Source organism: Mustelus asterias, chromosome 17, assembly GCF_964213995.1.
Source record: "Mustelus asterias chromosome 17, sMusAst1.hap1.1, whole genome shotgun sequence".
Lineage (NCBI taxonomy): Eukaryota > Metazoa > Chordata > Chondrichthyes > Carcharhiniformes > Triakidae > Mustelus > Mustelus asterias.
In genome coordinates, this window is record NC_135817.1 from 44,225,878 (window position 1) to 44,370,056 (window position 144,179).

The window sequence follows — 144,179 nt, forward strand, 5'->3', positions numbered from 1 at the left end:
TGAGTGAAAATTCAAAATTGGGTCAAGGCCAATTTTACTAAGCTGGGAGTTATTTAGCAATAGTGGGCTAGAAACATGTACTTCAGTGTCAGAGCAGTGAAAAGGCATTCAAAGGGGGAGTTTTAAAGGGTTCAGGGTAAACGTGTTCTTACAGAGGAAAATGGTAGCTCAGCTAAATCTAGAGTCCCCTGGATGTCTAGGAGCTTACATAGTAAAGTAAGACAAAAAAGAGACTCTGATGTCAAACACTGAGAACGTAATACTAGAATGCCAAGAGGAGTATGGAAGGAGGAGGGATGAACTCAACGTCAAATTCGGAAAACAAAGTGTGGGTATGCAAGGATATTGGGAAACAAAACTAAGGAGAGCAGAAAGGTGTTTTATTAATTGACATAATAATGAAGAGAAAGCATCAAATTATGTCTTGAACTATTGAACTTTGAATAAATAAAAACCTGTGAGTTTTTAAAATTGGATATATAAGTCAAATATGGCTGAGGATGTAAAGTCAGTCACTGCTGAATTGCTGATGAGTGATACCCTGAGAGACAAAGAACAAAGAACAAAGAACAAAGAACAATACAGCACAGGAACAGGCCCTTCGGCCCTCCAAGCCCGCGCCGCTCCCCGGTCCAGGATTGAATCCTGAATCCAGGATCCCCGCCCAATTTTCCAGCCTATCTACATACCAATATCCTATCCACCGAGCTGTCCCTCACAGCTACGATGCTTTGTTCGTTACAATCTATTAACTCACCCCCACCCCCCCATTCCAGACCATGTGACAATGGAATCATGCCCGGTTTCCAGGCAAGGCCACTCTAAAGCACATAGAAACGAATAGCAACCTCTGGTGGAGACAATGGGAGATGAGCATTATCTCAACAAGAAATATCCTGTGCATGACATCCCAGATGATTTTGTGGATTTTGCCTTCCCCAGGATTGTACAAAGACTGGGGTAAAAGGCAGCTGAAACATGTGTGTGTGCGCGTGTGTGGGTGCAAGTGTGTGTGCGTGCATGTGTGTGTGCACGTGTGTGCGCGTGCTCATGTGCGTGTATTCATGTGCGTGCATCCATGTGCCTGCGTATGTGCAAACTAGTGCTCATGTAAGAGTGTGTGTGAAACAGAAGCACAAAGTAGGTCAGCAGCAGCACCTCTGCAAATGTTTTTGCAGGTATTTCTATTTCTGATTGTGTAAGTAAGCCAAGTCAGTAAAGACCAGAGCTGAAAGGAAACAGGGAAACTTCTCAGCTAAACTGCAAAGAACTGGAATTTTGAAACCATCAATTCCCCATTGAAGTCAGCACTACTGAAATCATGAATCGCAAGAGCTGCAATGCTTAATCATCTACTCCTCATGAGTCAAGGACTGTTTTGTACTTACTTTGGACTGGACTCTCATTTCTAATCTGTTTGAGTGTTTATGCATGTGTTTTATCATTTTCTTGTGTTCAGTAGTTAATAAGCTCACTTTCTCTTTAACTCAAGAAACTCTGGTTAAAATGGCTGCTTTTGAAACAAAAATATTGGGATTTGGAAAAGGTATCTGTGAAGGAAAGGATCTTTTTAGATGAATCTTGCTGAGACCAACTGAGAGAGTGAAAAAGGGAACCAGTTCATCCCTCCTCACCTAGGGCTTAACAATTCGAGGATTCTCTGAGTTAACAAATTTGGGGAATTTCACCTGGCGACTAATTTTAACAGAATACATTAAGAGTAAGAGGGTAAATAAGGAAAGAATATGGTCCATAAAAGACCAAAAAGATAAGTTAAAAGTAGAGGCGGGGGATATGATCATGAATACCTGTGCCTGTCTTCACAAAAGAGGAGGACAATGCAGACATTGTGGTTAACAAGGAGGAGTGTGAAATATTGGATGTGATAAACATAGGGAAAGAGGAAACTTAAGGGGATTAGCGCCCTTGAGATTGGATAAATCACCACAGCCAGATGAAATGTACCCCAGGCTATTAAAAGAAGCCAGGGAGGAAATCGCACAAGGTCTGACCATCATTTTCCAATCCTCAATGGATATAGATGAGGTGCCAGAGGGTTGAAGGTTTGCTAAAGTTGTACCTTTGTTTAAAAAGGGAGTGAGGGAAAAAAACAGCTAATTACAGGCCAGTCAGTCTGACCTCAGTAGCAGGCAAATTATTAGAATCGATGCTAATGGACAGGATAAACTGTCATGGATTAATCAGGGACGGCCAGCATGGATCTGTGAAGGGAAGATCATGTCTGACTGATTCGATTGAAAATTTTGAGGAAGTGACCAGGACGATTGATGAGGGTGGTGCAGTTGATGTGGTGGTCAACATCGATTTTATCAACGCTTTTGACAAGGTTGCACATGGCAGATTAGTTAAAAAATAAATGCTATGGCGAATCGGGAAATGTAGCAAGCCAGATACAAAATTGGCTCAGTGGCAGGAAACAAAGGGTGTTTGATGGATGTTTTTGCAAATAGAAGGTTGTTTCCTTTGGGACTCTGCAGGGCTCAGTACAAGGCCCCCTGTTTATTGTGGTATTTATTAATGATTTGGATGTAAACGTAGACAGAATGGTCAAGAAGTTTGCAGATGGGACAAAAATTGACTGCACAGTAGATAGCGAGATGGACTGCTGTAAACTGTAGGAAGATATCAATTGGCTGATCAGATGGACAGGAAAGTGGCAAATGTCTTTCAACTCACCAGAGTGTGAGCTGATGCATTTGGGAGGTCAACCGAGGTAAAGGATTACACAATAAATGGGAGGATGCTGAGATTGCAGAGGAAATGAGCGATGTTGGAATAAATATACAAAGATCCCTAAAGGGAACAGGACAGGTTGATAAGGTGGTTAAGAAGGTATATGGAATCCTTTCCTTTTATTAGTTGGAACATCCCCACAACTGAAGGCTTGGTCGGGTCCAATCTCCCTCCTCACAGGCATCACCCCTCCCCAACACAGCTAATGGGAACCCTGACACTTCCCCAGCACAGGTTAACCTTTGCCAACCTGGGAGTGCCAACCTGTGTCAAGGCACTGCCTGGGCATGTCCCTCTCCCACTGGGGGCTATACTTACCTTGATATCCCCAGCGGGATCTTTTTGACTCTTTCCCGTCTTCACAACCTGTTGTGAACCTTGCCGACATAACATCAATTCATTTAGGGGAGATAATGTGGAAGGGAGGGCCTTTAAACAAATGTAAATATATTAAAATGTAGTTAAATGTATTTAAATGAGATTCCCACCCTTTCTGCGCAGCAAGGGGCAGAGAAAATCAGGAAAGGAGATCTCGCTGGAGATTTTGTGCTCATCGCTTTTCTCACGGATGACAAATGTGGGTGCAAAGTCACCCCAAAGCTTTTTCATTTAGCAAATGGATAAGGTGTGTAATGAACTGCCCAGGTTCAATCCAGACATTCAAAAGGGAATGAGACTGGTATTTGAAAGGAAGGACAGGCAGAATTATTAGAAAACCAGCTGGTTTGGAGAATGGTACAAAGTGAAATGCTCATTTGGAGACCTGATGTAGACATGATGGGACAAATTGTCTCCTTCTGCTCTGTAATGATTCTGTGAAAATTTAGATCAATTTAAAAATTTTGATTTTTTTTTAACTTGACCAAAGCCCTAAGGGTGGTGAAGAGAATGAGAAAGGATCTATGAACGCGCAGCAACTAAATTAATAGCTCATGGAAATGAATTCTTATTATTATTTGATTACAAATTATTGATCATGACTGCACATTATTGATAACCATTTCCTGGAAAAAAAAAATCTATAGACAAAGTAATTTCCCTTAGTGACATTTTCTGTGTTGTTTTTTGCTGTTCCACCATTGAATTTTGTCTCAATAAATATTGTTCATGATCCATTTGTTTAACATACTTAGGGCAGCACGGTGGTACAGTGGTTAGCACTGCTGCCTCACAGCGCCAGGAACTCATGTTCAATTCCAGCCTCGGGTCACTGTCTGTGTGGAGTTTGCACTTTCTCCCCGTGTCTGCATGGGTTTCCTCTGGGTGCCCTGCTTTCCTCCCACAGTCCAAAAATATGCAGATTAGATTGATTGGCCATGCTAAATTTGCCCTAGTGTCAGGGGGATTAGCAGGGTAAATGTGTGGGATTATGGGAACAGGGCCTGGATGGGATTGTGGTCGGTATAGACTCAATGGGCCGAATAGCCTTCTTATGTACTGTAGGGATTCCATGAGTTTTATGAAACATAATGTGAGGAATAAAAATTAATTGCTAAATCATTGTATACAATCAACAGCAGTGGTGGTGATTCCCTCTCCTTGTACATGGATGGCAATAGGTTTTTGTAAGCTCCCTGTTCTCGTGCCAATGGCAGTATTTTCATCAGCTGATGTTTTGCCTGACTGATATTTAATAAAGAGATGGAGATTTCTATATGTGTATTTGTAGCAATAGCTTCTGGTCAAGAACCAGCCAATTAGATTGCAAAATATAAGAGAGACCAGCCATAAAAGTTGTGAAGATGATAACCAATGACATAGTACATGGTAAACATGGGTGGTAATAGAGAATGACTGTGGTATTTTAGGAGGGTTTCCATCAAACACATTGGAAACTATGCACCACAAAGAGGCCGGCAGCCCAACTTTGTTCTTGGGTCCCCTCTTAATAATTTGGATGTTTTGGTGCTTGCTGTGCCTCCAGGAGAAGCCTGCCTATTGACGTTCTCAGTTTAGGGCAAGTCGTGATGTACAGATCAGCCTTAATCTTTTGCTGCAGGAATATGGGGCAGGGGGGGATGGTGAGGGGGGAGAATTGGTATTCATTAAAAATGGGAGTCTCTCAACTACACATTAAAATAATTAGGAAAAACATATCTGTTCTGTGGCACCCTGTAGCAGGAAGTCCATTTATGAATAATTGGTTGGGCCACATGTAGATCAGGTAATACTTAGCAGTGCAAACCTACTGCTAGAGGGAGGACAAATTTCCAAAATGAGTCCCAAAGAGTGTTAGGTCCTTTGCTGACATCTGCTAAAGGGTCTAACACCTGTATTAGGCACTTAGCACAGAAGCTTAGCACAAAAGCCCATTTGGAGTATTGTGAGCAGTTTTGGGCCCCATATCTAAGGAAGGATGCGCTAGCCTTGGAAAGGGTCCAGAGGAGGTTCACAAGAGTAATCCCTGAAATGAAGAGCTTGTCGTATGAAGAAAGGTTGAGGACTCTGGGTCTGTACTCGTTGGAGTTTGGAAGAATGAGGGGGATCTTATTGAAACTTACAAGATACTGCGAGGCCTGGATAGAGAGGACGTGGAGCGGATGTTTCCACTAGTAGAAAAAACTAGAACCAGAGGGCACAACCTCAGGCTAAAGGGACGATCCTTTAAAACAGAGATGAGGAGGAATTTCTTCAGCAAGAGAGTGGTGAATCTGTGGAACTCTTTGCCGCAGAAGGCTGTGGAGGCCAGGTCATTGAGTGTCTTCAAGACAGAGATAGATAGGTTCTTGATTGATAAGGGGATCAGAGGAAAAGGCAGGAGAATGGGGAGGAGAAAAATATCAGCCATGTTTGAATGGCGGAACAGTCTCAATGGGCCGAGTGGCCTAATTCTGCTCATATGTCTTATGGCCTTTTAGTCTTAAGCTTGAAAAAATGTCACAATTGATCTGTCAACATCAAACAAAAGTTATCTGAAGTTCCTCGAGAATTTGGTGTCTCATCACAATCCTTTATAGCTGAAATGACTTTCTGTCATTCTTGGGGCACAGGAAATAGGTCTGTTGATTTTTTTTTTGTTCCTGTATTTTATAGCTACTCGGGGGAAATCTCAAACCAAATCAGAGGGCAGGCTGTTTATTAAAAACAGGTGTAAATCCTTGAGGGTGGGATGCTGAGGTAGAGGGGTGAGAAGAACAGAAGGGGAGTCAAGTTTGTGTTAACAGCAGCCCAGAGTAGTGTTAATGGAAGAGTCTTCTGATTCCACATGATGGGGAAAAAATATTTTGCTGCAACAATGTTGTTATTGGCTCCTTTAAGACTGTAATGTGTAATTACTCTGCATTGTTGTAATTATTATTTCAGGAAATCAGAACAGCTTTTTTTTTAAGTGTGATTGCTGATGTCAGTTAAGGGCTACTTTAGGGTAGAATATTGGGTCCTTAGTCCAAATTTCTATTTTCTTAATAATTGTAATACTTATCTTCTTAGCTATTGGTATCTTCACACCAACGTTTTTACTCTTTCTGGTGGCAGGATTTCTGAGCAGATTATCAGCCCATTGAACCAGGTTATGAATGCTCCTTCCATGGCCAACAAGTCCTGGCATTGAACACGAACCCAGAGCTTCTGGTCCAGTGGTAGGGGCTCTATCAGTGTGCCACAAGACATCTCCAAATTTCTTTGAGTTAAGGTGTTTGATAAGGTTCTTGGTAAGGCGTTTGATAAGGTTCCCCATGGTCGGCTCATGAAGAAAGTAAGGAGGTGTGGGACAGAGGGAGATTTGGCCGATTGGATAAGTAACTGGCTATCTCATAGAACAGTAAGAAGTTTAACAACACCAGGTTAAAGTCCAACAGGTTTATTTGGTAGCAAAAGCCACACAAGCTTTCGAAGCTCTAAGCCCCTTCTTCAGGTGAGTGGGAATTCTGTTCACAAACAGAGCTTATAAAGACACAGACTCAATTTACATGAATAATGGTTGGAATGCGAATACTTACAACTAATCAAGTCTTTAAGAAACAAAACAATGGGAGTGGAGAGAGCATCAAGACAGGCTAAAAAGATGTGTATTGTCTCCAGACAAGACAGCCAGTGAAACTCTGCAGGTCCACGCAACTGTGGGAGTTACAAATAGTGTGACATGAACCCAATATCCCGGTTGAGGCCGTCCTCATGTGTGCGGAACTTGGCTATCAGTTTCTGCTCAGCGACTCTGCGCTGTCGTGTGTCACGAAGGCCGCCTTGGAGAACGCTTACCCGAATATCAGAGGCCGAATGCCCGTGACCGCTGAAGTGCTCCCCAACAGGAAGAGAACAGTCTTGCCTGGTGATTGTCGAGCGGTGTTCATTCATCCGTTGTCGCAGCGTCTGCATAGTTTCCCCAATGTACCATGCCTCGGGACATCCTTTCTTGCAGCGTTAACCTGGTGTTGTTAAACTTCTTACTGTGTTTACCCCAGTCCAACGCCGGCATCTCCACATCATATCTCATAGAAGACAGAGGGTGGTGGTGGATGGAAAATTTTCAGACTGGAGACCAGTTACCAGCGGTATACCACAGGGATCAGTGCTGGGTCCTCTGCTATTTGTGATTTTTATCAATGACTTGGAGGAGGGGGCTGAAGGGTGGGTCAGTAAATTTGCTGATGACACCAAGATTGGTGGAGTAGTGGATGAGGCGGAGGGCTGCTGTAGGCTGTGTGGTGAACCATCGTTGGTTCCCACTAGATAGTACTGAGCCAGGGTCTGGCCAGTACTACAAGTATGTATATATGTTGCTGTTGGGTTTAGGGATGGGTTGTTCTACTTGTTGCTGTTGGGGTTAGGGTTGGGTTGTTACACCTTGTATTATAGTTATTGTGGTACATCCCAGTCGGGCTCCGCCTCCTGGGAGAGGAGGCGGAGCCCGACTGGGTCTCTGCTCTGTCTGGGACCCCTCAGTCTGGGATCGTGTATATAATTAGTAGCTGCCTTGTTACAGCAAATAAAAGCCTTTATTTCCTGAGCATCAAGCCTCGTGTGTGATAACGCGCATCAGGCTGCAAAGAGACATTGATAGGATGCAGAACTGAGCCGAAAAATGGCAGATGGAGTTTAACCCTGATAAATGCGAGGTGATTCATTTTGGTAGGACAAATTTGAATGCGGATTACAGGGTCAATGGCAGGGTTCTGAGGAATGTGGAGGAACAGAGAGATCTTGGGGTTCATATCCACAGGTCTCTGAAGGTTGCCACTCAAGTGGATAGAGCCTATAGTGTGTTAGCGTTTATTAACAGGGGGTTGGAGTTTAAGAGCCGTGGGGTTATGCTTGGTGACCTTGGTGACCTTGGTGAGACCACATTTGGAATATTGTGTGCAGTTCTGGTCACCTCACTATAAGAAGGATGTGGAAGCATTGAAAAGAGTGCAAAGGAGATTTACCAGGATGCTGCCTGGTTTGGAGGGTAGGTCTTATGAGGAAAGGTTGAAGGAGCTAGGGCTTTTCTCTTTAGAGCAGAGGAGGATGAGAGACGCCTTAATAGAGGTTTATAAGATGATGAGGGGGATAGATAGAGTGGACGTTCAGAGACTATTTCCTCGGGTGGATGTAGCTGTTACTAGGGGGCATAACTATAAGGTTCATGGTGGGAGATATAGGAGGGATGTCCGAGGTAGGTTCTTTACTCAGAGAGTGGGGTGTGGAATGGACTGCCTGCTGTGATAGTGGAGTCGGACACTTTAGGAACTTTCAAGCGGTTATTGGATAGGCACATGGAGCACACCAGAATGATAGGGAGTGGGATAGCTTGATCTTGGTTTCGGACAAAGCTCGGCACAACATCGAGGGCCAAAGGGCCTGTACTGTGCTGTACTGTTCTATGTTCTATGTTCTATTAAGCAAATTCCAGAAACTATAACACACAGCCTTGTAACCAATGTACTGTCTAACTTTTCTTTGTAATGTTTGTAAGACCGGTTTAAGTTTATTGCCTGGATACCTCAGAAACCCTTTACAGTCACATTGGTACATTTAAATACAGTACCCTAAAAACCATGTGTGAGTACTTTGCTGTGGAGATGCCGGCATTGGACTGGGGTAAGGATAGTAAGAAGTCTCACAACACAAGGTTAAAGTCCAAAAGGTTTATTTGGCAGCACAAGCTTTCGGAGCGTTGCTCCTTCATCAGGTGAGGATGAAGGTGAGGATCACCTGATGTAGGAGCAGCGCTCCAAAAGCTTGTGCTGCCAAATAAACCTGTTGGACTTTAACCTGGTGTTGTGAGATTTCTTACTGTGTGTACCTTGCACCATGGCTATCCTGGCAAAGCAATGTGCATGTACCGCCTGCTTCTCTCTGTTCAGAGAGAACAAAACTAACTGCCCTCTCCTGGCATAAAGAGCATCTCTCACCACTCTTTTACAGAAGAGGACAATGAACTGGGAGATGTTACTCCATACATACTCCAGTCTGGAAGGATCCTGACCTGAAGAAATTCTGGACTGCTGTCACCATGACAGGTACTGTAAGCTCCATCCTCACTCTGCCCTAAGGCTGCAGGTCTGCCTACGGGACACAGCAGACCTATGTGAGCAGCTCAGGAGAGGTGATGGCCGAGGGTTCAAATCCTGCCATGGCAGATGGTAGAATTTGAATTCAATAAAAATATCTGGAATTAAGAATCTACTGATGACCTTCAGACCATTGTCAATTTTCAGAAAAACCCATCTGGTTCACTAATGTCCTTTAGGGAAGGAAATCTGCCGTCCTTACCTGGTCTGGCCTACATGTGTTTCTAGAGCCACAGCAATGTGGTTGACTCTCAACTGCCCTTGGACAACTAGGGATGGGCAATAAATACTGGCCAGCCAGCGATGCCCATGTCCCACAAATGAATAAAAAAAAGCTCCTTCATAAAATTGAGTCAATGCTGTTATGATCGAGCACTGTCTGTCTCTAGTTCCACTACTCCCTGAGTCACAACATACATTTAAATGATTTCTCAGCTAGCTATATGGCAAAATATGTACCTCACCTTTTAATCTCAGAATGATCACGCTATACCCAGGTTTCTTCAACAAACAACAAAAAATATTACTTTATTATAAAACCAGTCTTGTCAAGTAGAAAGGCAAAGCTTATTGACATACAGTATGAAATATGAAAATATAACAATTACTCTTTGTAAATACTCTGGCTCTCACACAAAAACATAGAAGAGGAATTCTGCCAAAAGGTTAAAAGTCAATGCTTCAATGGAAAAGAATAGATGTTGGAGTCCTTGAAATGGTCAGATTATACGGTTGGTTCCTCAGCATTGATCAGGGAAACAATCAAAACAAGTGATTGTAATTAAGTGTTCATGAGAATGCACACATTGTCCTTGGTTTAGGTTGAGGTTAGAGAAATGTTCACTGGGTGATAAGGTCTTTTGCTGAGAGCATACCTCCCCCGTCTTCCCTCTATGAACATCTTATCTTCCTCTCTGCTGCCTCAGCCCTACCACCCTCTCAGGTCCAGGGGAATGGTTGCCACAGCACCCTTGCGTGGGAGGAGGTTGTCTGGCCAGAACCCTTGAAGTGAAGTCCAGAGTCTTGCGGGTGCAGCAGCATTCCCTGTCAACATCAGCAACATTCAACGGATCTGCAAACCACTGTCTATGAACTCAAGTCACCCTAGTGACTACAGCAAGACATCCCAAAATGGGGTCACTGCAGCTAAGCCCTCATACATTTTCTAACTCATTCCACTGGAATGTGATTCGAATCTGGAATTGCAGGGTTATAATTCTGGAATTCCCTACGTAACACCATTTTAAGAGCATATTGGCCACAAGAACCTCGGCAGCTCAAGGGGGGTCCAGCATTTTCTCAGGCAATAGAGATGAGCAATAAATGAGGGCTTGTTGGCATCGGTCATGTCCTGAGAACCAACATATAAAACAATCAATAATGTTGTGCCAATTGTTGTACTCCTACTGCCCTAGCTGAGATAAGCTCACACTGCACAGAACATGAATTAAAGTAGTGCACTACACAGCAGATTTATTTACTGAGCTTTCAGGTAACTCTGACAAGTATAATATCAACTTCATTAAAACTTTCTGTCTAATGAATATCTGCCTAGATATCAATAAAACATCTTCAGAAGTCTTTCCAGAAACCCAATATATCACATACGTCTTATCATGTTGGTGTTTCAGATTAATATTTTGGCAACCCGTGCTCAAAAACAGCATTAGTCAGAAATTGCAGCTACTTGGTTGCATTCGTATCTCTAACCTACATTCCCTTGAGCACAGATCCTTGCTAGAAGTGCAGACTGGTGAATTTACACCATAGCATCTGCTGCACGGTTGAATGTGTAGACATAATTGCTGCAATAGAATGAAGCTCTTCGACTCAAGATAACCATTCCTCACACCTGATTGTACATGAAACCCACTGGTTTCGATGTAAAGACACATATCCGGTTTACATAGCAGTAACAAACTTTTCGAAAGCTTGCTCTGAACACATAGGGCACATGTTAAATGGCATTTCATTTGTCTATTTTTCAAAACAAGAGTCAGGTTTATCAGCAATCAAATCTTAATTTATTTCAATCCAGGTGAAGAGTTTATTTTCATCACCTAATTATGTGGCTTGCTCAAATTCCTTCTATTTCGATAGTTGCCTGCACAATTCCATTCAATGACCTATCATTGCCTTTCATTTGTCCATAAGTAAACTTTCCTCATACAATAAGCAACCCGTCATACCCGTCTTTGAAGATTCAAAGGAATAGTTTTCAACTAGTGTTCATTTCCTGCCTGAAAAACTGGTGACCGGCAGAATGAGGAACTTAGACTCTCAAGGTTCACAGAATGCATTTTCAGATTGATCCGTATATGGAAGAATGCCATGGCCACCTAAAACAGGAGGGTGTTTATACACAAATCAGGGCCCTAATCTCGCAGGAACCTGTCTATATTGTTAAGACACAAATGGATGGAGAGTGGCCACTGTACAGGCTCTAACCATTTGTATGAGGCAACAGGCAATCTAACTAGAGGTCCACAAAGGGCATGTAACTTTTCTGGAGGAATGTTTCTGGGGTCAGCTGGCTGCTGGGCACCCCCAGTGTAACCTTCAATTCAATTATGAAGTCACTGGATTTTTGGTCCGTTAGCATGAATGAAGTGTGCAAGGAATGGAAAATGTAGTTGGTTATCACAAATATGAAAGAAGACCATGATAGGTTACATAGTTATTGTCCATTTGCTCGAACTCCTTCCTTAATAGCACTGTGGGTATAACTACATAACATGGACCACAGCAGTTTAAGAAGGCAGCTCACCAACATTTTCTCAAGAGCAATTAGGGATGAGTAATAAATGCTGGCCTCGCCTGCGACACCCATATCCCATGAATGAATACTCAATCGTGCATACAATTTAAAAAAATAACATTTCCAGTTTACAAAATGTTTCATTAACTATATCACCAGAGCTTTGTGTTGCAATCATTTTAGAAAACCGTCCACAATTTTTGAAATTCAAATTTGAATGAAGGGCAACAAATACTTTCTTCTTTAAAACAAACATCCAAATCCGAAATAATCTATAGGAAATGAAACCCATGTTGGATAGCTGATGGCAATATATCATCAGTTCGCTTTTCAATCTTGCTTCTATGACCGCAATGGAAAAGACAATTGGACAAGTGCCAAACGGGCTGCATTTCATCATTATCCATTTTGTTCTACTCCCTAAGGACAATTTTCCTCGCTAAGAACTTCATAAATCATTCCTACTTGAAACAAAACAAAAAAACAGAAAATATTAAGGTGAAAAGAGATTTCACACTGAATTACACTAGTGTCTTTAGATGAAATGCAGCCATTGACTACACTGGGCACATTAAGCATTAAAAAAGCAGATGAGGAAATACATTTTATGCCTGCAACAGGAACTCTATACAATGTGAATGAATAGGAAGTGAATACATTATCAAATCCATCATTGAATCACTTAAGTCCACTGTAAAAATTAAGTTAGTTTTCAACATGCTAGATTCCTCCCAGTTTGGTCCAATTACATACAGCATATCTGAATAGAGAACTAATTGGCCCAGATTTTGAAGTTGTAATGACGGCATCTAGTCATCATTGCAGCTGTAAAACTGGCAGTAACTTTGGTATCTACATATGTGCTGTTAAACATGAGAAATCAGAAGTTGCTGTCAGTGATTCCCTGATTCTCCATTGGATGAGTTGTTCACAGGTGGCAATCTTTACAAATTACTTGATCTGACTAGAACATCCCCTTTTATGCTGTAAAATCGCTGTTTAAAAGCCCAAAACGTTATGCCCTGTTAATACAGTGCGGCTTGGTTTTTATCAATATACTAAGCCATAACCATCTTAGAAAAACCTCTCTGGCCATGAAAAACTGCCTTCATATTGTGTAATATCACTTTCTTCCATTATGATAAAAATTCCATAGTTTTGAATGCAATATAAACATTTTTTAAAGTTCATGACATGTTAGCTTCTAATAGGTCCCACATGTTTGCTGCATGTAAAATTTATAAAATATGAAGGATAATAAGGTACATTTTACTGCCTGGATTTCTGTCTGTGAGAATTCTTCTAATGGCTGCTTGCCCTGCCACCAGAGATTCCTCTGATATGGCAATAGGGTCAAATTAACATCAGGAATAGGGAAATCCAGTTTACAGAGATCGCTAGATCTTTGTGGGCAGTTCTCTTCGAGGTCAGCAATGAGTGTCGTTGCTTTGCCTCTGCCTCCCCCCCCCCCCCCCCCCCCCCCCCCCGCCCCCCACCAAAACCTGGGCTATTGTATTGAATGACATCTGGTTGTCAACAGGAATGAGAGATGAAGATGAGGCAGGCGAAAGGGGAGCACTCCTCTGTCCCTAAAAATCATTACAGTCCAAATCCACAAAAGAAACACTTGAACAATTCTCACGTTTAACTCAAACTCTCCCAAAACAGTGTAGAAATAAAATAATTCTCTGGCCTCAGTGAAAAAGTCACCAAACAGCATTTGATGTTTCTTGAATCACCAACAAAGCTGAGCAGACTGCACCATTAGAATGCAGCTAATGGAACTGTTTCTCTTTTACAATCCATTAGTTGGGTATCACTTCCTCATACTCTTGAGTGTCCTGTTCTGAGGTGGTGGTTTCTTGCTTGCAATTGTAGTTAATCACTGCATATTCACAAGTGTTGTCATTCCTTTGGTCTTCTTCACCAGGAGCACTTGGGTTGCTGTGATCTATTGTGGCGTACAAGATTTCTTCATTGTTCTGCAATATGAAATAAACAAAATATAAACTGTCTGCAGTCCAGCGAAACATTAAAGCTGGTATTAATGCAGTGGACATAAGAACATAGGAGCATATGAAAAAGGGGTAGGAGTATTCCATATGGCCCCTCATGCCTGACCTGTCATTCAATATGGTCATGGCTGATCTTTGGCCTTATCTCTACTCCCTGCCCTATTCCCATATCCCTTGAGTCCTTGAAAGACAAAAAAGTTGTAGATGCCAATCTTAAAACATATTCAACATTGGAACATCCTCAACCTTCTGAGGTAGGGAATTCCAAAGATTCACAAACCTCTGAGTGAAGAAGTTTCTCCTAATCTCAATCCCAACTGATCAACCCCCTTATCCTAAGACTTTACCCATATTCTAGATTCTCCAACCAGGGAAACACCTTAATGAAAAGCAAGTTATTTGTTCTCACTCCATAGATGCTGTCAGACCTGCTGAGATTTTCCAACATTTTTTGTTTTTGTGTGAGGGAAACACCTTGTAATCTCCACCCTATCGAGCCCCTACAGAACATTGTAATTTTCAATTAGATCAATTCTCAGTCATCTAAACTGCAGAGAATGTAGGCCCACTTACTCAGCCTCTCAACATAGGACAAACCCCTCATCCCATCCACTGGGACCAATCCAGTGAACCTTCACTTTAGCACCACCTAGGCAAATAAATTGTTTCTTAGATACAAAGGCCTCTTTACACATTAGTACAGGTGTAATCTCATCAAGTCCTGTAAAATTGTAGCATATCAGACAGTGAATTTCAACGGTTCAATTCTTCAGTGTTTGATTATGGGTCTGGTAACTGATCTATGCTCGCTGCATTTGATTATTTATGCCTGGATGTTAACTCAGAGCAAAGTCAGCAGGCAGTACAAAAGCTACAAGAAGCTGGAGCTAGGAGAAGCATGGTGCAGATATTTTCTCACTGCAAAGATATTTAAAAGTATTGTTAATATAACTTGTTGCACACTAACTAATGTCTTCTCAGCATTTCTCTAAGGCAAATCAAACATAGAGGATTTATACGGGCCTGACTCTAGTGGCATATTCCAGCTGCTTTCACACCATGGCATCTATGAAATCAATAATGTCATGAACTTAATTCACTCTGAGCAAGTGGTTTATGTGAGACTGAATGAAATGATTGTCAAATGAATAAAATACTTTTTGAATGTACTGTAATTTATACTATTTTCCAAGATAAAGATGCAACATTAAATAGTTCATAATGAAACACATTTTAGCAAGGGAGCAAGGTGAGTGCTGTGTGTTAAATAATCTATCACTTTCAATACCTTACTCCTTATATCTTAGAATTAGCTTATAAATATTCCATATTTGAATGTATTTTATGACATAAATAGAAAATTATCATGCACAATTCTAGAATTAAATAAGTCCATCACTGCAATCCCAACCTGTAGCAAACCATAGACTGCAGCTTATAAGAAAATCATAACTAGATTTATTTAATTTCATTAACTTCTGGTTGCTGAATACAGAAACATAGAAATATGGAAAATAGGAGCAGGAGTAGGCCATTTAGCCCTTTGAGCCTGGTCTGCCATTCAGTAAGTTCATGGCTAAATCCTTTATCTCAATGCCACACTCCAAAACTTCCCCATACCCCAGACCTGGAGTCTAGAAGTCTATCTAATTCCTTCTTAAATATATTCAGTGATTTGGCCTCCACAGTGTTCTGTGGTAGAGAATTCCACAGGTTCACCACTCTGAGCAAAGAAGTTTCTCATCATTTCAGTCCTAAATGACCTACCCTGTATCGTGAGACTATGACCGCTTGTTTTAGATCCCCCCGCTTTCCCAGTCAGAGGAAACTACATCCCTGCATGCAGTCTGTCCAGCCCTGTCAGAATTTTATACTTTCCAATTAGATCCTTCTTGTTCTTCTGAACGCCAATGAATATAGGCCCAGTCAACCCAGTCATACAATAATCCTGCCATCCCAGGAATCTGTCTGCTGAACCTTTATTACATTCCTTCTACAGCAAGTAGCTGTGGTGGTGTGGTAGACAGTGAGGAAGGGTGTCGTAGTTTGCAGGAAGACTTAGACAGGTTGCAAAGTTGGGCCGAGAGGTGGCGGATGGAGTTTAATGCGGAGAAGTGTGAGGTAATTCACTTTGGTAGGAATAACAGATGTGTTGAGTATAGGGCTAACGGGAGGACTTTGAATAGTGTGGAGGAGCAGAGGGATCTAGGTGTATGTGTGCATAGATCCCTGAAAGTTGGGAATCAAGTGGATAAGGTTGTTAAGAAGGCATATGGTGTCTTGGCGTTTATTGGTAGGGGGATTGAATTTAGGAGTCGTAGCGTTATGTTGCAACTGTACACAACTCTGGTGCGGCCGCACTTGGAGTACTGTGTGCAGTTCTGGTCCCCACATTACAGGAAGGATGTGGAGGCTTTGGAGAGGGTGCAGAGGAGGTTTACCAGGATGTTGCCTGGTATGGAGGGGAGATCCTATGAGGAGAGGCTGAGGGATTTGGGATTGTTTTCGCTGGAAAGGCGGCGGCTAAGAGGGGATCTTATTGAAACATATAAGATGATTAGAGGTTTAGATAGGGTGGATAGTGATAGCCTTTTTCCTCTGATGGAGAAATCCAGCACGAGGGGGCATGGCTTTAAATTGAGGGGGGGTAGTTATAGAACCGATGTCAGGGGTAGGTTCTTTACCCAGAGGGTGGTGAGGGATTGGAATGCCCTGCCAGCATCAGTAGTAAATGCGCCTAGTTTGGGGGCGTTTAAGAGATCCGTAGATAGGTTCATGGACGAAAAGAAATTGGTTTAGGTTGGAGGGTCACAGTTTTTTTTTTTAACTGGTCGGTGCAACATCGTGGGCCGAAGGGCCTGTTCTGCGCTGTAATGTTCTATGTTCTATGTTCTAAGTATATCCTTTCTTAGATAAAGAGGCCAAAACTGCACATAATATTCCACGTATGGTCTCACCAAGGTTCTGTAAAGTGTGACGATACAGTGCCTTTAAGAAATATATTTGGGTCATTTTTCTTGTGCAGGACCTATTTTAACATTTTGTTTTATTATTGTTGCTGTTTTGTCTGCATCCCACAGCCCTGTTGTTACTGCAGTAGCATAATTGGTCCTAATTGTTAGAATGTTGGTATTAATCTGGGCTAATGCTGTTCTGTTTTTTTAGTGTTTTCCTCTAGGGTTTTGCAAACAGGGCTTGATTTGGTTGATTGACAGAAACATCAGGTGACTGGGTGGAGCTAGAATTACAAAGAGAAATCAAGCTCAGATGCTACTTGGAATTGTTAGCGAGTAGTCCCTCTCTTTCTCTCCCTGGATGTGGAGACTGGATTCTGCCAGGAAATAAGTCTCTTTCTCTGAGATTCTGCAGTTTGAAGTTAGAATTGTCTCTGTATCAGAGTCACAAGGCAGGTGTCTTTCTGTCCAGAGGGGTTAAAAGGCTGGAAGCATAGCACCTACATGAGCATATCTGTTCTGTGCTGATGCTTAGGGGGATTTATGTCTATGAGGATACTGCTTATATTGGAACTATAGAGATAGCTAGTTGTTGAGAATTATACCTCATCATGTTTAAGTACTTCTAATTGGTAAGACTTACGCTAATCTTTTTGTTATATTTTAACTGTATTGTTAAAAATAAACTTTGTTTTAATAAAAGCTTCCTGGTGGGCCAACTGAATCATAACTGGACTGAAACACCTTATACTCACCCTAATGTCAAAATCAAAAAAAGTTGGGAGTCTAGGTTTAACTGCATAACATGGAGTTTCTGATCAGGTCCCTAACAAGAGCTGCAGTAAGACATCCTTGCTCCAGTACTTAAATCCTCTTGCAATGAAGGCCAGTAAATATACCCAAATAAAACCATATTTTTGCTGTCCACATAAGCACTATTGCCATCATCCCCAAAGATGAAGGTAAAAGTTAAATGAAATGATTCTGCACTCAGCTATCAGGTTACTGACAAAAATATTCCTGAAAAGTATTTTTGAGGAATTGATAGATTTTGCTTGTTTGTTTTTCATTTTGATATTTTTATTTGCACCAGTAATTCAAATAAGCATTTGCCCAAAATATCACTATAAAGTGGCTTTGTGCTTGTTTTCCTCCTCGATTAAATAATCACTGCCTTAATAAAGAAAAGCATTTAGCGAAATGCAAAGTAAAGTACTGCAGATGCTGGAAATCTGAAATAAAAATGGAAAGTGTTGGAAACACTCAGCAGGTCAGGCAGCATCTGTGGAAAAGTGGGAGCAGGATATTCTGAACAAAAGTTGTGAACCTGACCTTCTCCATCTTTTCACAGCTGCTGCCTGACTTGCAGAGTGTTGCCAACAATTCCTGTTTTAATTTAGCAAAACATATTTTGTTATGGAAGGAATCTTATCACAATGATATAATGTGCAAGAAACACAATGGCATGTTAAATCATACATTCATCAGCACATGAAAGGGTTCGTCCAGCATTTTCATAAAGTATCCCTTTAATTACTGCAATTGCATAAAAGATAGAAGTGCAAAACATTAGAAGATTGTAAATATCAGCTGACAAAAGCTTTATAAATGTGACCAAACACAAAAATATGTTGATACTTACCCTTTCTTTGGTATTCTTCTGTTCACCTAAAATTGAAAATATATTTCATGAAACTATGAACATTCAGGGGCTTAGATTAAAAAAAACACAACAATACTTTACTGAGAAAATCAAAATTTTATAGGCTGATAAAACATAAAGCAAGTGCAGGAAAGCCACAATATTCTATTTAAATCACACTCCTACTTATATCAAAAAGTAGTGTTTATAAACCAAATAAATACATCATGCAACATAGAATTAAAATAATGTTTTTAATTTAAATAGATTGAGATAGATGAGCATCAAATTCAAGGTATCAGGCTGGATATTGGATAGCCCCACTTTTTGGGCATGGGGGTTGAGATTCACAACATGCCTGTACCATTCAGATCAAGGTGAGTAACATGTAATCTTAGTATACCCACCCCTGCTGAATGACTGTAATGTTGACTTGAGTTGTTTCTACACTGCTCTCTTCTAAATGCTACCTGTGGCCTCTCAATTCAGCAGGGGAAATAAGCAGCTTTGTCAACCCAGTCTTCTTAATGGCTGGTGTCCCTCTTAAAGGGCAGCCGCACTTAACAATACTGCTTGAATTTAAATTGTGCCAAATTGAACAGCAGGAGATAGAAAGGCTTTGTACAGACACAGGTTTGACATAACAAATACGTGAGCAAATGTCACCAAGTATGCTGCTAGTAAGGCTAAAGTAAAACCTGTTAAAAGCTGCAGATTTCTTTCCTACAAAAAACATTGAGCTGTGAAGAGGATCACACTTTTGAAGCCATAGAACATTTAGCTACAGGTCCATGGTGGTAAAATTAGAGCTAAACACAAGAGGCAACCACATTTGTTAACCTCAGTCAAACTTTCTGTTGCAATAAGTGTAAGAAATAATCTCCTTAAGAGTCTGTCACAGCATTTCCACTGTCTTATCTTTAATGTTAAATTTCCAAGTTCACTTCAGCTAGATCAGTTTTCATACAGTAGTCTTGGACTCACTTCTACCCTTCAAACTGAACCTGAAATTCTATCATTTTATGATTGCTGATGCACAGAAGCTCCTTTACTATGAGGTTAGTGATTAATCCTACCTCATTAAGTCACATTACAGCTTGCTCCCTGGATGGCTCTAGAATGTATAACTCTAAAAGATTGTCCTGAATAAACTCTATGAATTCATTGTCCAAGCTACATTTATCAATCTTATTCATCCAATATAAAGCAGATTAAAGTCACCCATGATTATCATAGTACCTTTCTTACATGCCCCATCTATTTCTTCCCGCACACTCTCTCCTACAGTGTAACTAAAATTAGGAGCCCACAATTACTCTCTCAAGTGACCTCTTACCTTTACCTAAACTGATCTTACATCTTGCTCCTTTGAGCCAAGGTCATTTCTGACCACTGTATTATTTACATCCATAATTAACAGATCTACCCCACCACCTTGTATTAGCTTCCTATCCTCTCAAAATGTCAAATATCTTTCAATATGCAGGTCCTAGCCTTGGTCACCTTGCAACCATGGCTCTGTGACGGCCATCAGGCCATACTTACTTATTTCTGTCTGTGCTAATAGTTTATTCATTTTATTACAAATGCTGCACACATTCAAATACAGAGCCTTTAACAGCAACTTTTTACAATTTTCGTAATCTCTGGCCTTATCTGCTCACTTAAGTTTGTACTCGCGGTCCTTTCCTGCCACACTCTGGTTATAATTACCCAGATCACTACCCTGCTATACTAACTCATTCTTTCCCTTTGATTTGTGACATCTTTTCTTGCATGATCCTTTCCACCCGCAATTTAGTTTGATGCCCTCTCTACTACCCCAGTTATACAACTCACCAGAGCACTGGTCCCAGCATGATTCAAGTATAGACCATCCCAACGGTACAGTTCCCACTTTCCCCCATAATGGTGCCAGTGCCTCAAGAATTGAAGCCCATTTCTTCCACATCCGTCTTTGAAATATGCATTCATCTCTCTAATCCTACTTACCCTATGCTCATGGCTCAGGTTATATATATCTATAATTCATAGATTATTACTTTGGAGGTTATTTAATTTAGCCCCTGGCTGCTCAGAATTCCTAAGTAGAGCTTCTTTCCTAGTCCTATCTATGTCACTGGTACAAACATGCAGTCTGATAACTGCATCCTCCACCGACAACTTCAAGTTCCTCTTCAACCTTGAGTAGATGTCATGAACTCTGGACCTGAGCAGGCAACACAGTCATCTGGATGCATGCTCTTGAGTGCTAAGAACTGTGTTTAACCTCTCTGACTATACTGTCCTCCACTACTGCTTCATTCATATTGTCTGCCCCTATTTGAATGGCTGCCTATACCATGATGTTTGTTCATTCACCCTGCAGATCTCACCTTCATCCACACAGGCTGCAAGAACCCCAAACCTGTTGAACAATTGCAAAGGCTGAGGCTCTCCACTTCCAGATTCTGTATCCCCTTGAGTGCTTCACTTGCAGTCGCTTCCTCTTTTCCTGAACATTGACCAAATCTGAAGATCCTATGCTAAGGGCTGTGACCGCTTCCTGGTACAAAGCGTCCAAGTAACCTTCCTCTTTCCTGGTGCATTGCAATGTCTGCAGCTTGACCTCAAGCTCAATGGCTCTGAGCCAACACACCTCAAGCCACCGGCACTTACTGCAGATGTGGGAGGCATGGTGGCACAGTGGTTAGCACTGCTGCCTCACAGCACCAGGGACCCGAGTTCAATTCCCGGCTTGAGTCACTATCTGTGTGGACTTTGCACATTCTCCCCGTGTCTGCGTGGGTTTCCTTTGGGTGCTCCGGTTTCCTCCCACAGTCCAAAGATGTGTGGGTTAAGTTAATTGGCCATGCTAAATTGCCCCTTAGTGTCCCAAGATGTCTAGGTTAGGGGGATTAGCAGGGTAAATATGTAGGGTTACAGGGATAGGGGCTGGGTGGGATTGTTGTTGGTGCAGGCCTGAATGGGCCGAATAGCCTTCTTGTGCACTGTAGAGGTTCTATGATTTGCCCTAATAATCCTGGTGTCCAGGAGCTCCCCCATTCTGCAGTCACAATACACTCCTATCCTGCCATCTTTAGTGTGTTAATTGATTTATTTATAATTAATATATCTACTACTATCAATAAGCTTTACTGATGATGGTAAAGTTTAATAATACTAATACAATGTTACAATTATGAATAAATTATGTAAATTTTCAAAGAGAAAGAAGCAAAATAAACAATATACTTAGATGTTTCTCCGTGATTTCAGACTTTGATATTTTTTCATAACTTGGTTGGTGCCCAGACAGAAGAACAAAGAACAGTATAGTGCAAGAACATGCCCTTTGGCCCACCAAGGCTGCGCCAATCATGTTGTCCTACCTAGACCAACCATCTGTATCCCTCTATTTCCCACCTGTTCATGAGTCTATCCAGATAAGTCTTAAATTTCACTAACGTGTCTGCCTCAACCACCTCACTTGGCAGTGCATTCCAGGCCCCCACCACCCTCTGTGTAAAAAAAACTTTCCCACACTTCTCTACTGAACCTCTGCCCCCTTATCTTGAACTTGTGCCCCCTTGTAATTGTCATTTCTGCTCTGGGAAAAAGCTTCCAACTGTTCACCCTATCTTTGCCCCTCATAATTTTATAAACTTCTATCAGGTCGCCCCTCAGCCTCCGTCTTTCCAGGGAGAACAATCCCAGTTTACTTAATCTCTCTCTATTCATCGTTCTCTCTCTTTCTCTCTCTCCTTCTCCTCCCACATGGTTTTAAGTCTTTCCTGCTCTCTTGGACCCTATCTTGCCTTGTGCTTTTTTAAATCCTCGCTGTTATGGATGGGTTGTTACCTTTCACTTAAGTTCTAAATTGGATGTTAATCATTTAATACAAGTCACTGGGATATATAAAGAGGTTACAGGTGGCACTGGGTGTTGGGGAGAATTGTATGTGGAATTAAATCAAAAAAATAAAGGTAGTTTATGAAGAAGCAGAACTTGTGTTTCCTTTACTGAACTGCAACACAGAAGCTCATACAGTTGCCACTTCCTTCATCAAGAAATTAGTAATTTGAGGAACTCTGATTGTTAAAATATATTGGTGCTGCTGGAACATGTGCCCAGGAAAAGAAAGGTGTACAACTTGAATCAGCTGTATTGCCAAGCTTTGAACAATGAATTAGACACCCCATTAGATAATGTGGCCTAAATTGGATTTTCATTGGACAGTATGACCCTATCAGTGGAAGACCGATGCTCATCCTGGAAAGAAAAGTATTGAGATTGTTATAAAGAATTACTTGATGGTGCAGCCAAGCAACTTTGTCACTTGCAGAAGAATTTGAATGATGGATGATTCAACAGAACAGCGATAACTCTGTCCACTGACAGAAAAGTCGGGGGGAAGGGGGGCAATCCTGTCTCAGCCTCTTATGGGAGCTCAGACCCAATTTTACGTGCAGGAGGCAATTAACTGCCTGCGATTTGGACTCTTGTCCCTTTATGGGATGAGGTCCCAACAACAACAACTAGTGCTGGTCAACAAAGGGTGGCAGCTTTCCAGTGCCAACAGCACCACAGAGAATGGTGCCACTGCTGGATTGCAAACAGGCAAGACCAGCAACAATAGAGGAGGCCCTGGAACCCAGGTGAAGTGGGATTGGGCTCATCAGGGCCATTCATCGAGGGTGGGGGCTGTTGGTGAGAACAACATGTGGGTCCCCATGGTGCCCGGATAGGCAAGCAGTCCCCTTAAAAGCCTGGGATATTGTGAAATATGGGAAAAATTGTTGCAGCCTTTACAGTAGCTTTTAAGTACTTTATAAACAGGGGGCCTTTAGAAAGGTTCGAAGGGATAAAACAGTAACTTTGGAGACAAGAACTGAAGCCTGTAAGCATGTGATGGATCACCAGAGCACCAAGTTTGATACTGGAAGTGTTGCTGTGTGAGGTTACTTTTCTCACAATTCAGCAACACGTCTGTATGCAGTGCATCTGGCAGTAAGCAGCCACTCACAAAACACATCCATGCTTTCAACACTTAACAGATAAAGTGCGTACAGCAAAATTTGTTTGCATGGCCACTTACTCGCATACAGGATTTGTTGCAAGGTAACCACTAGGTTACCATCAAAGACCCTCTACCAGAGGAAATGCTGCATTGTGGTTACATTAAGCAGCCATCCTATGCTGCTATTGTTGTTAATGAGAGTGATACACTTGCTGACCAATGTATCATTTACTGGCTGGATTCAAAAGTGTGATAAATTGGCCACTATGTGTAACCAACACCTTAGCCTTGAAGGAGGGAGAGATAATATGTTGACGGGCGGCCTTAACTCATCTCTCCTGTCACCCTCACCTCCAAGAATAAATGTGAAGAGCTCACAGATATCTTTGTCACTAATACTGAGACCATCTAATAAGTTGCCCCGACACTTCTCTCCCTTCCTCTAGTCCACTGGGCTTCTAAAGTTACCCCAACTCACCCTAGCTCTGAATTCTCATCTTTTCTCTAGTTTCTCTCCTATCGCCCCTCATGCTCCCTCGAGCTTATCTTGTCATGAGACCCACCTCCTGTTCCCTCAGTCCCATTCCCAATAAACTGCTGACCACCCAGATGTCCCTCCTGGTGTCCATATTGAAGCCAATATTGAAAATTCTTCTCTCTCTTCAAGTGTTGCCCCCCTCTTCTTTAAAGCTACTGTCGACATCTCTCTCCTCATAAAAAACCCTTGACCCTGAGATAAGATTCTAATCCTCTTTCCGCATCTAGTGGTACATTAAGGCAGACTTTTGTCTGTGTACATAGTTAGTAATCCCTGGATGGTTGTTCAGTCTGTTACCAGAGGCTTATAGCTTGAGGGGCGCCTCTGCACATAAAGCATGGCTGACCAGGAGTCTCTCCTGCCCTTATTGCCATTCATTGACGTGTTGGAAAGATTTGCAAATTGATACTCAACCTGCTTGTACTTTCCTTGGTCATCAAATCCTGGGGTGGGACTCGAACCCGGAACTTCTGGCTCAGAAGCATGGATGCACCACAAGATCCCCTGAGATAAGATACTGACTATATATTCATGACATCACCAAAATTGCCTAACATTACCCGGCTCTGTACTTGCCTCAGCTCTTATGGTTGAATTTTCCTGGTCTCATAGAGGTGGGTTACATGGGACCAGAAAATTGTAAAAATGTGTGTCAAGTTGGTTACCTGGCATGTTCTTCCCTCTGAACAAACTGAATGCAGCAGGGACAACCCGTCTTTTCCAATTAGGCCCATTATTGGATTAAATGGGGAGGATCTTCCCATTGGCATGATAGCATAAATCCATCAATAGTATCTATGAGATGAGCAGAAGACTCAGTAATTTTGAAAAGGACAAAATCCTGGAATTTTCTTAGAGTGGCCTCAATGACACCTTTGAATTGAGTTTCTTGAGAAAGAGGTGAGAAGAAATGAAAAGCACCAGCAACTCTCAAAGGGACTGTAACTTTTTCATTTTCTACATTTTTAAAGGCTGTTGAAAACATTAATGGAAAATGACCACTTGAGGGTTAATAGCAACATCCGGTAACAATCTATTAGCATTTAAAATGCCTTTAAGCATTTGGATCATTTGTTTCAGATGTTCCAAGGACTGCTTAGGGCACAATAAGTGCCTGTCAAAATAAATCAGATTGACAGTAAATGAAGAGCATGGGCAAACAATATTGCATTTTAACTCTCTGGCGGGAATGATAAAGTGTAGACATTTTAGCAGTTGTTTTTTGTACCTTTTTAGTTTGTTTTTTAACTTCTACATTTTAAGTCACATTTACATTTATTCTATGTTACTGTCTCCTTAGAGGATAGTAGTTCAGAATGTCTATGGAGGAAATGGTCTTGGCACTTATCTCCAAGAGTACAGGTTAACCACAGGCTTCTTGCAGCATACCATGTTCTTTTGTGTCATTGGCAGATGGGTGTGCCAGGGTTTGTAGATACAGTTAGCAGGATAATGACTCTGACTCTGGAGCCTTGTGATTTCTATGGCATGCCTTGTACCACTTACCCACAGAATTTAGAAGGATACTTCATCACTAATTTGTACTTGACCTGCTGACTGCTGGGAACGCCTCACTTCAATGTTTTATACGTTTTGGAGCAAATATGAAAAATGTAAGATATCCTTCGTCATTTCTCTTTTTCTCTCAGCTCTTCTCATCATGTTAAAGTCCTATAAATATGTTTTAGGGTTAAATGATAAAAAAAACCAACATATTGCCACCTAAGGTCTAACAGTTGTTGCAGTTAAATGTTGACAGTTTATAGTGACATTGCCATAAATAACGTTTTTAAAATTTATTTATTAGTCTTATTAATGTAAGGCTACTTGTGAGACTAATAAATAAATTTTAAAAAGTAGCCTTACATTAATACTGCAATGAAGTTACTGTGAAAATCCCCTAGTTGCCACACTCCAGTGCCTGTCCAGGTACACTGAGGGCGAATTTAGCATGGCCAATACACCTAACCAGCACGTCTTTCAGACTGTGGGAGGAAACTGGAGCACCCAGACGAAACCCATGCAGACACAGGGAGAAAGTGCAGACTCCGCACAGACAGTGACCCAAGCCAGGAATCAAACCCAGGTCCCTGGCGCTGTGTGACAGCAGTGCTAACAATTGTGCCACCGTGCCACTCCCTAAATGTAGCTTAACATACAATGACTTGCATTTATATAGTGCCTTTAAGGTAACAAAATGTTCCAAGACACCACACTAACATTAGCAAGCAAGATTTAACACTAAGCCACATTGGAAGATAGAGACAATTGGTCAAAGGCATGGGCAAATAGGTAGGTATTAGGGAGCCTCAAAAAAGAACAGAGAGAGAAAGCGAGGTGACTAATTCTAGGGATAGAATTGCAGAACTGAGGAGTGAGGCAGTTCAAGGCCAATGATGGAGTGATTAAAATCAGGGATGTGCAAGAGATCATGAGTTGCATTTACATGCTTGCACCAGGTGTGTTTCTGGCAGATGGTCTTCCACTGCCATGTTACCAACCCTCCTGTTTCCCAGCCTGTCTCTAATGGATTGGCAAAATTCCAGCTGCATTTATGGCTTTGATCATCCCATTATTTAAATGGAGCAAATATTATGCTTATCCAATCACGTATGTCAAACTAGGAACATGACAAATCAGAGAGAGTGGAGGGTTGAAAAAGGTGATGATAATGGGATTCAAACTTTGGGGGTTGCCCTTTGCAAATTAGGGGGCTAGCCCATCTAAGATGGGGCACCACCCTCAACTTTCTTCTAAATTCCCACAGCCTGAATGAGAGGATCAGGCAGCAGAGTGGAGTTGAGGTCACAGTCAGTTCAGTCAAGTGCTTATTGAATGGCAGAGCAGGCTCAAGGGATGGAATGGCCTACCCCTGCTCCTATTCCTTAGATTTTTTTGATATCGCCCAGGGCAGCGTGTAGGTGAGATGTAGGAGTGTGCCGAGGATGATCCTAGGGGGCGCCAGAGTTATTGTTGTGAGAGCAGGAAGAGAAACCATTGCAGATTATTCTGTGATTGAATACATGAGAAAGGAACTATGTGAGGGCAGGCCATCCTACTGGATGATGGAGCTGTGGCATTAAAGGAAAATCAAAGGCTGCAGAGATGTTGAGAAGAATGATGAGGGAACGTTTAACATAATCACAATCACCCAGGCTATCATTTGTGACTTTGATAAGAGTTATTTCAGTGCTGTGATAAGGCTTGAGATTTTTAGTGCATTTTGAAATGAAACATTGCAATCCACTAGCAATTTTATTGTATATTAGATGTTGTCACTATAGCCCCGACAGCAATTGTGAAATATTACCGCAAGCAAAGCAGCATTATCCTGAATTATGATAATGAGAAATTTCTATACCATTGTAAATGCAACATTAAAAATAATCTTTCTAAGAAAGTTCAGTTCCTGAATTCATTTCCTGCAGATTAGTTTTGGTGATCTATTTTCAATTACTCTTGGCCTGCCCTGACAACCACATCTCAAATTTCAAGAAATTACTCCACTAAGATGTCATGGGGCTTTTTCTTTTATATTATTTACATTAGATCAAGTTACACTCACTATGTCCAGTAGTTTGATAGTGATTGCACAGTACATCTGGATGGATACAATAATCTGCTGATTTCCATCAGTTATTTTGAAATGATACTAGCAACTGAGGGTAGAATTTCTGAGCTCTCGCACATGATGAGCAATGTTAAATCTCCTTTCATTTGGTTTGTGGACAGCTCAAACCAAAGAAACATAGAGTGATACAGCAGAGAAGAAGGCCAGTTCATTATGCCCATGCTGGCTTGTTGGTGGAACTAGTCAATCAATTCTGCTCCCCTGCTTTTCCCCATAGAACTGTAACATTCCCCCTACAAATATTCATTCAATTCACTTTCGAATGTTATCAATTTCCACCACCTGTTCCAAATCATAACAGCTCACAGTGTAAAAATTGTTTCTTCATCTGCCAATCAACTTAAATATGTGTCCTTTGATTTCTGACGCTCCTGCGACTGAATAAAGTTTCTCCGTATTTATTCTACCAACACCCTTCACAGTTTTCAACAGCTCTATTAAATCTCCCTTAACGTTCTCTTAGGGTTGAGAATAACCCCAGCATTTCTCATCTGTCCACATAACTGAAGTCCCTCGTTCTCGATACTATTCAAGTAAATCCCTTTTGCCCTCTCTGAGGCACTGACATCCTTCCGAAAGGGCAGGACTCTAATTTAGTATAGTATTCCAACAGAAATCTCAGAACTTGTTAAATTTAAGTTTATTTATTAGTGTCACGCGTAGGTTTACATTAACACTGCAATGAAGTTACTGTGAAAATCCCCTTGTCGCCACACTCTGGTGCCTGTTCAGGTCCACTGAGGGAGAATTTAGCATGGCAAACACAGCTAACCAGCACGTCTTTCAGACTGTGGGAGGAAACCAGTGCACCCGGAGGAAACCCATGCAGACACAGGGAGAACATGCAGGTTCCACACAGACAGTGACCCAAGCTGGGAATTGAACCCAAGTCCCTGGCGCTGTGAGGCAGCAGTGCTAACCACTCTGCCGCCCAATCTACCCTCAATTGACAATTGACCTTTGACCTATATTAGATATAGGTCCTTTACCAACAGTAATTTGCAATCTCACTTTGGCAAAAGTGGCTGCAACATTTCAAAGGTGCAAATGGCAGTTTTTCCATTCACAGATGACAAAAGAAAAAAAAGGCCTTAATTCCCCACTATGAAGTTGCAGAATTGGAAGATGTTTTGAGGCACTTATGCCTGAGCCAAGGGACAATGTCTTCTCAGAAAATGCACTCACAACCTATTTCAGAACCAAGGTAGAATAGGTGAAGCAATTGTCTTCAAACGTATCACACAAAAAGCAAACAAAATAATTGACTAATATTGCACACAATTGAGAAAACTAACAACCAAATGTGACTTTGGTGAACTTGAGTATGTTGAATGTGAAATCAAAACATAGATAATAAAAGGCTCACTCATTCGTTAACTATGCCAAAGAGCACTCGAGAAAGACAAATCCAAGGAAAGTTGAAGCCATTGCATGTGCTGTGGATCCTATAAATACGCAGCAAGTCTGGAGTCTTCTGGGACGCAGCACATACTTTTACCACTTCATCCTGATCTCACTACATTATCTGACCCCCTATATGATCTGACAAAAGTGACCACCAAGTGGAAATGGACTAAATCACATCAACAGGCTGTACACCAGGTCAAGCAATGATTGTCAGTGTTAGAGTGGGCCATGGATGTATTATGGTTAACAAAATGAAGTGTTACTAACCAGAATGAAAAGCAAAAGAGAAAATGCTGGAAAATCTCAGCAAGTCTGGCAGCATCTGTAAAGAGAGAAAAGAGCTGACGTTTTGAGTCCAGGCGACCCTTTGTCAAAGCTTTTATGTAAAGCATCAAGGTGTTTAATTGACTTGACCACATTCCTATAGAGACTCAGTTACTAAAGACACAGTCATAGATCATTAAACTTGCCTAGCAGGACCTCTTATTTCAGCACACAGGGAGGTGCTTTGTGAGACTGCTAGCAGTACAAACAAGTCAGAGATAAGGATGTCCTGAGAAGAGAGATTCATTGTGAAGGCTCAGGGATGGTTGATATCATGCCTGGTAAATGTCTTGGGATGGTCTAGAGCTGTCCATAAGCTGATCATACAACCCCATCATGCCTGATTATATATATTAGATATAGGTCCAATGAAATTAGTAATCAATAACCATCATAATTGGATTGTGTCCAGCTGGAATAGGCTGAGTAAATGTATGAGCCTTGACGATTTTCTTTGTTCGGTGAAGAGGCAACATGGTGAGCCCATTTGCTGTCTTCTTGCTGGTGTAAAATAAACTGTTTGATGATTGGAACAGAGTGTTGAGTGATTCTTCCAGACTTGTTCACACTCACATCAGCAAGTTGTACAAACACCTATTTCAACGCCTAGAAAAGTTAGCTGTGGATTCAAACCCAATAGCTTAGGTCCATCCTGTTGCAGAAAGACAAGTTAGGTAATCAATCCATCAATCGCTGTAATGGCAAGCAGATCTCCTATTGGTATGAAAGCGAGATTGAAGTAATAACTAATTATTAAGCTTTTTCAAGACCCCACATAAAAGCCATCCACTCAAATCAGGTATTGGATATTCAAACTACAAGAGTTTGAGCTCCATGTTGAGTATCAGCCAGACAAGCTCATCCCAGCAGCATCCTTTACCAACAGTCAACCCGACTAGTCATGAGGAAGAGGTTGCCAAACACCATACTAACGACATAAGCCTAAATACCATGTCAACGTCACTGAAACTAGCTGACATTAAAGTGGTAACAAAACAAGATGAAGTATTGTAACTATCTATGATGGCGATGGAATCGGGGCACTGGAAAGGTGAGATGGAGAGAACATCTACAAACAAAATTTCTCATACACCACAAAGTCTTCAGACTGATTGAAATGAACTCACCATTACAACCACATCAGATCTCATGTTACAAGTAAATGGATTGTCATTCTGCAACATTGAGGGAATGTGTTGTCAATATCACACATGAAGTTCAGCAGGGAATTGGCAAAACCAAACAACTCCTCAGGGAGAAGGTACAGCTCCCAGGAACTGACCTCACGGCAGAGTACAAAATCAATCAGTGTTTGCCATGTCTAACCATAATGTCAAATCTTTGTGATCTTCTCAAGATGTCAGAACTACCTGAGGATCCTGGGTTAAAGTTACTGCTAATGTCACAGATTTGCCCATTGGTGATTATCAGTCGGTTATCATTGTTGACTACAGCAATTCCCTGGGTCATGGAAATAATTAGATCAACTTTAATGAAAGCAGTCATTCCAAAGCCTTGCCGGATTTTTGCCAAGTTTGGAAACTCTCAAACACTGAGATGTCGGCAACGTTGAGTTCAGTAAATTTGCAAACTATCTCTCTTTGTTTATCATCCTATTGGCCAAAAGCAAACGGGGAAGTTGAGGGATTTATAAGTAATTTGAAAAATGTGATATGCAGAGCTGCAACTGAGAGCAAATCATGGTGTGGTGAACCATTGTTGGTTACCACCAGGAGTGCTGAGCCATGGTTTGGCCAGTACTATGAGTCTGTAGATATGTTACTGTTGGGGTTAGGGTTGGGCTGTTCTACCTGTTAATATAGTCCTATGGTACACCCCAGTTGGCTCCGCCTTCTGGGAGAGGTATAAAGGTCGCTGCTCTGCCTGGTGACCCTTTAGTCTGGGATTGTATATTGTACATAGTAGCTCCGTTATTGTTGGCAATAAAAGCCTTTATTTCCCGGGTACATCCTGCCTCCTGTGTGATTTATTGCGCATCAATTTTATTGCCAACAAGAAATTTTTTTTTTTGACGAAAAAAATCCAAAGAAAACCATGGAGCAAATGCTGAAACCCGAACGGCTTACGTTGGATCCACATGCGGCGGGAGCATCGAACACTTTCGACCACTGGTTGAAGTGTTTCCAAGATTACCTCGACGCCTCCACAGCGGTCCACAACGATGCCGACAGACTCCGGGTCCTCCACGGGAGGGTAAGCGACGCTGTATACTTAGCGATCTGTGAGGCCCAAGACTACAAAGGGGCCCTCGAGCTTCTCAAAAAGCGATACAACAAACCGCCGAATGAGATCCATGCTCGACACCTTCTAGCCACTCGACGGCGGCAGCCCGGCGAAACGACGGAACAGTACCTGTGTGAACTTCAGCAGCTAGCCAGAGCCTGCAACTGCAAGCCAGTGTCGGCGGCCCAGTACATGAGCGACCTAGTTCGAGATGCGTTCGTGGCGGGAATCGGCTCGTCGTACATCCGCCTTCAGCTGCTGGAGCAAGGTAACCTCGACCTCACTAAAACCGTAGAGTTAGCTGACGCTCTAGAAACGGCCTCCAAAAGTCTGGAGATGTACCCCGACGACCGCGTGGGGACATTGTGGCAAGTGCAGCCGCAGACTCCATTTTATTCAGCGGGTTCGAAAAACTGCGCGATTGCGTTTCCAGCCTCGGACCTGACGACGGCAGCAGCTCCAGGTGGCCCGCAGTGTTACTTCTGTGGGGGGGTGAAACACCCTCGGCAGCGATGTCCAGCTAAAGCGGTATTGTGCTCCGCCTGTGGCAAGAAGGGACATTATTCCAAAGTATGCCGGACCAAACCACCGTCCAAACACAGCAGTGCGGCGTGTGACTCCCCGGAGCCGGCCTCCTTGTCTTCTGCGTCTTCGAGGTCTTCCACCACGTGCGATTCCAGGGCGTCGCCATTCCTAACGACCGAGTCGCAAGACACGTGCGACCTACAGGAGTCGCCGGTTTTGGCGCCATCGACCACGTGCGACCTATGGGGGCAGCCATTTTGGTCGGCACCGACCGCAAATGACCAGCAGGGGCCGTCATCAACTATCTCAGCTGCCTGCAGTTGCACCCACGATCCAACGGTGGCGTCAATCATCCTGGACCAGGCCAAGCCTCACAGACTCGACAAGTCCATGATGGACATACAGGTAAACGGACGCCAGATTTATTGTTTGTTTGACAGCGGGAGCACGGAGAGCTTCATTCACCCTGACACCGTGAAGCGGTGCGGTCTCCAGATTCGGACTGTCAAGCAGACAATTTCGATGGCGTCAAGGTCCCGGTCTGTCACCATGCTAGGGAGCTGTGTGGTCAACCTGACGGTGCAGGGCACGGTTTATGAGAACTTCAGGCTCCTTGTGTTACCGCACCTTTGCGCGCCGATACTCCTAGGACTAGATTTTATGGTCCACCTGAAGAGTGTAACCCTGCAGTACGATGGGCCACTCCCTCCGCTTTCAGTGGGAGCTCTGCAGCCTCTAAATTGCCCAACGCGCTCCACATGTAGTCTCTCGACGCTCAGGATTACCACACCCTCCCTATTCCAGAATCTCGTGCCAGGCTGCAAGCCCATCGCAACAAAGAGCAGGCGTTACAGCGCTGAGGACCGGATCTTCATTCGATCTGAAGTTCAGCGGCTCCTCAAGGAAGGGATCATCCAACCTAGCGCTAGTCCATGGAGAGCGCAAGTCGTGGTGGTTAAGAATGTGAACAAACCCCGGATGGTCATAGACTATAGTCAGACCATTAACAGATACACGCAGCTGGATGCGTATCCCCTCCCGCGCATATTTGACATGGTCAATCAGATTGCGCAGTACCGGGTGTTCTCCACCATCGATTTAAAATCTGCTTACCACCAACTCCCCATTCGCCCAGAGGACCGACAATACACGGCCTTTGAGGCGGATGGTCGCCTGTACCACTTTTTAAGGGTTCCCTTTGGTGTCACGAATGGGGTCTCGGTCTTCCAGCATGCTATGGACCGAATGGTGGACCAGAACGGGCTGCGGGCTACCTTCTCGTACCTGGATAACATCACCATCTGCGGCCATGACCAGCAGGACCACAATGCCAACCTTCTTAGATTCTTACGCACTGCAACTCGCCTGAATCTGACCTACAACAGGGAGAAGTGTGTATTTCGCATGCGCCGCCTAGCTATCCTCGGATACGTGGTGGAAAACGGGGTCCTTGGCCCTGACCCAGACCGCATGCGTCCCCTCCTCGAACTCCCCCTGCCCACTAGCATCAAAGCACTGAGAAGATGCTTAGGCTTCTTCTCATACTATGCACAGTGGGTTCCCAATTACGCGGACAAAGCCCGTCCGCTCATCAAGTCTACCTCCTTCCCCTAACAACAGAGGCTCGCTTAGCCTTTGCAGGAATAAAAGCCGACATCGCAAAAGCCACGATGCACGCTATTGATGAGTCCATCCCCTTCCAGGTGGAGAGTGATGCATCTGATTTCGCCCTGGCGACCACACTTAACCAGGCGGGCAGAATGTTTTCATTCCCTAGGAAGTCTTCCTCTGGGACCTCATTACCGTCTTGGTTGACGTACTCAGGACCTGTCTTCCTGCGGTGGCATGTTAGGACCCGCAAGTCCGACCCTTTGGTTGAACAGGTCTACCTCCTCCACGCCAACCCTCAATATGCCTATGTGGCCTATCCTGACGGGCGAGAGGACACGGTCTCGATTCGAGATCTGGCGCCGGCAGGGGGCTTGGAAACCCCAGTCACTCCCACACCCCCAGTTAGGGACCCCCCGACCATTATCTCTCCTCCTGACACGGCGCGGGCAGTATCAGGACCACCACTTAACCCTCTTACTCCCGTGTACAGCTTGCCTGAGTCCAGGAGATTGTCGCCAACTCGAGGCGTGCTCGAGTCCAGCGGATTGTCACCACCTCGTGGTCTACTGGCCCGTGAGGAACTGGAGGAGTCACTGGACACCGCCTTGGAGAGAAGGTCACCGCGAATGCCTGAACCGGCGTCATCGCCGGTGTTGAGGAGGTCGCAGCGACGGTGCGGTCCCCCAAACCGTTTGAACTTATAGACAGATGAACAGTTGTTCTGCTTTTTTGTGCCCCGCCGGCCTTTGTTTTAAAAGGAGGGGTGAATGTGGTGAACCATTGTTGGTTACCACCAGGAGTGCTGAGCCATGGTTTGGCCAGTGCTATGAGTCTGTAGATATGTTACTGTTGGGGTTAGGGTTGGTCTGTTCTACCTGTTAATATAGTCCTATGGTACACCCCAGTTGGCTCCGCCTTCTGGGAGAGGTATAAAGGTCACTGCTCTGCCTGGTGACCCTTTAGTCTGGGATTGTATATTGTATATAGTAGTTCCGTTATTGTTGACAATAAAAGCCTTTATTTCCCGGGTACATCCTGCCTCCCGTGTGATTTATCGCGCATCACATGGAAGAAAGGATTGTACTGTTTCCTTTTCATTGCTCATTCAACTACTGGAAAGCCTCCTGCCACACACATCTTTGCTCCTCCAATGTTCGCGCATCTTCCTGAGCTACACAGAGCCAATGTGCAACAAATACATGAACATGATCGAGAACAGTAGGATCGAATGAAAGTAAATTCAGAGCAAAATATGGAAGTTAGAGCTACACAATGAACGACAGGATGTAAAGTTCTTATGAAATGTGATGTTCATGCTAGAAAGCAAACAACTCCCTATGACATCCAACCATTTCTTATGACCCACACAAAATGATTACTAATCACTTCTAAGCTATGGTTCTCAAATCATCACAGGAATTCATTCTTCAAAGCATTGAAAATACCATTTGTAAGCATTGAATCCAATTTCAACACTGGTATCTCAGATGAAGAATTTGAATTACATGAGATAACAGCTGATGAGAGACAATAAAAACAATACTTTTCACTGTAAGTTAATACATGTGATAATAATAAATCAAATTTAAAAAAAGAATGTTCACCATTCTTAAGCGATACATTGTGAAGTGAACTATTTAAAATTTATTTCATTGTATATGACTTAGTGCATTGTTAAATTATATTAATACAGAAGTTTGCATATCTAATAATGTGAAGCTGAATATTCAAGTTATGCTTAAGTTTATTGTTTACACTTTGAGATAAACCAATGAAAGATGCTATACTTCTCAGTTACTAAGAAGGATAGGAATATAATCTATTGAAAATTGCATTGTGCGTCTTGTCCACTTAAGGTTACCATACACATATACCAGCAGAGGGAGCCTGTTAAAATAATCCGTGTTTTAATTGATGTCAAAGCTGCAGCATTTCAAGAATACTTTTTTTCTCATCCTTACTTGGAAAGTTGGCCATTTGAGAGCTGAGAGAACAGGACATAATAAGAAGTCTCACAACACCAGGTTAAAGTGCAAAAGGTTTATTTGGAATCATGAGCTTTCTGAGTGCTGCTCCTTCATCACGTGAGTCACCTGATGAAGGAGCAGCGCTCCGAAAGAATGTGATTCAAATTAAACCTGTTGGACTTTAACCTGGTGTTGTGAGACTTCTTACTGTGCCCACCCCAGTCCAACGCCGGCATCTCCACATCCGAACAGGACATGGCAGGGAAATGGTTCTTGCCCACCTAAACACAATGTCCAGTCCATCATAGTTGATTTTACAGGAATTTTCCCTGAATGTTTGTTGAGCTGATTTCAAGAAGGACATTGGTGTTTATTTGATGGCCCTCCCAGTGAATCTGGAAGATGTGGCAGAGGCAAAAGGTGCTGTTGAAGGTGTCTTGGTGAGTTTCTACAATGCATTTTGTAGATGGTCTCACTGCTGCTCCTGTGCATTGGTGGGTGGAGGGAGTAAATGGGAGTAGATGATGGAGTGAAATTAGATGGGTTGCTTTGTCCTGGATGTTGTTGAGCTTCTTGAGTGTTGTTGTAACACATTCACTGTTGCAGTTTGTTGAAGGCAGAAATTACACAGTTAATCCAGTAGTGAATCTCTGTGTCAATGGTGGCCTTTTGAGTGAGGTAGGTGCTAAAGTATGGAAAGTGCTCAACATATTCCGGAGTCTCTCCTTCGACGTATATGGAAGGTGAAATATTTGGCTGACCAGATATGGGGTGATATATGAGTTTTGTTACAATAGTTACAACTTTCCCGTCTGTCACAATCCACTTCTGTCACATGCCTTTCCTCCCTTCAAAGCTGACACCCATTAACATCCCCTCCCCACCTGCCCCTTCCTGTTATCTGAGCCCCTGTCTTATCCCCTTCAATAATCCATCCAATGAACTGTTCACCTACTGGACTTTCACCTTGGACCTGTCACCCTACCTCATCTCACGCCCCCCTCTGACTGCGAATATTCACACCTATCACCAGTACCCTGAGTTCCCCCCAGGACCTACAATTGACACCAGCAAACCTGCCTTCTAAGACACTGCCCAGCCTTCCACCCCTTTGCCCTTCTCCAGACATTTCCCCTCTCTTCTGTGGACACACATCCCACCATTCCCCCATAAGACTGTTTCCCCTGTCCAGCCTTCACTTCGCCTTTCCCCCCTATTCCACTGCTTTCAGCCTTCACTTGCCTTGCTTGTCCAGCCTTGGTGCAACATTTGTTAACAGCATTCAAGTGAAGTTATGTGAAGTTCTCAAGAAAAAGCAAAATCTACAGACCTCAAAGTTATGGGAGAGGTGATGCTCACCATGTACACACCATTTATATACAGTCGGAAAACTGAGTGTTCTAGATTCTTGCTGGTGGGGAACTTAATTTGGAGAGCAAATTTGGAAGTGGCCTTTTAATGAGGATGCATGAGATGATAATAGATGCAAATTAGCTTGAAGCTCAAACCGCCATTAACCTGCCTTGAAAGCTGGGAGAACACTTGATTCCGCTGTCGGAAAACAGATGTTTTGCCTCCCCCTCCAATTAAATGCCACACCCACCACAATTCCCGCTGTTGCCGAGAGCAAAACATTTTTCCCATTGGATCTGAAAATTTCCCCAACATCAAAATTAGGCTGACTGTCCTGTAGCACTGGATTTATCCCTCCTTTTTTAGACAGAGATGTCACATTGCAATGGCAGTGGGGAGGCTTTGGCCTAGTGGTATTATCGCTAGACCCAATTAATCCAGAAACTCAGCTAATGTCCTGGGGACCTGGGTTCGAATCTTGCCACAGCAGTTGGTGGAATTTGAATTCAATAAAAAATATCTGGAATTAAGAGTCTCCTGATGACCATGAAACCATTGTCGATTGTCGGAAAAACCCATCTGGTTCACTAATGTCCTTTAGGGAAGGAAATCTGCCGTCCTAACCTGGTCTGACCTACATGTGACTCCAGAGCCAAAGCAATGTGGTTGACTCTCAACTGCCCTCTGAAATGGTCAGCAAGCCACTCAGTTTCAAGGGCAACTCGGGATGGGTAATAAATGCTGACCAGCCAGCAGTGCACATGTCCCACGAATGACTAAAAATAAAAAATTATTCTGTCCTCTGTCAGTACCTGCATATTGAAGGGCAATCTAGAGATTGAGGTCAGAACTTTCTACTTTACCAAAATTTAACCTTTAAGTTTCTCCCCTTTATTTTTTTTAGTCATATCTAATATTGCCACTATCTCCTCCTTTACTGCTGCATTGACAGCACCTTCTTCGCTAGTGAAGACAGATGCAAAATACTAATTTAGTACTTCAGCCATTTCACCACATGAATATTTCCTTTTCGGTACCTAATCCATCCAACTCTTCCTTTGACTACACTTTTATCATTTCTATATTTTAGAAGACCTTCGGGTTCACTTTCTTATTAGCTTTTAATCTATTCTCATACTCTCTCTTTGACCATCGTATTTTAGATCTCTGTAGTTCCTGCCTTCAACATGGTGTTCACTGCATTATTAACCTTACACTTATACACTTTCTTTTTCTGTCTAACTTTATCCTTTATATAGAATCATAGAAACCCTACAGTGCAGAAGGAGGCCATTCGGCCCATCGAGTCTGCACCGACCACAATCCCACCCAGGCCCTACCCCCACATATTTACCCGCTAATCCCTCTAACCTACGCATCTCAGGGGCAATTTTTAACCTGGCCAATCAACCTAACCCGCACATCTTTGGACTGTGGGAGGAAACCGGAGCACCCGGAGGAAACCCACGCAGACACGAGGAGAATGTGCAAACTCCACACAGACAGTGACCCGAGCCAGGAATCGAACCCGGGACCCTGGAGCTGTGAAGCAGCAATGCTAACCACTGTGCTACCGTGCCGCCCCATCTCTAGCCATCCAGGGAGCTTTGTCTTTAAATGATTTTCTCTGTGGGAATACATCTTCTCTGTTACCTCCTCTCCTCTTTGAAGGGCTGTCATTGTTCAGTTCTCACTTTGCCTGCCAATTTTTGATTCCAGACAACCTCAGCTAGATTGATTTTGAACTAATCGAGTTCCTCTAAGTATTTCTGCACTTGATTATATCATGTCCTTTTCCATATAAATTCAAAATCTAATCATATAATGATCATTGTTCCCTAAATGCTACATTTGCTCCACATCATTCACCAGAATTAGATCCATCACTGCTTCCTCCTTCGTCAGGCTGGATACACAATGATTAAGAAACTTCTCGCAATTTCCCAGTTCCTGCTTGCTGTATGTGAGGTACTTGGGAAATCCACCTTTAAAATCAATATTTTCCACACTTGCCTCCCCTTCTTACTCAGGGGTATGGGCTTATCTTATTGTAGAGTTTCATCGGAACTAGCAGCCTTCCAGCCCCTCACTTTGATGACGATTGTTCATTCATGAGCCTGTTCTTCGCATTAACCAAATGTGTATTTATACCATTTTAACCACCCAAGGACCATCTAAATCAAGATCAGCTAAATCAATACAGACCAGATATCAAACTTGGAATCTTCCTGCACTGTACATTTAGTATCACATTTTTGTGTTTGTCCACTGAACTATGAGGAGAATCCAAGGTGATTTAATATGGCAATATTTTATCTTTCTTCAGTATAAACCAACATCATTATTTGAAGACTATGGCATGGTATTTCTGTGCTGTAATTCAAGTTCCATATTAAATCAAACTTACCCAATTCTTGGGTATTTTCCTTTCTGAAAGAAAAGAAAAAATAATTAGTATACCCTTGGTTATGAAAGGCTGATTTTCATCTCAATCTTGTTCAAGGCATTGTTTTAAACTTAATACATATTGCATTTGAGAGACTGATTTAAACAAAACCAAATGGTTCACAATATAGTTTTGGACCAAACACACCAGCATAAATACTAACCATAAGAACAACAATTTCAATGACATAGCTTTATAACATAGCAAAATGAACCAAGCTGCTTTCTGGTGGGTATCAGATCCAAGCAACCACAGGAACTGGAGGGGAGCTGGTCAAAAGTATCGCTCAAGTAATTGGTTTTAAAGAGCCTATCGGCGGTGGGAAAAGGTGGAGCAAAATGAAGAGCTTTATGAAGCAAGTTCCAAAATGAAGCTTGTTACCTGAAGGCTTTGTCACTGGTGGAAGATTTGGTGAAAGGTGTAATATGGTGTCAGCAGAGTTGGAAGTGCAGAGATATGTATGGAAATGTGGGAGGACATTGTAAAGGCCGGGAACATAGAAGCACTTGAAACCAAAGATCAAGGTCTGAAATTGATGAACCGAGGGTCAGGGGGCCAATGGAAAACTTGTCCAATGTTTCTTTTCATTCTTGGGATGTGGTCGGCGCTGGCAAAGCCATTTTGTTGGCCATCCCTAATTCCCCTTGAACTGAATGGTTTTCTAAGCCATTTCAGAGGGCATTTAAATCACATTGCTGTTGGTCTGGAACCACAAGTAGGCCAGATTTAGTAAGGATGACAGATTTCCTTCCCTAAAGCACAATAGTGAATCTGATGGGTTATTATGATAATCAACAATGCTTTTCTGGTCATCATGAGGCTTTCCAGTATTTTACTGAATTCAAATTTTGAATCAGAGCATTAATCTGGGTCTCTGGATTGCTAGTCCAATGACACTGCCACTACACCACCGTCTTGTTGCTGAGTAACAACTTACAGGTGGAGAGTGGGACCAAAGCATACTGGGGATAATCATGTGGATGAAGGAAAGTGAACTATTGCAGGAGGCATACAAGTGACATTGGGACAGATAGGCTGAAACCATGGGAGTGGAGTGGCCCAAAGAAGAGGCAACTGAGGAAGGTGGTGTGGTCAATCATGGCTACAGGGATTATAAGGAGAATGGGGAGGGATAATAATTGTGCATTCTCAAATCTGTGGGTAATATGGAAAGGATTTCAGCAGGAATTGGTAAAAGGAGGTCATTTCATAGTTCATGAAAATATTCAAATTCTGTTTTCATTGGCACTATTTTTATAATGATTTCAGGAAACACCTGTAGAATGGTGTCACTGAGAAATCAACCTTTGGTTCATCATGGTTGCTCAAGGAACGGCTGACTGGCACAGGATGAAAGCAGCATGGTTATTGTCATGATAACGGGTATTCACCAACACAATGTTTTATACATGGTTGAACACCAGTTGTGCATTAAGGAAGTGGAACCTCTTGCAGTTGTGGTACATCCCTATTAGTAAATGGTGCCTACAGAGCCAGTTGTCTGGAGTTGTTGATTCCCACAATTCATTGAGAATCCCACTGCCCTGGCATTGTCATGTGGCCACTCCTCCTGCTTCTAACAAGTTAGAGAGAAAGCTATGCACCTATTGAGTACTGTGCCTCTGTTCTCTCACTGATGAGGTGGCAAACTGTGATATTTTGGCAATATCTGTAGCTGCCCAAGGATCTTGAGGTATAGTAATTGAGGGTAACAGTGATCTGAACAGCCATTGGCAGTACCATCCTTGCCCTGCTGCCTGGCTGCATGTCCATTTGGAGGAGGTTGCACAGTTCAGTGATTAACTACTTGGTGAATTCCACACACCTCAGACACTGTTCCTCACTGATGTGGAGATATGAATGCTCTCTGAAGGCCCTAGATGTGTATGGCCTTCCCTTGAAAGCCACCTCCCCTTCCCTCTGTGCACAGTTTCCCCTCTCTGCTGCCTGTGCTCCATTTCCCGGTTGTGCTGCAATACACAAGGGATTGTAACTATAGCCCCCATTAGTGAAAGCAGGCTTTCAAACTCAGTAAACTCCTTGGGAAAGTCCAACACTACCTCCTGAATCCAACAAATGATGAGAGCTTCATCTATGATATCGTATACAATACATCCACTAAATCTAAGTCAAAATCACCTCATCTGACAAGGGAAGGGGGGGGGGGGGGCGCTCAACACACATTCAGCTGTGTGTGCTCAAGAGAGGGTGTTAACAGAATCTGCGAGATCCGAAATGATGGTTGAGTGCACATCAGCGTTAGAGGCTGTTTATCATTTGGATCAGCATGAATATGGTGCACCCACACACCAGAAATAGCTAGAAGCATTTCAGCCACCTTTTTCTGATGCCTGGACTTTGGTAGTGTTGGTACCAGTAGCACTACAGAGCCAAAAGTGGCAGCCATGTTCTCTTGTCTCTGCTCACTAAAATCTTTCAACTCAGAGGCAGGGACACTCCAGACATCAAAATATGTATGTATATGATGGTATGAATCAAGGTTCACTACTTTTTTATCATTTATTACTATAATAAATTATAATTATATAATTAGAGAGAGCATATTGGGGATATATTTTCATCTTTTTCTAAAGTTGTTTTATTAAAACACGTTATTCGTCATGTCTGATGCTGCTGGTTTTGTATTCACCATGAACAATGAGAATTGTCAGTCAGGGTACACAATTCAAAAAGTTGTTTGTCACATTTCTGAAGCAGTTAATGATTGCTCAATTCATTAAACAACAATCCAGCTGTGAAAAGCATAAACACTATCAGTTTTAGAAATGACTGTATAAATCTTTACAAACCCTAGTCAGTGCTGCTCCTGACCTAATCTCATCATGAGCAAAAGTCAAGTTAATAAAGAGGAAGCATTTACTGCAGGTCCTCCACAAAATCTCCACATTTCTTTACAATAATTAATTGATGCGAAATATGCTTTCTTTCATGACTTTTTTGATTGACTGAATCATACTTTTAGATGAAATTTGTGGCTAAGATTTGCAGAAGCTGTTCAACCCGGAGGGGAGGAGGGAGCTTTAACAGATAAACGTCTTGGAATATTTAGCGAAAGAGACAAAGGTCTTAAAATTGGGGTGTAACCAATAAGCAGACATTCTTTAAAGCTATACTTCACTTTGATGCATGCCAAGTTAGAACATAGTGGCCCGCTCAGCACTATGCTGCCGGCCTCTTGGGCGGGAATAGGCCCCACCCCCTACTTTTCAGCGTGAATCTCTCCGAGGTACTCGACATTGCACAGTAAAGGAGATTCATTCAGTTAAGTATTCCCAAAACACAGGCGAGACATTCTCCCATTTTCCCACCCATTGGACACCTAGTTTCGTTTTGGGAGAATCCCAGCCACTCACTCTGCCAACTTCCATCTTTAGCTACAGAGCCTCAGCGACTTCCCTCACATAACAGTGGGTGTCAAACGGGGAGATGTTGAATACATTGCTTCTTATAGCCTGAAAGGAGTCTGATGCAAAATAAATTCATAACCATGCTCACCCTACATGTGTAAGATTGGACTGAGCCCTTCTTAATGAAGTGGAGACATTGCACACACTTTTCCTTGTTTAGGCTGCAGTAGGAGAATTGCTTCCTGAACATGCTAGACAGATGGTTTCCTGCTGACAAAGCAACTTCCCCTCTTCCTTTGCCCTGTTTGTCATCCTCTGTGTCATCTATGGTTATTCTCCCTATTGTGCTACAGTGAGTTAAAAACTATAGCATCAATAACTGGGAGAAAGTGTTCTGAGGAGAAGTCAGAACAAAGGCCTTCACCACATGCTACACTGCTTCTTGTAGACTTCAGCAACTTTAAACAGCAATACAAATCATCAAACACCTCTACTCATTCAGCAATAACCAATATAGGTCAGTAAGCAACTAAACTGAATGTCAATACTAATCCCCTTAAATAACTGTGCTTGGGAGTCCTGCTTGTACAGGTTAAGATAGAGTGTTAGCTGGAGCAGTGAGATCAAAAATAGCACTACATGAGTCAATTCAGCATTACAGACTGACTGATTTCACAACCTATCTATTTTGCATACTCCTAGTGCTCTCAGCATCTATGCTAATGACCTACCCAAAGTGGGGTCTGCCACAGCCTCCACCAGATGTGTGTGTCTACAATGTAGATGACATTTGATACTGAAACAGCACACATAGTGCCAAAATTGCAAATGCTATGCAAATAAATGTTGCAGTCCCAGTGTCCTTCATGAACCATAATTCCTGCTCTTTCTCTCCTTCGCAGTCCAGGCTGATACTGAGCCTCTGACCTGGGCTGCAGCAAGTACAGTAACAGTTTTAACAACACCAGGTTAAAGTCCAACAGGTTTATTTGGTAGCAAATACCATTCGCTTTCGGAGCGCTGCTCCTTCGTCAGATGGAGTGGAAATCTGTTCTCAAACAGGGCACAGAGACACAAAATCAAGTTACAGAATACTGATTAGAATGCAAATCTCTACAGCCAACCAGTTCTTAAAGATACAGACAATGTGAGTGCACGGGCATTCAGCCTCTGATCTTCGGGTAAGCGTTCTCCAAGGCGGCCTTCACGACACACGACAGTGCAGAGTCGCTGAGCAGAAACTGATAGCCAAGTTCCGCACACATGAGGACGGCCTAAACCAGGATGTTGGGTTTATGTCACACTATCTGTAACCCCCACAGCTTGCCTCCTGGACTTGCTGGCTGTCCTGTCTGGAGACAATACACATCTCTTTAACCTGTGCTTAATGCTCCCTCCACTCACATTGTCTGTATCTTCAAGAACTGGTTGTCTGTAGAGATTTGCATTCTAATTAGTATTCTGTAACTTGATTTTGTGTCTCTGTGCCCTGTTTAAGAGCAGATTTCCACTCCATGTGACGAAGGAACAGTGCTCCAAAAGCTAATGGTATTTGCTACCAAATAAACCTGTTGAACTTTAACCTGCTGTTGTTAAAACTGTTACTGTGTTTACCCCAGTCCAACACCGGCATCTCCACATCATTGCAGCAAGCACCCAGACTCTCTACCTCCAAACATAGTTATGGCAAGCCCGGAGCACAGGTTCAGACTATGTATCCACCCATACCTCCTGGCCCACACTGGCCTCAAACCTGAAAGTCTTACACCCACAGCCTGCCACAAGTTCCCAGATATGGACTGAGACTGCAGCTGCATCAGGATGTGCTTCTTGTTCCACCCACTTCTGTAGTCTAGTCTCAGCCCTACCCCCTAAGTAATCAGAATAACAGAACTATTAGAGCACATAAGGAGGCCATTTGGTCCATTGTGTCTGCACTGGCTCTCCAAATGAGCATTATGAGTTACTGTCATTCTCCTGCCTTTTCCCCATATCCTTACATAATATTTCTATTCGAATAATCATCTAATGCCTCCTTGAATGCCTCAACTGAAATTGCCTCCACCACTCTGCCAGGCAGCACATTCCAGGCTTGAACAACTAACATTTACTTCTTTTGCAAATCACTTTAAATCTGTACCCTCTTTGTTCTCAATCCTTTTATGAGCAGGAATAATTTCAATCCTGATAAATGCGAAGTGATGCATTTTGGTAGAAATAATGTAGGGAGGAGCTATACGATAAATGGCAGAACCATAAAGGGTGTAGATACGCAGAGGGACCTGGGTGTGCAAGTCCACAGATCCTTGAAGGTGACGTCACAGGTGGAGAAGGTGGTGAAGAAGGCATATGGCATACTTGCCTTTATAGGACGGGGCATAGAGTATAAAAGTTGGGGTCTGATGTTGCAGATGTATAGAACGTTGGTTCGGCCGCATTTGGAATACTGCGTCCAGTTCTGGTCACCACACTACCAGAAGGACGTGGAGGCTTTGGAGAGAGTACAGAGGAAGTTTACCAGGATGTTGCCTGATATGGAGGGACTTAGTTATGAGGAGAGATTGGGTAAACTGGGGTTGTTCTCCCTGGAAAGATGGAGGATGAGGGGAGACTTAATAGAGGTGTATAAAATTATGAAAGGCATAGATAGGGTGAACGGTGGGAAGCTTTTCCCCAGGTCGGTGGTGACGTTCACGAGGGGTCATAGGTTCAAGGTGAAAGGGGGGAGGTTTCACACAGATATCAGAAGGACATATTTTACACAGAGGGTGGTGGGGGCCTGGAATGCGCTGCCAGGCAAGGTGGTGGAGGCAGACACACTGGGAACGTTTAAGACTTATCTAGATAGCCACATGAATGGAGTGGGAATGGAGAGATACAAAAGAATGGTCTAGTTTGGACCAGGGAGCGGCACGTCTTGGAGGGCCGAAGGGCCTGTTCCTGTGCTGTATTGTTCTTTGTTCTTTGTTCTCCCAATCTACTCTGTCCAGACCCCTCATGATTGTGAACATCTCTATCAGATCTCCTCTTTGCCTTCTCCCCTCCCAGGAGAACAGTCCCAAATCTATCCTCATATCTGAAGTTTCTCATTCCTGGAACCAGTCTTGTAAACCTCTTCTGCACTCTCTCCAATGCAAACAACAAAGAAAATTACTGCACAGGAACAGGCCCTTCGGCCCTCCAAGCCTGCACCGACCATGCTGCCTGACTTAACTAAAACCACCTACCCTTCCAGGGACCATATCCCTCTATTCCCATCCTATTCATGTACTTGTCAAGATGCCCCTTAAAAGTCACTACCGTATTCGCTTCCACTACCTCCCCCGGCAACGAGTTCCAGGCACCCACTACTCTCTGTGTAAAAAATCTGCCTCGTACATCTCCTTTAAACCTTGCCCCTCACATCTTTAACCTATGCCCCCTAGTAATTGACTCTTTCACCCTGGGAAAAAGCTTCTGACTATCCACTCTGTCCATGCCTCTCATAATCTTGCAGACTTCTATCAGGTCTCCCCTCAACCTCCGTCGCTCCAGTGAGAACAAACCAAGTTTCTCCAACCTCTCCTCATAGCTAATGCCCTCCATACCAGGCAACATCCTGGTAAATCTTTTCTGTACCCTCTCCAAAGCCTCCACATCCTTCTGGTAGTGTGGGGACCAGAATTGAACACTATATTCCAAGTGCGGCCTAACTAAGGTTCTATAAAGCTGCAACATGACTTGCCAATTTTTAAACTCAATACCCCGGCCAATGAAGGCAAGCATGCCGTATGCCTTCTTGACTACCTTCTCCATCTGCATTGCCACTTCCAGTGACCTATGTACCTGTACACCCAGGTCCCTTTGCCTATCAATACTCTTCAGGGTTCTGCCATTTACTGTATATTTCCTATCTGTATTAGACCTTCCACAATGCATTACCTCACATTTGTCTGGATTAAACTCCATCTGCCATCTCTCCGCTTAAGTCTCCAACTGATCTATATCCTGCTGCATCCTCTGATGGTCCTCATCGCTATCTGCAAATCCACCAACCTTTGTGTCGTCTGCAAACTTAGTAATCAATCCAGTTACATTTTCCTCCAAGTCATTTATATATATATATAAATGATTTGGAGGAATCATTTCACATAATTGCTATAATTTGGTGCCCAGAACTGTATACAATATTCCAGCTGAGGTCTAACTAATGTCTTGCATATGTTCAGCACAATCTCCTTGTTGAATGATGAAAATGACAGAACACACACACTAACAATTTAGCTTTTACCTATAGAGCACAAGAATTAGGAGCAGGAGTAGGCTATGCGATCTCTCAACCTGCTCTGTCATTCGATAAGATCATGGATGGTGTAATTATAGCCTCAACGCCACTTTCTTGTCAGCCCCCAATAACCATCCCCTCCCTTGTCAACGAAAATATCTGAGGCTGAATTAGATTTTTGAACTACCCAACCTCCAGCAGCAGATGACAGTGGCAGGTCTATAGGTATGAGGGCTCTTGATAATATTCACAAGCTCTACTAGTTTTTAAAAGGTAATGTCAATTATCCTAAGGAAAACAATGATAATATTTCAATAAAAAAATGAGAATACAGCTAATATGTCAAAATTACAGATAAACTCAGAAATCTAGTGACAGCAGAAATAAAGTTATTGATAGTAAAGAATATATTTAGTTCTTAATCCAGATGAACATCCTGTCTCCTTTTCTAGCTTCGGTAAACTGACAGTAGATGGTTTTGCAAAGTTCAACTGCTAATCCCATATGGATAAGGGATTCCAAATTAATCTGCTCAGAATTCTCAGATTTGGAAGGCCAGAAAATGGATGACGTGAGACAATTCACGTTCTAGTAAGATATTCTCTTCCAATATTCGGTTCCAGGTGCCCAAAGAGTAGAAGTTTAAAATGAAAAAGAAAGACTTGCATTCAAGCAGCACTTTGCATGACCTCTTTAAAGCTCTTTACACTTTCTGAAGTGTGGTCATTGTTGCCATGTAGGAGACATAGCAGCCAATCCGTTTTCATCCAACTCCCAGAACCAGAAATGCAATAATGACCAGTTAATCTGCTTTTTGGGATGTTGATTGAGAGGTAAATGTTGGCCAGGACACTGGGGATAACTTCCTGCTCTTCTTCAAAATACTGCCATGAATTCTTTTACATTCACCCGAACAGGTTAGTTCAATGTCTCAACCAAAGACAGCACCTCTGACGGTGCAGCACTCTCTCAGTACAGTGTTTGGAGTGCCATTGCTGACTTTTGTGCTCAAGCCCTGGAGTGGAAGTTGAACCTGGAACTTTGTGATTCAGATGATTGTGCCACAGCTGGCACAGATTGCTGCATCTGCCCTATGCTAAATACACTGTTTGATACTGACACTCAGAGCACATCAGTATATGTGCAACCACAAGATAAGTGATTAAATTGAACTATGTCGAGATAATCTTTATAACAATTAAGTGAAGCTTGCAATTGCTGTATTTTGCTTATTCCTGCCGACTTGAATCGCTCATATTCTACGTACAACATCCTGTAACTGTGGTAAAATTAATTAGAAATACCAAACTGAAAAACCTCTTAGACTTACAAAAGTATCCTTTTTGGACAATGCCCAACTCAGCCAAACAAAGAAAGCCTCCCCTATTGTGATAGCAAACTTATCTGAACAGACATGAAAATGTTGCACCTGATAACATCAGCTGCATATGCAATTGCAAGAGTACTACTGGTGCAGAAACCCCTCTCAGTAAATTACTCGGCTGAACTGCAGGCAACTGAAAACCACAACTCTAAACAGGTGGTACAATGTTAGCACTTAGCATTTTTGCACCAAGAACTTATTCGGCCACATTCTTGTTTCAAAACACTTTAAGGGGTTTTCCCTCTTTCTATTACTGCACTAATCTAATTCATCTTGGTGTTCAAACTTTAAAATTATTGGGATAATTTTGAACTCCACACAATCTCCACATCAAGAACTTTCAAAATATTCAATTGGATATCAAAAATACAGCCAAATGTTTTTCCATGTAAGAAACACTTTTCCATGCTAATGTAACCTTAATTCCCACTGTGTCCACTCATATTATTTTGGATGTTGTTATAGACCATCACTTCAATATCCTCTGTTGACCTTGCCAATCCCTTTTCTCTTGCCTCTTCCCTTTCATGTAACCCAATCATGCCACATTTCACTTACTCTCCCCCCTAACTCCTGCCCCAATCCTTTTCCTATTCCTCTGCATTCCTGTTTTTCTGTCACTGTCCCAGGCTGGATGCGCCTACTGTTTCTATTTGTATTTATCTCAGCATTCTCCAAAGAGCCCATCAAATCACTCATCACTGCCGCATAACAAGCAGCAAGCCCAAGTGTCCCATTCTCCTCTTTGACTGTCCTTCCCATGCTGCTCAACAACCTCCTTTGTATTCTGTTCATCCCATCCCACTTGTGGTCTACCAATGATCATTGCACCTCTCTGAATTTCCTTCCAGAGTATCCAATTACTTACCAACGGGGTTCTTGCTATGTCTATGATCTTATTGTGAATAATTATTGCATTGACATTATGCTTTTAATGAAATCTTGTGTCATTGATGACAAGACCCTTCCCTTACTGAAGCCTTCACACCTGGCTATATTTTCTGCCTGCTGCTCTGCCCAAATTTCCAAGGTAGTGGTGTAGGCCTTTTGTCATCGAATCACACTTTAGTCTTTTTGCTTTACTCTTCTGGCACACTTTGTTTCACACCTCTTGCTTCTCCAGAATGTCTTTGTTCTTTGCCATCCTCTTAAACCCAATTATCACGATTCATCTGCAACTCTAAATCATTCACTCCCTCAGCTTCACTTCTGATATCCTTATCCTCAATAAGTCTCATACACTCTCCCAATTTGTTCTCTCACCTGGTAAGATCTTTGCTCCTAACATCCATAGTTTGCAGAGAAATCTATTTGGTACACAACTGGTTTAACCATCCATCATTCGATTTGGCTGTACCACATCAAACACTGTTGGGCCTTTGTCCCTCAGCCAAAACTGTTCACTAGTCTGGAATCACTCTGGAATGTAAAGGTAATCCCTGGCTCATTTTCAGTATCGACCATTGCCTTTTAATCCCTCTCCCCTACCCATCCTCTATCACCCCAAAATGTGAAGAACTCATGGTCTTCCTTGCCATTAAAATTGAGACCATCCATTCTGTTAGTTTTTCTTCCCCCATCATGCTACGTTCCTCTTGTGGCTCCCATATGTCCTCACCTGACTGCCATTTTTCTATAATTTCACAACCACCCATCCACCATCTGCCGTGCCTTCCTGAGCTAATCTCTTCCATGAAACCCAGATAGTGCTCTGTCTTTTTTATTTGTTTGGGGATTTCAGCATCACTGGCAATCTCAGCATTTATCATCTTTTCCTAATCACTCTTGATCCCCTTACTGTTTAACTGCTGACCCTCCCTGGTCAACACAGACATGCTAACATTTTGAACAGTCTTTTCTCCTCAGGTATTGTCAACCTCCTTATGAAGATCTTGGCTTTCTCCATCCTCCTCCAAACCCCATTGTTCTAACCACTGTCTTTGCAAACCACGACCCAACCTCCAATCTCCCTTTCTCTCCAAAGTCACAGGGGTTAGCACTGCTGCCTCACAGCGCCAGGGACCAAGATTCGATTCTTGGTTTGGGTCACTGTCTGTGCGGAGTTTGCACGTTCTCCTTGTGTCTGCATGGGCTTCCTCTGGGTGTTCTGGTTTCCTCCCATAGCCTGAAAGACGTGCTGGTTAGGTGCATTGGCCATGCTAAATTTTCCCTCATTGTACCCGAACAAGTGCCAAAGTGTGACGACTAGGGGATTTTCACAGTAACTTCATTGCAGTGTTAAAGTAAGCCTACTTGTGACACTAATAAATAAACTTTAAAAGCCCTTAAAGAGACGACATGGAAGACAGGATTTAGGAAGAACAAAAGAGCACTGAATTCCTTCACCTTTCCTTGCCTGACTCTCTATTCTCAGATTACATTCATTGTGTCATAATGGCACAGAAGGAGGCTATTCAGCCTATTGAGTCCATACTAGCTCTGTGTCGAGCAATCCTTTCAGTCCCATTTCCTGCTCTATCTTAGAGCACATGCAAGTTTATTTCCCTCAATTGTCTTGTCGAATTTCCTTTTGAAATCATCAACTGTCTCCATTTCCAAAACCAGGTCATTACCTGGTTTTCCTTATTTGAGGTTTTCCTCATATCCTCTCTATATTGCTTATATTTTTCCCAGCCAATGTTCTGGACAATGAAATGTGAAGATAATTGCTATAATTTGAATGATGGTTTTGTCCACATGATGCAGAACTTCCTACATTTTAATACCAGGTACTGAACCAGCTGTGTAGTGGTTACGAACCATTTTGGTTTAAACCACGATGCACGCTGTACTTGAATTCAGCAGGTTTCTGCATGTTGTCAACCCATTTTAGGATGAAAATTTCTCTTGACCATCCAAAATACATAACACTTTTGTTGACAAAAAAATGGTCAAGACCAATGTAAAATGGCCATATTTACTTTACTGCCACATAGATATTGACAACACTGCACTGTATGCATTGCAAGTCCCCTGACACTCAATGAGTAGATACTGCTGTGACATGCCGTCCATTTGCAAAATTTGAATACTGTAGGAATCCCAAACACACACTTGATTTAGGCTTGGGACACCGAGATTGGGACATTGTGGAATTTTCCAGCCGTTCTCGCCAGCGGGATCTTCCAGTCCCATTGAAGGTGAACCCTCACCATGGGTCTACTGGCAGCGGGGGGTGCATAGAATGGGAAACCTTGTTGACATTGGCGGAATATTGGCCTACGGCAGGCCACCTCTGCTGCCACAAAACACGCCACGGGCGGGGGGATGGGGAGGTGGGGTGCAAAGTCCCACCCACCATTTTTTGGTAATGAAATTCAATGCACGGTGATTTAGAGGTTGAAATTCCCTTGAGGTCATATTAGCTGTACACATATTTCAGTTAATGAGCAGATAGTGCTAAAGGTTGCCAAACCATCAACTTCGGAGTGACATTTTGCACATCAATGCAGTGGACAGCACGGACCACTGCCAAGCATGCAGTATAACTGCAGCTTTAATATTTTGAAACAGATCAGTACTAAATTATTCCTTATCACAATCCCTTACACAGTTCTTTTCACTGCGATATTAGGTAAAAAATGGCCTTGAAAATGCACCTTGATGCATCTTAGTTTTGACAATGTTACTGTTGATTTCTGTGGATTTTCAGTGACTTCTGGCAGAGTGAAATGAAGGGTACATTCATTTAGTGAATATAATTTAAAATAATGCAGTAATTGCAGGAGTAGAAGCAACTGTTCCATCATTACAGCTGCAAATGATTGATGAAGCAAATTGTAGTCTCTGGATCACAATGGTCGAGAGATAATGAAAAAGGCCAGGGGCTGAAAACTTGAGGCATGCAAGCCACCAAGAGAGAATAAGAAATTAAGGAACTTATTTTCTTGATTTAATTGTTGAATTTTCATTACAGAGACAGAGAGATAATACTAATCCTTCAGTTTGTGTTATGAACTGTTTCCCTGAATTACAATATTGGCAACACGCTTAAGGTACTTTGTTCATATTTGAAATGCTTTGGGACATGAAAAGTGCTATATAAATGCAAGTTCTTTCTTTCCTGCTATCTGGGATACATATTATTGCCTTTTTCATTTTTTGCTGACAGTGGAAGATGAAAAGGCAGAATTTTACTTCTGCCACACTATTAACTTTATTTTAATTGTTATGGGCATCTGTTAATGTCAAATATTAAACTTCAGTCTGATCATCTAGACTCATAAATTGGAGGGCCGAAGGGCCTGTTTCCTGTGCTGTACTGTTCTTTGAGTCTTTTTAAAGGCAATTGCAACTGTTAAACAAAGGCACTGATTTTAGATGGTTGCCACAGGTCACCTGACATTCAGGACTGTAAATTAGCCAAGCTTCTGGAAGCTCATAAAAGATGGATTACAATGAACATCCTTGTAGAACGCTGCAACTGCCATTGTCAGGGCTTGCCTTAAAACAGCCAGGGCAATAAAGACTCCAGGATTACCAGGTAACAAAGGAGAATTAAGAAAATTAATTATGCCCAAGGGAAGTGTTAAGGACCCACTTATGCTTCTGCTGTAATGTTGATGGTTTTGACTGTGAGAGGTGGAAACTCCTTTAGTGACATAAATAGACTATTGACTGTTTTCCATTGCATATCAATGGATAGCCATCACATAACTGAAACTCTTTGATTTTTGAAAGTCTTTTATTATAAGACTGCTAGCTTCGGAGCAGTCTTGAGAAGGGACATCTAAAATCAGGTTAAAAAGCTGCTTTCCTCTTTCTCTCAAGTTAAGTAAATGCAGTCTGCTTATATTATACTGTGGACAGCATATTGAGAAATTCTAAAGAAGACTTGAAATTACAAAGTAGCATTGCAGGGAGGAAGGAAATACAAGGACCACAGCTCTGAGAACTGCCTCAGCCATGAACAACAGAAAAGGACTCATAATCAGTTAACTCTTTATATCTTAGCCTTTTATCATTGTATTATAATTTGGCCAAAAGTTAACTTCCTCTACTTTCTAACTTTTAACTCGCAAGTGGGCACGTGCGCGTGAGTGTATGTTGCAATGATCAGGGCATGTTTACTTTTTTCCCCCCTATATTTTACATCTTATATATTTATATTATATTTAAAGATATTTACCTAGATGAGTTTTTATCACATTAAAAACTAATATTTTACTCATTTAAACTTAGGAAAGCCAGTCAGACTGAGCTGTTTGCAATCACAGATGAAGACTGGAATTTTACCATCCTACCCTCCATGGGAATTGGAGCAGGTGAGGGAGGACCGTGGAAAAGTCCGTTGACATTGGGCGGGATATTACGGTTTTGGGAAGAGTGGGATTCTTCGTAAAATCCTGCCCGAAGTTTAGTACATAAACTGGATTTTCATATTCAGCCTTATAAATTTCTAAATACCCTGCTGTGATTAACTAAGGTGTGGCAAACAACTGCAAGAATCCTTGCATCATCCTCTTCTGATTGTAACATATTTTTGGGCTACTGACCAGATTTCAACCAATTGACATAATGAGAGAAATTGGAATTAGAAAGTAAATGAATCCCAAGATATATATTTAAAATCTCCAATCTATGTTTTCTTGTGTACAGTGCTACAGTACTAACATGATGTCTACTTTTGAAGCTAGCGCTTTTCTAAAACAGTTCAAAGCTCCTTTCCTTGAAGAATTGTGGAGTCTAGATATTTCGAGATGAAAATTGGGTGAAAAATTAGAAAACCCGAAATTCAAAACCTAGCAGCCAACAATTGTGACATTGAATTGTAGAAGACAGAGATAAGCATAGATACTGAAACAGGCAGTTAACTTCAGCAAAACTGCAGCTGGAACAGAAAAAGCTAGGGCTAGAATTCCACACTGGAGAAAAGAAAAGGGAGAAAGAAGGAAAAGAAAAAGAGAGAAAGGACATGGAGCAAGAAGAAACATTTCAAAAAGAAAAGAAAAGAAGAGGCAGGCTTTCAACTGAAGTAGCATGAGCTGAGAGTGGTAAGATCCATAGGATACAATGAGAGCATCAATAGCGAGAGAAGAACCAAGTGGCAAAGTGCTGAACATTTTAAATTTTCCCACATCATTCCATCATTTAAGGGATATGTAGAAGCAGTTTTCATTTCAGTCGACGAGATTTCAAATCAAATAAAATGGCCAGCAGAAAATTGGACTCCGCTGATGCAAAATAAGTTAATAGGCAAAACCCACCAAGTGTACGCCATGTTGTCTGATGTGAATTAAGTCAATCATGAAATGACTAAGAAAGCTATCCTCATTACTTGTGAACTAGTCCCTGAGGCTTCTGTACCATCTAAAAGCACCCCGGACAAACTTACACCAAGTCTGAAAACATCAAGCAACTTGCATTTGACCACTGGATATAGGCATGTAAGATAGAAATCATTAATGAAAGCCTCTGAGATATAGTCCTCCTCATGGAGTTCAAAAACTCACTCCCAATTGGAAGAGTAAAAGGTGTCCAAAGCTAGACAGCCAGCTCTCATGGCATATGACCCAGAGACCCCTAAGTTGGAGTATACTGAGATCTAGTCATTCTCACAGACAAGGGGCAGATAGATAAGGCTGAGAGAGGTTGGATAGAAAAGAGAAATAATGAAGAGCGGCAGAAGGGTACCGAACAGGACCCACAGGGAGTCCAGAGCCCACAGGGAGTCCGACATCAAACTAATATCAGTGACCATGGAACTGGTCAGCTTGTGTTCAGGCATTGCTGCTGGCCAGAATAACTACCAGGAGTTTGTATTCAAGGGGAAGATGATCCCTAATTGATTAAATGAGCAGGAAAAGGAGATCAGTATTCTCCGAGACACTGGCTGTTTACAAACATGCCTGAGAGGGAGATTAAAGAACTGCCACACAATAGCAGGGTTAATTTCTAAAAGTTAATCAAGGGACTCAACAGAAGTGAGCCTAGAGGTGTCACTGGTAAAAATTTACTTGCAGAGTGAGCTCATTATGGGACTAGTAACAGTGGGTGTAATCCCATGCAAGGAGCCAACATTCAGTTGGAAAATGACCTTGCAGGCTGAAAGGTAATAAGAAATAGGAGCAGGAGTAGGCCATCTAGCCCCTCGAGCCTGCCCCGCCATTCAATAAGATCATGGCTGATCTGAAGTGGATCAGTTCCACTTACCCGCCTGCTCCCCATAACCCTTAATTCCCCTACCGATCAGAAATCCATCTATCCGCGACTTAAACATATTCAACGAGGTAGCCTCCACCACTTCAGTGGGCAGAGAATTCCAGAGATTCACCACCCTCTGAGAGAAGAAGTTCCACCTCAACTCTGTCCTAAACTGACCCCCCTTTATTTTGAGGCTGTGCCCTCTAGTTCTGGTTTCCTTTCTAAGTGGAAAGAATCTCTCCACTTCTACCCTATCTAGCCCCTTCATTATCTTATATGCCTCTATAAGATCCCACCTCAGCCTTCTAAACTCCAACGAGTACAAACCCAATCTGCTCAATCTCTCCTCATAATCTACACCCCTCATCTCTGGCACCAACCTGGTGAACCTTCACTGCACTCCCTCCAAGGCCAATATATCCTTTCGCAAGTAAGGGGACCAAAACTGCACACAGTATTCCAGCTGCGGCCTCACCAATGCCTTGTACAGATGCAACAAGACTTCTCTGCTTTTATATTCTATCCCCCTCGCGATAAATGCCAACATCCTATTTGCCTTCTTGATCACCTGTTGTACTTGCAGACTGAGTTTTTGCGACTCATGCACAAGGACCCCCAGGTCCCTTTGCACAGTAGCATGTTGTAATTTTTTTCCATTTAAATAATAATCCAATTTGCTATTATTTCTTCCAAAGTGAATAACCTCACATTTGCCAACGTTATACTCCATCTGCCAGATCCTCGCCCACTCACTCAGCCTATTCAAATCTCTCTGCAGACCTTCCACTTCCTCCACGCAATTCACTTTCCCACTTATCTTCATGTCGTCAGCAAATAGCCCTGAAAGATCCAGGATAGTCCAGAGAGGCTTATTACAAGGATGTGTTTTTTTTAAAAAGTATATGCAATTTAGAACTCTTTTTTTCTGGCTAAGTTTTAATAAATAAATTGTAGTCATATTACAATAATGGAGCACTGGCAGCCAGTTACAATATTAAACTTGCTTTCCACAAGTGGGATGAAAAGGAAGAAACACGCAAATTCTTTGGAGAGTGTGGAAAGCCCGATTTCCTTTGGCATTTACACTATCCTGAAACTTTTCAAAAGTTTCTGAAGTGAGACATTAAAATGAAATTACTTAGCAGCAGGCATGGATTAAATGAATATTCAGTCAGCAGGACTTTCAGAACTGTTTACCAAGCCAGAGAGATGACAGAATGCTGTACTGAAAGGTCTCAAAGAAGATGTTTCCCCTCTCTCCTTCTCTCGAAAGTGTTGTGCCCAGGTTTGCAAAGTAACCATCCTGACGCAAGAACTCTACTGCAAACTGAGATCTTTTGGGGAAAAACATGGAAATGTGCTCTGTGCGATTCAACCCAGGAAGACAACTGAACAAAACGGTCACAATATGGAATTACCATGTCAAGACAAGCCAAAGGACAGCTAACCTGTATACTCGTTTATTTTATCTTCACACAGTAAAAAAAAAGCTTTAAGCCTACTCTTATTCAACCATCGGTACTCAGGAGTGTGAGGCCCCAGGGAGTGTATGTGATGTATGAATGGTTGTTGCAATTTATCTAGTTTTTTTCATTAATTTGGGAAGTAGTTTCAATAAACGTATCTTGGCCTTTGTTTAAACTCGGAAACCTTGTCTAATTCTTTCTAACCTGAAAGTGTAAATAGCAGGATTCCTGCAGTATTGGCAAAGCACATTCTCTCTAACAGTGTCCATCAATCCAATATTTGGGTCACTCTGTTCATGTCTTTTAAACTGCATGGGTCCTTCCTTGATCTCTTTTAACTCTACTGCCCTGGCCTTGACCTTTACGTCGAGAAATTGTTACGGTCAGACCTGGACTGGAAGAATAGGGTCATTCTTACCCCACCTCACATGGTCATAACAGGCTGAAAAGGCAAGAGGAAGTTTCTCTAGGGGTGCAGAACACTGAAAAAGATTCAGAGGCCTTGCAAAGGGCAATAAAACATGTGAGGGCTGAAGAGGTTATGGAAAAGCCTGAGTCAGCAGAGGCCAGGGCCAGGCCAGTCGTATTAGAAAGAAGCAGAAGTGAGACTGTTGAGTTAAAAGAAGCAGAAATCTGCCAAGTGTTCAGAAGGAGAAACCAAAGAAGTTAAAAGGATGAGGCCAGACCAGTGGGGTTAAAAAAACGTCAAGGAAGAAACCAAGCAGTTTAAAAAGATTAACTGAGTGACTCAAATATTCGATTGTTAGACACTTCATTTCATATTTAAATGGAGACCAGCGAAGTTTCCAAGCAGACAAGGAGATGGTGAGAGAGAAGCCCTACATAGTTGATGAGCTACAGTGTGGGGGAGGGGTATAGCAGGAATTGAACAACGACCTGTAGGCAGTAATGTTCCAGAGAACATGGAACAGGTTTGAGGGAAATCCTTTCCCAAGAGAAAAAAGAAAGGGAAGCGAACATACCCCAAACCCAATGCAACATTTGGAGACCCTAAGGGGTAAACCAGCAAAATCCAAGAGGAGTTATCACTGGTAAATCAAATGAGTAACCTCAAGTTTTAAACCCCAACAAACCCAGCAATGTAGAGGCTAAGTCCTCCACAAGTGAGGTGCAGAAAGCAAGTCTAGACAGTGTACCAAGGCTTCAAATCAAATTACAACCCACCAACTTCCTAGAAGTCAGATTTGTAAAGATGCCTGAACCTAAGCAATTAAATCCATGGCTTATAGAAGTGTTGATGTGGAGATGCCGGCGTTGGACTGGGGTAAACACAGTAAGAAGTTTAACAACACCAGGTTAAAGTCCAACAGGTTTATTTGGTAGCAAAAGCCACACGTGTGGCTTTTGCTACCAAATAAACCTGTTGGACTTTAACCTGGTGTTGTTAAACTTCTTATAGAAGTGTACCATGAAGAGTTAAAACTGATCAGAGTAGACCAGGCTGGCAGGATTTGCAATGTAAGTGCAATTCTGATAAGCAGCCTGTCGGCATAGTCAATGGAAGATACAGTATCTTCCTGCCCCAACACTTCTGGTCGCTGGGTACCAAAACTAAGAGTATAGCCATAACAGTAAGGTTAAAAGTGGAGATAGGTGCCATGTGTTTTGCTTCTCCTTATATCTTATAATGACAGGTTCCTAACAAATGATGTTTAATTCTGCATGACGGGGAGACGTTACGGAGGCGTGTTGTTGTCAGATATTAAAGTTCAATTTCATCTGCTGGACTCACATATCGAACATTTTTTAAAAAGCAGTTTCAACGTTTAAAATATAGACACTGACTTAAGAGGATGCCGTAAGTCATCTGGCATTTGGGACTGCAAGTTGGCCAAGCTTCTGGAAACTTCTAAGAGGTGGATCGCAATGAACATGCTTGGACTGATCTTTGTGGAATGTCGCACTTACTTTTGTCAGGGCTTACTCCAAAACAGCAAGGACAACAAGGCCTCAGATTTTCTGACTCCAGGACTACCAAATAACAAATGCGAACTCACAAACCTGATTGTGTACAAGGGAAGTGCCCGGGACCCCTTTCTACCTCTACTGTATATCAACCGTTTCGACCATGGAAGGTAGAAAATCCTTTGTTAATATCAATATTGTGATCAACAGCCAGTCATCATATGACTGAAACTCTTTGACTTTTGAAACCATTTTATTACAAACCCTGCTGTCTTTGGGGCAGTGTGTGGAAAAGGAACATCTAAAGGCAGCAAATAAGCTGCTTGCTTCTCTCTCTCTCTCAGCTAAAGTGAACATTGTCTGCTTATATCCTATTGTGGAGAGATTCTAAAGACTTTTAATCATAAAATAGAGTTTCCAGGGGAAGACAAAAACAAGGACTACAGCTTTACGAACTGTCCCAGCCAGGAACAATGGAAGAGGATTCATAATCAGTGAACTCTTTATCTCTTCGCCTTTTATTGCTACATCTTAATTTGGCCAAAAGTTTAACATCTGCTACTTGGTAACTTGCATGCAATATATATGTGTGTGTTTGTTGCAATGGTCAGTTGACATTTTTTCAATATTTTAATATCCTTACCTGGGTGAGTTTTTACTACTACAAAAAATGAATCCCTTGCTCGAGTAAACTCAAGAAAGCTCATCAGGCTGAACTATTTGCAAACAGCACATTACTAGTTAAGTATATACACTGAATTGGCACATTCATCCTTATAAATTTACAAATACCCTGTTATGGTCAACCGCAGAGTGGGGAAAAGTCCTTGCACCCATCCTCCCCTGATCTTAACGGAATACACGTTAGTCAGCTGAGACTCAATGCATCATGTTTGTGTAATGCATTTGAATTCGAACAACAACTATATATTTCCATATAAGATCTGGACTTCCTTTAAAGTGGTTTTAGATACAACTGTCTTCCTGGAAAACTTGCAACAAATGCATCTCCCTTTGGGAGTGGGTGGAAAGGAAACAAAATATTTTCAACTCTGGCATGCCTTAGCATATAAATAACATCCAAACTACCAAATGATTATTTCCATGTTGACAGCATGCCTTTGAAACCAATGTTACTATAAGTGGATCAGTCCAATGCAAAGCGGTCTAACTGAATATGTAGGTGAAGAAGGAAGCAGTTTTCAAACAGACCCCAAATCTACCATTTTAATGGAAAATACAGACCTTACTGTTAGATTTGGATCTATAACTCAGACTTTTTTTTTCCCATGGAAACTGTTGTGAAACAAAAATTGATGGTGGTAATGTTCAAATACTGAATCCAGTACATTAAAAGCATTGACAGCAGAAAGTAACTGTGAAGAATGTATGATTGATTTTAAGTCAGATAAAATTGGGATATTGAAAACTGTTTTAGTTAGACGTACCATAGAGACTACAATCTGGATTCACCTCAGTATGGATTTTCCCTCTTAGTGGTGCGCATAATCTTATAGAATAGCCTCAAAGGACTGAATAGCCTACTCCTGCTCCTATTTCTCATGTTCTTATGTTCACAGAGTGTTTCATCTCTTTGTATCAACAGATGGCCAATTTTCACGATGATATAGTATGATAGTGAATCAATAAAGCACTTACTGCCAGTTTTAAAAACAATGAGTTGGAGGTTCGATTTGTGGCATCAGAAACAGAAAGCCTTTGAGTCAGAAACTGTACCCAGAAACCTAAGCAAATCTAAAGAAAATCAATATGTATATTTGGAACATCCCTAAAACACAAGACAAAAAAGAGCAAGAGACTAAAAAAGTATTAGTCAATGTCATATGATGCAACCCCCTGTTACATCAATCACTGACTGCTCACCCAAAAACAATGTTGTTGCTGAAAATAACAGGAATCGTTTACAATTATTTGGATGCTGGGTTCTGTCCTGTAATTTGATTCATAACCTCCCAGTCCTCACACAGAGCTGGTATTTCCTCTCAAAAATGGTGTTCAGATATGCTCACATATTATTTGTGTATTGTTAGCACGGCACATGCAACGTGTAAATGTCCCAAATGTACAAAGCATTTCTAGATATGAGGGCATGCCTGCATTTAGTAGGAATTTTATTGCAAGTATAGACACCTTCATTAAAACTGCAAACCTTAGTAATCTGTACCATTTTAAGCTACAAATTTTACCATCTGATTTATAAGTGGCCGCTGAAGCTCTCTAATTTCTTCATACCTGATGCTGACAAAGGTTTTAGTTACCCATTCTAATATTTCCTTCTTCGCTTCAATATTAACTTTTGCCTCATTGTGCTCTTGTGAAGTTTCTCAGGTGACTTCCTATGTTCAGAGCGCTATATAAATGCAAGTTGTTACTGTAGTGTAAAGGTGCCATAAGAAAAAAATTACTTAGAGATTTTCAGTAGCCATTTAAAAAGCTAAAATGTGTAGATGTAGTCAGTGGAATAGTGGAATCAAGACAATGGATAGCCAGAGCAGAACGTAATTAGACAGTAGTACAAAGATGATCATTTGTTTTTAGAGTTGATTTCATTTAGTACCATCTTATAGTACAGTACTACTGAGATGTTATTCTCTTGTGCTTCATTTTTTCTAGTTTCTGACAGCATAAGACACCAAAAATTAATTGCAGAACCTGGTATATTAAAGATGAATGCAATCAAACTGTATCTATGCAAAATTCTGTTGCATTGCACTATAGAGTAATCTAACTTTCAGTCTCTCAAAGCACACCAATATATTAATATAATTAGGTTAGCTTGGGGAAGCAAGGCGGAGAGACATACTGGATAGAAAAACTGAGCAAGGAAAACCGAGAGCCAGAAAACCAAGACAGAAAAAGAGATATCAATATGCGTAAAAGAAAAGTTATAATTTATAAATAATAAATTTGGATCGCAATATTAGATCAGTTTTACTGTTTCTTCATGTGTTTCCAGATGTGTTAAGATTCATCTGACTACACAGGCTGAAACATCAAGAAAATACAGGGTAAGTATGACAATGACTTTGGCTCACTGGATTCACCTGCTTAGAACAATATATCAACTATTCATCTCTGCGAACATCTTAAGTATCAAAACGTTTTTTCAACTTTCAAATGTAAAATTCAATTTTGTCTGATGAATATTCTCTTCTGTGTAACACATGCAAAAACAATTTGCTTTGCTTTTCCTGTGCTGAGTGCTGGAAGTAAAATTAGAAAAATGCACAAAATTAAAGAACATTTTGACATTGTATTCTTGAAAGCAGCTTCAAAAATGTAATTTAGTTATATTGCTGTTGGAGTTCTGAAAAATACGTGAAACGCAGCACCTCTTGTGCATCAGTTTCCCCTAGAATTAATTTCATATTTTTAAATTCACACAGGATGTAATATGGGTCTATAATTTATTCTCCTTGCTATTCTCCCAAGTCATCAGACCCTTCTTGATCATCAAGCTAATTTTAGTTTTATGAACTAATCTAAAATAAGGTAAGCAGGCTGGAGCGTACACAGCATGTGCTAGACAACACTTTCATCAAACTTGATGGTTTGGGACTGAAAGGAATCAATGTGCTTTCATGAAGCACTCACTTCATTAGTCTGAAATTTACATGTCGATGTCCAAAATAAGTGTGAGCCTTTCCTTGATATTGCAATAAAAAGCAGATGGAGGTTAAATATTTGAAAAAAACTTTCAGAACTTATTCCCTGAATGTTCCTAAAACTTATATTTATCTATACCAAGCAAATTGTCAGACTACTTTAACTGACTGGCCTTGACGTTAGCCAACGGTTATGCTGATATGCTCTCATTGTCACTCTAGCAGGAGACTAGCAGAAGCAGGGAAATGCCAATGACCAAGCTTGCTAGATTTCCACCTTGTCTGGGGGCACAACTCTTCACTCACTTGAAGAAGGAATGACACTCTGGAAGCTTGTGCTACCAAATAAACCTGTTTGACTTTAACCTGGTGTTGTCAGACTTCTTACTGTGCTTACCCGAAATCCAACGCTGGCATCTCCACATCACGGTTTGCTTTTTGATATGAAAGGTGCAGAACTTTTGACCTTAAGGGAAGTGATAGACTGGGAACAGAGTGTTGGCACAGTAAAGGCAGCCGGTAAGCCTAGTTAAGTCAGACATAGCAGCCCCCACAGGACCCAAGACATGAGACACGCAATCTGAAGCATTAAAGGAACCCACAGGCTCAGCAGGTCGATCACACCCATGCCCTGGGCAGCCTAGTTCCTGAGTGCAAGGAGCAAGCAGATGCTGGAGATATTTCTGAAGTGGTGCTAGTTCTCATGTGTCCCATTCATATAGGGTGTCCGCCCACAGACTGTGTAGGTTTGGGTATAAGCCTGGCATAACTGTTAATATTGCATTCCACTCAATTCCTCCCCGCTCACCACCCCCCCACCCCCACCCCCCCGCGTCGCCATTTATAATTGAGATCATGCTAATCGAGCTGTCTGTAAAAAGAGGTGAAGTTTAAAGCGCATTTAAACGAGGCGCAGTCCTGGCAAGATCCGAAATGATGTGGAAATGCCAGCGTTGGACTGGGGTAAACACAGTAAGGAGTCTAACAACACCAGTTTAAAGTCCAACAGGTTTATTTGGTAGCAAAGGCCACTAGCTTTGGGAGCGCTGCTCCTTTGTCAGATGGAGTGGAAATCTGCTCTCAGATTTCCACTCCATCTGACTAAGGAGCAGCGCTCCGAAAGCTAGTGGCGTTTGCTACCAAATAAACCTGTTGGACTTTAGCCTAGTGTTGTTAGACTCCTTACTGTGAAGATCCGAAATGCCAGTTTTCATTCATAACTAAATGCAAGAGCCACATTCCCTCACTTTGAGTTGTAAGCATCGCAAGTTTTCATGCTCCAACAGTCTTTATTTGGAGTGGCATCAAGAAATAGGGGGATGGTGCTAGCAGCTCGCTAGCTTGCTGCTAGCTGGAGCTCCAGCTGCTCCCTCCCTCTCTCCCTGTCAGTAAAGGCCCCACTTTTTCAAAGCAACTCGCAACTTTCCAACGTATTAAAAGTTGCCCCAGTTCGAAGAGTCATCGTGCGTCTTTCAAAGTGGCATTTTCTTTCTAAAACCAGGTGAACTACATGGTGTTTTTTTTTCCACACTGGGTTCAAATCTAATAGCAAAGGTCCCGATCAAAATGTCACTTAAAAGATACAAACGAGGCATCTGATCAAGGCTCTGATCTATTGAGTTGTGAGTCTTTTACACTTGGTTGGCTAACAGTGCACTTTTTGTACTCACTTTTCTGCTTTCCTGCAACAATTCCCCATGTCGCTCGGATGTGTCACACAGGGACTGCAGCTGAACACTGACCCTCACAAACTGAACCAGCAACAGCTGGCAACACAGCACTAGCAATCGTTAGACGGAAGTTATAGACGTGTCCGGAGGGGGGGGGGGGGGGGGAATATGAGTTATATGTTGGGTTAAGATAAGAGCGTCATTTCCTCTCATCTGTCAGTCTTGAACGACATGAAGTGGGAGATAATGTCACTCGAGACGGGTTTGATGCAGACTCCGAAACCTGTGCACACAACAGCTTGTCTGACACGCTCTTAAAAGTAACTTTTTCAAGAGGGAACAGAGTTGAAGAATGATCAGCTAAAGGTGGAAGTACGCAGATCAGATAACATATGAAGAGGGAAAAGGAAATGTTGTAATTCCGAAAGTGTTTGTTGAAGTCCTCTTTTCTCCTTACAAATGCGGGGTGAACTTCTGTGAATTACCAGTAACGCAGAAATCGGCAAATTAGGAGCAACAGATCATTGATTGTTGTAAATATTATACCAATTCTCAGTTCTTGAGCTTCTTTAAAAATTTAGTTCTGGCCAGTTAACGGGATGGTGAAGCATTTCGGAATGATAATTGAGCACATGAATTCCTCACCTCCAAACCACGAGTTTCCTTTCTGATATCTCTATTTATAATTTATTTCGCATTTCCTTCTGCAAGTTTTGTTGAATTTCTTACATGTATGAGAGGGGATGACAATAGTGGAGAAGTCCTAGCTGAGATGTTCAATGGTGAGCTATTAACTTGAAACGTCCCCATATTCGACATTTGCCAATGAATTTTTATCTCCAGCAAAGAAACTAATCTGTGCCAATATGTATATTCTACACAAGAATCCCAGAGCTCTAATGCCATCCCCTTCTTCCTATTCCTCTATTACTGTATCACTTTGGATAATATCCAGGATTTGGTTGACAAGTGGCAACAAAGAACAAGAACAAAGAACAATGCAGCACAGGAACAGGCCCTTCGGCCCTCCAAGCCCGCGCCGCTCCCTGGTCCAAACTAGACCATTCTTTTGTATCCCTCCATTCCCACTCCATTCATATGGCTGTCTAGATAAGTCTTAAACGTTCCCAGTGTGTCCGCCTCCACCACCTTGCCTGGCAGCGCATTCCAGGCCCCCACCACCCTCTGTGTAAAATATGTCCTTCTGATATCTGTGTTAAACCTCCCCCCCTTCACCTTGAACCTATGACCCCTCGTGAACGTCACCACCGACCTGGGGAAAAGCTTCCCACCGTTCACCCTATCTATGCCTTTCATAATTTTATACACCTCTATTAAGTCTCCCCTCATCCTCCGTCTTTCCAGGGAGAACAACCCCAGTTTACCCAATCTCTCCTCATAACTAAGCCCCTCCATACCAGGCAACATCCTGGTAAACTTCCTCTGTACTCTCTCCAAAGCCTCCACGTCCTTCTGGTAGTGTGGCGACCAGAACTGGACGCAGTATTCCAAATGCGGCCGAACCAACGTTCTATACATCTGCAACATCAGACCCCAACTTTTATACTCTATGCCCCGTCCTATAAAGGCAAGCATGCCATATGCCTTCTTCACCACCTTCTCCACCTGTGACGTCACCTTCAAGGATCTGTGGACTTGCACACTCAGGTCCCTCTGCGTATCTACACCCTTTATGGTTCTGCCATTTATCGTATAGGCAAGTAACATTTGTGTCACACAAGTGCCAGGCAATGACCATCTCCAAGAAGAGAGCACTTAACCATCACCTCTTGACATTCAATGGCATTACCATTGCTGAAATCCCCACTGTCAACATCTTGGTGGTCACCATTGACCAGAAACTGAACTGGACTAGCCATACAAATATGTGGCCACAAGAGTAGGTCAGAGGCTAGGAATCTTGTGATGAGTAGCTATCCACCTGACTTCCTAAAGCATGTCCACCATCCACAAGGCATAAATCAGGAGTGTGATGGAATATTCTCCTCTTGCCTGTATGAGTGCAGTTCCAAAAACTCCCTCCATCACCAAAACAGTGGCAGCAATGTGTACCATCTGCAAGATACACTGCAAGGTGGCATGATGGCACAGTGGTTCGCACTGCTGCCTCACAGTGCCAGGGACATGGGTTCGATTCCCGGCTTGGGTCACATGTCTGTTGGAGTTTACATGTTCTCCCCGTCTCTGTGTGGGTTTCCTCTGGGTGCTCCGGTTTCCTCCCACAGTCTGAAAGACGTGCTGGTTAGGTGCATTGACCCAAACAGGTGCCGGAGTGTGGCGACGAGGGGAATTTCACAGTAATTTCATTGTAGTGTTAATGTTAGCCTTACTTGTGACTAATAATAAATAAACTTCAAAACTTTAAGGCCCCTTCAACAGCTCCTTCCAAACCCACAACCACTATCATCTAGGAGAACAAGGGCAGCAGATACATAGGAAAACCACCACCTGGAAGATCCCCCACCCTCCCCCCACAAGAAACTCGTCAGCCTGCCTTGCAAATATAATGCTGTTCCTTCACTGTCACTGGGTCAAAATCCTGAAATTCCCTCCCTAACAGCACAATGGTGTACCTAAACCACATGGACTGCAGCGATTCAAAAAGGCAGCTCACCACCACTTTCTCAAGGGCAGTTAGGATTGGGTAAAAAATGCTGAATTAGTCAGCAGGGCCCACATCTCATGAATTAATTTTTAAAACGTACTTCTGCAACCTTCCTGTTGCTGCTGAATGCAAGTTCAGCAGTGTGAGTTTAAGAGAGAACATTAATTGATGCTAAAAAATGCTCTCTCTAGAGTCTAGTCAGTGATACATGCTGACATGATTTACCTAACGTGCAAACCTCAGGAGCACGTTCCAAGTGCACACATGAACAACCTCACCAAGCTGACATGCAAAGTGGCCTGTCCCAGAACAGTGCTCACTTGGCTTGTGAGTACCCATAAGGCTAGAAATACAGATGTGAATGCAACCTAATTTTGCAGCCAAGATGTCTGATATTTTCAGCGTAATTCTGCAAAAAGCCTTAAAACAGTATAAGTCGTCAACAACTAATGAAACCTGCCATACATACTTCTTTAGAACAATTCATAATCTTCCCCATTTGTTAACATTTATGCCGTGGACAAATTGATGTAATAAAGTTCATGGTAAGTAAGAAAATACGTTACTTCAAACTGGCAGGAACATTATACTTCGTAATGTATGATGGATTCTTCGGTTGCTAAGATAGAACTGTACATCATATAGTCTATCCCTTCAAGGCCACAGCATCCAATTGATGAAGATGGTTATATTTCAGAGAATAATTAGATGCTTATTACTGTCACTGAAGCAAGCTTGTAGGATGACAGCTGCTTGAAGAACTGCAAGCTCCCAAACAGTGGGTCGCAACATAAATAGAGTTGTAGAAAGAGCAAATGAGCTGGGTATTCCCTCCTCCTACACAGGCCCACACCAGCACCATGGCCCAGGTGGCACCTGGCTCTGCCTTGCCCTGCTCATCTCTCAGTTGTTTTCTCTGAGTTTGATGAGGAGAATTCCACTGAGTGCCAACACTGAACAAGTTTGATGTGTGAGTGGAAGTATTTTCTCCTCCTCCACTTCATTCTTCTCTCTTCAAATCTTTCCACTTGATCTGTTTAAGTTTATTATATTAGTGTCACAAGTAGGCTTACATTAACACTGCAATGAAGTTAATCCCCCAGTCACCACACTCTGGCACCTGTTCGGGTACACTGAGGGAGAATTTAGCATGGCCAATGCACATAAACAGCATGTCTTTGGGACTGTGGGAGGAAACTGGAGCACCCGGAGGAAACCCACGCAGACACGGGAAGTATGTGCAGACTCCACACAGACAGTAACCTAAGCCGGAAATTAAACCTGGCACTGTGAGGCAGCAGTGCTAACCACTGTGCCACCGATCGCAGCATTGGTGACCAGATCCCTGAGGTTTCTACTCTGCTTCCCAAGACCATTTCAAAGTCATACCTGCAGGGCCACAGCCACACATAGGCTGGGGCTCGTGCTGTCTGGAACTGCTACGCTGACCCAATGGGCACCACCACCAGTTAGCTAAGCTTTCCCCTGGGGGAAGGGGGGAAAAGGGGGATGGTTACAGTGTGTGTGGGTATGGGAGGGAGAGGGCATGGCTACAGTGTGCGTAGGGATGGAGAGGGGTAGTTTACAGTGTGTGAATGGAGGTGAAGACGGGGTAGTTACAGTGTGTGTGAGGTGGAGAGGGGATGGTTCCAGTGTGTGAATGGGAATGGGGAGGGGGTGGTTACAGTGTGTGAGTGGGCGGTAGAGGGGGTGGTTACAGTGTGTGAATGGGGGTGGAGAGGGGGTGGTTACAGTCTGTGAATGGGAGTGGAGAGGGAGTGATTACAGAGTGTGAATTGGGGGGAGAGGGCATGGTTACAGTGTGTGAATTGGGGGGGAGGGAGTGGTTACAGTGTGTGAATTGGGGGGGAGGGGGTGGTTACAGTGTGTGAATTGGGGGGGAGGGGGTGGTTACAGTGTGTGAATTGGGGGGGAGGGGGTGGTTACAGTGTGTGAATGGGGGTGGAGAGGGGGTGGTTACACTGTGTGAATGGGGGGGAGAGGGGGTGGTCACAGTGTGTGAATGGGGGGGAGAGGGGGTGGTTACAGTGTGAGAATTGGGGGGGAGAGGGGGTGGTTACAGTGTGTGAATTGGGGGGGAGAAGGGGTGGTTACACTGTGTGAATGGGGGTGGAGAGGGGGTGGTTACAGTGTGTGAATGGGGGGGAGAGGGGATGGTTACAGTGTGCGAATGGGGATGGAGAGGGGGTGGTTACAGTGTGTGAATGGGGGGGAGAGGGGGTGGTTACAGTGTGTGAATGGGGATGGAAAGGGGGTGGTTAGAGTGTGTGAATGGGGAGAGGGGGTGGTTACAGTGTGTGAATGGGGGGGAGAGGGGGTGGTTACAGTGTGCGAATGGGGATGGAGAGGGGGTGGTTACAGTGTGTGAATGCGGGGGGAGAGGGGGATGGAGAGGGGGTGGTTACAGTGTGTGAATGGGGGGGAGAGGGGGTGGTTGCAGTGTGTGAATGGGGGGGAGAGGGGGTGGTTAGAGTGTGTGAATGGGGAGAGGGGGTGGTTGCAGTGTGTGAATGGGGATGGAGAGGGGGTGGTTAGAGTGTGTGAATGGGGAGAGGGGGTGGTTGCAGTGTGTGAATGGGGGGGAGAGGGGGTGGTTACAGTGTGTGAATGGGGATGGAGAGGGGGTGGTTAGAGTATGTGAATGGGGATGGAGAGGGGGTGGTTACAGTGTGTGAATGGGGGGGAGAGGGGGTGGTTGCAGTGTGTGAATGGGGGGAGAGGGGGTGGTTACAGTGTGTGAATGGGGAGAGGGGGTGGTTACAGTGTGTGAATGGGGGGGAAAGGGGGTGGTTAGAGTGTGTGAATGGGGATGGAGAGGGGGTGGTTAGAGTGTGTGAATGGGGAGAGGGGGTGGTTAGAGTGTGTGAATGGGGAGAGGGGGTGGTTACAGTGTGCAAATGGGGGAATGGGAATAGTTATAGTGTGTGAATGGGGGATGGAGAGGGAGCGGTCACTGTGTGTGTGGGAAGGCAGAGGGGGTGGTTACAGTGTGTGAATGGGGGGGAGAGGGGCAGGTTACAGAGCGTGAATGGGGGAATGGAGATGGTTAGAGTGTGTGAATGGGGTTGAGAGGGGGTGGTTAGAGTGTGTGAATGGAGTGGGGAGGGGGTGGTGACATTGTGTGAATGAGGGGGGGATGGTTACAGTGTGTGTGGGAATGGAGAAGGAGTGTACAGTGTGTGAATGGGGGGGAGAGGGGCTGGTTACAGAGTGTGAATGGAGTGGAGACGGGATGGTTACAGTGTGTGAATGGGGATGGAGAGGGGGTGGTTACAGTGTGTGAATGGGGGTGCAGAGGGGATGGGTGGAGAGGGGCTGGTTACAGAGTGTGAATGGAGTGGAGACGGGATGGTTACAGTGTGTGAATGGGGGTGGAGAGGGGGTGGTTACAGTGTGTGACTGGAGGGGTAGAGGGGATGGTTACAGTTTGTGTGGGGTGGGGAGGGGGTGGTTACAGTGTGAATGGGGAAAGAGGGGGTGGTTACCGTGTGTGAATGGGGGGGAAGAGATGGTTACAGTGTGTGAATGGGGAGAACTGGTGGTTACAGTGTGTGAATGGGGAGAGCTGGTGGTTACAGTGTGTGAATGGGGGGGAAGAGATGGTTACAGTGTGTGAATGGGGAGAACTGGTGGTTACAGTGTGTGAATTGGGGGGAAGAGGCGGTGATTACAGTGTATGAATGAGGGGAGAGGGTATGGTTGCAGTGTGTGAAAGGGGGGATGGGGGTGGTTACAGTGTATGATTGGGGGTGAGAGGGAGTGGTTACAGAGCGTGAATGGGGTGGAGAGGGGATGGTTACAGTGTGTGAATGGGTGGAGGAGGTGGTTACAGTGTGTGAATGGGGTGGTGAGGGAGTGGTTACAGTGTGTGAATGGGGTGGTGAGGGAGTGGTTACAGTGTGTGAATGGGAATGGCGAGGGGTGGTTACAGTGTGTGAATGGGCTGGAGAGCGGGTGGTTATAGTGTGTGAATGGGGGGGGAGAGGTGGTGATTACAGCATGTGAATGGGGGGAAACGGGGATGGTTACAGTGTGTAAATGGGGGTGGAGAGGGGGTGGTTACAGTGTATGAATGGGGATGGGTGTTGAGAGGTACTTATTCTTGATCTTGATCCAACAACAATAAAGGAACAGTGATGCATGTCCAAGTCAGGATGGCATATAACTTGGAAGGGAACTTGAAAGCAATGGGTCTGAATTATGTAGGGCATCTGGATTCCACAATCCCCAGGCTCACTTATCAGGAAGTGTGGGTGGAGGGTGCTTAATGGAACACCAGCTTGCCCAAGCTGTTTGATGTAGACTGGAGATGGGACTTCCACCCTCTTGACCAGGCATGCCATCGCGGGAGAGTTGCCGGCCAATTGGAGGCTCTCCATTACCAACAGTGCCCCTGAGAGCAGTGGTCAATGCACTTGGGGCATGAGGAGGCATTCAGCATTGGATCCAGCCCAGCAGGAGAGTGAGGGGCCTTCCCCAGGCAGGCCCGGTGAGAAGGGGGTAACGGTAGCACAGTGGTTAGCACTGCTGCTTCACAGCTCCAGGGTCCCGGGTTCGATTCCCGGCTCGGGTCACTGTCTGTGTGGAGTTTGCACATTCTCCTCGTGTCTGCGTGGGTTTCCTCCGGGTGCTCCGGTTTCCTCCCACAGTCCAAAGATGTGCGGGTTAGGTTGATTGGCCAGGTTAAAAAAATTGCCCCTTAGAGTCCTGGGATGCGTAGATTAGAGGGATTAGCAGGTAAAAATATGTGGGGGTAGGGCCTGGGTGGGATTGTGGTCGGTGCAGACTCGATGGGCCGAATGGCCTCCTTCTGCACTGTAGGGTTTCTATGATTTCTTCTATGAAGACTGAGGGGGCATGTGGTGGTGCTTGAGAAACCATGGCAGGAGAGGAAGCTATGTGGGATAACACCTTAGTTGGATGGGATAACATCTATAGGCCTAGGGGCCTGTTTTGGAGGGACGGTCCCCTGCCAACTATACAGGGCAACCTGCCAGATTGGTCCTTTGGCATGGACCTATCCTACTGTCAGTGAAATCCTGGCAATAATTGTCCATTTAAGGGCCTCAACTGACTCACTGGCAGGTGGGCTGCCCAACACCCCGCCGCCACCACTAAAAATGCAGTGGCGGGCAGGGCTAGGCAGCATGTAGGCCACCTGCTGGACTTCAGTTGGCTTCTTCACATTCAAATCTGCTAGCCGGAGAGCATGTAACCCAGCCCCTGGTGCTCTCATGCCTTTCTTGGTGAGAGTGTTTATGAGCCTGGAAAATGCTGTCAAATCAAGCATGGCGAGTTGCTACATTGCATTTTGTAGATCGTACAAACTGCAGCCATAGTGCACTGACGGTAGAGGGTGTGGATATTGAGTCTCATGCCGAAGATGACCAGTGTCAGTTTAATTTTCTAAAGCAGGAAAAGAGGAACTTCTAGTGAGCTGACTAGACGGTTGCAGTAAATAGCTATTTCACTGGAAACAGAATTAGCGCCAAGCCATAAGGCTTGCGTAACTCCATGTTGTTATGTAATTCTGCAGAAGCTGCTCACTTATATGAATGCTCATTTATTGAAGAGGATAAGATGGCATCATCGATTTTTACTCAACATTTGTCAACAATTCTGACTGACAACGTGTATTGACTTTAACAAGGGCATTGAGCTTGGCCTCTTGAAATACAAACTCCCTGATTGAGCTCTTTCCCAGTAGGATCTCCCCCTACTATCTTGGGGACCTAGGGTGGAGGGTGCTGCATGCAGCAGAACCATACAATCATAGGTTCTTCTGGTTCACGGGCTCCCAAGCTTGCCCTTTTTGCAACCTTGTGGAGTCCGTTGACCATGTCTATGTTCTGTGTTTAGGCTGCACAACCTTTTCAGTTTCTCAAAAACCTTTTGTTGATGTTTTGTTTGCACTTCAGCTCCATGCTCCTGATCTACGGGCACCCCGTGCAGAGGGGGGCGGGGAAGGAGGAGGACCTCCTTGTGAACCTGCTCCTGGGCCTGGCAAGGCGTGCCATCTACAGATCCAGGCAGTGGGCGATTGAGGGGGTCGTCCAACCTGACTGTCTGCCTCTCTACCGCGCCTGTATTCGCGGCCAGGTGTCCCTGGAAATGGAGCATGCGGTGTCCGAGGGCACAATCGATGTCTTTCATGCCTGCTGGGCACTGCAGGGACTGGGGTGTATTACTGACCTCTTTAATCACATTTTAATTTGATATTTTAAGTTTCCTTTCCGCTTAGTTTTTTTTTGTTTCAGGCGGTTCCCGTCCTTTTAGGGAGCTGCCCCTTTTGAGTTGTCCTTAAGTTAGTTTGATTTTGTTTATTTGGTTCAACTGGAGAATATATCCCTGACTGAGCTCTTTATTGCCTGTCCAATCAGGGAGTCTTTTCTGTAGATGTAACTGGGAGTGTCAGGTCTCCTGATAGCCTGGATTTTCACACAGAATCTGTAGCATTGTATGAACTATAATAGAGTTTGTAAATAAATGGGAATCTGGTGGAGGGATACAGGCCTCCACTGACTTATTTCAAAATGGTTATGTGTTACTCTGAAATTCATATGACCCAATTCCAATGTTTCTTGGGACTGCAATTGTTTACGATTTACATAGTTGATTTGGAGTTGGGGACCAAGTGTAATGTGTCAAAATTTGCAGATGATACTAAGATGGGTGGCAGAGCAAATTGTGCAGAGGACGCTGAAAGTCTGCAAAGGGATATAGATAGTCTAAGTGAGTGGGCGAGGGTCTAGCAGATGGAGTACAATGTTGGTGAATGTGAGATCATTCATTTTGGTAGGAATAACAGCAAAATGGACTATTAGTTAAATGGTAAAAAATTGCAGCATGCTGCTGTGCAGAGGGACCTGGGTGTCCTTGTGCAAGAATCACAAAGAGTTGGTTTGCAGATGCAGCAGGTAATTAAGAAGGCAAATGGAATTTTGTCCTTCATTGCTAGAGGGATGGAGTTTAAAAACAGCGAGGTTATGTTGCAGCTGTATAAGGTGCTGGTGAGGCCACACCTGGAATACTGTGTACAGTTTTGGTCTCCTTACTTGAGAAAGAATATACTGGCATTGGAGGGGGTGCAGAGGAGATTCACTAAGTTGATTCCGGAGTTGAGAGGGTTGGTTTATGATGAGAGATTGAGTAGACTGGGGCTATACTCATTGGAATTCAGAAGAATGAGGGGAGATCTTATAGCAATGTATAAGATTACAAAGAACAAAGAACAGTACAGCACAGGAAACAGGCCCTTCGGCTCTCCAAGCCTGTGCCGCTCCTTGGTCCAACGAGACCAATCGTTTGTATCCCTCCATTCCCAGGCTGCTCATGTGACTATCCAGGTAAGTCTTAAACGATGTCAGCGTGCCTGCCTCCACCACCCTACTTGGCAGCGCATTCCAGGCCCCCACCACCCTCTGTGTAAAAAACATCCCTCTGATGTCTGAGTTATACTTCGCCCCTCTCACCTTGAGCCTGTGACCCCTCGTGATCGTCACCTCCGACCTGGGAAAAAGCTTCCCACTGTTCACCCTATCTATCCCCTTCATAATCTTGTACACCTCTATTAGATCTCCCCTCATTCTCTGTCTTTCCAGGGAGAACAACCCCAGTTTACCCAATCTCTCCTCATAGCTAAGACCCTCCATACCAGGCAACATCCTGGTAAACCTTCTCTGCACTCTCTCTAACGCCTCCACGTCCTTCTGGTAGTGTGGCGACCAGAACTGGACGCAGTACTCCAAATGTGGCCTAACCAGCGTTCTATACAGCTGCATCATCAGACTCCAGCTTTTATACTCTATACCCCGTCCTATAAAGGCAAGCATACCATATGCCTTCTTCACCACCTTCTCCACCTGTGTTGCCACCTTCAAGGATTTGTGAACTTGCACACCTAGGTCCCTCTGTGTTTCTATACTCCTGATGACTCTGCCATTTATTGTATAACTCCTCCCTACATTAGTTCTTCCAAAATGCATCACTTCGCATTTATCCGGATTAAACTCCATCTGCCACCTCTCCACCCAATTTTCCAGCCTATCTATATCCTGCTGTATTGCCCGACAATGCTCTTCGCTATCCGCAAGTCCAGCCATCTTCGTGTCATCCGCAAAGTTGCTGATTACACCAGTTACACCTTCTTCCAAATCATTTATATATATCACAAATAGCAGAGGTCCCAGTACAGAGCCCTGCGGAACACCACTGGTCACAGACCTCCAGCCGGAAAAAGACCCTTCGACCACTACCCTCTGTCTCCTATGGCCAAGCCAGTTCTCCACCCATCTAGCCACTTCTCCTTGTATCCCATGAGCCTTAACCTTCTTAACCAACCTGCCATGTGGGACTTTGTCAAATGCCTTACTGAAATCCATATAGACGACATCCACGGCCCTGCCTTCATCAACCGTTTTTGTCACTTCCTCAAAGAACTCCACCAAATTTGTAAGGCACGACCTCCCTCTTACAAAACCATGCTGTCTGTCACTAATGAGATTGTTCCGTTCTAAATGCACATACATCCTGTCTCTAAGAATCCTCTCCAACAACTTCCCTACCACGGACGTCAAGCTCACCGGCCTATAATTTCCTGGGTTATCCCTGCTACCCTTCTTAAACAACGGGACCACATTCGCTATCCTCCCATCCTCAGGGACCTCACCCGTGTCCAAAGAAGCGACAAAGATTTCCATCAGAGGCCCAGCAATTTCATCTCTCGTCTCCCTGAGCAGTCGAGGATAGATGCCATCAGGCCCTGGGGCTTTGTCAGTTTTAATGTTCCCTAAAAAACCTAACACTTCCTCTCTTGTAATGGAGATTTTCTCTAACGGGTCAACACCTCCCTCCGAGACACTCCCGGTTAACACGCCCCTCTCCCTCGTGAATACCGATGCAAAGTATTCATTTAGGATCTCCACTATTCCCTTGGGTTCTAAGCATAATTCCCCTCCTTTGTCCCTGAGAGGTCCGATTTTCTCCCTGACAACTCTTTTGTTCCTAACGTATGAATAGAATGCCTTAGGATTCTCCTTAATCCTGCCTGCCAAGAACATTTCGTGACCTCTTTTTGCCCTTCTAACTCCCTGTTTGAGTTATTTCCTACTCTCTCTGTATTCCTCCAGCGCTCCATCTGTTTTCAGTTGCCTGGACTTAACGTACGCCTCCCTTTTCATTTTAATCAGATCCTCAATTTCCCTGGTTATCCACGGCTCTCGAATCCTACCTTTCCTATCTTTCCTTTTTACAGGCACATGCCTATCCTGCTATTGTGAAGGGAAAAGATGAGATAGAAGCAGGGAAGTTGTTTCCATTGGCGGGTGAAAGTAGAACTAGGGGGGCATGGCCTCAAAATAAGGAGGAACAGATTCAGGACTGAGTTGAGGAGGAACTTCTTCACACAAAGGATTGTGAATCTGTGGAATTCCCTGCCCAGTGAAACAGTTGAGGCTACCTCATTGAATGTTTTTAAGGCAAGGATAGATAAATTTTTGAACAGTAAAGGAATTAAGGATTATGGTGAGTGGACGGGTAAGTGGAGCTGAGTCCACCAAAATATCAGCCATGATCTTATTGAATGGCGGAGCAGGCTCGAGGGGCCAGATAGCCTACTCCTGCATCTAGTTCTTATGTTCTTAAAATGTTATTTTTCATCACTGAATAATATTGACATCTCCACAATTATGGTTATGTCTGAAAATTAAGAGAAACACACAAGCAACTGAACAATAGTTCAATACCTATTTCCAGTTTCAAATATGATTGGTAGGCTATAATAATTGACACCTTTGGGATACCACACAATGGTGTGGTTAGAAAGTGTAAATCTTGGTCACTCAAAGTTACCTCTAAATTTATATAGCTTTACTACACCTCTCATCACATGTTTTTCTGTTTCTGAGCAGTTAAAAAAGTGTTGATCAGACTTTTAAAAAAAACTCTAGAATTATAGAAATGACAACGCTTCTAGGATGTAATAATAATCAACAATGGTAACCTGTCCACTGTACATCACGCTGTGAGCAACTTACTCAAACAATTACAACTCCACCACTTCAACCCCAGCATGCAACAAACCTCCCACAGCCAAATTCTTCAACATCTGCTCGCTGTTGAATCAGAATTATTTATTTCTCTCTATTCGGAGTTTTCAAAGTGTGGTTTAGTCATCTAATCACAAACAGGGGGGCACAGATAGTGAGACACTGCAGAACTAGGCAAGATAGTCAGTGAAAAAGATGAAGCCACAGAAAGATATGGAGAGGTGGACAGCGAGACTGTGGACATGTTTCAACACTTAGGCTCAATTGATCTGGTTTCACCTGAAAGCCAACCTGCTCCCATCAGGTGAATAAAAGCCAAGATCAGCATTCAGCTGCAAAAAAGAGATGGAGAGATAGAGTTTAAGTTTAAGTTCATTTATTATTGTCACAAGTAGGCTTACATGAACACTGCAATGAAGTTACTGTGAAAATCCCCTACTCGCCACACTCCGGCGCCTGTTCAGGTACTCTGAGGGAGAGTTTACCAGGGCCAATGCACCTCACCAGCACATCTTTCGGACTGTGGGAGGAAACCAAAACACTCAGAGGAAACTGATGCTGACAGAGGATGTGCAAACTCCATGCAGACATTGACCCAAGCCGGGAATCAAACCCAGGTCCCTGGCACTGTGAAGCAGCAATGCTAACCACTATGCCACCGTGCCGCCCATAGACAGAATGGGAGTTGGAAAGAGAGCAAAACAGCAGGATTGAAAGACAGACAGATCAAGAAATACAGGAAACCAGAGACATGGGAAAGAGAAAGACAGTGAGGAAAATTAGAAAATCTGAGATATATTACTTAACTATGGTAAATGATAGGAACAAATGTATCTACTTATTTACCTGCAACACTATTGGTTGATGCTGCCTGAGGAAGAATGATACAAGGTATCAAACAGTACAGATCACAGCAAGAAATTACACTTATCAGACTGAATTTTCAAGATGGCGAGCACTTGATGGCCACCATCCTGGGAGTTGGCGGGGATGCGATAGGCCTACTGCCATTTTACACTCACGTGAGCATTGATTGGCAGCAGGCAGGACTTCCATCCACCCTTGGACGGCTGTCATGCCTTGGAGAGCTGTCGTCCAATCAGATTGGCGGACAACTCTCCGGCAACTCCAGGCATAGCGCTGCATAGCTTCTTGGGCCAGAAGAGGGGGTGGTGGGGTGGGGGGGGGGGGGGTGGTGAAGGGGGTGAGGGGGGTGAGGGGGGTGGGGGGGTGAGGGGGGTGTGGGGGGGGTGGGGTTGGGGGTGTGGGGGGTGGGGGGGGTGGGGGGGTGGGCGATATCGGAGTCAGAGAGTAGGCCTGGCGGGGGCAGGAGAGCTGAAGCTCCCAGATCCCTGAACAAAGAACAAAGAACAAAGAACAATACAGCACAGGAACAGGCCCTTCGGCCCTCCAAGCCCGCGCCGCTCCCCGGTCCAGGATTGAATCCTGAATCCAGGATCCCCGCCCAATTTTTTCAGCCTATCTACATACCAATATCCTATCCACCGAGCTGTCCCTCACAGCTACGATGCTTTGTTCATTACAACCTATTAACTCACCCCCACCCCCTATTCCAGACCATGTGATCCCCAGGGAGAGGCGAAAACCTAGAGTGAAAAACCCCAGGGCCAATATGGGGAAAAAAAAAATCTGGGAAATTCCTCTCCGACCCCCTGAGGCGATCGAAACGAGTCCAGGAGATCACAATGGCCCTGATCGGAAAATGCTTCCCAACCCTAGTCATTTCCACTTCCATGAACACCATATGAATTCCCTGCCCCCGAGACAGGTTCCCAACTATCCGCAGTCTCGCTCTGTACTGGCACCAGCAAGATGATCATAGAATGAAGCCTTGAAACGAGAAACAAGGAACAATTAGCCCGCGCCGCTCCCTGGTCCAAACTAGACCACTCTTTTGTATCCCTCCATTCCCACTCCGGTCATATAGCTGTCTAGATAAGTCTTAAACGTTCCCAGTGTGTCCGCCTCCACCACCTTGCCCGGCAACACATTCCAGGCCCCCACGACCCTCTGTGTGAAATATGTCCTTCTGATATCTGTGTTAAACCTCCCCCCCTTCAAAGAACAAAGAACAAAGAACAGTACAGCACAGGAAACAGGCCTTCGGCCCTCCAAGCCTGTGCCGCTCCTTGGTCCAACTAGACCAATCGTTTGTATCCCTCCATTCCCAGGCTGCTCATGTGACTAACCAGGTAAGTCTTAAACGATGTCAGCGTGCCTGCCTCCACCACCCTACTTGGCAGCGCATTCCAGGCCCCCACCACCCTCTGTGTAAAAAACGTCCCTCTGATGTCTGAGTTATACTTCGCCCCTCTCAGCTTGAGCCTGTGACCCCTCGTGATCGTCACCTCCGACCTGGGAAAAAGCTTCCCACTGTTCACTGAAGGGAGTGCACCCTAAATCTGCCGGTGTCATCAGATTGAGGCAAGCCCCTCTTCCTGCCCAAGAAATAGATTGCTAACTTTTTCTAATTGGCACCCTGTTCCAACTGGTGCCCGCCAGTCTGAACATTGAGGCTGGATGGGAAAAGGCCATAAATGGCCACTAATAGGCTGAAATAGGGGTATGGGGTGGACTTCTCATCTGAGGCACTGTCTGTTCCACTGTGAAATTAGGTGGGGGTCAGGGCCAGTGGGATCTTGGGCAGAATCCCACCCATACAATTTCACCAACCTCGCCACCACGCCTCCCCCCCACCCACACACACAGCCTCAGAACCCACCAGAGGGGTGGGGTTGATTCCAGCCATAAAGAACCTTTAATATAGAAAATTGTTCCCTGACAATACGCAAAGGAAGCCAGGAGTGGGCACCAAACCTTTGTTATAGAGTTGAGAGATGAAAGGCTTGACAGAGCTTGATTTACAGGAGGGATTTACATAGGAAGTGAGTTCCACAAGTACAGCACACCAGCTGGAACGGAGTGTAGGACAGGAGGGACGCTCAAAGTCCAGAAACATATGACTGGAGAGCAATGGTTTTTTTCAAAATCTGGCATGAAAGATCGTGGAGGAATCTGAAAATAAGAATGAGGACCGGGGACAGGGGGCCAGAGTGGTTCAATGGAGTCATTGAAGGTGTAATGGGCAAGTGGGATTTACTGATGGGCAGCAGGTGTTTAGGTAAATTGGAGTGTGTAGAGATTTGGGGGCCTGTGACAGTGGTGAAGCTGAATTTAAACTTCATGTTAATATCGATAAGCATTTCAGCAGCAGTGAGGATGCAGTGGGGCAGCAACAAAAGATGTGGGAAAGGTAGAAGTCACCACTTTTGTGGATGAATAAGATAATGATGTTTGAAATTCCGCTTTGGTCAAAAGGGAATCTGAGCTTTTGCACGGCCTACTTCAGCCAGAGTGAGCTGCCAAGGAAAGGGGTGTAGTCACTGGTAAGGGAATAGTCTTTATGATCAAGGAACAAAACAAAGATTCCGTTTTTCTGATATTCCTTTGAAGGAATATAGAAATGGCTGGATTGAAAAAAGACAGTAAGAGTTTTAACAACACCAGGTTAAAGTCCAACAGGTTTATTTGGTAGTAAATACCATTAGCTTTCGGAGCGCTGCTCCTTCGTCAGATGGAGTGGAAATGTGCTCTCAGACAGGGCATACAGAGACACAAAAATCAAGTTACAGACTGATTAGAATGCGAATCCCTACAACCAGCCAGATCTTAAAGATACAGACAATGTGGGTGGAGGGAACATTAAGCACAGGTTAAAGAGATGTGTATTGTCTCCAGACAGGACAGCCTGCACATCTTGTAAAAAGACCACAGTCCATCTAGTTCATCTTCTACCACACTGGCAGTCATGCTGGTAACAACGAGGTGTTGATGAATAATCAGGGCCTAATGCTGTCCTGATTTGTAACTATCTTGTGAACTGGTATTCGGACTGATATAGGAGTATGATTCTTCCACCATCCGGTGGTCATTTGCTGCCATTACACCTTCAATAATGCCGATTTCCTTTCCTCCCCAATAATGTGCTGCACAACTGTTCTTGCTGTCCGTCGTCACCTCAGAGCTGAACTGGCTGCCAACCACAGGGTCAGTTTATTTGCATACCCAGTGGAGATGATTGAGCAGTATCCCATATAATGCAGGAATATACTTGATTTTAATTTGATTTATTATTTGATTTGATTTATTATTGTCACATGCATGAGTATACAATGAAAAGTATTGTTTCTTGCAAAGCATACCATTCATAGAGAAGGAAAGGAGGGTGTAGAATGTAGTGTTACAGTCATAGCTAGGGTGTAGAGAAAGGTCAACTTAATATAAGGTAGGTCAATTTAAAAGTCTGACGGCAGCAGGGAAGAAGCTGTTCTTGAGTGACCTCAGACTTTTGTATCTTTTTCCTGACAGAAGAAGGTAGAAGAGAGAATGTCCGGGCTGTGTGGGGTCCTTGATTATGCTGGTTGCTTTTCCGAGGCAGCGGGAAGTGTAGACGGAGTCAATGGTTTACGTGATTGACTGGGCTTCGTTCATGACCTTTTTTAGTTTCTGAAAAGCCAGATAAAAATGTGAAGTGCAGCTTTTTTAATAAAACTAGAATGGCTGAAGGTTCCAACAGCAAGCTGGAGGAGCAGCAGGTAAGTTTTTTTTATAAAGTAGAGTTGACTGTCAGGTAGTTATAATGGCCCACTCTTGAGAACTTATGGTACTTTAACAAACTGTCTTCAAGTGGACACACAGGCAGTTGTACTCAAATAAATGTGAGGAGCATTGGAAGGACATAAGAAGAAGGTTATTAGTCACAAGTAGGCTTACATTCACACTGCAAATGAAGTTACTATGAAAATCCCCTAGTCGCCACACTCGGGCGCCTGTTCGGGTACACTGAAGAAAAATTTAGCAAAGCCAATGCACCTAACCTGCACATCTTTGGACAGTGGGAGGAAACCGGAGCACCCAAAGGAAACCCACGCAGGCACAGGGAGAACGTGCAAACTCCACACAGGCAGTGACCTAAGCTGGGGATCAAACCTGGGTCCCTGAAGCTGTGAGGGAGCTGTGCTAACCATTGTGCCACCGTGCTGCCCCAAAGAGAGTAAATGAAATATTCTTTGAGAAATTGCAAGAGAAACATGGGTGGGTGCCCATGAGCGAAAATCTCCGAAAAATGTATTTTGTGGCATGTAGATGGTGGTGGCTGTGCACTGAGGTCCAGCTCTCTCACCGGCAATACTGTGGGCCACGTGGAAAATGTCCAATGATCTGAGGAAGGCAGACAAGGTAAGAACCATAAAGACCCAAAACATATTTTTACACTTTAATGCAAAGTATTATGATAAAGTAGAGGAGAAATTGTTTTCAGTGGCAATTTAGTAACCAGTGGGCCCAAATTTATTGGCAAAAGAACCAGAGGTGACATGAGGAAAAACTAAACTCTGTAACGAGTTGTTATGATCTGGAATGGACTGCCTGAAAAGGTGCTGGAAGCAGATTCAATCATAACTTTCTAAAGGTATTGGATTAATATTCGAATGGAAAATATTTTCAGAGCTATGGACATAAAGCAGGGGAACAGGACGAGTTGCATTGCTCTTTCAAAGAGCCAATACAGTGATGGACTGAATGGCCTCCCTCTGGTCTATATTATTCGATGATTCTACATATTTTTATGAAAAGCGAACTTATATTGATTAAAATAAGTGAGTGAAAATAGAACTATTTTGATCTGTATGTTTTCTTCCAGTCTGTGAAGTAAAACAGTTTAACAATCTGTAGTTGAGTGTTCCTTCACAAGAGCTGTTGTAGTCCACCCACCAAAGTATTGGAAAAGAGCACAAGGGGATGCATGTGAAAGACATTCAGCTCAGATCACTATTGTTATTCCAATGTATAGTTTGATATTGGGCTGGATGGGCATATTCTTAAACATAAGGTGCACATCCTAGTCATAACAGTGACTTACACTGCTCTAACAGAGAATATCTAAAGCGGGACCCAATTGGTAGTACTGCCATTTATCAGACGGGTAGCCAAACATTGACCTGTCCCCTCATAATGACACACAGGCAGAATGTTAAGTGGACAGAAGAAGCTTGAAAGATGCAATTCTCCCCAAGAACTAAGTAGCCATGACAGGTATGATGTGAGCAATAGGGAACAATGGAACCAAGGTAAGTTAAACCTCTGTCTACCACAGTCACATGACCTTTGCGAACTGCAACAGCTCTAATGGTCTCTTGTCAGTCTAGCCCTCTGGTTGCATCTTACACATGATGTCGAGATGCCGGCGTTGGACTGGGGTAAACACAGTAAGAAGTTTAACAACACCAGGTTAAAGTCCAACAGGTTTATTTGGTAGCAAAAGCCACACAAGCTTTCGGAGCCCCAAGCCCCTTCTTCAGGTGAGTAGGAATTCTGTTCACAAACAGGGCATATAAAGACACAAACTCAATTTACATGAATAATGGTTGGAACGCGAATACTTACAGCTAATCAAGTCTTTAAGATACAAACAATGTGAGTGGAGAGAGCATCAAGACAGGCTAAAGAGATGTGTATTGTCTCCAGACAGAACAGCCAGTGAAACTCTGCAGGTCCAGGCAGACTGTGGGGATTACAAATAGTGTGACATGAACCCAATATCCCGGTTGAGGCCGTCCTCATGTGTGCAGAACTTGGCTATCAGTTTCTGCTCAGCGACTCTGCGCCGTCGTGTGTCGTGAAGGCCTGAGAATAGGATAAAGAAAAGTCTGTTCTGACTCCATGGGAAAGCATGATGTGAGGAAAGAGTAGAAAGGCAAGTGCTCAATCCACAACTGATTGCAGGATCTGTGCTCATATATTCATGGAGATGAACATGGACTTCAGTAAGGCCTTTGGCAAGGTCTCTCATGGCAGACTGGTGCAGAAGGTGAAGTCACATGGGATCAGAGGTGAGATGGCAAAGTGGATATAGAACTGGCTTGGTCATAGAAGACAGAGGTAGCAGTAGAAAGGTGTGTTTCTGAATGGAGGGCCGTGACAAGTGGCGTTCCTCAGGGATCAGTGCTGGGACCTTTGCCATTTGTAATATATATAAATGATTTGGAGGAAAATGTAACTAGTTTGATTAGTAAATTTGCAAACGACACAAAGGTTGGTGGATTTGCGGATAGTGATGAGGACCATCAGAGGATACAGCAGGATATAGATTGGTTGGAGTCTTGGACGGAGAAATGGCAGATGGAGTTTAATCCGGACAAATGTGAGGTAATGCATTTTGGAAGATCGAATATAGATAGGAAGTTTACAGTAAATGGCAGAACCCTTAAGTGTATTGATAGGCAGAGGGATCTGGGTGTACAGGTACACAGGTCACTGAAAGTGGCAATGCAGGTGGAGAAGGTAGTCAAGAAGGCATACAGCATGCTTGCCTTCATCGGCCAGGCATTGAGTTTAAAAGTTGGCAAGTCAAGTTGCAGCTTTATAGAACCTTAGTTAGGCTGCACTTGGAATACAGTGTTCAATTATGTTTGGCACACTACCAGGATGTGGAGGCTATGGAGAGGGTACAGAAAAGATTTACTAGGACGTTGCCTGGTATGGAGGGCATTAGCTATGAGGAGAGGTTGGAGAAACTTGGTTTGCTCTCACTGGAACGACAGACGTTGAGGGGCGACCTGATAGAAGAGTACAAGATTATGAGAGGCATAGACAGAGTGGATAGTCAGAAACTTTTTCCCAGGATGAAAGAGTCAATTACTAGGGGACATAGGTTTAAGGTGCGAGGGGCAAGGTTTAAAAGAGATGTACAAGGCAAGTTTTGTTACACAGTGGGTGGTGGGTGCTTGGAACCCGCTGCCAGGACAGGTAGTGGAAGCAGATACGATAGTGACTTTTAAGGGGCATCTTGACAAATACATGAACAGGTTGGGAATGGAGGGATATGGTCCCCGAAAGGGTAGGGGGTTTTAGCTAAGTCGGGCAGCATGGTCGGTGCAGGCTTGGAGGGCCGAAGGGCCTGTTCCTGTGCTGTAATTTTCTTTGTTCTATGTTTTTTGAAATTGTATGAAAGAGGGAATCCTTAACTTCATCCACATTTATCCATGCAGCAGGAGAGGCAATGGGAAAAGGCAGATTTAAACAGTGTGAGAGTCTGCAGCAGGAGAGGCACTGGGAAGAGGCAGATTTAAACAGTGCATGAGGACCAGCAGCAAAGGCTTTTGGGAGAAGAGAGGCAGACCCCATTCTCAAAATGTGGTGGTGTAGTCAACACTGAGTGTAGAGTGTTGCAGATAAGTTACTGATAAATATTTATGTCATTGGTGTTTTTGGAGCTAAATGTAAGTAGTTAATTTATTGGGCAGTGTTTATAGCAGTTAGTGTTTCTTTGCTTAGCATTTGCATTTGGCATTAACTAAATAACGTTAAAAGGTAAAAATAATTTGTACATACATTTTACCTATAAATAAATTTTGATTAAGATATAGCAGAGCAGGTTGTGTTTCTGCAGTCAATTATGTAGGAAAGTTCGTTAGGCAATTTGAATACCATAAGGTACTAAATTTCCTCTGGTCACTATTTACTTATGGAATTTGGCCATGCTTTGAATGGTCAAAAATCTGACCTAAATAATGTATATGAATGTAAAATGTTCGTTGTAAATATTACCTCATCAGAAATGTCAACATTAAGGTGAAATAAATGATTGATAGCAACCAAAGTTTCAGTGTCATCTCACTGCTATTTTATCTTGAATAATGGGTTTGACTATATTGTGCCCTGACATTAGACACTGTACTCTATTTCAAGCTGTCACCCTGTTTTATTGTGGTTCACTTACTCTATGAGTGACTTGGAGATGGGCAGCACATAATTTTTCTTGAAACTATTTATTTACACCATTTCCAAAGATCTCATACTAAGTACATTGTTCTATGGACACAGGTTGTTCTATGTCTTGCTCTCTAGGAGTCTCTTGGTCATCTGACATCATGTCATACTTCCATCATTATTAACATACTTGTATCATTAACATAACCATTAACCCTTTACTCTGCATTTCCCCAACATAATCTCAAAACCGTTACATTATTAAACTATTTACATATCATTCCCATCATCTGTTAATCTTTTGTAGTGTTTACAGTTTCCATCCAACTCCTACCTCCCTCCGAATGCCCCCCAAACCACTGTTACAAAGGGCATCAATCCCTAACCCAGTGTTCTCAGCTCTCTTGGAGGAGGTCATTGGATGTCAGTGTCCCATCATCTTTTCCTTGGAAGGCAAACACTTTTGGTCAAGTGGGATAGCAACTTTACCCAGTAGCTGGCTCCTGGCCTGTGACTTTTACGACAACCAGACAGTGAAAATCAATGAAGGAAAAACTAATTCAAGAGAGAAATCTTCAGTATTCGAATACTCGCAATCAATTTGAAATTCAGTCTTCTTCTGCATTGCACACCAGGGAAAGGTGAAAGCACCAGCTTGAGAAAATGAGGCACTTTCAGCTCCTATGAAGAACGTCATAGCTGTATCATTCACTCCTGCTGTGGCCACCAGAGAAGTATCTAATAGCTTAAACATAAATTAATCTAGTGGAGAAAAAGGATGAAGAATATTCGGAAGACTCTGCAGGATACGATGAAAAGATTTGACAACACACTCACCCTCCCACTCATTTGCTGAGAAGACCTCCCTACTATTCAGGGTATGAATTCCACTTTCTTTAGGCAGTGACATCATTTTCACACTAACTTCATACATACTTTGTTTCTGTCTTCACAAAGGAGGAAACAAATACCATATCAGAAATGTTGGGGAATAGAGGGTTCAGTGAGAGGGAAGAGCTGAAGGAACTCAGTATTAGTAGAGAAATTGTGTTGGGGAATTTCTTGGGATTGAAGGCCAATAAATTCGCAGGGCCTGGTAATCACAATCCCAGGGTACTTAAGGAAGTGGCCCCAGAAATAGTGGATGCACTGGTGGTCATCTTCCAAGGTTCTATAGACTCTGTAACAGTCCCTACAGAGTGGAGGGTACTGACTGTAACCCCACTATTTAAAAAGGGAGGTAGAGAGTAAGCAGTGAATTATAGACCATTAAGCCTGATATCGGTAGTGGGGAAAATTCTAGAATCCATTATCAGGGGTTTTGGTGAAAAATGTGCTTGCAAAATATCTATGATCTGTTCATACATTTTAGTGCCTGGCTTCTAAACCTGCACTAAATTTCTGAGGGGATTAAACATTTTTCCCCCTTTTTCCACTCAGGAAAGTTGGCACCTTAGTATCTTCAGCTATTTTGATTCCCTGTGCAAAATAGTCAAAACGCTCAGTATAGAAGCTCCATCACTCCACATTTTCATCAAAGGGTCGCATGCAAACTTCAAACTGCCGCCATTTTTCCGCTAATGGGGTTTCCCGTATGTACACTTCGCAATGTGTTTTTAGCAGCTAGCTTGATTTTTCTTTCACACAAGGCAACAACTTGAGCTTTAACCTTTTATTTAACACATCCAGCTCTATAACTTCTGCAGAGTATCGTTACTTGTCCAGCTAGCCTGTCAGGTCCGGTGCACGTGTGAAAAGCTTATTTTCTCATTTTTCTGTACCCAACGTTTTCCTCGGTAAATTTATCTTCCCGGGTGGCTAGCAAATGCCGTTCTTTATCCTCGTCACTAGTTTTAAATTGGAGAATGACGCTGGGGAACACAAATAGTTTAAAACAATGGAGCTTTATTTACAGATGTGTGTTCTCTTACATGTCTGCTTCTTCTCTGCCTGTTTCCCATGCTAAGGACTTATGACATCATGTCAAGTAAATCCATGAATACATTAATACGGCAGAGCTCAGTAAGCCAATGAGAATCAATGTAAATATATAATAATTATCCTCTTCAACGAAAGGATGGTTCTTCTCGAAAGAGACAACAAAGACTTCAGAGGCATTGACGATGGAGTCAAAGGGATCTAACACGTCTTCTAACAGATCATTTACTTCTGCGGTGACTTCATTCACTTAAACTCTGTTCTGAAATAGCCAGCCAGGGTCTAGAAGCCCCTGTAGCAGATGGTTACTGCCTTGTTTTTAGTGCATCCTGTTTCCGCCTCATCTAGCCTGTCTTCACAAAGAACTGAGAGATCTGCCATCTCCTCCTGTGATCCAGTGGATGGTGTTTCTGCAATAAAGACTGGCTCAATTCATAATGAGTCAATTTCAATTTCTTTGACATTTTGAGGTTTCCCGGTCCTGGGAAATTCATGCCTGAGTATTGCTCCGCTGGTCTCTGCTGTTAGCTCATTGACCAAGTCTTAAACATACTGACCTAACGAGAAGAGAAATTGACTGGTTCTGAAAGATATAGAGTTTTATTGATTTCTTTATCCGTATGCCTAAGCATTGTAGTGAACTGACCCTTCAATTTGAGATCTCTGTCACCTGGTCCCTGTAGCTTTATGTTAGATAGTTGGATTTCTGCTTCTTTAAGCTAGGCTTGAAGCCAGTGTACTTTTTTGAAAAGGCAATGACCCCTGCCCATGTCCACTTTACATCCTGATTTGTATCCTTGGACTTCCAGCTCTACAGACCAGAACTGCTTATCAGAATCTTTAATTTCTCTGAGGAAATTGTCAGGTTGGAATGCTGTTTTTTTTCAATTTCCTGGACTTCAAAGCGGTGGGAAGCTTTTTCCAGCTTACTTGCCTTAAATTGTGCTTTAAATCTGTAGAATTATTCAACATGTCCAGGCTTGCTACTGAGACAGCATTCAGCTCCCCCTCCTGGGCAGTCTTCACAGTGATGCTATTTTTGGCACTGCTTCTGGAACATTTTAACACAGGAGAAAGGGTTTTGCCTGCCCCTTCAGTGGTTTTGGTGAACTTCTTGTGGGCTTTTCAGTAGGCAGAGCTCCCGACTTTGGGTCTAATGGGTGGACCCCTCCCAAATCTCAATGCCAAAGTACACCACAATTCGGCTGTCACAGCTCTGCCTGCCATGCAAACTGTTCAGCCTTCTCTAATGTTAAATCCTCTTTGGTTTGCAAAATGCCTGACAGCACATCATTAAGCATTGCTGATTCTGATGTGGTTATGAATTAACTCATGCTTTAAAGCCCCATAGCCGCAACCACTGGCCAGTCGATACAAGTCATTTCAAAAAGAGAGGTGGAGAGAAAACAGGGAGCTATAGACCAGTGAGCCTAACCTCAGTACTGGGCAAGTTGCTAGAGTCCATTATCAAGGATTTCAAAGATCAGCATTTGGAAAGTAATGATGTAATTACTTTCCAAATGCTGATCCAAGTCAGCATGGATTTACAAAGGGGAAATCATGTTTGACGAATCTATTGGAATTCTTTGAGGAGGTAACTAGTAGAGCTGATGAAGGAAAACCGGTGGATGTGCTTTATTTAGACTTTCAGAAGGCTCTCAACAAAGACATGCATAGCAGACTACTACGTAAAGTTAAAGCACATCGGATTGTGGGTAGTGTCTTGAGATGGATAGAAAGCTGGTTAGCAGATAGGAAACAAAGAGTTGGCATAAATGGGTCTTTTTCCAATTGGTGGACAGTGACTAATGGGGTACTGCAGGGATCTGTGCTAGGACTCCAACTATTCACATTATGTATTAACGATTTGGAAGATGATACAAAGTTGGGTGGGAAGGTGAGCTGTGAGGAGGATGCAGAGATGCTTCAGCGTGATTTAGACAGGCTGAGTGAGTTGGCAGATGCATGGCAGATGCAGTATAATGTGGATAAATGTGAGGTTATCCATTTTGGTAGCAACAATAGGAAGGCAGATTATTATTTGAATTGGTGTAAATTGGGAGAGGTGAATACTCAGCGAGACCTTGGTGTCCTAGTGCATCATTCGCTGAAAGTAAACACGCAGGTACAGCAGGCAATAAAGGCAAATGGTACTTTGGCCTTCATAGTGAGAGGATTTGAGTATCGGAGTAGGGATGTTTTACTGCAATTATATAGGGCATTGGTGAGGCCACACTTGGAGTATTGTGTGCAGTTTTGGTGTCCTTATCTGAGGAAGAATATTCTCGGTAGGTTTGTCATATGAGGAGAGACTAAATCATTTAGGATCATATTCATTGGAGTTTAGAAGAGTGAGCGGGGATCTCATAGAAATTTATAAAATTCTAACAGGATTGAACAGGGTAGATTCAGAAAGAGTGTTCACAATGGTGGGGGAGTCCAGAACTCGGGGTCATGGTTTGAGGATAAGAGGTAAACCTTTAAGGGCTGAAGTGAGGAGCAACTTCTTCTTCCAGAGAGTGGTGAATCTGTGGCATTCATTACCACAGAAAATAGTTGAAGCCAAAACACTGCATGATTTCAAGATAAAATTAGATATAGCTCTTGGGGCTAAAGGGATCAAGTGATATGGGGAAGGCAGGATCAGGATATTGAATTTGATGATCAGCCATGATCAAAATGAATGGCGGAGCGCGCTCTAAGGACAGAATGGCCTACTCCTGCTTGTATTTTCTGTTTTTCTATTAATAAATGAATCAATAGATTTGTTCAGCTATCGGCTCCTCTGATTGAATCTTGTCTGTTCAATGATTAGATTCTTCTTAGAACTGAAGCAATTGTTGAAGACCCTCATGATCCTGCTGTAAGACACCAAGGTCTCTTTGATTCCTTGACTCACCAGGACATCATCAGCTATGGCCACAATTGCATATGGAAGGGTACTGACCTGGTCTTTTTGTGTCTTTTCTTCTAAACTTGAAGCTGTTTGTTACCTTTCAAACTGTCTCCTCCAGAGCTCCCTTGATTGTCTTTGGTGTGGACCCTTGATGTCTTGGAAGTGCTGTGAAAGGGTTTATGGCAGTTCAGTGGCTGCTGATATCTCTGTCATTTGAATGATTGCTAGTGATATAAATATGATACAGCCCTTGCCCCTCGTCCCCTAAACATGTTGTATTGACTTCAGGATTGTGAACTCCATCTTGTGATGCCACTGTTTTCCAACATAACTGGAAAGAATTCTCTTCCCTGCTTTAGCGCTCACTTGGCAAGCAATTGTAATATGGCCTGTCTTTTGACATCTAAAGCATTTCGTATTCCTTTACTAACATGCTTCTGCCATTTGCTTATCATCGCAACTACCACAAGGCACTCAACCACTACCACCTTCTGACCAGGCATTCCCATTCTAAGCTTAGCGAAAGTTATCTGACAGTGGACAGAGCTGTACTCATCACTTGCGTGGATGAAATTCCCTAACATTGTTTGATGCCATCTCCATGGTAAAAAGCATTCAGCTTACCACTACCTTTTCAAGGCAATTAGGGATCATCAACAAATGCTGTGTTTGCCAATGATATCCATATTCCAAGAACAAATGATTTCAATGCCTTGGTATTATAATGGTGGCAAACAAAACTTGACATGAATACCACTGCATTGATCATTACTTTGAGTGTTGGCATAAAATTCCCTGAATATCGGTGACTCTGTCTGTCGCCATTCTTTCTTTGTGGGCTTGGACAGTGAGAGCTAATATTTATACAGGTGTGGGGATATCACTGGGTCAAGGTAACGGAACTCCCTTCCAAACAGCACTGTGGAAGTACCTACACCAGATGAACTGCAGAGGCCTTCTCATGGTAATTTGGATTGGGAAATAAATGGTGGCCTTGCCAGCAATGCTCACATCCCATGAAATAATTTTTAAAATTAGTGGCCTATAGAATATACCCAATAGTATAATCATGCCTCGAAAGTTTCTTATGTCTAACTAAACAGATTCTGTCCTTGTCCTCTCTTGGACATCCTCTCTCTCCAACATAATATTATCTGTAATCAATGCTACTATCTCTTCTCAATTCTTTCTTTCCCTATCATTCCTGAGCACCTTGTATCCAGGAATATTTAGTACCCAGTCCTGCAGTTTATTTTGAGACAGGTCTCCATTACCGCCATGCCATCATATTCCCAAGTGACTAAGTGCGTCTGCAGCTCACCGACCTTATTTTCCGGACTCTGTACATTCACAAGTATGCGTGACATCTTACGCTGATTCCACCCAATATTTTACAATTTCTAACTCTCTTTGTCTTTCTTTATGTTTTTCCTCTCTTATGTTACCTCTTGGTTTCCAATCCTTCTACCATGTTAGTTTAAACTTTCCCAATGGCACTAGCTAACCATCCTGCAAAATGGTGTGCTGGATTTTGTTCCCAGCTCTTTTCAGTGCAACCTATCCAGTCTGCACAGGTCACATCTCCCCAAGAACTGGTCCCAGTGCTCCAGGAATTTAAAGCCCTCTCACCATGTCTCCAGCCACACATTCACCTGTCACAGCACATGTCTATACTCACTGGCATTTAACAGCAGGAGTAATCCGGAGATAATTAACTTTGAGGTTCTTCATGCGAGTTTCTTTCCTAGCTCCAAAATATCTGTGGGCAAGACCTCATTTGTTCTACCTATGTCAATCTATGCCTATATATGGTTTAAATGTGGACCACAATTTCAGCAAGCAACCTACAATAAGGTTGTAGATTGAATTCTGCCAAAAGAATTCTACGTGTCGAATTTGCGTAAAAACTGAGTAACTCCTGCTGCTTTTTTCAGCGGGATTTTCAAAATGAATCTCCCACATTCTGTGCACTGCAGAGTGCACTAGCATGAATCATGATGAAAATCAATGGGCAGGGCCTATTCCTGCTGGAGAGGCCGGCAGTGTAGCGCTGAGCGGGCCACTGCACATGCGCCAATCTGTCAGTGCTGCGATCGACGCATGCACAGTAGCCTGCACTGCCAGCCTCCCGATTGCTGGCCAGCTCAATCGCTGACCAGCCCCGTGACCCTGCAAAGCTGCCCCTCCCCAACCCGCCAATGTCTCGATCGCCACCCAAATGTATCCGGGTCAGCCCCGATGTCCCTCCCCCACTCAGCCTGCCTCGGTCTCCCCCCACTCGGCAGTCCCAAAGTTCCCAACCCCACCCCTCCATAGCCCTGACCCCCCACCTTGCAGTCCCGACACCCTGCAGCCCCCCCCCCCCCCAGGCAGGCTGATAGGCTGACCCCTCCCTCCACCCCCACCCCCACTCTGAAGGCCACCCTGATCACTGACCTCTGTCCCTCCATCACCAATCCCGAGGTACAGAGTGGCAGCGGGTCTCCCCCAGCCCCAGCGATTGCCCCAAGGCCCTGTCCTTTTAGACCCTGCCCTCCCCTCTCCCGCTCGCTTGACACTGGCTGATGCCCAGTGGGCAGTGTTCATTTTTGGTCAGTCAGGATGCTGATGATGGTAGATTCAGCTACGGTAATACCATTGAACATTAAAAGAGGTGGCTAGATTCTCTCTTGTTGAAGATGTACATTCCACCGACTTGTGTGGCACAAATATTACTTGTTATTTTCCATCCAATGCATGAATGTTGCCCAAGTCTTGTTGCATTTGGACATGGACTGCTTCTAAATGCTCACCACCAGGGTGCAGGAGCAGAGGGACCTGGCTGTACATGTGCTCAGATCATTGAAGGTGGCATGACAGGTAGAGAGAACAGTTACTAAAGCTTATTGTATCCTGGTCTTTATTAATAAAAACATTGAGTGCAAGAGCAAGAAGATTATGTTGAACTTATACATGACACTAGTTAGACCGCAGCTGGAGTATTGTGTACGGTTTTGGGTGCCACACTATAGGAAGGATGTGAACGCATTGGAGAGAGTGCAAGAACCAAGAATGGTTCCAGGAATGAGAAGCTTCAGTTATGAGGATAGATTGGAGAGGTTATGACTGTTTTCCTTGGAGAGAAAAAGGCTCAGTGGAGATTTGATAGAGATGTTCAAAATTATGAGGGGGCTGCTCAGAGTAGATAGTTCCCACTCCTAGAAGGATCAAGACCAAGGATTGAGAACAAAAGAGGGCACAGATTTAAAGTGATTTTCAATAGAAGCAAATGTGATGTGAAAAAAACTTTTTCACACAGCAAGTGGTTCGTGTCTGGAATGCACTGCCTGGAAGAGTGGTGGAGGCAGGTTTAATCAAGGCATTCAAGGCATTAGGTGATTAGTTGAATAGAAGCAATCTCCAGGGATAGGGGAAATAGACAGGGGAATGACACTAAGTCATGATGCTCGTTTGGAGAACCAGTGCAGACACACGATGGGCCAAATTGCCTCCTTCACCCCCATAACAATTCTGCAATTTTATTATTTCTGACTTAAATAGGAGACCTCTTATTTTGAAATGGTTTCCCTAGTCTAGAAGCCATTACAAAGCGAAATGTCCATTCCACATCTACCCTATCAAGACCCCTCAGAATTTTACACATTTCAATAAGGTCATATTTCAGTTTTCTAAACATCGTTACGTATAGGCCCAACCTGTTCAACCTTTTCTCATAACACAACCCCTTCATCCCAGAAATCAACTAAGTGAAGTTTTTCTGAACTTCCTTCAATTTCTTCTTAAGTGAGGTGACCAAAACTGCACACAGTATTCTAGGTGTGGTCTCATAAATGCCTTATACAGTTGTAACAAGGCTTCCTCACTTCCTCCATCCCCATGGCAATAAAAACCAACACTCCATTTACCTCCCTAATTACTTGCTGTTCCTGCATGCTGACCTTTTGTGATTCATGTCCAAAGATGTGTAGGTTAGGTGGATTGGCCATACTAAATTGTCCCTGAGTGTCCCAAGATGTCTAAGCTAGGGGGATTAGTGGGGCAAATGCATGGGGTTAAGGGAATGGGGAAGTGGTGGGTGTGGGCAAGATACTCTGAGAGTTGCTGCAGAGCCGATGGGCAGAATGGCCTCCTTCTGCACTGTAGGAATTCTATGATTTACAAGATCCCACTCTACCATAACATTTTGCAATCTCTCTTCATTAAATGATGTTCTGCTTTTCTGTTCTTCCCACTAAAGTGGACAACTTCACACGTTCCCACATTATACTCCACGTGCTAAATGTTTGCCTATTCGCTTAACTTATCCATATCCTTTGCAAACTCTTTGTATCCTCCTCACAACTTACTTTCCTAACTATCTTCACATTATTAACAAATGTGGCTGCAATACAGAGGATATGCTGGGCCATGAGGGTACAGATTGTGGTTGAATACAATTCTGCTGCTGCTAATGGCCCATAGTGCATCATGGATCCCAGTTTTGAGCTGCTAGATCTGTTCTGAATCTAATCCATTTAGCACGGTGGTAGTGCCACACAGTAGACTATATCCTCAATGTGAAGTCAGGGCTGGGTAATGGTCACAATTACCAATACTGTAATTGACAGATGCTTCCGCAGTAGATCAGTGAGAACATGGTCTTGTAGGTTTTCCTTCTTGTTGCCTCTCTCAATATCAAGCAGAGACTTAGTCTGGCAGCAATGTATGTGGGGGCACAGTCAGCTCAGTCAGTACTGGTGTTACAAAACATCTTTTGGTGATGGGCATTGAAATGCCCAACCCAGAATTCAACATGAAGGAACACTGATTCATCAGCTAGGAAGGGTGCTAGATGCTTACCAGCAGGGTGTTTCCTTGTCCATGTTTGACCTAATTTTTTAAAAAATACTTTTCCAATTCAATCAAATCAAATCCAATTCAGAGTCTCAACAAGTTGAGACATTTCCGATCCAGGCTGACAAGACAGGGCAGGCGACCAAACCACCCTGTCCTGGGCCCGATCTACATGAGCCAAACTGATTGGAGAAGGGGGAGGTTCCCACTCCAAGACTTGGGCTCATTTGCATCTTAGCCAAAAGGCCAAGATGCCGCTTTTAAAAATTGCTTCATATGAAACATATGAAGCCCCAGCGCAACCCAATGACCTCAACCAAGTGCAGCATCCTCTCCATGCTACACCTGATCTTAGCCAAAAGGCCGAGAAATACTACACTTGATCTTAGCCAAAAGGCCATGTTTGACCTAATGCCATAAGATTTGATGTGGTCTGAGGTCAATGGTGAGGGCTCCTGGAGTCACTCCAGCCTGTACAACCTGTACTCACTGCCACCACTTCTGGCGAATCTGCCCTGCACTGGAATGGTGATGGAGGAGTCCAGGACATTTGCTCTAAGGAATGATTGAATGAGTATGACTATGTCGGGATGCTGTTGTACAATCACGACACTGGTCCAGAGATGTGAGAGGACTTTGCAGGATTGACTGGGCAAATTGTGCCTTTTTTATTTCCGGTACCTAGGTCAATGCCAGGTGGTCAGTCTGATTTTTCTGCCTCAGTTTGGTACAGCTGAGTGGGTTGCTAGGTCATTTCAGACACAGGCCAGACCAGGGAAGGACGGCAGATTTCCAGTATCTGACAGCATAAAGGTATAAGGGCAAGTTTGGGGTGAGGCAGTGGGGAAGCACAAAATGTGCATGGTTACACCAACAGTGGCTTGTAATCCAAAGAGATTGTGGGATGAAAGCAGGATGAGGAGGATTAATTATGGGTATACTGCCATTGTCAATGGTTTTAGCCACAATGCTGGCCATTCCCTTAGATTTTTCCAGTACTCTCTTCTTCAGGGGGTAAACACATGCAGTTGTGCCTGACCCCTGCTGATTTGCTACTGCTGCCACCTAGTATGGGTCACCTTATCCAGCAAAAGAGGAGTGCATTTGTCAGTGAGTGTGAAGCACTATGTTTGGGTGATGTGCCTGCCACAGTTGAACAGCTGGCAGTATATGGCAGTTATGAAATGTGAGGGTGTGGCTGGCAACAATGCTAAGTGTGTAAGGGTGAGATGGGATCATGAAGGTAAATATGAGTTGTGTTTGATACAAGCTTTTGTTCGATGAATGATGAGGATTTGATCCATTGGGCAGTATGTGAGACTATTGGTGCGATAGTAGCGTTTGGTATATGATTATATATTCACTAATCTTGACCACTCATGTGAGATTAGCCATTTTTCATCATTACATACAAGTTCTCAGAGCTAGACTGCCGGCATTGAGTGCAAGGGCTCTCTGCTCTCAATGGCTCTCCTACCAACTCTGGAGGGCCTTCTAGTCCCCGGAGGGAAGAAACCCTCTCTCCTTTTTTACTCTTCCTCTATCAAGACCTCCAACACAGCATCCAAGAATCCTGGGGCACATTTTCTGGTCTGTTGTGCCATCCCCGTATGTTCTTGCTGGTTTTTAACTCTCTTCAACCAGGTTCAGCTTTGCTGCAGCTACAATGCAGATGTGCAGCCTGGCTTTAAGTGATGCAGGCCAACTTTACACCACTTTGGTCGCTGTGATGAGTCGTGCAAGAACTGAAAAGCGCGTTCAGAATTGCGCTGCACACCACAATAATTATATTTAACAGGCATCACAGAAGCTTGAGTTCTGCCTGCATCACTTTGAACAGGAGCCGGCGAATCGCCCATCGAAATCCCTCCACCCGATTCTCGGAGCTGTCCAATTTAACACCAACGGATCACATGCATATATGGAGCTACCGAATGAGCGTTCACACAGCGATCCCTTTCAGGCATTGCGTAGCCTATAATACTACACTCTACTCTCTTGAACCAGAGCCTGGAGTTGTAGCAAGGGAAGGTATAGTGACATGATAAAACAATCCGCGAAATGGAACTCTAACATTAAAGAAAAATGAAAGAACTTAAAGCAGCCCACTTGTGTGTTGTTGGGGGGTGTGGGGGAGGAATCAATTTCTGCAGATGGGTTTTCTGAACATAAAGCTAAGGTAGACCATCAGTCAAGATTGCCCTCGCCACCAACACAGTACTAAGATTTCGAGACAGTTCCAAAGGAAGGGGCTCACTCAAGAAGGATTCATATTTCCCTCGGCAGCACGTGTTGTATAGCCCCCTGCTGGCTATCTGGGTAGATACAGGGACTTACCAAGAGATTTCGCTTCTTATACTTTTACACGCCACCTACCTCAATTTGTTTCACACTCAGACAATTCTATGACTGTGACTCATTGTGTATTTCCCTTTCTAAATTTATCAATCGCCCTAGCGTGTGAATATCTGCACTGGTGCTAACTTCAACTCATACCGATTATATATTGGGTACTGTGGTGAGCCTTGTAAGATCCACCATTTGCTACTCCTGAAGTTCAGGTATATCTCTGAGAAAAAGGAACCGCACCTGATGAGTACAAGTATAGGTATTACACCCATAAGTGCATCCCTACGCTGTCCATCTACTTTCTCAAGAGGATAAGGAAAGTAGGCATGTCTGCTATGATTCTCACCAACTTTTACAGATGCACCATAGGAAGCATCCTTTCTGGTTGTATCGCAGCTTGGTATGGCTCCTGCTCTGCCCCAAGACTGCATGAAACTACAAAGGGTTATGAATGAAGCCCAGTTAATCACTCAAACCAGCCTCCCATCCATTGACTCTGTCTACACTCCCGGTGCCTCAGAAAAACAGCCAGCGTAATCAAGGACCCTATGTGCCCTGGACATACTCTCTTCCACTCTCTTCCATCAGGAAAATGATACAAAAGCCTGAGATCATGTACCAACCAGCTCAAGAACAGCTTCTCCACTGCTGCCATCGGACTTTTGAATGGACCTACCTTATATTAAGTTGATCTTTCTCTGCACCCTAGCAATGACTGTTACACTACATTCTGCCATCTCTCCTTTCCTACTTCCCAATGTACTCTATGATATGCTTTGTCAATATAGCTTGCAAGAAACAATACTTTTCACTGTATACCAATACATGTGATTGAAAATAAATCAAATCAAAACCAAATCAAATTTACTTATTTACAATTATTCAAAAAACTTTTACCATCCAAGGTCCAAAACACTCATTCCAGGTTAAGCAGTGTTTCACTTGCAACTCTTTCAATTTGGCGTATTGCACTCGCTGCTCCCAATGTGGTCTCCTCTATATCGGAGAGACCAAGTGTAGATTGGGTGATCGCTTTGCTGAGCATCTTCAGTCTGTGCGCAATCAGGACCCTGACCTTCCAGTTGCTTGCCATTTTAACACACAATCCTGCTCCCATGCCCACATGACGGAGGATGAGGGGTGAGCTAATAGAGGTGTATAAAATTATGAAAGGCATAGATAGGGTGAACGGTGGGAAGCTTTTTCCCAGGTCGGTGGTGACGTTCACGAGGGGTCATAGGTTCAAGGTGAGGGGGGGGAGATTTAACACGGATATCAGAAGGACGTATTTTACACAGAGGGTGGTGGGGGCCTGGAATGTGCTGCCGGGCAAGGTGGTGGAGGCGGACACACTGGGAACGTTTAAGACTTATCTAGATAGCCACATGAACGGAGTGGGAATGGAGGGATACAAAAGAATGGTCTAGTTTGGACCAGGGAGCGGCGTGGGCTTGGAGGGCCAAAGAGCCTGTTCCTGTGCTGTATTGTCCTTTGTTCTTTGTCTGTCCTCGGCTTGCTGCAATGTTCCAGTGAAGCTCAATGCAAACTGGAGGAATAGCATCTCATCTTCCAGCTAGGCACATTGCAGCCTTCCAGTCTCAACATTGAATTCAACAACTTCAGATGATTTGCTCTACCCCAGCTCGGCCCCTTTTGTTTTCATTCCATTTTATTTCATTTTTTACTGTTCTCAACCTTTTATTTCTTTATTATCTTACTTCATTTTTCTCCCCCCCCCCCCACTCTTACCCCCCACTTCATCCCCCTTCCCTTACCTTTTCTTCCCCCACTTCCCCTTTTCTACATTGTACCTCTGTCCCATTCTCCCCCCACCTCCCCCTCCCCCCCACCTCCCCCTCCCCCCACCTCCCCCCCACCTCCCCCCCCACCTCCCCCTCCTACCTCCCCCTCCCTCCCCACCTCTCCCCACCTCCCCCCACCTCCCCCCCTCCCCCTCCCCCTCCACCGCCCCCCCTCACCCCCCCCCTCACCCCCCCACATCTTCATCTGTCACAGCTTACAGCTTCTCTGCCATTTGGCCATTCACACCCTTTATTATCTCTGTCGACAGCTATTAGCAGTCTTTTCCCCTGGTTTCTAAGGCTTTCATAGCCTCCCCCTACAGTATAAATATCTCCCACTTTCTATGTCTTTTAGCTTTGACAAAGGGTCATCTGGACTCAAAACGTCAGTTCTTTTCTCTCCTTACAAATGCTGCCAGACCTGCTGAGATTTTCCAGTGTTTTCTCTTTTGGATTCAAAAAACTATAATCATCGTCTCGGTTGAGAATCATCAGGAAGGGAAATCCTCCCACGCCAGGATCTGCATGGTTACTCTCTAGTCTGTTTCATTTATTTATTAGTGTCACAAGTAGGCTTACATTAACACTGCAATGAAGTTACTGTGCAAATCCCCTAGTTGCCACACTCTGGCACTGTTCAGGTACACTGAGGGAGAATTTAGCACCTAACCAGCATGTCTTTCAGATTGTGAGAGGAAACCAGAGCACCCAGAGGAAACCCATGCAGACATGGGGCAAAAGTGCCAACTCCGCACAGTGACTTAAGCAGGGAATTGAACCTGGACCCTGGTGCTGTGAGGCAGCAGCGCTAACCACTGTGCTACTGTCCCGCTCTTCATGTGCTGTACTGCATTTGATCTCTGGCTTCTGTTGAACACAGACTCCAGATAAGAACCCAAAAAAGAGCAGATATTTAGTAATATGCATTTTTGATGTTAAATTTATATATTTCCCGTACAAATGCTGAATGATTTGTAGTGCATATCTATCATTTTCTATTTTATCATCATGTTTTTATAACATTATGCATACTGTATCAGAATGTAGAGTCCTGATAAATTCTTATCGACCTGACAACTCAGTTTCTCTCAGTTTCTCTCCACAGATACTGCCTGACCTGCTGATTATTTCCAGCATTGCTGTCTGGTGAACTCTGAATAACTACTCCAGTCTGGGCAGCAGACTCCCAGGAGGATAGCAAGAAAAAAATGTTGCAGGGATGTCCTGCGTCTCTGAGGAAGTCAAACATACCCACCGACTTAAAAAAAGCATTTTGATATGTACATGGATGGGAAAGGGTTAGAGGGATAGTGGCCAAACGCGGGCAACTGGGACTAGCTGGGAGGGCACCATGGTCAGCATGGACCGCTTGGGCCGAAGGGTCTGTTCCCATGCTGTATTGCTCTATGACTTTATGACTGGTGGGAGACCCTGCAGAGGTAAAGTCGAGGAGTTGGAAGGAACGCACAAACTTCTAAAGAACCCGTCCATCCCTTCAAGCAGCACCTGCCTGCAAGTGGCAGAGCACCCATTGGATTTATCAGCCATTGAACTGGGTGGAAGCAAGTCACCTTCGATCTCGAGAGACTGACTGAGAAGATGCTTTCCAGAATTTTCAGTTTCTATTACAGATTTCCGGTGTTCACAGTATTTCATTTTTTCTACAATATAAAAACTGAATTAACTGGGTGGGAATTGTCAAGTTTGTATGTGAGTAATGGTGGATAGAAATCTTTTTGCCTGTTATACCCGTTTCCCGTTCACACCTGCAGTTAATCGTTTCCTCGTTGCAATTCCAAGGGTGTCTGGATCAACTTATGTTTTAGCGTAATTAACCTGCTTAAGAAAATCCGACTGAAATGCGGAATTCACTTTGTTTGGATCCCTGCCTCCATCTGTGGCTGCCTCAGTTTATTCGCATTCATCCTTATTATACTTTTTTCCCTCTGTCTTCAGTCGTGTGATGTTGGTAGATACGGGTCTCTGTTTTCATCCTGTGCTTTCTGTTCTGTTAATCGTTAAACAACACTCTACACACTCAATGCTACTTTGTCGTATACTGACGCATTGGCTATAAAACCGTTCTCTATTTAAGCCTTTTCCTCCCACACTCCCCACCCCCACCACACTGCCCACTCATCAATTCATACACTCCACTGCTGAATACTTACTTTTACATTGGTTAATTAAATGTCTTGCTCACTCAGTGGTATTAGATCAGGTAAGTTTGTAGTGGTCGGTGATTATTAATTATAGTGTACCTGATGTGAGTGTGGAAATTAAACAAATTAGTAATTTTCGTTTAATTTATCGGGGAAATGTACGCCTTTACACTGTGTAATAAACATATACATTGTGGGTAACCCCTTTGGGATTTCTTAATTACTGCCAACTTACTTCACTGTATGAACTGCTATGAATTTGCACGAAGCAGGTCTGAAATTCTGCAGTTTATCTAACAATGTGAAACAGGAGGCTGCATTCACCAAAATGTGGAATTAATCTGGGAAGAAGCAATTCTGCTGCAGCTCCTGTTTTGAGATCAGTAATTACTTAAGGAGCGCCCAAGTATTATCTACCCTGGAACTACCATTTCCTGCCCTGGGCAATGCTGTGACACAAAACATGCACACAGCTTCACTCTCAGCAGCTCAAACTAAATATCCAGCAACTGCACGCATTTAATTAATTCCTTGTAAATGTAATTGTCCAGGGGGTGCAAGTTTTATTTTTTCGAAAACTTGACCACCCCGTCAAATGCAAGTGGTATTAAACTATCTCTTCTAGAATCAGGTCAGGCCAAAATTGGCAGCCTCGCTCGGAAATAGAACCCCCCATGTAACTGCTATTAATGACTAAACTTGCACCTTTTAAAAATAACTCATTAGTGACGATGGGTACTTCGATGTGCATCTGACAGACACACACTGGGACAAACACTGACCTCAAAGCAAACAGTTTTACTAGTTTAATGCTTGTTTTACTGTTGCAACTAAAATGTCTGATCCAAAGATTCGTGTTGTGGGTCGGAATCGTCCAAGTGTATAGCATTGCATTACTAACCCGGACTGAAAAACCGTTCTGAATTAATTCGTTCTCCGAGATCTGTTTGCAGCTTCGCCCCGGTTTGTTAACTGTATTTTGAACACTTATTCATTGTAACCCCTAACCATTTGAGTATAATGTGCCAATCTTTTGAGTTTGACTTGAGTTACACTCCTTTTAACGAAATCATTTTGACTTTTCTAATTGATAGGGAATCGGGTCAGACATTTGAGGAATTCTCTTCTGCACATAGCCAGGGGTGGGATTTGAATTTTAGTCCAGTGCAATCTCCGTTTTCCCAATATATCGAAATACAACGGAATAAAATCTAATGGAAGAAATCACGATTCGGAAGCAAGATACAACATAGATAGATGATTTTATATATATGAAGTAAACTTTTAAATTATTAACTATTATTTCGGTGTCGTGATTTTATCAATTTGCTTATTATTCCCTATTCGTTAAACAGTTTATGTATAATATCAGCACAACACGGAAATTATCTACAAGATAGTTGAGCCCATCATTTCAAAGTTTGACATGAAACATACATTCCCATATTTCAAATAGCCATCTTAGGCACTGACTTGCCCCTGCTTTCCATGCATTGACCATCATTGCTATCGGCCTGTTTTTCACTCAACTACCCACCGAGCCTTTTACATTTTCATTGCAGATTGTTGGCAGTTTGGTTTCGTCGCTCGCCTCTGCTTTCCTCTAACCACAACCGGAGTAGAGGCGAGAATCACTTGCCTCAATTGCGCTTGTTGCAACAGATTGAAAGCGGTGTGGGCTTGGTTCCGTGATGAAATGGACTAGAAAACCCCGTCTAGCTGCACTGTACAGCTGCTGGCTGCAAGGTAACTCCCGTCTGGGACAACTGTCCCATTCTTGTTGCCTCGCCTTGTCTACATTGTAAGAAATCTGTAGCCTAACCCTGTTGTCTCCGATCTCTTTCAGTTGTGCTGCAGGCAGCGGCCACTGGAAGCAATGGCGAGGTTGTACATGGAACGGTCAATGGGAACATCTTCCTGGCAATGCCAGCCAGGGTGGTGGCTGAACAGGTACACACCATAGAGTGGGTGTATGTGAGTTCCAGCACCCGGCGCTCCATCGTTCAGTTCATATCGGATAAGGGCAACCAGGTGCCACATTGGTTCAGCGGCTACCGTCTCCGGGCACAGATCTACCCTAACGGCACTCTCTCTCTCCGAAACGTCACGCTGAACGATTCGGGGACATATTCCTGCACCGTCACAGCTCACAGTGGAGAGGAGTTTACCCAGGACACCATAGTGAAGGTGATCGGTGAGTACACCTACCTATTCGGTGTTAAATGCAGGTGAAATTAAAACACTAATTAATCATTGCAGTCCTTGAAACGAATTTGTATTAATTTTCATAAAATAAAACTATTGGGGGAACATAATTGTAACTTGTCAAACTTCAGAGGTATCTGAAGATTGCAGATATACAAATTCAATATTACGAAGGGCGGTGTTAGCTTATTCCCCTGCAATTAAATGTTTGGAGCAAAATGTTTTTGACATTTTTGAAACGCAGTTGATTGAGCCTCATAGGTTGCATATGCATCTTTGGCATCCATATCCATCTTTCACAGAACCTAGATTACTGAATAGACCAGATAAGATCATGGTCCTTACCTCCAGAGCTCGTTCCTTAATTCATTGCGATCCAGTTTCAGAAATGTAAATACTTCCACTGGGGAGAAGCTGAGCTGTGATTCTCCCACTCACAACCCCTTCCACTCTGGGATATTTCCGTAAAAAGCTCATCCTCAAAACTGAATGACATTTAAAATCCTGCCACACCTCACATTTCTTACAGTCTAGACTTTGTAAGAAGTCTCACAGCACCAAGTTAAAATCCAACAGGTTTATTTGGAATCACGAGCTTTTGCCGCTCCTTCATCAGGTGAATGGAGGTTAGTTCACAAACACAGCATATATAGGCAAAGACACAATTGCAAAATAATTACATATTAGAATGTGAAGAATGGTTGGAATGTGAGTCTTTACAGGTAATCAAGTCTTTACAGGTACAGTGTGCATGGAGAGAGGGATAATCACATGTTACCTGTAAAGATTTGCATTACAACTGTTCTTCACATTCTAATCAGTAATTATCTTGCAATTGTGTCTTTGCTTATATCTGCCATGTTTGTGAACTAACCTCCATTCACCTGATGAAAGGGCAGTGCTCAGAAAGCTAGTGATTCCAAATAAACCTGTTAGACTTTGACGTGGTGTTGTGAGACTTCTTACTGTGCCTACCTCCATCCAACTCCGGCACCTCCATCTCAAACCTAGATTTTCATCCAGGAATTTAAATCATTCCCTCGTTGATTTATTATCGTGAATCATTTTGAAATGCATCAGTTATATTCTAGAATTCTCTGGTGATGAATACAACTTCCAGAGCTCTGTACGGTCTCCCTGAGAGCACAGTGAGAATTGAACTACTTCTGCCTTTGGAAGTCTCTGCTTTTTCTAATGAAGTAAGAGTTTTAAAAGCACCAGGTTAAAGTCCAACAGGTTTATTTGGTAGCAAATGCCATTAGCTTTCGGAGCGCTGCTCCTTCGTCAGATGGAGGGGAAATCTGCTCTCAAACAGGGCATAGAGACACAAAATCAAGTTACAGAATACTGATTAGAATGCGAATCTCTACAACCAACCAGGTCTTAAAGATACAGACAATGTGAGTGGAGGGAGCATTAAGCACAGGTTAAAGAGATGTGTATTGTCTCCAGACAGGACAACCACTGAGATTCTACAAGTCCAGGAGGCAAGCTGTAGTGTGACATAAACCCAACATCCCGGTTAGGCTTGGTTTTGTGTCTCTGTGCCCTGTTTGAGAGCAGATTTCCACTCCATCTGATGAAGGAGCAGCGCTCCGAAAGCTAATGGCATTTGCTACCAAATAAACCTGTTGGGCTTTTCTAATGAATCCATATGGAATATCTGATCCCAGTGTCTGCAGGTGGCTGTTTTGGCAAAATTAAGAGAACTAGTAAAAACGAAAGTTAAAACAGACAAAAATAAACTTATACAATTGGATGATATTATTACGGACAGCGATCTCAAAGAAATTTCAGTGCTCAGATGTCTGGGAAAGGGCATTTTTTTTTAATAGATTGAATCAAAGGTTGTGTCTTCGGGGGAAGAAACCCCTCAACAATGCAAACAGCGGATGAATCTCTGCTAAATACCAAATAGTCAACGAAAAAGCCTGCATACCTGTGCAAACAGAAAGAAAGAGTCGTCACAGAGATACCAGTTAGCTTGCATTGAGATTAAAAGGACTTGTCATTGAGAGAAGTGGTTAGCGTGAGTCCTTTGAATGCGAATAAGTCATTCATGTACAACCCCCACATGTCTGGCTTTTTCAGGGTCCACATCTAAAATTCTCATTATCGCCGCTGACCTAGAGTCCATTTTATTGAGTTCTTTTTTTTGTCATTGCATCTCACATTTTTTTACTCTTCCCTTTTATCTCCCCTCCCCTCTAAACGTATTTAAATTACTGCCGTTATTTTTCTGTAGGGAGTCAGAAAAGACGTGGCAGTCACTGAGTGTAGAGCTTTCGCACGGTGGTGGTGATGCAAGTAGGAAAAACCCAAGCAATATTCAAAGGTTAAAAAGAGTTTCTGAACTCCTGTCTCGATTATCCTTTTCGCGGCAAGCAACAACAGCTTTGGGGGGCGGGGGCAGCACTTTCCACAGTTTGCCCAGATCCGCCACCTCGCCCTCCCAAGTGGTCTCCACTTCGCCCTTTATCCGATTGAGGGAAAAGCAGCCGGAGGAAACTGGTGGACATTCAAGGTTCTTAATCTTTAGCGTGGGGTGGTGATATTTGGTACAAATTTGGAAAAATAATAAGAACAATAAAGTAGGGTCCACGAGGAAATAATGCGAATGGAAGTGGTCGCACAGGCTGCGGAAATAAAACGTTTTTTTGTTTGACAGAGGGACTCAATTTTGAGCCCAATCCGTCTGGCTGGCAATCCCTAACACAAAGTCGACAAATTTTGATGAAAAACTGTAGCTGTTTGAGAATTTGAAGTCGGTTTAAATTAAAACAAAGCTCTCATCGTGTAACATTGTTGGGTTGTTTGAGAAAACCCAACTTTTACAGGAACACAATTTGGGGAAGGGCATCATCTGTCCTCACCAGGCCGTCCTTTGTGTGTCTCCAGCCCCACAGCAGTGTGATTAACTAGTAGGTAGCTAGCTTGCTGGCAGCAGAAGGTGCTCGGTTGCATCAAACTGCTACAAGCACAAATTACGATACCACCACCTTCTCCAAGCAACTAAGAATGGGTAATAAATGCCAACTCTGCCATTGACATCAAATAAAAATAATTGGCCTCAGCAAGCTGAAGCCAAGAATTATGCGTAGGATATGCATATCAGTGGGCCTCTTCTGGTCATTTTATGAGCAGCTGCACCAATTCAGTTCATAGGTTCTTAATGAATCCCTTTTCTAATTTAGAAATGGAAACATGTTGATGATTCTCTCCAGTTAACAAAGTGAATATAATGGTTTCAGGCATTTTCATGTTTGCACTATCACAGCATTCTATTTTGGAAGTTTATAACAATGGTATATTACTCTCACTTTTAAATTGCTTTGCTTCATAGATTTAGTGAAGGATTAGATTTTTGGGGTCCGACAGAGAGAGGACATGTCCCCTTTTCTTCGTCCTCTGCCACTTTTCTTTCGGCTCACATCCAACCCTAACAATCATATACTACTCTCACTTTTAAATTGCTTTGCTTCATAGATTTAATGAAGGATTAGAGTCAGTCAAATGGATCTCCCCAGTGTTCTGCCTTAATACAGCTAGCGTATTTAGTTAGAGGTTGCTCATGTTTGTGCAAGATCAGTGTGGGAGGAACCATCAGAAACACCCTGTTTAAGAGCAATATAAAAGCAGCATCATATCTGTGCAACAGTTGAAACTTTATAAGATAATCTACCAACAGCAAACATTATGGGTCTAACTCCCCAATACTCTGTTAGCATCACTGAATCATAAATCCATATTTTCATAGGTTGGTTCTTGGACTTTGGTTTATTTTTGCATTACAGAGTATATTTTTTATTTATTCATGGGATGTGGACTTGAGTGGCTAGGCCAGCATTCATTGCCCATCCTTAACTGCCTGACCTCATTGCAGTTGGTTACACCCCTCCAGTATAGAGATTTTTTAAACTATGGTGATTTCTGCAGTTTGTGAGAGTACTGGCCTTGATGTTAAATTAGATGAGGATGTTGTCAGATTTGTAAAAGCCACCAAGAATTTGCTGCATACATATCGGCAAGCATTTTTTTTGTATTTCATATTTATAGCTCTGACAGCTATAGTGACTTTCTTCAGTTCACATTTTGACAAAGACAATCATGAGGTAACCATAAGTACAAAAAACCTTTGCACTGGTAACATTTATGCTACTAGTCCATCTCGGTGAGTATACTATCTTGTAGGTTTCATTGGCCTGTGTCGGTTGCCAAATTGGACAGAATCAGTCCATGAAAAATCAGCAGTCTTGTAAAATATCTAACAGTGAGCCAGCCAATGCGAAGCAAATAATTTCCTTAGCAATAAAAATAACATTTTGGCTGCAGGTGCCACACAAAATCTCTTAGTTTGCCACTAGCCACAGCCCCTGCAAACCTCCCATCAATTCTCAGGGCTGTGTTCACCTCCTCAGTTCTTTCCTCAGCCTCCACTTCCCATCCAGTCTTCAGTTTCTCCATGAGTCTCCATTTGCCAAAAAAACTATGGGAGATCAACTAACCATTATTAAAAACACAAATTGTCTTGTACATCTGATAGTATCCTGCTTCACAAAAATGTGTATTTGCAATAAGATACCAGTCCATGTTTATTAATTCCTCATGGGCATTAACTTTTCCAGGGGAAGTAGTGATAATGGATGATTTACAGATTGCACCTGAAGACTCTAACCTAACTCATGTGAAAGGCAACAAAACCAATGGTAAGATTGCTGTTTGATGAGCAGATTGTTCTATTTTATAAAACGAATGCATAAGTTACAAAACTTATGGCATTCCAACTATTATTTTAAAGGTTAATGTTCAGTTCTGATATTCGATTCTTCTTTCTGCCAGCTTCTAAAAGTTACTAACAACTCTTCTAAACCTCTCTCTAATCCCCTTTATTCACTTAATTGAAATATATGGAGGAAGTTTCAGCCTTCTGAACAAACTAAAAGATGCTTATCTCCTTTACCTTCTACGTATGATACAGAGCCCAAAGCAAGGTTTGAGCTCATATGTAGGCGGACAATTCTGCGGCAGACAGAATGAGTGCTGTTTTGCTGAAGGAGTTTAAACTGAATGTTTGTCAGGATGTAGATAAGCACAAATGCAAATACACAGGCCTCCAGTTTTCTTGGTCAAACAGTTAATTGTTGCAGCTAGTAATTAACTTGCTTTATAAGTGTTTGCCTGAGATCAAAACGAATAAGATTAAAGTTTATTTATTAGTGTCACAAGTAGGCTTACATTAACACTGCAATGAAGTTACAATGGAAATCCCCTAGTCACCACACTCTGGCCCCTGTTCGGGTACACTGAGAGAGAATTTACCATGACCAATGCACCTAACCAGCACATCTTTCAGACTGTGGGAGGAAACCGGAGCACCCGGAGGAAACCCACGCAGACACGGGGAACGTGCAGACTCCACGCAGACAGTAACCCAAACTGGGAATTGAACCCAGGTCCCTCTCTGTGAGGCAGCAGTGCTAACCACTCTGCCACCATGCTGCTCCATGCCACACCATGTCAATAAGATCACATTGGCCATTAATACCTGATTTATAAAAGAATAAATTGCACAATTCCTGCTGCTGCAGGTACTTATTGAATTATGATCATTTTTATTTGCAGAAAATCTGTTCAATGCCATGGGCCCTCATCAAATATCTGTTTTACTTTTTAGATTACTTCATGGCAAATTGTGGTTTCATAGGTGCGTTCTCTGGAGCAGGAACACTGAGCATCATTGCTATTTTAACATGGGCAGTTGTGAGATATTGTCGGAAAAGGTCAAGGAGGCAAGGTAAGTGGAGAGAAAGTAAAAATGTGAATTAAATTATTGCGAGAGCAAAAATATGGATTCTATGCAGCATGGTGGCACAGTGGTTAGCATTGCCTCGCAGTGCCAGGCACCCAGATTCAATTCCAGTCTTGGGTCGCTGTCTGTGTGGAGTTTGCATGTTCTCCCTTGTCTGTGTGAGTTTCCTTCAGTGCTCCAGTTTCCTCCCACAGTCCAAAGATATTCAGGTTAGGTTGATTGGTCATGTCCCTTAATGTCCCAAGATATATAGGTTGGGCGGGAGGGGGGGGTTAGCAGAGTAAATACGTGGGGTTACGAGGCTAGGGCCTGGGGTAAGAATTGGTGCAGACTTGATGGGCCAAATGGTCTTCTTCTGCACTGTGGGGATTCCATGATAATATGAAAACATAGAATCCCTTTGTTAAAATATGTAAATAGAAAAAGTCAGCTGTATCAGTAAAGTAAAACAAAACAGTTGGATTATAAGAAGAAAACTAATTTGCTAATGCCCTTTAGTGAAAAAACCTGCTGAGCTTACCTGGTTTATATGAATTCCAGTACCTCACCAACATGTTCAGCTCTTAGCTGCCCTCTGCAATGATCCATCCAGCCACTCAATTGTATCAAAATGCAATGCAGTCCAAGAAGAAGGTCCCTCTTCAAACCTTGTTAAGACAATTAGATATGGACAATAAATATTAGTATTGGCAACAATACCTATATCAAAAAATTAACCAAAAGAATAAAAACAACATTGTAAATGCCCATAACCTAAATTAATAGATCTCTATAGGAACTGCAATTTATTCATAAAATGTGGATTACTAATTAAATAATTAATACAACATTGCAGATTCACTGAAAGGCTGTGAATGACAGGGAAAAAAAGTCAGGGAGAGCTGTATAGAAGTCTTGTGTTAATTGCTGTGTGGAGTCTCTCCCTAGTTTGCCCTATCTTTCACAGAGGACCTGCAGGAATGCACCCCTATTTTTACAAGAAGAACAATTTGCATTTATATTGAGTTGTTAATGTGATATTGCGATAATTAGCCAAAGATAGAGCCAGAGAATGTATATTAGATATTAAGAAAGATGAAGAAAAGCTTGATCAAAAATAGGAATTGTAAGGATGAAAGGGAGTTTGAGAGGTTTAAATCACTAATTAAAACATTAATGCACCATAGAATCCAGACAGTGCAGAAGGAAGCTATTCATCCCATCGAGTCTGCACCGACTCTCCAAGAAAGTCAGTGCAGACTTACCCAGGCTCACTCCCCTGCCCTATCCACGTAACCCCACACATTTACCACCACTAATCCCCCTAACCTACATATCTTTGGACACTAAGGGGCAATTTAGTATGGCCAGTCCACCTAACCTGCACATCTTTGGAGTGTGGGAAGAAACCAGAGCACCCAGAGAAAACCCACACAGACACAGGGAGAACGTGTAAACTCCACATAGTCAGCCAAGGCTGGATTGAACCGGGTCCCTGGCACTGTGAGGCAGCAGTGCTAACCACTGTGCCAATATGCCACCCACCAAAGCAATACACATAATTAAAGAAGTCATGTTTCAGGATTAAATGTATGAGAAAAGCTAAGTTATTCTCTACCCGACAGTTAATTTTTACCAATAAAGCGCAGTGGTGATTGCACAGAGGTACAAAAAACAGTGTTGTATTTTTAAATGATTTGCATCACTGCATTTGCTAGCTTTGATTGCCCAATCCAATTTCACCCAGAATCCTGGCAGCATTTTTTCACCACCCAGTAAGCCATTCATAATCACCTTTGATTCCAATGGCTTTGAAACTTGGAACATAAAAGTTACAGATGTTTCTGAAATATTCTATAGAAATAATATAGTTAAAAATGATCATCCTACAAAAATCTCTATTATTTTATTGTAAATAATCCTGTGTACTTATTAAAATAGTTTTGCAAACTAATTTTATTATGAATAAACATAACCGTACGTCAAATAACATTTTGTGCAATTTTGCAGTCACACCCTCACTGTTGTATTGTTCATCAAACCGGTTGTTATACAGCTTTGGAAAATACAGGTCACATCACAGACCACAACCACAGACATCTCGTGGGCTGATGAACCACAAACATTGCTCACCAATCTTTTATATAATGCTGATAACACAGATATGTAAACTTGTGTGCATACATGGAAAGAGTATAGCAATTACTTTATGCTACTTACAATGTAATGGACTTTAAGGATGGCGTGCTTCATAACAAGTCAACCCAGTAAACAACTCATACTGAGAGTGCAAAATAACTCATTCTATCAATGTCTGCAGCTGTAAATGTCATGTGAGCACAATCCATCAGAATACAAACCATTTTGAATTTCCAAAGAAATACCCTTTATTTTCTTGTAATAGATACAACAATAGGATAATTTGAATGCATAAGCAAAATACCGCAGATATTGGAAACCTGAAATAAAAGTGGTAAATGCTGGAAATACTCAGCAGGCTAGAGGCATCCGTGGAGAGAAGAGTTATGTTTAAGGTTGATGCCTTTTCATTATTCATGCACCACAAAAAGATCCAGTACTAACAAAATAATGTGTAAGCGCAGCATAATTATTTAGAAAAAGAAATAATGCATTCTAAGATTTCAAGAATTGCAATATAGTATTTCAAAATCATACAGATATATTCAGGCACATTGGGAGGAATATTAGCCTGTGCAGTTGATATAGTTTATATGGATTTTAGCAAAGCCTTTGATCAGGTCCGAAATGAGACACTGATTGAGAAGATTGAAGCACATGGAATTTAGGGAAACTTGGTGAGATGGATCTGAAGCTGGCTTAGTAATAGGACACAAAGGGTGATGGTAGAAGGCTGTTTGAGTGACTGGAGGCCGGTGTCCATTGGCATACCACAAGATTCAGTGCTGGATCTCTTATTTGTTATATACATAAATTATAAAGATGATAATGTGGGGGGAAAGATAAGTAATTTTGCAGATGACATCAAGATTGGTAGAGTGGTTAATAGTGAAAAAGATGTTCATGGGTTACAGGAAAATATAGATGAGTTGGTCAGATGGGCAGAGCAATGGCAAGTTATATTTAACCCTGATAAGTACAAGGTGATGCACTTTGAAAGAAGTAACATGACAAGGGCATGGCAGGTCAGTAGGAAGCTCAGAAGAACAGATGCATCTTGGGGTACTTATTCACAGATCCCCGAAGGTGGCAGAGCAGGTGGATACGTTAGTTAAAAAGGCATATGGAACATTTGCTTTTACCAGTTGTAGCATAGAGTATAAGAGCCTTTGCTCTTATACCTATTAGATAGGTTTCCTAGATAGGTTTGGATTGTTTTCTTTAGAGCAGAGAAGGCTGGACAGGGGACATGACTGAGGTGTATAAAATTATGAGGGGTATGGACAGGGTGAATAGGTTATGTTGGAGTTGTACAGAATGTTAGTTAGGCCACAGCTGCAATACTGTGTGCATTCCGGTCACCTCACTATAGGAAGGAAGTGATTGAACTAGAGGGGGTACAGAGGAGATTCACCAGGATGTTGCTTGGGATGGATCATGTGAGCTATCAGGAGAGACTAGATAGGTTTGGATTGTTTTCTTTAGAGCAGAGAAGGCTGGACAGGGGACATGATTGAGGTGTATAAGATTATGAGGGGTATGTACAGGCTGAATAGGAAGCAGCTGTTCCCCTCAGGTGAGGTGTCAATCACAAGGGAGCATTGTTTTAGGGTAAGGGGCAAAAGATTCAGAGGGGATTTGAGAAAACAAAATCACTCAGAGGGTGGTGAGAATCTGGAATATCTGGAAAGGTAGTGAAGGCCGGAAACCTTACAACCTTTAAAAAGTATTTGGATGAGCACCTGAAATATCATAACATTCAAGGATATGGGGCAAGTGCAGGAAAATGGGATTAGCACGACTTTAGTGCTAATTGTCGTCGGTGCAGACTCGATTTGGCCGAAGGGCCTTTTCTGCATTGTATGCCTCTATGACTCAAAAAATTAAGGGTTTGGATTGGGATGGGAGGTTAACATGTTAAAAATCTGAATTTGAGTCCAACTTTCTGCCAACATACCCATTTCACTGCCAGTCAGTCGTGACTCAGTTTTTAGTATTCGGGACTGAGGCAAAAGGTTGTGGGTTCAACAAGCACTCCAGAGTCCTGGACACACAAATCTAGGCTGACATGCCAGTGCAAGATTACAAGAGTGCTGCGCTGCCTTTTAGCTGAGACATTAAACCAATGCACTGTCTGATCTAACAGGTGAACATTAAATGTTCCATGTCGCTATTGTGAAGAAGGGTAGAGGAGACAATCCTGGTGACTTTTCCACGATTTATTTCACAATCAACATCACAAAACAGATTATCTGATGATTGTCACATTCTTGTTTGTGGATGGGAGCTTACTCTGAGCAAATTGGCTGCTGAGTTTCCTGTAATACAACAGTGACTATATTGCAGAAATACTTCATTGGCTGTAAAGAATTTGGGCACATCTCGTGGTTATGAAAGACATAATATAATTTTTAAAAAATTGATTTTCAGAATATGAGTGTCACTTGCTAGGCCAACATTTATTGCCCATCCCTAATTGCCATTCAAAATGCTATCTTTCTTTCCATTTCTGGTTTTACCAGAGGCTGGATGGGGTTGTGCAAGTGGCTAACTCACTTTCAGGAGGCAAGCTGGAAATTTTAATATTCTACACATTCCTCATGTGTACCCATCATTTCAAATTGAATCCCCAATGTCCAGGTTTTTTCCCATTCACCTCCCCACTACCACCCCCTGCCCCCCCCAAACATGCCACTCTTCACCCCTCCACATGCCCGGGATCTCCAATCCAAACTCCACCTAGCCTATGATTCCTGAGGCTTCTAGACCTGAGTCTTCTTCTCCAGCATTCTCTGCCCTACTGGAAGCAAAGCCCGACTTCTGCGAGGGGAACCTGTCAGTGTTGACACATGCTGAAATATTCCATAACATGTGGGAAACCTGGACCTGTGGGTTCCCCATGTGGGATCAGACACCCTCACTCCCAGCAGGTCAAAATATGAATATCTTCTCCATTGCCGAGGAAAATTCAAGCCATTATTTTCCTACAGAGAATGCTGATGGCTTTGAAAGGCAAATTGACAAGTAAATGAAAGAAAATTACATTAGCTTTCGCAATGATTCATTGACTTCGGTGGCCGTGGTGCAATGTAAAAAATGTCTGTGACCCACAGGGAGGGTGATTCCCAGGTACCTTCATGGGAACAACCTATCATATTTGATCGCCTATACCAGACCAGTGATGCAATTTATTTTTCCCTCGGCCATTCAGAAAAGTAGAAATTCCGGAAATAAACTTATAAATTATAATTTCAAAGCATTTATCCTTGACTGTTGTATTCCCGTTGCTTTCACAGCATGAAATTTGTCCACTGTAGATTTCAGGCTACGCTGTAATCTCAATGAAACTTTAAAAGGCAGCTGGGGAGAAAGAGAGAGGAATTTAGCTTGAGAGCTCCCTGACCGAACTTGGCTGGCAACATGTCATTAGAATTATTTAATTACAGCCAGGCTGCCATTATACAGCTTGTGCTGATCTGAAACCAATATTCATGGAGTGTATTGGACAGCTTTCAACACAAGTTACCTGGAATTTCGCTTCTGCTTATTTTTAATCGCAGAATCATACAATCCCTACAGCACAGAGGGAGACCATTTGGCTCATCGTGTCTGCACCGACACTTACCCAGGCCCCATTCCATATTAGCACACATTTACCTGCTAATCTCCCAATACACAGGGTGGGATTTTCTGGTCGCACTCGCCTCAAGACTGGAAAATCCGATCTGAGGTCAATGGACCTTTGCATGGTGCTATCCCACCTGCTATGATTCCCGTGGCAAGCGGGAAGGGAAAATTCTGCTCTGATTCCCTTGGCGGGAGGGGTTGGGAAAATCCCACCCTAAGTGTCAATTTAGCATGGCCAATCAACCTAACCCGCACATTTTTGGAATCTGGGGGGAAACCGGAGCACCTGGAGGAAACCCACGGAGAAGGTGTAAACCCGAGGCTGGAATTGAACCCGGGTCCCTGAACTGTGGGGCAGTAGTGCTAATCATTATGCCACCGTGCCGCCCCAATCTTAGGGGTGCACTGAAAAATATCATATACTTAGTTTAAATAATGTCTGCATATTTTTCAAATGTGACACTGCAATAAGTCACAGACACGCAACACTTGCTGTGAACTTTAACTGGTGTGAGAATTCCTTGCAGACAGTTTCTCACGCCTCCAAACCTCATTGGTCTCAGGAGTCAGATCAGGAACTGACTTCCAAATTATACCACGATTTTCATTTTGATGCATATTAGAAACTTTTTCATATCAAAGTGAAAGTGGTAATATATAGAACAACAGGAATTGGCCTCAGTTTAAACACACTACACTCTGATGGGCAGGAGAAGTAGAATGGATCTTGCAGAGAGATATCTAATGGTACGCACTGTCAAGGTGCTTTCAGTCTAGTTTATGATCATTTGTTTTTCTTGCACTTAAAAATACATGCTTTTATTTGGTGGCAGCACTCCAGTCAAAATAGGGAATAAAAGGGAGACCGTTTTCATTCTCCAGAGGCATTCTTACTGACCAATATGGTCAAATAAAGTGATTCTAGTTCTCTACAGCAAGAAGATAGACTGAACATATCTACAGGGCATTTATCATTTGAATCCAGGTCATGAATTTGGGTCTACTTAACTTGAGCAGTAGCAGTTGCTTTCTTACGTGATTTGCTTGTGTGCTTCTTATAGAAGTTAGTTTGCCACTGCCTTAAGTCTACCAGCACGGCAAAAGGTTGCCCATAGTATTACTCACTTATCCCCTCAGGAGACCAGGATAAAATGTGTGTCTGTTTGCCAGGCCTCCCATTGCACATCTTCTGGAGTTTGCCTGTGATTTTCTACGTGGTGAGTTCATAATAATAACAGCTATGCCATCAATGGCTTCATTAGGAAATGCCATTTTAAATCGGTTTTTAATCGGTCATCCTTTTTGTTTCAGTAACTGGGAGTGTCTACGAAGGATGCTTTATAAGAACTACCTATTAAATCAAAAGCAGTGTTTCCAGAGGCCTCTAGTTTACCCTTTATCCGAGAGTGTGGATGGTTTTGAAGAATATAAGACAATAATAATAGGGTAAAATAGATTTGATTTAAATCTTACTGCGTTGTGCTGAAGCAATGTGGTCATACATCAATATTCTGAAGCTTGTTGCCGAGTGGAAAACTCACATCACACCTTACAATCCAAGTTCATTGTGCAGTTGTATGTAAACATAATTTTCCTCCCATTTCTTGAAGAAAAGTTCACCATAATTATATATATATTGATCTCAACAGGTAAAAGAACCAAGGGTGAACGATCCCATAAAAATGGAAACCATGAGAATGAGGACGTCTATGAAAAAATGGGGAGGGTACCGCAATAAGTGTGAACAAAGCCACGTAAAAATGTAATTATGTCAGTTTTGCCAAAGTGATCTTTTTTTAAAAATCCCTTGATGAATAAGGGGGCATAAATCCTTGATCCTCTCTACATACTCCTGCTGTAACTCTGGTGAGAAGGTGATGGAAAGCCTACAAATTAGATCAGGACTTAGATATGCCTTACATCAGATATTCAAGGAGCCTTTGTTTGGGATGGAGCTTCCATTCACTCCAAACAAAGGCTCTGGCATGGAGAAGGTGGGAAGTCCACGCACTTGTTTCTCTACCTCTGACCTCTCAGAAACATAATGCCTCTTTGAAAGGGAGTGAAGCAAGAAGATGAAGGCGTAGCCTAACTTCTCACAAAATGGACTGCAGAGGACAGATTTAAATGCCTTTTAGGGGAGGGAAAATAACTCTCAGGTATCAAGGCTGCATTTTCCAGCCTGATCTGGCAGGCTGGGATGTATTTCTGGAAGGACTGCCGCTGACTATTTGTCTGTAGCTGATGCGACTTGGTACTGACTTCTAGTCAGTGAACCTGCTCCTGACATAATTGTCAAGAATGCTAATTTAGCAACTTCAGAACATAAATAGGTAACTAGGCTTGCACTTTTATAGACAGTCCTTACCCATTTTAACTGGTTACAAACAGTTATTTTCTCAATTAACTACTGACAAGAATTACTTTTAAAAACATAGCATTTGACTGCATGGAAGGACTCCATTTGGTCCATCATACATGTGCTCATCTACTGAAAGAGTGATTCACTGTTTTTCATTTCATTGTTCTCTTCCAATATTCTGTTACTTTAATAAATTGTTCACTTTCCTTTTAAAAGCTAATATACATCTTGTTTATACCACTGGTAGGGTACCCAACTTTCCAACAACTCTGCATTAAAAAATCCTAATCTTTCTCTTGGTTCTTTTGGTGATCAGCTTACTTTCTGCCCTCTAGCTACCGAGTCACTAATCAGAGGAAGTCATTTTTCCGTATTTACACCATTAAGACTCTTCAGTATTTTGAATACTGATCTAGCTCCTTCTCCCAGTTTCTCTAGCCTCGCATCTCTGGTAACATCTGAATGAATCACCTGTGGTGGAGACAAAGGGCACCCAAATCTGAATACAATATTCAAACTGAAACCTAATCAATGACTCATTTATATTTAGTGTTACCACTTTGCCCATGTACTATGTGTCCATATTTATAAAAACTAGGATGTCAAATGTTTCTTTTTCATTATTCCCAATTTGCCTTCCCAGTTTTAAAAATGTGTCTGTCTGCTTCTTTAATTTTTTAAATAATTTTAGTGTTTAGTAAGTTTATTTGTCTTTCTTTCCCTCCTTATTTCCATTTTTATAATACATATTCTTTCTTCAAAGATGTATCAGTTCACACTGCTCCCTATTCAATTTCGTCCAACAACTATCTGCCTAAATTAATGATCGGTAGTCTTCTTGAAACTGCACAGGCTGGGAATTTCCTCCGAACTGCTACCATTTCCCTCTCCAGATTTAACTGGATGTGTCACAGAAACCCTATTTACATTTGTAAACAGAAGTTGACTCTGCAGTTCCAGCCAAGCTACAGTGGGAGATTGTATTCTGACTATTCTGTGAATGAATCTCAGAAATGATGAAAGTTGTGTGTTTTTTTAAGTGAGTGGAAATTTGGCAAAGGGAATTGGGTTGGGGCAAGTTTGCAGTAAGTGGACACCTTTTTAGGGAGGGACAGTTCTTTGGCAAGAAAGCCTGTGCCATCTGTGTTTAAATATCAGGGAGGGTAGGGAAGTATATATCTCTTTGCTAAACTGTAATATTTGTTCTCTGAATGACTAAAGCTAAAGAGATAAAATGAGACACAAAAAGGAATATGTGACAAATGTCAGGTTCCAAACAAAATTGAGAATCAAGCTGAATATGAAAAGTACTGATAAGATCTTAAGAAAAATGAATGAGAGGCAATTAAAGGCATTTGTTAAAGGACAGAAAGCACAGAGTAGTGGTGAATGGTTGTTTTTCTGATGGGGTGGGAGGGGGGGGAGATGGAAAATTGGGGGGTGGGCGTTGTTGGGTTGGGAATGTATACAGTGTTATTCCCCAGAAGTTGGTATTCGAACCACTGCTCTTTCTGATAGATATTAATGACATGGACTTAGGAAATGAGGGCATCATTTAAAATTTTGCAATGATGCAAAACTTGGAAATGTAGTAAACGATGAGGAGGTTAGTAGCAGACTACAAGGAGACATAGACAAACCAATGAAACATGGCAGATTGATGTTAATACAGAAAAATGTAAAGTGATATATTTAGGTAGCATTATGAGGATGTACATTTTTGTAAAAAAAACATTTTTCATTCTCCTTGTTCTGGCTGGATTAAAAAGAACAAATTGTAATTTCTTTGCTAAATAGTAATGTTTGTTCATCTATCTTGCGTAAATAAAACCCTTTATTGGTTCAAGGCTCATGACTCTTGTTGTGCTTTTCAGTATATTTGTTGCAAGAAAGAGAGAGATAGATTCATGTAGTAGCCTGTAGTATACCTTTCAAATTCTCTCTCAACTTTCAATCCCCACTCGTCCCAGTCGATTACTGGTTGCAGAGTGCTCAGTGTTTCCCCTTTCCCGCTGATCCCAGTTGCAGAGTGCACAGTATTCCCCCAACCTCTTCCCCTTAGGCCCTGCCCCCTCAGGCTCCACCCCAATCGCACTACCCAGTGCCCAATGGGCACTGCCAGGTGGGCAGTGCCAAGGTGCCAGGCTGGCACTGCCCAACGGGCAACCCCTGCCCCCAACTTTCCAGGGTGGCCTCAATGGCCTCCAGTCCTACTGGTGAGGCCTTCATCCCTGGTTCCCGTTGATGGGGACCATACATGATCCTTGCCGGTGAGTACCTTCACCGGCAAGGCCTCTAAGACAAGTGAGCCCAGATGATTGCATCCCAGGCTCACTTGTAATATTTAAATTCTATTTTTAATTGAATTTAAATATTATAATCAGCCTCGCACCATTATTGGGCATGATATTGGGCCTGTAGTATATGCTAGTTTGAAATACATGGCCTGGTTTTTGTCAAGAATTCTGGCAATGGACCTAATTGGATCTCAGGAATTGTGGTGGCCACGACTGGTCCACTGTCCTGTGAGGTGACAATGCAGGACAAGTTTGTGAAGAGACACATAATTCATTTGCGGAGGCAAAAGCCACCCCAAGAGCCAGTGTTACTGTCTGATCCACTAGTGTCATCAAGTAGTGTTGTTGTTTGTCCAAGGGAAGAAGTGACTGATCAGCCAAAGTGCTGTTCCCAATGAAACTGAAGAAAGTGAGACACAGGGGGCAATCTTACCAAAAAAAATTGAAAGTGCCGAATACACGCGCAAACAGAAATCACACTGATTCTTTGGGCAAGTTAAAATCCAATTTTACCACACCCTGAGGGAAAAAATGAAGCAAGATCTGTTTCCCGCCAGCAAGGGGATGGGGTGGAGCCTAAGCTTACCCAAAAGCCAGCTTACTGCAGAGGGTGCTATTGCACATGCGTAGATCTCTCTGTTCTGTGCAACAGGGATCTGTCACTGCCTCCCCCCAGAAATCTCTGGTCTCTGCAGCTGATTGCCTCCCCCTCCGCATGGGCTGGCCAATGGCCTCCCTCACATGGGTCGACAAATCACCTCCCCCCCCCCCCCACCTCCCACCCCCCACTCGTCCCAGTCGATTACTGGTTGCAGAGTGCTCAGTGTTTCCCCTTTCCCGCTGATCCCAGTTGCAGAGTGCACAGTATTCCCCCAACCGCTTCCCCTTAGGCCCTGCCCCCTCAGGCTCCATCCCATTCGCACTACCCAGTGCTCAATGGGCACTGCCAGGTGGGCAGTGCCAAGGTGCCAGGCTGGCACTGCCCAACGGGCAACCCCTGCCCCCAACTTTCCAGGGTGGCCTCAATGGCCTCCAGTCCTACTGGTGAGGCCTTCATGCCTGGTTCCCGTTGATGGGGACCATACATGATCCTTGCCGGTGAGTACCTTCACCGGCAAGGCCTCTAAGACAAGTGAGCCCAGATGATTGCATCCCAGGCTCACTTGTAATATTTAAATTCTATTTTTAATTGAATTTAAATATTATAATCAGCCTCGCACCATTATTGGGCATGAGGCTGATCTCGCCGGATATCTGGTGCTGGTAAGATCGTGAGAGGTGAGAAATCAGGCGCGAACCTGATTTTTTGGCTCTCTCGCGATCTTACTGGCTCGCCCCACCCATGAACTGGAAGGGCAAGATAATAAGATCGCTCCAAGAGATTGCAGAGGAGAGTCCTCATGAAACAAGCTCAACCAAAGCTACCCCTACAGTCGAACCACAACCAGTTGAGCTATGTTGCTCTCAATAGAAAGAGAAAGTCCCCTGACAGACTGAACATCTGATAAACTGTGTTGAAAGTGTTTCTCAGTTCTAATGTTTTGAAAATTCCATAAACTATTTACGTATTGTATAATAAGGGACTTAAAGGAGGGAGCCTGTACAGCTGGCCCCTTTAAAGGGTGTACACCAGGAAGGTTATGTAACCCAATGGGGAATGAGCATGGCATCTCAGAGTACGAGCTTTTGCAGCCAGAGTAGATCTTAGAGCTGGAAATGTTAACATTGTGAAAGTTCTCTGTATATTCATTTGCTTGTAAATAAACCATGATACTTCGTTATATACTAACTGATGGTCGCCAATCCTTCCAATTACTACAGGGACCGTGACTCCACACTGATTGGAGATCATATGATATAGTGTCCATCTTGGCTTCCTGTTAAAGATATCGCAGAAAATTTAGACTGCTCTTCAGGGACATCTTCTGAAACAGACTGAATTCCATCAGAGAGAGCTAAAAGCAAAGCCATCTGCTTGCTGTAGTCAATTAGTGCCTGACCACAGTACTTTGGGGAAACAAGGGGGAAAACTTTCCTGTACCATCCGCCACAGGAATCATAGCGGCAGAGGGGCGGACCATGGAAAGGTCCGTTGACCTCGTGTGGGATTTTTTGATTTTGGGGCGAGTGTGGCTGGAAAATCCCACCCAAGGACTCTCTCCTCTACCCTGTTCCAGTTTTCAAGCCTACCTGAGAAGTCAGTCTCTAGCAGATCAACTTTAGGGATCATCACAGCTGCTAAGATACCTTTTCAAAGCCTTCATTTCAGACAACGTAACAATGTGATGATGAAACAACGGGCCTGCACTGAACCAGAGACTAAATTAAAGTCCATTTTCACTCCTACATAGTTTTGTATGAGAATGTGAGTGTGAGAGTGAGTGAGACACTGGCCCACAACTTCTGTTTATCGGCAGGAAGCCATGGCCAGCTGAAACTAAGACAAACAAGTACAGACTTAAACTGTATTCAAAGAATGCAAAGAAACTTTCGTTTCCACCAGCAATGTTGGGTCTCCATCGGGACAGTCTCACAGGCCCAAGCGGAGCACGGTTTCAGAATCACCATGCCCCCTTTGTGACAGGGGAACAAAGGGAATGCCCATTGAGCACAGAGATTTAAACAGCAGCAACATAGACGAAGCAACATGACTGACAGCTGTTATAAAGGTATTTTGAAGGTTTTTCAAACTTTTTTGTGTTCTTTATTTTGAACAGACAATATGATCGTATTTGGTTATTTTAAAGTGTAGTTTTACTTTATACGATTGACGATGATTATCATTTAATATTTAGAAGTGGATATAGATTGTGTTATTTGTTTTAAATCTGATAATACTATTTAAATCTACACTATGTCATTATGTAACTTGTTTACAGTTGCTGCTGGGCAAGATGCATTGCCATCAGGGTTGCAGGAAGTTACGTCACAAGGATGGGGAAGGGTCCACCGGTGATGCAGGAGGAATTAGGGTCCCTCTCCTCTCCCACCAACACTGCTACCTCTACTTCAGCCAGCCCTCCTCTTATGCAGGCTCCTTTTCAAATTGCTCCGTGCCGCTAGCTACGCACTTGTTGTAAGGTGTATGATGTAACATCTGTTTTTATCAGTTGTAGATTTCTTCTTTGATTATTTCAATTATGTTATTCAGTTATAATTATCTCCTATTTAAATGTTGTATTTTGATGTCTCAATGAGATATTCGTAGAATTTCAAATTTTAATGTTGAGTTCTGATGTTTCAATAAATCATTTGTAGAATTTCGTAAACTTTAATGTCAAATATTTATTAACTAAAATAACGTTATAAATACAAAAATTTGATACCAGACTGACATTTAGCTTAATGTTTAACTTTAGCACCTGCAGTTTGACATTTCATTGAGTAACTATCTCAACTGTTCCAAATTTCTTGCATTAAAATATATTATTTTACTTTAACACAATGCTTAATAAAACATTTTTTATTGAATTTTAAATTAATAAAATGGTTCTGTTGTCTTTTTGTAAACAGGGAGTTAAGGGAGGGGAGGGGACAGAGGGAGTGGAGAGAGGGACGGGGAGGGAGGGGAATCAGGGAGGGAAGGGAATGGGTGAGGGAAGGGAATGAGTGAGGGAAGGAAGGTAATGAGGGAGGGAATGATGGAGGGATGGAAGGAAATGAGAGATGGAGACAGGGAAGGAGAGAAGGATATAACATTAATTTTGGAAGCTCAATGTCCCATAAGCAGCAATCTCACACAATCTCGAGATCAAGTTTTCAATCTGCACTCTATTCTGGAATACCTATCAAAGAGTTAGTTCACATGAGCTTCCTAGAGGCTTGCATATGCCATCTTAAGGATTACACTTTCCTAAAGCATTTGAAATAGCCAAGTTGCATATTTTTCGCTGTAAATACAGCTCATCTCGCCCTATATCTTAAAAGACTCCTAAGGATCAACATTGCATCAAGGAGACTCTTAAAATTGGAATAAACTACACTATCTAAAATACATAGCAAAATCCAAATGAACTTTAGCTGAAACTTATTACAGACACCTCAAACCCACTTTGTTACATATGAAAGTACTGTTTAATGGAATTAACAGCAGGGTGCCATGATAAAGTTGAAAAAATGAAAAATATACCTTTCTTTCATTTTCTGTGCATTATGTATATTTTAAACATCTTTTAAACACATTTACAAAAAAATTAACCTACCTAAAGAATATCTCCGATATATCTGTTGCTTCTACTCACTGCAGCTAGAGCAGTAAAAATGTGTGCAAACAAATAGCTCTAATTGCTCACCTATCATCAGGGCAAGTAAGCAAAGTTAGCGCTGTCCCATCACTTTTAATCAAGGCACTGTTGTAGGTAAATAAAACCTCTGACACTATTAGTGGATCAAAGTGCAGGTTTATTTTCACAATTGTGGGAGAAGTGAGGTTCCTAACAGTGGACCCCCAGCCTTCTCATCAAATATGAGTTAAGAACAGAGTTTTATACCTCTCGGTATACAGATCCCGCTGTATGAGCAATCTCCAAAGCCGCGATCGTTCGTCATTGCCTTGAAACAATATCACAGGTTTTGCACAAACAAGTTAATCTGATATACATTCAGGAGACAACGGTTTTCCCTTATCTGCCCCGAATGTAAGAAAGAATGAATTCTAACCAAAACAATGAATTCTACAGCACTTCTCATACAAGCTCTAAATATCACAGAGGTCACTTTGACACTTTGAGTTTTGAAGTTTATTAACCCATTCCCGACTTCAGCACTTCAGCACAGCGCTTCAATCCCAACAGCTATATAAAAAAACTAGCGGTTTGAATGCAGCATGCTTTTATTGAGCATGTCCATCTGTCAGGACTTCCATATAGTCCCGACGCACATGTGCAGCATGAGATTTGTGTGCACCAGGATTCAGGACTGAAGTTAGGGGCCATTGTCTTTTTTATTAACCTCCTGGGCAAAGGTGTGGAGAAATAAAATAACCTTTCCCTTTCAAATAAAAAAACCAGCTTGCTGCTGGGTTATTTAAGCTGACTCAGTCACTCTGAGGATAAGAAATATACATATTCTCATACAAATATATTTGATCATGGGCAATATAAGATATTACCTTAAAACTATCCATAATCACCTTCATATTTACCTTTGCTTTCCGTAAGCATCATGTTTTGGGAAGGATGGCCAAGTTTTGGAAGGGGCACAGAAAAGAATTATTAGAATGGTACCAGAGATAATTTATATGTAGAGATTGGAAGATCTGTGATTATCCTTGCAGCAGTGAAGATCAAGAGATTTGATAAAGGTGTCCAAAGTCATGAATGGTTTTATTAGAGTAAATAAGGAGTAAATGATTCTCGTGGCAGAAGTGTGGGTAGCCAAAGGACACAGTTGGCTGAAGAAGCAGAGATAACATGGGGAGATAAAAGCAGATTCAATAGTAATTTTCCAATAATTACTTGATAGTCAATGGGGAAAAAGCAGAGGTATGGGACTAATTGGATGACTTTTCCAAAGAGCCATATAGGCATGATGGATCAAATGACCTCCATCTGTACTGTATCATTCTGTAATAGCATAAGAAATAGGAGCAGAAGTAAGCCATACTGTCCCTCAATCCAGCTCTACTATTCAATAAGATCACAGTTGATCTTTCAATTCAACTAACCTTTCCACATTCTCTTCAAATACTCAATAATTGAAATGTATTCTAACCTCAGTCCTAAATGGTCAACCTATTGTTTGAGTTCATAACAATTAGTTCTATGTTCCTCAGCCAGGGGAAACATCCTCCCAGCATCTACCTTGTCAAGCCCTTTAAGAAATATCTTTGTTTTGAGATTACCTCTCATTCTTCTAGAATCTAGAGAATATAAATTTAGTCTACTCAATCTCTCCTCATAGGATAACCCTCCTATTTCATAAGACCATAAGACCATAAGATATAGGAGCAGAATTAGGCCACTCGACCCTTCGAGTCTGCTCCGCCATTCAATCATGGCTGACATTTTTCTCATCCCCATTCTCCTGCCTTTTCCCCATAACCCCTGATCCCCTTATTAATCAAGAACCTATATTTCTCTGTCTTAAAGACACTCAATGACCAGGCCTCTACAACCTTCTGCGGCAAAGAGTTCCACAGATTCATCACTCTCTGGCTGAAGAAATTCTTCTCCATCTCTGCTTTAAAGGATCGTGCCTTTAGCCTGAGGTTGTGCCCTCTGATTCTAGTTTTTCCTACTAGTGGAAACATCCTCTCCACATCCACTCTATCCAGGCCTCATAGTATCCTGTAAGTTTCAATAAGATCCCCCCCCTCATCCTTCTAAACTCCAACGAGTACAGACCCAGAGTCCTCAACCATTCCTCATACGACAGGCTCTTCATTCCAGGGGTCATTCTTGTGACCCGCCTCTGGACGCTTTCCAAGGCCAGCACATCCTTCCTTAGATATGGGGCCAAAACTACTCACAATACTCCAAATGGGGTCTGACCAGAGCCTTATACAGCCTTAGAAGTACATCCCTGCTCTTGTATTTTAGCCCTCTCGACATGAATGCTAACATTGCATTTGCCTTCCTAACTGCTGCTGACTCAACCTGCATGTTAACCTTAAGAGAATCTTGAACAAGCACTCCAAAGTCCTTTTGTGCTTCTGATTTCCTAAGCGTTTCCCCATTTGAAAAATAGTCTATGTCTCCATTCCTCCTTCCAAAGTGCATAATCTCACACTTTTTCACATTGTATTCCATCTGCCACTATTTTGCCCACTCTCCAAACCTGTCCAAGTCCTTCTACAGCCCTCTCCTGCTTCCTCAAGACTACCTGTCCCTCTACATATCTTTGTATCATCTGCAAACTTAGCAACAGTGCCTTCAGTTAATTCTTCCAAATCGTTAATGTATATTGTGAAAAGTTGTGGTCCCAGCACCGACCCCTGAGGCACACCACTAGTCATCGGCTGCCATCCTGAAAAAGACTCCTTTATCCCTACTCTCTGCCTTCTGCCAGTCAACCAATCCTCTATCCATTCCAGGATCTTACCGTTAACACCGTGAGGCTCCTAACTTATTTAACAGTCTCGTACGCGGCACCTTGTCAAAGACCTTCTGGAAATCTAAATAAATCACGTCCACTGGTTCTCCTTTATCTAACTTCCAAGTTACCTCCTCAAAGAACTAACTCAATCTAATGAATCTTCATTTCACTCCATCCTAGGCAAGAATATACTTCCTTAGGTATAGAAATCAAAGCAGCACGTAATACATAGAGGCATAAAACATGGAACACAGGAGCAGGAGGAGGCCATTCAGCTCTTCGAGCCTGCTCTGCCATACATTATGATCATGGCTGATCATCCAACTCAATAGCCGGATCCTGCCTTCCCCCCATATCCTTTGATCCTCTCCATCTCAAGTGCTATGTCCAACTGCTTCTTGAAAACAATGTTTTGGCCTCAACTATCTTCTGTGGTAGCAAATTCCATAGACTGACCACTCTCTGGGTGAAGAAATTTCTCCTCATCTCCGTCCTAAACCCTGTATCCTCAGACTGTGACTCCTGTTTCTGGACACCCCAACATCCTTCTTGCATACCCTGTCTAGTCCTGTTAAGAGTTTTATAGGTTTCTATGAGATCCCTCTTCATTCTTCTGAACTCCAGCGAATACAATCATAACCTACTCAATCTCTCCTCATACATCAGTCCCACCATCCCATGAATCAGTCTGGTAAACCTAGTTTAGTTTAGTTATTAGTGTCATAAGTAAGCTTACATTGCAATGAAGTTACTGTGAAAATCCCCTAGTTGCCACACTCCAGTGCCTGTTCGGGTACACAGAGAGAATTTAGCATGGCCAATGCACCTAACCAGCAAATCTTTCAGACTGTGGGAGGAAACCGTAGCACCTGGAGAAAACCCACACAGACACAGGGAGAATGTGCAAAATCCACACAGACAGTGACCCAAGCCGGGAATCAAACCCAGGTCCTTGGTCATCAGTAGATTCTTGATTCCAATTTTTTTTTTCATTGAATTCAAATTCTGCCATCTGCCGTAGCGGGATTCGAGCCCAGGTCCCCAGAATATTAGTTGAGTTCCTGGATTAATAGTCTAGTGATAATACCACGAGGCCATCGCCTGCCCAGTTCCTCTATATTGTTTTTTAGAGACCAGAATTAGGCAGAGTATTTAAAACATAGTACAGCTGTAACCACAGCCATAAATATTCCTAAGCTTATGCGTAGGTGTTTTCTAAACTCACTGTGTTCTTGGTGTTGGGCTTCATGCTAACGGTTCCGAAGATCTCTTTGCCTCACTTGACTGTCAAGTAATCCTTTTTCCTTATTCTATAATTCTAATGTTGCTACACGGAGGGAAGCCATTCAACCCACTTTGCCTATGCTGGCTCTTTGATAGAACCACTCAATAAATTCCTGAATACCATACCACTAAGTGCTGCTTTGATGTAAATGACAGTATTGTCCTGAGACACCACTTGGTGGCATCCTCATGACATGTGCTAATGTTGAACAATAATGACTGTAGCAACTGTCACACCACTAGGTGACACTTTTCCTCACAAATGATTCAAAATCTTTCTTCAAGCACTTCAATCACTAAATTTCAGATGTTCAAAATAAGCTTTTAAACAAAATAACAAAAAGAAAAGATACACATTTCATAACAACTTCTTTGCATTCATCTCTAAATTATATTTTCTCTTGTTCAATGTCTTACTTGAAGTTTGGATTTGAAGGAAATAGCCTTACTCCAAAACAAGGCTTGAATTTCCTCAAAGATACGCAATGCAAATGACTGTCAGTTATCTTCCATTCCTACATTTGAACATGTTTATTAATTACTTTGCATTGACCCAAATGAGTTTCCAAAGGGATTGATGGTATTGGACATGTTTTTGAAGTTTCACTAACTTATATTGTTAACACAAGTATAATCAGGAACATGCCAGAAGCAGAGCACAAAACAGAGAGGAAACTTTGTGGCATTGTAATAGACAAGAGCAGGAACTATACAAGTTTGTAGTTAGGGTTCCAGTGGTTTAAGCAATGGTTCTGCTACCTTGACTGCTCAGGAGCAGCCCACAGTATACATCAGAGTGGCCTAAATTGTAGTGTGAAACAATTGTTCTGTAATTCATTGCAGATAATGGGCCCGATTTTACCATTACATCGCGCCTGAAAATGGGCACGAAAACTTGGTAAAGTCGTGCATGAGGCCATTAACGCGATCGCTCCCACTTTTCGCTCCCGGACCGCTTTATCTGCTTTTTGCGGCCCGGGAACACTGTGACAGGGGTGCGTTTTTCAAATTTGTTTTCTCATTGTGCATGCGCAGTTCAAAGCTCCGATCGGAGCAGCAGCATTTCAGGCGTGCTAAGCCCCGCCCACAGTGCGATTCAGATCTGCGATTTTTTTTTCAGGCTGAGTGCGTATGGGGGCACCGGAGAACAGGTTTCCCAGTTGAATCTGAATTGCGCCCAGATTCAGCACTTAGAATGAAAATGGTAAAATAGGGCCCAATGTCATAAAACAGCCACAGGGCAGCTTACACATCAGTACAGTTGCTTTATGAGGCCAATCAAATAATTATTGTGTTAAATACTTGATTGGTTTTTCCTCAGGGTTTCCACCAATCATCTATGTGGAAAGATGCATATAATCTGTCTATGTGTAGGCAGATAGAAGTTAACATATGTTGCGTCTGTGATACTGCAGTAACCCTACTTTGATTGACCCTATCCTGCTGCCACCTCATTGGATATACGACATTTTAGTATGGTTGTCAGTTTTACTTCTATTGTTAATGCCATCTGAATAATCCATCATTGCCTCCAGGATCAAACAAGCAATTGCATTGTGATTTTCCGCCTTTACAAACATTGCTCTTTGCTAAGGCCTATCTAATGGATACCTCTGCAGTACCAGCATTGCATTTGCCGATATTGACAATGCCTGCAATCACCAAGACCCTCCTCTTTAATTGTAAGAACATGTGTGGAGATATTAAAGATCAGCATAATTTCAAATATCTTTGTGAACAGCTAAGAAAGCTTCAGAACTCAAATCAGACTCTTTGCCCATTTTGAACTGGACAACGGAGGAAATGACAATAACTTCTATTGCTGTGCCTCACAAGTTTGATGCCATGTAAAACTCGTAGTTGTCTGATTTGATTGGGCATACTCAACACATATTGGTCTAAGAAAAGAGCACTGTCCAGAATGCCTTTTATTTGGGATGGGCAAGGTAGAGGATTTCCATTATGTGCCACACATTATCTCTCCCTCCATGTAAACTGCCCAAGCCATATTCAAGGCCATCCCCTCGGCCTTGCCATCTCATATGGCCTAGCAACTCCCATAGTATCAATCACAGATAAGACCATTTCTGATCACTTCCTTGCATCACTCCCCACACACATCCCACTTCCATCTCTAAATCCTACTTCCGTGTCTCCTAATTAATATAAAACTGCACTTTCAGAATCCCAATTGTCTATCTTTTGGCTCTACATTCACCATGACATATGTGCAACTTCTAATCTGCTCAACCACACTCTCACATCCACTTTCAATGCCCACACTCTGATTAAAACCATTACTTTCTTTCTCTCCCCCTTATCATTACTCTGATATGGCCTGCATTTCCATCCCCTTAAGTCCCAAAAGGCACAGACTTGAAAGGATATGGCAGCAAACTGGTTTAGCCACTCACTGCTATTTACACCTTGTCCACTTAAAGTACTATTGAGTGCTGTTCCCAGTGAAAACAATAAAAGTCCCACAACACCAGGTTAAAGTCCAACAGGTTTATTTGGTAGCAAAAGCCACTAGCTTTCGGAGCGCTCCTCCTTCATCAGGTGAGTGGGATTTCAGTTCACAAACAGGGCATAAAAGACACAAATTCAATTTACAAAATAATGGTTGGAATGCGAGTCTTTACAGGTAATCAAGTCTTAAAGGTACAGACAATGTGAGTGGAGAGAGGGTTAAGCACAGGTTGAAGAGATGTGTATTGTCTCCAGGCAGGACAGTTAGTGAGATTTTGCAAGCCCAGGCAAGTTGTGGGGGTTACAGATAGTGTGACATGAACCCAAGATCCCGGTTGAGGCCGTCCTCATGTGTGCGGAACTTGGCTATCAGTCTCTGCTCAGCGACTCTGCGCTGTCGTGTGCCGTGAAGGCCGCCTTGGATAACGCTTATCCGAAGATCAGAGGCCGAATGCCCGTGACCGCTGAAGTGTTCCCCAACAGGAAGAGAACACTCTTGCCTGGTGATTGTCGAGCGGTGTTCATTCATCCGTTGTCGTAGCGTCTGCATGGTCTCCCCAATGTACCATGCCTCAGGACATCTTTTCCTGCAGCGTATCAGGTAAACAACGTTGGCCAAATTGCAAGTGTATGTACCATGTACCTGGTGGATGATGTTCTCACGTGAGATGATGGTATCCATGTCGATGATCCGGCACGTCTCGCAGTGTTTGCTGTGGCAGGGTTGTGTGGTATCGTGGTCACTGTTCTCCTGAAGGCTGGGTAGTTTGCTGCGGACAATGGTCTTTTTGAGGTTGTGTGGTTGTTTGAAGGCAGGAAGTGGAGGTGTGGGGATGGCCTTGGCGAGATGTTTATCTTCATCAATGACATGTTGAAGGCTCCGGAGGAGATGTTGTAGCTTCTCTGCTCCGGGGAAGTACTGGACAACGAAGGGTACTCTGTCCGCCGTGTCCCGTGTTTGTCTTCTGAGGAGGTCGGTGCGATTTTTCGCTGTGGCGCATCAGAACTGTTGATCGATGAGTCAAGTGCCATATGCTGGTCTTATGAGGGCATCTTATATTGAAACAATATAATTATATTGAAAACAACCCAGGATTATCCTGTAATACAAAGACAACCCTCAGTTTCTTATCTCTATTTTCTTTCAGCCATCTTCTTAAACCCTTTTCCCCTGTTTCATCTATCTTCATCTTGAAGAACAAGTGTGAAGAGCTCGTAGCCTTTTTTGACACTAAAATTATTTGTTGAACTGCCTTTACTACTGATGTGCGATATAACACACGAGAGGCGTGATGTACTCGGGAAATAAAGGCTTTTATTGCCAACAATAACAGAGCTACCATATACAGTACACGATCCCAGACTAAAGGGTCACCAGGCAGAGCAGTGACCTTTATACCTCTCCCAGGAGGCGGAGCCGACTGGGGTGTACCATAACAACTATATTAACAGGTAGAACAGCCCAACCCTAACCCCAACAGTAACATATATACAGACTCATAGTACTGGCCAGACCATGGCTCAGCACTACCTAGTGGGAACCAACAATGGTTCACCACATTCACCCCTCCTTTGAAAACAAAGGCCGGCGGGGTACAAAACACAGAATAATTGTTCGTTTGTCTATAGGTTCAAGCGGTCTGGGGGACCGCACCGTCGTTGTGACCTCCTCAACACCGGCGATGACACCGGTTCAGGCAATCGCGGTGACGTTCTCTCCAAGGCGATGTCCAGCGACTCCTCCAGTGCCTCACGAGCCGGTAGACCCCGAGTTGGTGACAACCCGCTGAACTCGGGCACGCCTTGAAGTGGCGACCATCTCCTGGACTCAGGCAAGCTGTACACGGGAGTAAGAGGGTTAAGTGATGGTACCGATACTGCCCGCGCGGTGTCAGGAGGGTAAAAAATGGTTGGGGGGTCCCTAACAGTAGGTGTGGGAGCGACAGGGGTTTCCAAGTCCCCTGCTGGCGCCAGATCTCGAATCGAGACCGTGTCCTCTCGCCCGTCAGGATATGCCACGTAGGCATACTGAGGGTTGGCGTGGAGGAGATGGACCTGTTCAACCAGAGGGTCGGACTTGCGGGTCCTAACATGTCGCCGCAGGAGGACAGGTCCTGAATACGTCAACCAAGACGGTAATGAGGTCCCAGAGGAAGACTTCCTAGGGAATGAAAACATTCTCTCATGAGGAGTAGCGTTGGTTGCCGTACACAGGAGTGAGCGTATGGAGTGGAGCGCATCAGGGAGCACCTCTTGCCAATGGGAGACTGGAAGACCTTTAGACTTCAACGCCAGTAAGACAGCCTTCCAGACTGTAGCATTCTCTCGTTCAACCTGTCCGTTACCTCTTAGGTTGTAGCTCGTGGTTCTACTAGAGGCAATCCCGTATGAGTGCAGGTATTGTCTCAAGTCATCGCTCATGAACGACGAGCCCCTATCGCTGTGGATGTAACAGGGGTAACCGAACAGGGTGAAAAGATCACGAAATGCCTTGATAACCGTGGCAGCGGTCATATCAGAACAGGGAATGACAAAAGGGAATCGTGAGTACTCATCAACCACATTGAGGAAGTACACGTTCCGATCTGTCGAGGGAAGGGGGCCCTTAAAGTCCACACTCAGTCTTTCGAAGGGACGAGTGGCCTTAACGAGTTGTGCCCTGTCAGGTCGGTAGAAGTGCAGTTTGCATTCCGCGCGTACCCGGCAGCTTCTGGTTATGGACCTGACATCCTCCACCGAGTAGGGTAGATTCCGGGCTTTTATGAAGTGGTAGAGCCGAGTGACCCCCGGATGGCAGAGGTCATTGTGGAGAGCCTGCAATCGATTCTCCTGCATACTAGCGCATGTTCCACGCGACAGGGCATCCGAGGGCTCGTTGAGCTTCCCTGGACGATACATGAAATCATAATTGTAGGTGGAGAGTTCGATTCTCCACCTCAAGATATTATCATTCTTGATCTTACCCCGTAACGTGTTGTTGAACATGAACGCCACGGACCGCTGGTCCGTGAGCAGAGTGAACCGTTTGCCCGCCAAGTAATGGCGACAATGCCGAACGGCCTCCACAATGGCCTGGGCCTCCTTTTCCACCGCCGAATGTCGAATTTCAGGGCCTTGGAGGGTGCGAGAGAAAAAGGCGACGGGCCTGCCCGCCTGGTTAAGTGTGGCGGCCAGGGCAAAATCAGATGCATCACTCTCCACCTGGAAGGGGATGGACTCGTCGATAGCGTGCATCGTGGCTTTCGTGATGTCGGCTTTTATTCTTGCAAAGGCTAAGCGAGCCTCTGTTGCTAGGGGAAAAGAGGTAGACTTGATGAGCGGACGGGCTTTGTCCGCGTAATTGGGAACCCACTGTGCGTAGTATGAGAAGAAGCCTAAGCATCTTCTCAGTGCTTTGACGCTAGTGGGCAGGGGAAGTTCGAGGAGAGGACGCGTACGGTCTGGATCAGGGCCAAGGACCCCGTTTTCCACCACGTATCCGAGGATAGCTAGGCGGCGCATGCGAAATACACACTTCTCCCTGTTGTAGGTCAGATTCAGGCGAGATGCAGTGCGTATAAGAATCTAAAAAGGTTGGCATCGTGGTCCTGCTGGTCATGGCCGCAGATAGTGACGTTATCCAGGTACGGGAAGGTAGCCCGCAGCCCGCTCTGGTCCACCATTCGGTCCATAGCACGCTGGAAGACCGAGACCCCATTCGTGACACCAAAAGGAACCCTTAAAAAATGGTACAGGCGACCATCCGCCTCAAAAGCCATGTATTGTCAGTCCTCTGGGCGAATGGGGAGTTGGTGGTAAGCAGATTTTAAGTCAATGGTGGAGAACACCCGGTACTGCGCAATCTGATTGACCATGTCAGATATGCACGGGAGGGGGTACGCATCCAGCTGCATGTATCTGTTAATGGTCTGACTATAGTCTATGACCATCCGGGGTTTGTTCCCATTCTTAACCACCACGACTTGCGCTCTCCAGGGACTAGCGCTAGGTTGGATGATCCCTTCCTTGAGGAGCCGCTGAACTTCAGATCGAATGAAGATCCGATCTTCAGCGCTGTAATGCCTGCTCTTTGTTGCGATGGGCTTGCAGCCTGGCACGAGATTCTGGAATAGGGAGGGTGTGGTAATCCTAAGCGTTGAGAGGCTACATGTGGAGCGCGTTGGGCAATTTAGAGGCTGCGGGTCTCCCACTGAAAGCGGAGGGAGTGGCCCACCATACTGCAGGGTTACACTCTTCAAGTGGACCATAAAATCTAGTCCTAGGAGTATTGGCGCGCAAAGATGCGGTAACAGAAGGAGCTTGAAGTTCTCGTAGACTGTGTCCTGCAACGTCAGATTGACTACGCAACTCCCTAGCACGGTGACAGACCGGGACCTTGACGCCATCGAAATTGTCTGCTTGGCAGGCTGGCTCTGGAGGCCACACCGCTTCATGGCGTCTGGGTGAATAAAGCTCTCCGTGCTCCCGCTGTCAAACAGACAATAAATCGTGCGTTTGTTTACCTGTATGTCCATCATGGACTTGTCGAGTCTGTGAGGCTTTGCCTGGTCCAGGATGATCGACGCCACCGTTGGTTCGTGAGTGCCACTGCAGGCAGCTGAGATGGATGATGGCAACCCCTGCTGGTCATTCGCGGTCGGTGCCGACCAAAATGGTTGCTCCCATAGGTCGCACATGGGCGATGGCGCCAAAATCAGCGACCCCTGGTGGTCGCGCGTCTCTTGCGACTCCATCGTCTGGAATGGCGACGTCCTGGCCTCGCACGTGGAAGAAACCCTTGACGATGCCGACGACGAGGAAACCGGCTTCGGGGAGTCACACGCCGCACTGCTGTGCCTCGATGTAAGTTTGGATCGACATACCTTCGAATAATGCCCCTTCTTGCCGCAGGCGGAGCACAATACCGCTTTAGCGGGACATCGCTGCCGAGTGTGTTTCACTCCCCCACAGAAGTAACACCACGGGCCGCCTGGAGCTGCTGCCGTCGTCAGGCCCGAGGGTGGGAACGCAATCACGCCGCTTTTCGGACCCGCTGGATGAGGTGGGGTCTGTGACTGCCCCTGCCACGCTGTCTCCACGTGGTCATCGGGATACATCGCCAGGCTTTTGGAGGCCATTTCTAGCGTACCCGCTAGCTCTATAGACTTAGTGAGATCGAGATTACCTTGCTCCAACAGTCGAAGTCGGATATAAGACAATCCGATTCCCGCCACAAACGCATCTCGAGCGAGGTCGTTCATGTTCTGGTCTGCCGACACTGTTTTGCAGTTACAGCCCCTGGCTAGCTGTAGGAGCTCGCACGCATACTGTTCCGTCGTTTCGCCGGGCTGCCGTCGTCGAGTGGCTAAGAGATATTGAGCATGCATCTCGTTGGCGGTTTAATGTAGCGCTTCTTAAGAAGCTCGAGGGCCCCTTTGTAGTCGGTGGCCGCACGGATCGCTAAATTTATAGCGTCGCTTACCCTCGCGTGGAGGACCCAGAGTCTGTCGTCATCTGTGGTGACCGCTGCGGAGGCTTCGAGGTAATCCTGAAAACATTTCAACCAGTGGTCGAAGGTGTTGGAGGCGCCCACCGCACGTGGGTCCAGCGTAAGCCATTCGGGTTTAAGCATTTGCTCCATGCTCTCTGTATCGTTTTCTTTTTTTTTCAACGACGAGAGTTCAATTAGTAGTCAATAAAATTGATGCGCGATATAACTCACGAGGCTAGAGATGCTCGAGGAAATAAAGGCTTTTATTGACTACTACAATAGAGCTACCATATATAATACACGATCCCAGACTGAAGGGTCCCAGACAGAGCAGTGACCTTTATACCTCTCCCAGGAGGCAGAGCCCGACTGGGATGTACCATAATAACTATATTACAGGTAGAACAGCCCAACCCTAACCCCAACAGTAACATGTAGAACAGCCCAACCCTAACCCCAACAGTAACATATATACAGACTCATAGTACTGGCCAGACCCTGGCTCAGTACTACCTGGTGGGAACCAACGATGGTTCACCACAATACCTCTCCCAGGAGGCGGAGCCGACTGGGGTGTACCATAACAACTATATTAACAGGTAGAACAGCCCAACCCTAACCCCAACAGTAACATATATACAGACTCATAGTACTGGCCAGACCATGGCTCAGCACTACCTAGTGGGAACCAACAATGGTTCACCACAACTACTTCCTTGGTTCTCAGGCCAAACTTCCTCTAAGGGTCTCCCTTCCCTTGCCTTGAACTTTTTTCTTTAGTTTTTCTCTTATCCACCTTATGCCATCTCTGATCTCAACTTGTCCATGAGACCCTATCTTGCTCTCTCAATGCTATTTGAATGAGAATACTGACAACTCAGCTTCCCTTCTTGGCTCGCACATTAGCTGATATTAATGGTTTTCTTTCCTTAGACTCTCTCTTTAAATCTTCTGTCATAGCCCCTCTTGGTAGTTTCAAAATTAATAGTATTAGTGTGACTATCATTTTATAGTTTAAAATAATATTATTCAGCATTCTGTGCTAAATTGACAAAAGCGCTTTAAAAAAAACAAAATCTGCATTATTAGAAAGCAGCTACATTAGATAAATAGACAGCCTTATTTGTGAGACAATTTAAAAAATAAGCAATTCATTCATAGAGATATTAGGAAAGCTTGTAATGTAATCTGGAACACAACAGTTTATCACTTTTGTAACGATAAACACACTATTAAAACTTGATTATTAATAGAGGTTCTTAAAATACCGTGAGGATTGTAAAATGCTTCCTTCCCAATATGAAATTGTCAGACCTTTCATTAACCTTGACTGAAAGAGTGAATTCAAGATTATTGGTCATCACTCAAGCTAACTCAAGATAAGAGATTTCGCTTGAAAGAAACCATTGCCTTAAAGTTGAGATCGTGGGCGGGATTTTATGGCCTCGCTCGAGCAAGATCAGAAATTCCCACCCAATGGACATTTCTGTTGTCCGCCCCTCGCCCACTCCAATTTTGTGGCGGGCAGGGCTGTAAAATTCTAGTGAATGTCCGTAATTAGCTAAAAGCCAATGGGCTAACACTTATTTCATTATTGACAAGTTATAGACCCATTGGCTATTTTCCAGTAATTGATTAAGGTGGCCTTAAACATCTTTAAGATATAAAAGAAGGGGTCTCAAGAAGCCATGTTGATAGAGAAAGATGTTGAGAGAGAGTTAGAAAGAGAGATGTTGAGAGAGAGAAGTGCAGAGAGGTTTAAACGTATGCTCTCCATGTTTTCAGTGCCTTCACTTCACGTCATGGTCTGAGAAGGGTGGTGAGAAATCTGTTCAATTGTTAAGTTAAGCTTTCTCCTCTTACTGTTAATTACTGCTAATTACTGTTAATTAACACTTCTGCTAGAATTTTACTGACACGCCTGCCCCGGAATCAGGGCGGGTGAGGCTCACAGAACGGAATTCTCCGCTGGCCTCGGACGGGATTTTATGAGCCTCACCGAGCAAGGTCGTAAAATCCCGGCCTTTGTTTTTTTTATCTTTCTAAGTTAGAAAGTTATTTTTCTAACTTGTTTTAATAAATTTTCTGAATTCTCCATTGAAAGTGTTCTTTCTTGCCATGTGGTTAAATCTCTAGAACCTGGTAAGATTTACAATTGGGGAGTTATTGCAAACAAATGAGCCCCCTAAATCTTAGTTCAGATAAATCCAAGTTGTTACACTCTGCTCTCAAGAAAAAACACCACTTTACCACTCCGTCCTGACAAACTACCACCCATCTCCAACCTTCGATGCCCCTCCGAAGTCCTTGAACATGTAGTGGCTGCCCAAATTCAACCTCATCTTTCCTGAACTTCACATTTCATTCCTTCCAATCAGGTTGCAGTTCTTGCCATAGTTGGGACAAAATCAAAGATCATGTAGATGAATGTGTATTAATTAAGGAATACCAGCATGGATTTATTGAAGGTATCTTGTGTTTAGCTAACTTGATTTTGTTTTTGGATGAAGTAGTAGGCAAGACCCTGCAAACATCCTAAACACACCATTACCAGTTGCTGTTCCTTGCTGGCAGTATGCTAGAGCACAACATCTGTTTGGCACCCAGTTCTGGGTTGTCATCACCATCTTGACCACTCCACTCTCTCTAAATTATTGGGATGCTTATCTTGGATGAGCAGAATTTTTCTCAAATTAAATATTGGGAAGTCCGAAGCCGGCATCTTCAGTCCCCATCATAAACTTGATGTTCACTGGCTCCATCCCACTCCCTGACAACCCTCTGAGGCTGAATCAGACTGGTTGCTACCTTGGCAGAGACTTAATTTTTAAATTATTTTCACAAGATGTGGGTATCACTGGCAAGGCCAGCATTTATGGCCCATAATTTCCCTCAAGAAGGTAGTGGTGAGCTGCCTTCATGAAATGCTGCAGGTCAAATAATGTAGGTAAATCCATAGTTCTGTAAGAGAGGTAGTACCATGTAGTGTCGGTAAATCCATAATGCTGTTGGGAGGTAGTTCCAGGATTGGATTCGATTTGATTTGATTTAATTTATTATTGTCACATGTATTAATATACAATGAAAAGTATTGTTTCTTGCACATTATACAGATAAAGCATACTGTACATAGAGAAGGAAAGGTGAGAGTGGAGAATGTAGTGTTACAGTAAACGAACTTAACAATTGGCGCTGCGAGTAGGGTTCCAACATATACAGACATCGTCCGAGGTGGATTGAATAAACGATCGTCTGGGTGTCGGTAACATGAGACGGCCGGGCCCACGAGGTAAGATTAACCTTGGTCTCTCTCACTGGATTAATACTCAGTCGACCCCTCATCCCCCGAGGCCCTGTATTGACGGAACCCAGAGACGACTTACGTCCTTGAACACTGACTAGTCCTACACCGGGAGGTTCGAGTCCCCCCGTTGTCCTGGTGGTTCGAGTCCCCAGGTTTATTTAGTAAGACACCAGGCGGTTCGAGTCCCCCGGTTGATCTGGTGGTTCGAGTCCCCAGGTTTATTTAGTAAGACACCAGGCGGTTCGAGTCCCCCGGTTGATCTGGTGGTTCGAGTCCCCAGGTTTATTTATTAAGACACCGGGCAGTTCGAGTCCCCCGGTTGCTCTGGTGGTTCGAGTTCCCAGGTTTATTTGGTAAGACACCGGGCGTTTCGAGTCCCCCGGTCTGCCTGGAGGTTCGAGTCCCCAGGTCTATTCGGTAATATAGCGGAGGTTTGAGCCCCCCGTTGACCTTGGGGTTCGAATCCCTAGGTCGATAGCAATTGACGTTCGAGTCCTCTAAAGTATTCTTATATTTATGATGCGCGATTAATTCACTCGAGATGCTCGATCGTACTCGGGAAATAAAGGCTTTTATTAGCAACAAGAATAGAGCATACTGCTTAACAATACAATCCTAGACTAAAGGGTCACTAGGAAGTGCAGTGACTTTTATACCCCTATAGGAAGGCGGAGCCAACCGGAGTGTACCACAGAACAATACCAACAGGCAGAACACCCCAACCCTAACCCCAGCAGCAAGCAGAGTAACATATGTACAAGTACCCATAGTGATAACCATCTATGGTTCAGTACCCATAGTGGTAACCATCTATGGTTCACCACAATTTAATCAACTAAAAATGGGTCAGACCCTTGATAAGTCAGGCGACAGAAGCCCCTTATACACCTTCTGTCTTCAGCACCCGGCAGAGGAGAAAAAAATTAAGACGACGGTCGGGTTGCCTGAATAAAAAGTTGAGAGACAAGAATTGGCCACTAGGGATTTGGATAAGTGTATTAAAGCAGAGGAGGCTATTTGGAAACGCAATGCGGGAAGTAAATGGAAAGTATTAATGTCCCTTTGGAGAAAAAAAGCTTATGAAAAATATAAGAAGTCAAAACTGGCCAGTTGGGAGGACAATGCACGTGGAAGGGGGATAAGTGAATGTGATAATGAGGGTTAACCCAATTCCTGGGAAATTTTGAAATGGGAACGTGAGAAAAAAAGAAGTAGAAAAGAGATAGAGCAGAACAAGAGAGGTTAGACAAGGAAGAGAGAGATAAGAAAATAGGATTAGAAAGGCAGGCCGAACAAAGAAAACATAAGAAACGTGAGGCACCTCCTGACTTATCTGGCTTGCCGATGTTGTTTGAGGGAAATGACACCGAGACGATGATTGGAGCATCTATCCGACTGTTCCCCCCAACCCACCCATGCCATCGGCACCAACAGCATCTGCTCTGGTGAACCGTCCTCCCTCCGCCTTATAGTACACCACAGGTACCACTACTGCCAGCGACTGCCAGTTCAAAGATGTGCGGGTTAGGTTGATTGGCCATGCTAAAATTGCCCCTTAGTGTCCTGAGATGCGTAGGTTAGAGGGATTAGCGGGTAAAATATGTGGGGGTAGGGCCTGGGTGGGATTGTGGTCGGTGCAGACTCGATGGGCCGAATGGCCTCCTGATGCACTGTAGGGATTCTATGATTCTATGACTTGTCATGAACCCCCTCCCTTTTGTACAAGGTCTCAAACCGGGAGACGTAAGAAGCCAAAAAACGTAAACAAGCCCGGTCCCTTTCAAATGATGCAGAGGACTAGATACGACACAGGTGACGATGACGACTTTGACGACTCAAGCACAGATACTGACATAGACGACCCCATTTGGGAGGGCTCAACCGAGGCAAACCCCCCACGAACGACCCCCGGAGGGAGACGCATACAGGGGCCTTCTCATACTCGCAATAGACAGTTCCCCAACCAAACGGTCCCCAATCCTTCGGCCGGTCCTAACGCTCCAGCAGCCCAACAAATCATGCAGGTGTATACTCCTTGGAAAACCCAGTGTCTAATCATGTCACATGTCCCAAATCATAAAACTAGTCCCAAGGATTTCATTGAATATATTGTCGGCACCATCCAAATGTACCAGGCCACCCCACAGGACTTCTTTAGTCTCTGTTGTATGGCCTTGACACCCAGTGAATGTGCTAGGTGGAAGAATCACCTGGGGCACCAGAATTGGACTGTTTTTTCCGGAGCAGTGAATCAACCACAGCAGCAGGTCAATCAGATTAGTGAAGCTCTTAAGCGGACCCTACAACAACCCGCTCCTGACGTTTTCCTTTTGCTCCACCGTCAACCCAGCTCCCTTTCTGACTGCTCTACCGGAGGAGCTCCCAGACCCTCTGCATGATTGCCTCCTCAGGAACAATTTTTTGACATCTCCTCGCCCCGACCTGAGTGATGTCCCTTTGTCCTCACCAGACCATACCTTTTATGTTGACGAAAGCTCATCTATTTCTTTAGGAGGGAAGCCCCTCTCCGGCTATGCCATGGTGGACGCTACAGAGGTCTTGGAATCGGCATCCTTTGACCCCCCCAGTCTCCGCCCCGAAAGCAGAACTATTTGCCCTGACTCGGGCCTGCATCTTGGCGGCTGGCTGTTCTGTTAACATCTATACTGATTCTCGCTATGCCTTTGGCGTTACCCATGATTTTGGTCAGTTATGGGCCCAGCAAGGTTTTCTTACCTCCTCGGGTTCCCCGATCCAAAACTCCTTTTTAATTAAGAACCTACTACAGGCTATCCTTCTCCCGGCAAAACTGGCTGTTATTAAATGATGTGGAGATGCCGGCGTTGGACTGGGGTGAACACGGTAAGAAGTCTCACAACACCAGGTTAAAGTCCAACAGGTTTATTTGGTAGCAAATACCATAAGTTTTCGGAGCACTGCTCCTTCGTCAGATGGAGTGGAAATGTGCTCTCAAACAGTGCAAACAGACAAAATCAAGTTGCAGAATACTGATTAGAATGCGAATCCTACAACCAGCCAGGTCTTAAAGATACAGACAATGTGGGTGGAGGGAACATTAAACACAGGTTAAAGAAATGTGTATTGTCTCCAGACAGAACAGCTAGTGAGATTCTACAAGCCCAGGAGGCAAGCTGTGGGGGTTACTGATAATGTGACATAAATCCAACATCCCGGTTTAGGCCGTCCTCATGTGTGCGGAACTTGGCTATTACTTTCTGCTCAGCGACTCTGCGCTGTCGTGTGTCGTGAAGGCCGCCTTGGAGAACGCTTACCTGAAGATCCAAGGCTGAATGCCCGTGACTGCTGAAGTGCTCCCCCACAAGAAGAGAACAGTCTTGCCTGGTGATTGTCGAGCGGTGTTCATTCATCCGTTGTCGTAGTGTCTGCATGGTTTCCCCAATGTACCATGCCTCGGGACATCCTTTCCTGCAGCGTATCAGGTAGACAATGTTGGCCGAGTTGCAAGAGTAGGTACCGTGTACCTGGTAGATGGTGCTCTCACGTGAGATGATGGCATCCGTGTCGATGATCCGGCACGTCTTGCAGAGGTTGCTGTGGCAGGGTTGTGTGGTGTCGTGGTCACTGTTCTCCTGAAGGCTGGGTAGTTTGCTGCGGACAATGGTCTGTTTGAGGTTGTGTGGGAACACCATCTACCAGGTACACGGTACCTACTCTTGCAACTCGGCCAACATTGTCTACCTGATACGCTGCAGGAAAGGATGTCCCGAGGCATGGTACATTGGGGAAACCATGCAGACACTACGACAACGGATGAATGAACACCGCTCGACAATCACCAGGCAAGACTGTTCTCTTCCTGTGGGGGAGCACTTCAGCAGCCACGGGCATTCAGCCTTGGATCTTCAGGTAAGCGTTCTCCAAGGCGGCCTTCACGACACACGACAGCACAGAGTCGCTGAGCAGAAATGGCCTAAACCGGGATGTTGGATTTATGTCACATTATCTGTAACCCCCACAGCTTGCCCCCTGGGCTTGTAGAATCTCACTAGCTGTTCTGTCTGGAGACAATACACATTTCTTTAACCTGTGTTTAATGTTCCCTCCACCCACATTGTCTGTACCTTTAAGACCTGGCCGGTTGTAGGATTCGCATTCTAATCAGTATTCTGCAACTTGATTTTGTCTGTTTGCACTGTTTGAGAGCACATTTCCACTCCATCTGACAAAGGGGCAGTGCTCCGAAAGCTT

The 144,179-nt window shown here is 43.5% G+C and overlaps 2 protein-coding genes across 2 annotated transcripts; one reads left to right on the forward strand and one right to left on the reverse strand.

Moving 5' to 3' along the window:
* Positions 1-13,499: 13,499 nt before the first annotated feature.
* On the reverse strand, positions 13,500-64,625 carry LOC144506430 (uncharacterized). Its single transcript, XM_078232544.1, has 4 exons — positions 64,507-64,625; positions 39,621-39,643; positions 18,615-18,640; positions 13,500-13,985 (listed from the first exon to the last, which is right to left on the reverse strand). Exons 1-4 carry the CDS (start codon positions 64,533-64,535, stop codon positions 13,809-13,811), a joined length of 255 nt encoding a protein of 84 aa, XP_078088670.1. The 5' UTR covers positions 64,536-64,625; the 3' UTR covers positions 13,500-13,808.
* A 39,035-nt stretch (positions 64,626-103,660) lies between these two features.
* LOC144506060 (uncharacterized) lies at positions 103,661-119,931 on the forward strand. Its single transcript, XM_078231877.1, has 5 exons — positions 103,661-103,715; positions 103,816-104,163; positions 108,800-108,880; positions 109,849-109,968; positions 117,378-119,931. The coding sequence occupies exons 1-5, from the start codon at positions 103,661-103,663 to the stop codon at positions 117,464-117,466; spliced, it is 693 nt and encodes a 230-aa protein (XP_078088003.1). The 3' UTR covers positions 117,467-119,931.
* The last annotated feature ends 24,248 nt before the right edge of the window (positions 119,932-144,179 follow it).

What these genes read in the sequence shown, in the direction of transcription:
- LOC144506430 (XM_078232544.1), bottom strand. Translation starts at nt 64,535, where the DNA reads ATGGGGAATTGTTGCAGGAAAGCAGAAAA. An exon ending in GGAAAATACCCAAGAATTGG is followed by an intron (nt 18,641 to 39,620) that starts GTAAGTTTGATT and finishes TTTCAATTTTAG; the next exon opens with GTGAACAGAAGAATACCAAA. An exon ending in AGAAGAATACCAAAGAAAGG is followed by an intron (nt 13,986 to 18,614) that starts GTAAGTATCAAC and finishes TTCATATTGCAG; the next exon opens with AACAATGAAGAAATCTTGTA.
- LOC144506060 (XM_078231877.1), top strand. Translation starts at nt 103,661, where the DNA reads ATGAAATGGACTAGAAAACCCCGTCTAGCTGCACTGTACAGCTGCTGG. An exon ending in GTACAGCTGCTGGCTGCAAG is followed by an intron (nt 103,716 to 103,815) that starts GTAACTCCCGTC and finishes GATCTCTTTCAG; the next exon opens with TTGTGCTGCAGGCAGCGGCC. An exon ending in GAAAGGCAACAAAACCAATG is followed by an intron (nt 108,881 to 109,848) that starts GTAAGATTGCTG and finishes TTTACTTTTTAG; the next exon opens with ATTACTTCATGGCAAATTGT.